The sequence below is a fragment of the Panthera tigris genome, chromosome X, assembly GCF_018350195.1.
Source record: "Panthera tigris isolate Pti1 chromosome X, P.tigris_Pti1_mat1.1, whole genome shotgun sequence".
In the NCBI taxonomy this organism is placed as follows: Eukaryota; Metazoa; Chordata; class Mammalia; order Carnivora; family Felidae; genus Panthera; species Panthera tigris.
The window spans coordinates 94,599,546-94,743,724 of NC_056677.1; the positions used below are offsets into that span (position 1 = coordinate 94,599,546).

Below are 144,179 nucleotides of genomic sequence, written 5' to 3' on the forward strand. Positions count from 1 at the left end.
GGATGTCACTCTTGCTTCACAGCTGGTCATCGAGGGACCGGTGTGGAGAGCCAGCCCGCCTGCCCGTTCACAGGGCCAGGCACCGTGGGATAGCGGGACCGGGCCCGCTTTGGCCACAGGCGCCAGCACTCAGGCACTCGTCTGCCAGGGCCACCGAGGAGGCTGACGCTCTGGATCCCGGGGGGCGGACCTTAGGTGGAGACCTCTGCTGTCCCCACAAGCCCTGACCGGGGCGGGTCGTGCCTTCCCCTCCACACTCGTCCACAGGCATCCACCCGCCTCTCTACCACCACCCCCCCCCCACGCCCTGCTGTCCATCCTCCCGCCGGGTACTGCCCCCTGCGAATGCTGAAGGCAGCCTGTTGCCCCTTGTTCTCACACATGTCGCCTTCCAGAATGCGCTGCCGGGGGGGAGGCCCGGGAGGGGCGGGACGTGGTGTCTGCTCGCCCGCCTACGTACACCGGGAGGGTGTGGCGGCTCACGCGTTCCTGGAACCCCAACCCCAGGGGCACGGTGTGGAGCTCCCGGACCTCCTAGCCCTCCGTGTCCCCCGCCCCTTACCCGAGAGCGCCGGAGGTGTCCGCGTGCCCTCCGGGCCCCGGCGCCACCTGGTGCACCTGCAGAGGTTTGGGTCTCCGGATCCGCGGAGCGCCCTGCTTGCCATCTGGGGTACGCACCCCGAAGACAGGAAGTGGGTCACGCTGGCCCCGAGGCCGACGAGCAGGGTTTCGCTGGCCTGCTGTCGCCAGCCAGCGGGGAATGGGGGCCTGGATGGGGTGACTCCCGAGGACGATGTCCTTGTGGGCCGAGCGGACTCGGCGCAGGTGCACACCCTCTGTCAGAGTTGCCGGAGTGGGCGCCGTGATGGTCGGGGGCGTGCGTGCGGGACGGGGGGGGGGGGGGGGGATGTGGAGGGACGGTGGGGGGTGTGTCTCCGTTTGGGGGAGCTGGCCGCGCGCCCGAGCCCGACCCACCCGAGTCAGGGGGCACCCGGGTGACCCTCCCTTGACGTGGACCCAACCCCGACGTTCAGGGCGGCTCGCCTCTCTAGGAACCGGGTCCTTCCTTCTCCTTGCGGCTCATCTCTCTGTGTCCTTTGGGGTCTTGCGTGGCTCCTGCCTGTGCGTGTCTTTGGTTTGTGGTCAGAACGGAAGCCCTCGGCAGGGTGGGCAGGAGATGGTGGAGAATGGAGACGCTGGGTGTCCAGCCGGTCTGGAGGGCCAACTAAGTGTCTGTGAGCCTGCTCGGAAGTCCGGGCAGCCCAGAGTGTCCGGAATGACCGTTTGGACTTGAGGACGGCGAAGGGTGCCTGCAGGGGCGTCGCCGTGCGCGTGCGTCAGGTGAGACCGAGCTGGCACGGGCCCCTTCGGGAGGGGCGGTGGGCACCATTTCCCTTCCCTTCCCTACCCTTCCCTTCCCTACCCTTGCCTTCCCTACCCTTGCCTTGCCTTCCCTTCCCTTCCCTTCCCTTCCCTTCCCTTCCCTTCCCTTCCCTTCCCTTCCCTTCCCTTCCCTTCCCTTCCCTTCCCTACCCTTCCCTTCCCTTCCCTTCCCTTCCCTTCCCTTCCCTTCCCTTCCCTTCCCTTCCCTTCCCTTCCCTTCCCTTCCCTTCCCTTCCCTACCCTACCCTACCCTTCCCTTCCCTTCCCTTCCCTACCCTTCCTTTCCCTTCCCTTCCCTACCCTTCCCTTCCCTTCCCTTCCCTTCCCTTCCCTTCCCTTCCCTTCCCTTCCCTTCCCTTCCCTTCCCTTCCCTTCCCTTCCCTTCCCTTCCCTTCCCTTCCCAACCTTTCCTGCGACCCCCACGCAGCTGTAGCACCCTTCGCGTAGGCCCCGGAGGCGAGCGAGCATGCGTGTGTGTGCCCCTACCCGGACCCACCGATCGGACCTCGTCCCACCACGCCGGGTGCCCAGCTGGCTCCGCGATCGCTGTCCCTTGGCGGGACGCTTGGCTCCACGTTCCAACAACAGAGCGCCTGCAGCGTGGGCTCTCTGTCCCCTCCCGCCAGCATCAGCCCTCCTCCACGCCTGAGTCTCCCACGTGCACAGGGTTTGTGTCCACCGGGGTGTGATTCGCCAGGGTTCCTCGAACTGACGCGTGGGAAGGGACCGCCAGGGCCCTTCCGAGGGGGAGGATGCGTGGTTGGGCACGGGAGGTTGTGGCGAGGGGGCTGGGGGTGCGGCGCTGCTGTGCACAGCTGGGACCCAATACATCCACCCGCTGGCCTAGGAAGAATGAGGCGCTGGGCCTCTGGGGCCAGACGTTTGGGAGAAGAAGCGGGTCCTGTTTGCAGGGCAGAAAGTGAAAGTGTTCCCCGAGGGTTGAAGTTGGATCCGTCTCGTGCCTTGGGTGCGGGTGGTTGTCAGGAGTCCCTTTCTGCCCTTGGGCACCCAGACTGGGGTCAAAGCACACATCCATCATTGACCTGTAGAGGCACTTGCTGTGGAGTGGGTGGGCCTTCTCTCCCCGAGGAAAAGGATGACCTCCAGCTGTGATCTCCCTTTTTCTCCGCGGGGGGCGGGGGGGGGGGAGCGAAAGGGGGCGGAGGGTTTAGGCCATGCGTGTGAGAGTGTGTGTGCTCGCGTGTGCGCGTGTGGGTTTTGGCGATGGAGTTTCAGGGTGTTTGCCGCCGAGTGTGTGTTTGCCAGCGTGTTCGTGGTGTGTTTGTGTGTGAGTGTGTGAGTGTGTGTGTGTGTGTGTGTGTGTGTGTGTGTGATTATGCGTGCGTGTGCGTGCGCAGGCGCGCACCTGGTTCTTCTGCCGTCTAATGTGAGGCGGGCTGGGGCGGTCAGGGCACCCTCGCTATGCCACAGGTCAGGTGTTCACCATAGGAGAGGACGGGAGCCGGTTGACAGGAAAGAAGACCGTTGGTTGGCCTCGTCCGGCCGTGCCAGGAGAGGCGCGGGTCCCGGAGCGCGTGGGCACAGCTGGGTGTCGCCCACGCGCTGGCCTTGGCTCCCGTGGGAGCTGTCCAGGGACGGAGCCTGGGGCAGGCACGAGGCCGCTTTGGCGACTGTGGTGCGGCTCCAGGCTGCAGTCCACGCCTGAATCGCGGGGGCGCCCCGTGGGTGACGGGCCAGGCCCGCGGGACGCGTCCGTCGTCGATCCGCGGGAGGTGGACGCCAGTGTCGACCCCCAGCCCCCGGCCCGTGCCAGCCGGCCGCCTCACGCCTTCGTGTCGGCCGGCCGCTAGAGGCCTCCGGCTGGGGGCTGACCTGGCGGGGAGTCCTGACGGACGATGCTCCCGGGGAGCACGGGCCCCGTCGGGGTCGGGCTCCGACCGGCCAGGTGGGGTGGGCTCGGCTCGGGCTCTGGGTCCACGACCAGTGTGTCTCCTGAGGTCTGCTGCAGACCTGCAGCGGTCCCGACGACGGAGCCCCGGAGAGGTTCAGGGCCACCGCGGGGAGCCTCGATGCGCCTGGCCCTGGCTTTCCGGTCCCCAGAGCCGAGAGCCGAGAGCCGGCTAAGTGCAGCAGCCAGAGGGGACGAGGCTGCGCTTGCCCCACGGAGCGTCCGACGCGGGGAGGGGCCCGCGCAGAGTGGCGGAGCCGTGGGCGCCGCCATGTTGGAGCCCGGGTGGACTGGGCCCGGTCTTTTTTTCTTCCGCAAAGGGCGGGGGGAGAGGCCCTGGGGGGGAAGGGCGCGTGGGCATACGTGGTGCAACACTGCCATCAAGCGGAACTCGTTCGCTTTCCCGCGAGCCCCGCGCCGTGGCTTCCCTGCGAGCGAAGTGGGGAGTCCCAGGCGGCAGAGAACGGGGTCCTCCCTCCACCCCCCCGACTGCCCCGAGGTGCCGAGCTCCCGCAGGCGGGCGACCCGGGAGGCTCCAGAGACGGGTAGCGGGACAGAGCGCCAGGTCCCGCTGCCCTGTGGGTCGGGCACGGGCAGCCACGGCTCTGGACGCTGGTGGCCGCCATGTCTGGGCGGGACTGGAGGGGAAGAGGCCGCCCCGAAAGGGCCAGGAGCACCAAGCGAACGAACGGGCCAGGAGAAGCCACCGGGCCAGGGGCGCTGGGACTCTGGCCTGGGAGAGCATTGGGCCGCGTGACCCTGGCCCTAGCAGCAGGGTCCCTGTGTGGCCCGGCCTGGGGTGGGGGTGGGGGGGCGGCGGAGAGGAGCCTGGAAACCGTGCCTTAGACCTGCAGGGGCAGTTGGAGGGGTGCTGCCACTCGGTGGGGGACAGAGTCGGGACCCTGCTGTCCCTGTGTTCCATTCTGAGGATCAGGTGTGGGGCCCGGCCACCCATTGTCCAGGGGCTTTGAGTCGTTCTCGGCGTGCCTGGGGTTGGGGGGGGGGGGCGGTTGTCGGGAGATGTGGAGGTGGCTCCCTGGTGCAGCAGAGTCCAGAAGGGACGTGCCCACCCTGGGGTGAGTGAAAGTGAAAGTGAAAGTGAAAGACCGCCGCCGCCGCCGCCACCGCAACAGCCCTGGCAACCGCCGCCACCAACACCAGCGCCTCCTTCTCCTTCTCCTCCAACCCCCTCCCCCCTCCCCCCTCCCCTCTCCCCTGCCCTCAATAGCAGATCTGGGTGCCAGAAGCGGTTGTCTGGCACAGACCTGGCAGCCGCGGTGCCATCCCCCCGGGGCTTCACCCTCTCTGGCGGAGGCCTGGCCCCACCACCGATCACGCACTCAGGTCTCGATCCCGCACCCAATTCTGGATCGCGCACTCGATCCTCGGCAGAGCCGTCCGCCGAGGACTCTGCGGTTGGCGCACATCAGCTTTCCGGGCCACCCTGTCCAACGTCCCACGGGAGCGTTCAGGGCAACGGGGAGGAATGGCCGTTGACGTCTGCGGCCGGATGTCACTCTTGCTTCACAGCTGGTCATCGAGGGACCGGTGTGGAGAGCCAGCCCGCCTGCCCGTTCACAGGGCCAGGCACCGTGGGATAGCGGGACCGGGCCCGCTTTGGCCACAGGCGCCAGCACTCAGGCACTCGTCTGCCAGGGCCACCGAGGAGGCTGACGCTCTGGATCCCGGGGGGCGGACCTTAGGTGGAGACCTCTGCTGTCCCCACAAGCCCTGACCGGGGCGGGTCGTGCCTTCCCCTCCACACTCGTCCACAGGCATCCACCCGCCTCTCTACCACCACCCCCCCCCCCACGCCCTGCTGTCCATCCTCCCGCCGGGTACTGCCCCCTGCGAATGCTGAAGGCAGCCTGTTGCCCCTTGTTCTCACACATGTCGCCTTCCAGAATGCGCTGCCGGGGGGGAGGCCCGGGAGGGGCGGGACGTGGTGTCTGCTCGCCCGCCTACGTACACCGGGAGGGTGTGCCGGCTCACGCGTTCCTGGAACCCCAACCCCAGGGGCACGGTGTGGAGCTCCCGGACCTCCTAGCCCTCCGTGTCCCCCGCCCCTTACCCGAGAGCGCCGGAGGTGTCCGCGTGCCCTCCGGGCCCCGGCGCCACCTGGTGCACCTGCAGAGGTTTGGGTCTCCGGATCCGCGGAGCGCCCTGCTTGCCATCTGGGGTACGCACCCCGAAGACAGGAAGTGGGTCACGCTGGCCCCGAGGCCGACGAGCAGGGTTTCGCTGGCCTGCTGTCGCCAGCCAGCGGGGAATGGGGGCCTGGATGGGGTGACTCCCGAGGACGATGTCCTTGTGGGCCGAGCGGACTCGGCGCAGGTGCACACCCTCTGTCAGAGTTGCCGGAGTGGGCGCCGTGATGGTCGGGGGCGTGCGTGCGGGACGGGGGGGGGGGGGGGGGATGTGGAGGGACGGTGGGGGGTGTGTCTCCGTTTGGGGGAGCTGGCCGCGCGCCCGAGCCCGACCCACCCGAGTCAGGGGGCACCCGGGTGACCCTCCCTTGACGTGGACCCAACCCCGACTTTCAGGGCGGCTCGCCTCTCTAGGAACCGGGTCCTTCCTTCTCCTTGCGGCTCATCTCTCTGTGTCCTTTGGGGTCTTGCGTGGCTCCTGCCTGTGCGTGTCTTTGGTTTGTGGTCAGAACGGAAGCCCTCGGCAGGGTGGGCAGGAGATGGTGGAGAATGGAGACGCTGGGTGTCCAGCCGGTCTGGAGGGCCAACTAAGTGTCTGTGAGCCTGCTCGGAAGTCCGGGCAGCCCAGAGTGTCCGGAATGACCGTTTGGACTTGAGGACGGCGAAGGGTGCCTGCAGGGGCGTCGCCGTGCGCGTGCGTCAGGTGAGACCGAGCTGGCACGGGCCCCTTCGGGAGGGGCGGTGGGCACCATTTCCCTTCCCTTCCCTACCCTTCCCTTCCCTACCCTTGCCTTCCCTACCCTTGCCTTGCCTTGCCTTCCCTTCCCTTCCCTTCCCTTCCCTTCCCTTCCCTTCCCTTCCCTTCCCTTCCCTACCCTTCCCTTCCCTTCCCTACCCTTCCCTTCCCTTCCCTTCCCTTCCCTTCCCTTCCCTACCCTTCCCTTCCCTTCCCTTCCCTTCCCTTCCCTTCCCTACCCTTCCTTTCCCTTCCCTTCCCTTCCCTTCCCTACCCTTCCCTTCCCTTCCCTTCCCTTCCCTTCCCTACCCTACCCTTCCCTTCCCTTCCCTTCCCTTCCCTACCCTTCCTTTCCCTTCCCTTCCCTTCCCTTCCCTTCCCTTCCCTACCCTTCCCTTCCCTTCCCTTCCCTTCCCTTCCCTTCCCTTCCCTTCCCAACCTTTCCTGCGACCCCCACGCAGCTGTAGCACCCTTCGCGTAGGCCCCGGAGGCGAGCGAGCATGCGTGTGTGTGCCCCTACCCGGACCCACCGATCGGACCTCGTCCCACCACGCGGGGTGCGGGTCGGGGGCGGGGGGGATGTGGAGGGACGGTGGGGTTGTGTCTGCTTTGGGACGTGGTGTCTGCTCACCCGCCTACATACACCGGGAGGGTGTGCCCGCTCAGTTCTTTCTCACAGGCCCAACCCCAGTGGCACGGTGTGGACCTCTTGGATCTCTTCTTACCTGCGTCTTGCTGTTGAGTCTTTTTTGTGTCATCATGTCCTTTGTAGTTAGGAGTCACCTGGTGAACCCCTAGACGTTCGGGTTCACTAGTTAGAGGAAACTTGGATTCTGTAAGGGAAATGTTCCTCTCCAACGGGCATTTCCAGGTGTTCCCGAGTGGCTCAGTTGTTTAAGCATGAGAATTCCGCTCACGTGATTGAGCTGTGGTTCATGGTTCGGAGCCAAAGTCCGGCTCTTTGGTGACCGCTCAGTGCCTGGAGCCTGCTTCAGATTCTGTCTTCCTCTCTCTCTCTGTTCCTCCCCTGCTCGTCCTCCTTGTATCTCTCTCTCTCTCTCTCTCACAAATAAAGATGAAAAACATTTTTTTTTCTTTAAGGGAATTTCTATTAACAAATAGAAATCAGTATCTGAACTATGTGTCTGAACTACGAAGAAGGCACTCCTAGTGATTTGTGAAACTCTTGTTCTTCTCCCTTCGTAATTAAAATGTTTTTCCTTGTGCTATTTTTTTTCTGTGAGAGAGAGAAGGTGCAAGTGACCAAGGGGTAAAGAGGGAGAGAGCAAAGCTGGGCTCACCCCAAGTGGGGTTCAAAGTGAAGAACTGTGAGATTCCGTCCTGAGAAGTCTGATGCTCAACCGAGTGCGTCACCCAGGCGTTGTCTGATATTCTTATTCCAATTTACTTTTTACTCCAGCTTCAGAAACTGCAAGGATAGAAGGAAGCTTTTTCGTCCCTTACCATGGGTAAATGGAGTCTCTGTTTCGTTCTTCTATTTGAGTTGCTGAAAAATACCCGTATTAATGAGTAAACAAGAATTACAAGAACAACTATGCCAACCTAAACTGATACATCATACCAGTACGTTCTGGCTTGCAAAGTTTCTGCTGAAAAATCAGATGATAGCCTTGTGAAGGTTCCTCTGTATGTAGGTAGGTGCTTTTGTTTGTTGCTGTTAAGATTCTGAGTTCTCATATTTTCATGATCATCTCTTGGTGTGGTCCACTCTGATTTCATCCTGTTCGGGGCCTTCTGTGCCTCCCAGACCGGTTTCTTTCCCAAGGAAGGGAAGTTGTAAGCAGTATTTCTTTAACTACCTTTTCTGTTCTTTTCTTTTTCGCCCCCTGCAATAAATGTGAATGTCAATATGTTTGATGTCTCAGAGGTCTAACGTGCTCATTAAAATTTTTTTGTTGTTCAACTTTGATGATTTCTAGCTACCCTATCTTCCAGATTACTGAGCGTTTCTACATCTTCTTCTTTGGTTTCATATTTCTCTTTGTTGCAGTTTCTGAGTTCATCCACTCTTCCCTCACTTCTAGCAAGCATCTTTATGAGCATTATTTTGAACATATAGGCAGATTGCTTATGTCCATTTTTAGTTCTCCTTCTAACGTGTATTATTCTTTCATTTAGAACATATTCCTCTGTGTCATTTTGCCTGACTCTCCCATTTCATTTTTTTTAACGTAATCGCCATCCCCAGCGTGGGGCTCGAACTCACAACCCGGAGGTCAACCGTCACATGCTCCACCGACTGAGCCGACCAGGTGCCCCTGTCCTGTTTGTTTTTATGTATTAGGAAGACCGTGTCTCCTGGTCTTCAAGGAGTGGTTTTACGTAGAAAGCATCCTCGGGGGCCCAGAAGCACGATGTTACCTGAACACTAGAATGGGGTGTCCCATGTAGGCAGAATGCACACACTCTGACCGGGCCATGACTGCCAGGGGTGGGCCGGTGGGTGGGATTACACCCCAGTGTGGTGGGCTGTGAGGTCCAGCCACGACTGTTACGGGTACACAGGGAGTGTCGCCCCGCATTGTCCGGGGTAGGAGGGGCTTTAGAGGGCTGCCGGTCCCAGCCAAGGCTGCCCACCAGCCATGTCAGAGTGGCAGCTGCACTGGGGTCTTCCAGCCCCGGCCATGGCTACCGACGTGTGCGCTGGGGAAGGAACTGCTTTGGAGGGGCTGCTTTTGGGGCAAGGTGAGTGGTTCTCACAAGGCAGACGGAGCGTGTCCGAATTGGGGCCCTCCCGTGTTGGCCCAGCTAGGCAGGAGGGCAAGAAACATGGCCCTGAAATTCATCAGTCTCCTTTAGCTGTGGCCCAGGTACTTTTCAAAGTGCTGCCTGTGTGCTGGGTCTGTGAGCAAGTGAGTTTGTACACGAGCCCTTGAAAAGCAGAGTCTCCTTTCCTATTGTCCTCTGGCTCTCCCAGAGTGAAGGCCCAGTCTCGGAGTGAAGCCCTGCTGATCTCAAAGACAGACGTGATGGGGGCGTATCTTTTTGGTGCAAGTACCCAGCTTGGCGGGGATTGGGGGGGGGGGTGGCTGATGTGGACTTTGACACTCTTCCTCCTCAGGGAGGACATGTGCACCGGTGATAGCCGTCTTGGTGGATACTGGGAGCGTGTGTCCTGAACAGACTTCTTGACGTGGCTTCTTTAGATCTTTAAGGCGTGAATAGTTCTGCTAGTGTTCGGGTTCTTCTCAGAGTTGCTGTACACGTAGTTGTAGCCTTGGTGTGTCAATGGGAAGAGGGAAAAGCAGGGGCCTCCTACTCTGCCATCTTCATCAAGATTCCCAACCAAAATTGACAAGGAAATCACGGTTTGAGTATTTATCTGAGAAATACGGGAAAATAAAAAACTAAGAGTTGATTATGGTTATATTTACAGAGCTTTGTTTCTCTCTTTAGTTCAGAGTAGAGACTGGTGATATTTAACATACTGAAGAAATACTCCAGAGCTTAAGTGAACTGAGCGGTATCCATTTTTAATGGGCTTTTGTATGAGAATGTAAGCATATGGTAGGAGATCCTGAAAGACGCCCACTCTACAATTACAATGTCAACTACGGGAACGGCATGAACATGAAGGCTGATGGCCAAAGAGAACTCATTCTTTGCTGACCTAATGTGTGCCAGACGCTCTTCTTCATAATGGAAACACCCACTGAAGAGACAAAAAATGTCCCTTCTCACATGAGGCTCACATTCCAGTGGGGGAGAATGAAAAAGTAAGATTGATGAGATGCGTATATACCGTGATGGATGATGACCCATTCTGTGCAGGACACTTAGGCAGGGGAGGGGAGCAGGACCTGGGGAGGCTGGGGGGATTTGCACCTTCAGGTAGGTTGTTCAGGGAAGGCATCACTGAGGGGACAGAAATCCCGAAGGAAGGTAGGGGGAGAGCCCTGTGGAGATCTGGGGATGAAAGATGGGACGAGAGCGAACACCCAGTACCTCTTCCCGCCGTTAACCTGTTTAAATCTTTCAGCCACTGACCAGCGGTCACCTTCCCTCCCAAGTTGACACCAACAGGTGCCGTGTTGGATTTTGGCAATATGCAAGTGGTCAGGTAGGGCCAGAAGTACCGGGACGGTTTATGTGATTAGGATATGGTTTAAGGCCTTTTCCACTTTGAATAAACTGAGGCTCTAGCTACATACACTGTGTGTATGCTTCCATAAAATGGATCACTTCAGAAGACACGTATAGATTGTTCCTTGCTTAGCGTCTTGGCAATTCTGTGTTTCTTCAGTAAGCTCTAGGCCCAATGTGGGCCTTCAACACACGACCCTGAGATGGAGTCGTATGCTCTGCCCACTGAGCCAGCCAGGCGCCCCCCCCCCCCCGCCCCCTTGCTTAGCATCTTACGTGGCTCGGTCCAGTTTTGTAAGGTGTTTACAGGTAGCTGAGTAACAGAGCTGTACAAAACGCAAGGTGTCCCTTGCCACCTAGTGCTGGGACGGACGCTCATCTCTCATTAGAATCATTAAGTTACAAGTGGGAAAAAATTTCCATATCCATGGATGCAGGGCTGACAGGTTATTTCATTAACCTCAGGGGCAGTAGCTCAGGGACATCAGCCAAAAAGAGGCAGATCGGTATCTTTGGCCACAAGCCTGAATCCCAGCAAGTTACAAACTGAAGTCACTAAATGGTCACAGTTGGTGACATCACAATGGATTTATAGCATATAAGACCCAGACCAACTTCAGGTTAGGCTGATTTCTCCTAAGGGTGTGTGGTGGCTGGAAGAGTTTCTCTTACAGAGGAAGTAAAAGATTGATACATGTTTCTCTTTCATGTAGAATCTTTACTTCGAGGAATTGATTTGTGTCTGTGACCAGGGTAATCAAAAATACTTTCTTTTTGGGTCCTAGGTTTATAAGAAAAGTGAGAGAGTGTGATCTTCAGTGTGTGCTGCACGAGCAGTGGTGTGGACCCAGAGTTCAGGCACAGACGAAGAACGGACACGGATTTCACACTCCTGATAGGTGTGTAAGTGAGCTCTGAGTTGCACTTTGATTCTGTGTTAGCCCTTCTGTACACAGGCTCCGTTCTCCAAGTAGGCCTCTCACTGAACTTCCTCTGGTAACATCTGGTTGGCACCGTGTCCACGCATGCTCAGTCGCTCTAATGATGATGCGATCATGATGCGATAATGATGGTGATTACGAGGGTTCTGCCTGGGGAACTGGAAGTAGTAACGTACCTGGTGAGTTCCAAACTCAAAGCCCAGCAAAGGCCATTATTTGACTAGCGTTGATGTTGTGCATCTGGTAGGGATGGAATAGAAGTTGTGCCTTGTGTTTTATCTCCCTGATGTTTGCAAGCATGACTTTCTGAAATGTTTTAATCCAGCTCATACCGGCGCCACAGAGGTTCTGTAGAAATCCTGTGTACGTTAGGTTTCAATGAGTATTATAGCTATGTGCTTAGTGCCCGAGGTTGAGCAAAGAAAGGCAGTTAACTTCAGTAACTTGAGACCTTTTCAAGCTGTCAGGGTAGCCTGATATATTTATTACCTCTAGCACCAGCAAAGATGTGAGGCGATCCTGTTTGTCTCCCTAGAGCGCGAAGGAAAGGAGGACCCTCCTGTCCTGTACCGGATCTGGAGGATGCCATTGGAACTTCCCTTGTGAGATGTAGTCTGCTCTAGGGCCTTCTAGTCAGCAGTTTTATTTATACATAATCAGAATCTCTGTTGGGGAGGATCGACCATAAACTCACTCGTCATTTCTTTAGAAGAAGAACACTCTACCTGTCGGATGCCAATTCTGTGCTGTTCTTTTGGTCTGTAGCACAGGGCAGGCTCCGAGTAATAGTGAAAGATGACTAGCTTATTATTACGATGTATTCTTTTGTGAGTTTAATAGTAATACACATGTAGGTGGTTTAGAACGTTATACACGATTGATGATGGAGCCCTAAGAGACCGTTTCCTGGTGGTTGTCGTGGCTTGTGACCTCTTCTGGACCATACCCTTGGCGCTCTCTCCCACTGACATGGGTGAGTGGGTCAGGGTTCAGCAGACGTTGGCTTTCTGTGCCCCGTGTCAGCTCCGAAGTTCTGAGAGTCAGCAGTGGGAGTGGGGAGAGAGGAGGGCACGTGGGAAGAGAGGGTAGACAGTACCGAACAACCCCTGTGATCCCATCAGCCTGCCGTCTCTGATTTTGAACAAATCTCTTTACTTCTCCAGGTTTTGATCTTCAGCTAATATGTGGGTCAATTAAATGAAAAGGTCTTAAAAACGTATGGTCGAGGACCTTTCGGAGATGCCGATTAATAGTATGAAAAATAAATTTTAAAAACGGACATGTGCACAAATTAGCAGATACCTAAGTATAAGGAAAAGTCTAGACCTCTCTTTTCAAAGCTTTTTATTGAAGAATAATCAAAACAGTGTTTACTTCAGGTACATAGTATAATTCCTGTCAACAAATGTTAGACTCTTAGTGACTACATTTCCTATGCTGTATTTTCATCTCCATGACTTATAGTTACAAAGTAATTAAGTTTATCCCTCTTCAAAAAAAATAAAATTTTTTTTAATGTTTATTTTTGAGAGAGTGGGGGGTCGGTGCACAGAGAGACACAGAATTTGAAGCAGGCTCTGAGCTGTCAGCACAGAGCCCGACATGGGTCTCAAACCCATGAACTGTGAGATCATGACCTGAGCCGAAGTCGGACGCTCAACAACTGAGCCACCCAAGCGCCCCTAATGTTTATTTTTGAGAGCGCAAGTAGGGGAACGGCAGAGACAGGGGGACACAGGATCTGAAGAGGGCTCTGCACTGACAGCAAGAGAGCCCGACAAGGGGCTCAAAACTGGCGAACCATGAGATCGTGACCTCAGCCAAACTGGGACGTTTAACTGACTGAGCCACGCAGGCGCCCTTAGAAGTTTATCCCTCTTAATCCCCTTTATCTGTTTCTCCCACTCCCTATCAACTCCCTTCTGGCAACCACCAGTTTGTTCTCTGTACTGAAGAGTCTGGTTTTCTTGTTCTTCTTGGTTCATTTATGTTTCTTAAATTCCACATAGGACTAAAATCATATGGTATTTGTCTTTCTCTGTTTGGCTTCTCCCACTTAGCATAACACGCTCTAGGTCCATCAATGTCGCTGCAAATGGGAAGATTCCATTTTTGTTTTGATGTTTATTTCTGAGACAGAGACAGAGCACGAGTGGGGGAGGGGCACAGAGAGAGGGGTACACAGAATCCGATGCAGGGTCCAGGCTCTGAGCTGTCAGCACAGAGCCCCGATGTGGGGCTTGAACTCATGAACTGCGAGATCATGACCTGAGCCAAAGTTGAACGCTTAACCGACTGACTCACCCAGGTGCCCCAACCACATTTAAACAAATCTAACAAACATCCTAGAAGCTTGCAACCGTACAAAAAGGACAGAGTTACCTGTAGTTGAATTACTTGTGCTTGATTAGAGGAAGTAAATATTAGGAGCAGGGAAGAACTATTCCCTCAGAATATTGTGAACTGCCTGTTTATATCCTTTGCTCTTTTTTTTTTCAGTTTGCTGTTTATTTCTTATTTTTCTTAATTTTCTAACGTTTATTTATTATTGAGAGACAGAGGGAGACAGAACATGAGCATGGGAGGGGAAGAGAGTTAGTTGCACATATGTAGCTGCTATCTCGGTGTGTCCAGCGGATGAGGTGAGATCAGGATCCTCCTACTCTGCCACCTTCCTGACCTCCTTTGCATCTCGGATCTCTCTCTTAAGAGCACCTCTACTTTGGGTGCTTGATTTCACTTCCGATTTTACAGACCTGTCATTCTAGTGCTTTCTATCACTCAAATCACACAGGCCCCTACCTGAAACCCTCCAACCATTTCCCACTGAAATTAGAATAACAGGGGCGCCTCAGTGACTCAGTCGGTTGAGCATCTGACTTCGGCTCAGGTCATGATCTCACTGTCCATGAGTTGGAGCCCCATGTCAGGCTCTGTGCTGACAGCTCAGAGCCTGCTTCGGATTCTGCGTCTCCCTCTGTCTCTCAAAAATAAACATTAAAAAATTAGAATAACAGAAATTCCCAAACATGGTTACATGAATAAAACCTAGCTACTCTTTGCCCCTCACACGGAGCTTTTGGCTATGCCAACTGAAGTTTCACTTGTCAGTGAGTAGGTCTGATGAATATTTTCAAGTCTTTGAGCAACCATTATTTTGACATTTTGAATACAACAGCAATGGGAAATGCATAACATAATTTGAAGATAATAAGTAGGGTACAAATGAAAAACAATAATACAATTTGTAGACCTGTTCTACAACGTGATGTCATGTTTGACGTTACAACCCCCAGCCAGGAAAAGAAACCTCAAAGGAGATGGTCATTGGTAATTGACAGAAAAGCCTGCAGGGGATCACATTCCTAGGTACGTCCACAGCTATTATCTTCATAATCAGAAGGATCTTCATCAGATACTCTATTATGGAGAAGTCCCTTGTGATAGGAGATCAGTTGTGATCTGAGAACTGTGGGGGAGGGGGGGGCGGGGAATAAGGTGACCTGAAAAGCCTTGGCCAGTAATTCTCCAGCTGTCCAAACAACTGGAGGTGCAGAGAATACACAGGTCTTATTTTTGTAAAGGAGAAGGGGGATAGCGTCTAGCTAGGGATAGTGGTTTGGTTAAATGAACATATTTCTCATAAAAGAGCACCACTGAGTTGTTGAAAGATTGTATCAGAAGGTTTGGTGCAGAATGGGCTGGTACATTCAAGTAGGAATATCCAAAAGTCTTGGCATAATGGAGATGGGACAGTTGAAAAGATTTCTATTAGAACAGGTGGAAGATACACAATTTGTAAAGAGGAAATCATATAAAGGGAAGGGGTGGGTTTCCATTTTTTGCTAACCCATTGACCCAGGAGGTAGGTGGTCAGCATAAAACATGGAAGGTTTTCTTTTTTCTATTTTTATTATTTTTTGAGAGAGAGAGACAGGGAGTGAGCAGGCGAGGGGCAGAGAGAGGGAAACAGAATCTGAAGCAGGCTCCGAGCTGTCAGCACACAGCCCAATGCAGGGCTTGAACCCATGACCCACAAGATCATAAACTGAGTGGAAGTCGGACGTTTAACTGACTGAACCACCCAGGCGCCCCAACATGGAAGGTTTTCTTAAGGCAAGAACATCCTTACGTTGAAAGTGATGGGAGGGATGTGTTTTGCTGTAACTAATGGAAATATTTGGAGGTATAAACTATATATAGGTTAACATTACGGGGTATTATTATCAATAAAAGACCTAGTAGGAGTGTGGTGACAAATCCAACAGTCAGAAAGGTTTCCAGAAGCAACAAGGGATTGTGACACTTGAATTATAGCATTGTTTTCCCAATCAAAAGTGGAAATGGAAGAGAAAGAAGCCTCATGAGGATTGGTATGATGAATCTTGTGAACATAATACTGGCCTGCTCCCGAGTCTTGTGAGAGGAGTCTCTGAAGATGTCATCTGCTTCACTTTCCAAGAAAGGGTTAGTTTGAGGTCTCCTGTTGGTTTGGTGGTCCAGTCAGATGTTGAAGCCTCTTTAAAATGAAAAACATGAACCCGTGAGCCTGTGCCTTTTAATTTAGCAGCACAATGATTGGTCAATAGTACCTGGTATGATCCCCTCTCGCAAGGCTGGAGGAAATCTTTATGGAGAGCTTTCCGATAAACTTTGTCTCCAGGCTGAAGGTCATGATGTTTGATGTCTTTATCTCCTAGGAGTGCACTGTGAAAAGACTGTTCTACCAATTTCTCACTTCTTTGAAGGGGCTATATCAACCCCTTAGAAGTCATCATCTTACCTTTAAGTAAAAGTTTGGTTCATATGCATCTTGATCTAATCTCATCAGTCTTCCAATATTCTTTCAAAGGGTGAGAGTTAGATCTACTCCCAGTGGGAGACACAAAGATTCAGTAGTACCAAGGGAAAGGCTTTTGGCCATGGCAAGTGGGAAAGATCCCAAAGTTTCGCTAGTTAGGTTTTTATAATGCCATTGGTTCACTATAAAAGGCTGCATGATGGAGGATGGATAGGCACCGTAGAAATGGTGCGTAATTGGCTAAAGGTGGCAAATGGTCTATGCTATCTATCCAGTGAAATGGGTCTCTCAGTTACTATGAAGTTCCAAGGGTATTTTCCCCAATTGGGAATAGTCTTTTCCAACAGGATTTTTCCTATTGCTTCAACTGTAGCTCTGTGTCAAGGAAAGGCTTCTATCCACTGAGCATACAAACCGTTACTAAAACATATTTCTACCTTTGCGATGGCACCAGCTAGATGAAATCCAATTGCCATATCTCAAAAGGGCCCAGAGGGTAAGGGAAAATGTCCCTTTGAACTATGAAGGGGCTTCCAGGGTTACGTTTGGGGCAAATCCGACATTCTTTATAACATTGGGGGGCCATTTCTAGAGATGGTTTCCAAAAATATTGTTTTCCCAAAGGACCATCTTGCCAATATTTCAATGGGTAAGTTCATGAATCCAATTAAGAATGGAATGGGTTCCTGGATGGGGCACCCAGGACTCAGCACTCCTACTGGGTGTTTATCTGAAGGAAATAAAGTCACTATCTCGAAGAGATATTTGCACACCCATCTTCAGTGGAGCATTATTCACAATAGCCAAAGCATGGAAACAACCTAGTGTCCAATGGTAAAGGAATGGATAAAGAAAATGTGATACACAAACAATGGAATATCATTCTGTCCTAGAAAAGAAGAAAATCTGATCATTTACAACAACATGGATGAAATTTGAGGGCACTGTGCCAAGTGAAATAAAATCAAACAGGGAAAGAGCAATACAATATGATCTCACTTATGTGGAATCTAAAAACTAATTCAAAGAACAGTAGACTAGTGATGGGCGGGGCGGGGGAAGTGAGTAAAGGTGGTCCAAGGGTGCAAACTTCCAGTTATAAAATGAGTAAGTTCTGGGGATCTAACGTACTGCATGGTGACTATAATTAACAATACTGTACTGTATACATGAAAGTTGCTGAGAGATATTTATTTTTTAATGTTTATCCATTTTTGAGAGACACAGATAAGCATAAGTGGGGGAGGGGCGGAGAGGGAGACACAGAATCTAAAACAGGCTCCGAGCTGTCAGCACAGAGCGCGACGCAGGGCTCGAACCCACGGACCGTGAGATCATGATCTGAGCTGAAGTCAGACACTCAACCGACGGAGCCACCCAGGCGCCCCTGAAAGTTGCTGAGAGATCTTAAAAGTTCACACCACACACACAAAAGGTTACTGTGTAATGGTGATGGATGTGTTAACTAACCTTATTGTAATTATTTCATGAGCTATACATATACCAAAGATATACACATATCAAATCACGTGGTACACCTTAAATGTACCCCATGTTATATGTCAATTATAGCTCAATAAAGCTGGGGAAAAAATAGATCGTAATAGCCCTCCTCTTTCTGGTGAGGGAGAGAGAGACACTTTTTACCGATGGAAATTTCCTTTACAAAAGAAAGCTTGTGCTGTTTTAGAAGCATTTCCTGTGTTGGCTGGTTCTCAATGGCCTTGAGCTTAAAATAGTCCCTATTCCAAAGAAGCCTACTTTGGGGTGTTTCATGATGATTTGAAAAATTGGGTCCATGGTATTTCCTTTGAAAAAGCAAAGCCCCAATAATTTTAGTAATTGCAGAAGCTCTGTATACCTCTTTAAATCTAAACTACTATCTACTTAAAATCATTATTAGGAAGTCTAAGCTTTAGAACTGATTAAATCCAAGACATTTGATCAGTCACTTAAACTTTTGGAGTTTGGTAACTCTTCTGTAAATAGTGAGATGAAAGTACTCATCCTATCTACATTAAGTTCAAGTGTTTTTAGGTTTATTTATTTACTTTGAGAGAGAGAGGGAGGGAGCATGGGTGGGAGGAGGAGAGAGAGAAAACTGGAGCAGATTCTACGGTGTCGGCGCAGACGCCGATGCAGGGCTCAATCCCACGAACTGTGAGATCATGACCTGAGCCGAAATCAAGAGTCAGACACTTAACTGACTGAGCCACCCGGGTGCCCCTCTACGTTACAGGGTCCTAATGAGGATCAAAAGTAAGGCAAAAATTTTGATAAGCATTGTCCCTGTGCAAATGGATGTTACTTATCATTAGTTATTGGTATTAGAAAATAGCTCAGTCATCAATGTTGTAAGACGGACTCTTGGTGCTCCCTTAGGGATCAACCCATGACCTTGTATTGTCCATATTTGAACCAACTAGTCTAACAGCCCATACCAGATAGACTAATTCTCCTTTGCGTATGTTTATCACGAAATCTAGGTTTTCATTATTTTGGAATACTATTTCACAAGGCCTTTGATGAGGAGGCCAACTCTCCTAGTATGAGAGTATTAGCAGTAGTCACTATGGCGGTGCCTGGGTGGCTCAGTTGGTTAATTGTCTGGACTCTTGATTTCAGCCCAGGTCATGATCTCAGTTGTGTGATCGAGCCCCACGTCAGGCTCTATACTGACACTGCGGAGCCTGCCTGGGATTTTATACCTCTCTGCCCTTCCCCTACTTGCTCGCCTTCTCTCTCTAAAGAAGCAGTCATTATGTAGTCTAAAATGATCACCATGGGGCGCCTGGGGTGGCTCAGTCAGGTAAGCGCCTGACTTTGGCTCAGATCACGATCTCGTGGTTTGTGAGTTCGAGCCTCGTGTCTGGCTCTCTACTGTTGGCAGGGAGCCTGCTTTGGATCCTCTGTCCTCCAAAGGCTCTGCCCCTCCCCCACTCGTGCTTGCTCACTCTCTCCCAAATAAATATTTAAAAACTAAAAAAAAAAATTCAGCGCGCCTGGGTGGTTCAGTTGGTTAAGTGTCCAACTTTCACTCAGGTCGTGATCTCACGGTTTGGGAGTCCGAGCCCTGCGACGGGCTCTGTGCTGACAGCCTGGAAACTGGAGCCTGCTTCGGATTCTGGGTCTCATTCTCTCTCTGCCCCTCCCCCACTTGTGCTCTGTCTCTCAAAAATAAAAAGAAAATGCTCATCAGATATCTATACAAGTCCTTTGCACGTAGTGTTCTATCACTGAATGCTGATAAATTAATAAGCGGTATATAATCTATATGTCTTATAATCTATGTGAGTCTTAAGTGTCTATTACTATGCACTCTGGGCTGCATATTCTATGACAAGTATTGGAAGAGTGGCTTATTTATATCGTAGGAACATGGACTTGGAGGTTGCTCGTGAATCCCAGGACCTCCACCGCATCTACAGGCAAGAGGGGCATCCCCACCACCAGCTCTACCTGCAGGAATTGCTCCTCCAAGTCCTTCGCCTCTACTAAATGGTATCCACCGCCATTGCCTTCGTTGGGGGATCGGTGATCCATAATCACACCACCCGCTCTGAATTATGAAATGGAAGTACAAATAAATGTATAAACCTGCACTCCATGTGTATTTCGTAATCTTTAAGTTTATTTATTTTGAGAGAGAGAGAAAGAGCCTGTGTGAATGGGGGAGGGACAGAGACGGCTGGGGGGGACAGAGGATCCAAAGCGGGCTCCGCACTGTTGCATATTCGTCTTCTGCCACTTTGCCAAATCCATTTAACAACCCGTGTGCGTGCCTGCATATGCGTGCGTGTGTATTCTTTGGGATACTCCACGTATTGGAAATCATGTCATGTGCAGAAAGACTTGCCGATTTGAGTGGCTTTTATTTCACTTTCTGGCCTAATTTTTCTATAGCTAAAACTTCTAGCAAAATCTTGAAGTGGCAATAACAGGCAACCTTCTGTTTCTCATGGGAAAGATTCCGGTCTTTCGCTACTGAGTATGATACTGGCTGTGGGCTTTTCACATGAGGAAGTTCCTATTTTATTGAATGTTATAAATGGGTATTTTGTCAAGTGGTTATTCTGCATCATTTGAGATGACCATGTGGTTTTTCACCTCCATTCTATTTATGTGTACCTTACATTGATTAATTTTCTTACATTCCCGGAGTAAATCCTGGTGTATGATCTTTAAATACGCTTGGATTGTCTGCCAGTATTTTCTTGAGGATTTTTATGTGTACAGTCATACAAGATATTAGTCTGTACTTTACTTGTGTTATTTTTGCCTGGCTTTGGTATCGGGGTAATGCTGGTCCCAAACAATGACCTAGGATGTTATGACAGTTCATCTTATGTGTCAACATGGCTAAGCCATGGCACCTAGATATCTGTTGAATATCTAAGTCTAAATGTTGAAGTGCGGGGCACCTGGGTGGCTCAGTCAGTTGAGCGTCCAACTTTGGCTCAGATCACGATCTCACGATTCGTGAGTTCGAGCCCCGCGTCGGCTGGGCTCTGTGCTGACAGCTCGGGGCCTGGGGCCTGGAGCCTGTTTCGGATTCTGTGTCTCCCTCTCTCTCTGCTCCACCCCTGCTCACACTCTGTCTCTCTCTCAAAAATAAATAAAGAGTAAAAAAAAAATGTAAATGTTGAAGTGCAAGTATTTTTAGATGAGACTGACGTTTCAGTAATTAAAGCAGATTACTATCTACAATACAGGTGGGTTTCATCCAATCAGTTGAAAGCCATACGAGAAAAACGATGGAAGTCCCGCAAGGAAGAGGGAATTCTACCCCCACACTGCTGTGACACTCCATCTGCAACATGAACTTTCTCAGGCATCTCAAGCATGCCAGCCTACCGTGCAGATTTCATACTTCTCAACCTCTACTATCACATAGGCCAATTTCATAAAATAAACCTCTCCTCTTCTATATATGGCTCCATTTCTCCGGAGAACCCTAATACAGATGCATTCCAAATTTATTAGAAGATTTGTGGATTAGTGTTAATTGTCTTTAAGTGGTCAAATTTACTGGTAAGGACATCTTGTCCTGGAATTGTATTTGACAGGAGATTTTGACTGCTTATTCAAACTATTTAATAGCTACAGGTCTGTTAAGATCATCTATATCCTCTTGAGTCAATCTGGTAACGTGTATTTCTAGTAATTTCACCTGTTTAATTGTTGGGTACAGTTGTTCATAATACAGTCCAATCACCCATCTAATTTCTGTAACATAGGCCATAATGTCCGCCCCGTCCTCACATTTTTAACTTCAATTATTTCTATTTTCTCCATTCAGTGTAGCTAAAGATACAGAACTTTTAGTTTTCTTCATTATCTTCTATTCTGCATTTCATTTATCCCTGCCTTAATTATTTTCTTCTTTCTGCTTGCTTTGTAGTAGTTTGCTGATCTTTTTCTGACTTCTAAGTGAAAGGTTAGGTTGTTGATTTAAGGTCTCCTCTTTTTTAAACTACATGTTTAGGGGTGCCTGGGTGACTCAGTCAGTTAAGGATCTGACTTTGGCTCAGACCATGATCTCATGGCTCCTGAGTTCGAGCCCCACATAGGGTTCTCTGCTTTCAGCAGGGAGCCGGAGCCTGCTTAGGATCCTGTCTCCCCTCTCTCTCTGCCCCTCCCCTGCTTGTGTACGTGCTCTCCCTCTCTCAAAAATAAACATTTTTTAAAAATTAAAAAAACTACGTTTATATAATTATAATTCCCTCTGAGTGCTGCTTTCACTGCAATATATACAACTCATTTCTTTAACGTGAAAAATTCAGGAGCACCTGAGTGGCTCAGTCAGTTAAGTGTCTGAATCTTGGTTTCAGCTCAGGTCATGATGTTGCAGTTTTGTGGGTTTGAGCCCCGCGTCTGGCTCCGCACTGACAGGGTGGGACCTGCTTGGGATTCTCTGTCTCCCCCCCACCCCTCTCTTCCCCTCCTCCACTCACTGTCTCTCAATAAATAGACTTAAAAAAAAAAGAGCCTCTCAGAAAAGGCTGCTGAACAAATGACCCTCACCAAGGTCGTAACTGTATAGATGGAGACACCGGGCCACTGTCCCGTGGACTCACCACCCCCCACCTACCCAGAAGCATCATGGGGCACAATGGCAGAGTGACTGCCTGAGACTCCTGGAGGTGAGCTGGGCAATCCGCTTCCCTGTCTCCCAAACTTAACGTGACCCTATCAGTTCTTCTTGCTACCACAGTGGCCTACTCCCTCTAGAGCCTGCTCCCGAGCTCTTACGCTAGATGTAGTACCTGGCTGAGCACAGGAGGGAGGCAATACCTCAAGGAGAATGGGGGACATCCAGGTCATCGTGATACCTACTGCTACAAATCAATGTCCTTGGAAAACTAGGATTCTGCCCCCGAAGACCCATATGGATTTCCATCCACAAGAATGCAGAGAAAACAGGGTCCCTGTTACCAGGAAATGCAGACTTCAAACAGAGATGTGGTGATGGGTCCACAGATGCATGTATTCCTTGGATGTCTATATGTATATTCCCACTGCCAGCAAGAAACCCAAAAGGAAGAACCATGACGTGCCCCAACAGCCCAGTAGAGCCAACCCCACTTGAAGCGCCTGGATGACTTTTAAGCCTCCTTGGGCCTTTCGTGATTCTCAAAAGGCTGAGAGGCTGCCCTTTGCAAACCTGCGTTGACATTTCAGGAGCAACAGTGCCATCAAGTGGAAGCTTTTTAAAAATTTTTTAACATTTATTTATTTTTGAGAGAGAGAGAGAGGGAGACACAGAATCCAAAGCAGGCTCCAGGCAATGAGCTGTCAGCACAGAGCCCGATGCGGGGCTCGAACCCACAAACTGTGGCATCATGACCTGAGCCGAAGTCGGACGCTTCACCGACTGAGCCACCCAGGCACCTCTAGTGAAAGCTTTTTGAGCAAGGCCTGCAGATGCTACCTGTGGATCCCCTGAGGAAGCCCTATGATGGGAGGAAGGGTGGGACTGGAACACCCAAAACATAATGGAGAAGACCCAGCAGCCTGGCAACCTCCATTATCAGTGAGGAAACCGCAGAGGATGGATAGAGTCCAGCTCCAGCTGAAAGAATGCTAGCTTGGCCAGGCTGTGGGGGCAGGTGGCCTCGGCAGCCGCCATGTTAAGAACCAAGGAGCTAAAGCTCCTACTCCAGGTCATCTGGCCTGTGGATCGGCACCTTCAGTCCAAAGCAAGTTCGGCCAGTGGGGCTTCTAGGGTCTCAGGGCAACAAGAAACCCAGGACTGGAGTGTCTAGTCCAAGATGCCACAGAAAGAAGAAAAAAAGGAGAGGACAGCCATCTTGTCAGGGCAGCGTTTTGCAGACAGAATAAAGAATCTCCTGATTACGTAATACTAGACCCAGACAAGGAAGAGCAATGTGGTGTACCGCAAATTAGAGCTAGGATTGTTTACCTTTGGTTCCCACAAAAACAAAATCTGTCTCTCAGGCTTCACAGTATCCTAGACAACCCAAATTTGTCCCATATGACAGAGGGTGTGGATATCCACTAAGGATGGGAGGGAACAGAAACAGACATGACCAGGATCAGTACCTTGAGGTGGACGTCATCCCCCAGAGTGAGAGAATCCAGGTGTACTTTCCTCGCATGCCTCAGGAACTTTGTGGCCCGGGAACGCCCTGTGCCACGGCAACCTCCTAGTGTATGGGTGTATGAAATGGCTCCTCATCTTTGTGGGGACACCTGGGATTTTCCACATGGGGTATATGTTCTGTGGTACAGCCATCGGCCTGGGCAGACAGAGGCCACTTTAAATTAGGGACAAATCAGACCATACACGTCAGGACCTGGACCCGAGGCGATGAGAAAAGGTTGAGCACAAAAGGTTCAACCCACATAAAGTTACATGGCAAAATTCAAGGTGACTCACAAGCATGAAACGCAGAGCAGGGAGCTGGTTTCAGCACCCTTACAGGGAAGATGAAAGCAAGAGGTGTGTGAAGAGGGAGAAGCTCAACCTGGAGACTTGCTCCCTGCTGACACCCAACAGGTAAGAGGCAGGCAAAGGGCACGAACCACCCCAAAGGTTCTTCCAGAAGTGGGCTATAGGGACAGTCAGGGTCTGGAAGAAAAGGCTGTGTGCCTGGGAGTATGTCCTGTCCTTGGCTGATATGCTTGATCTGTGATCAACTTGGGGGAGCCCAACAGCCCTCAGCCCAACAGCCCTGAGTTGCAGGCAGTGTTTTCACACCTCTTGTTGATTCTCCAGCTGCAGGGGGGTGGGGTGGGGGGCTGGGGGGTTGTGGGGTGGAGCATGGGGCTGACACCTGCGAAGCCAGGCTTGAATGGAATCCAGGGCCACTCCTTCTCTTGGCTATAGTGAATCTCAAGCTTTTGGGAAAGCCGGAAGTATGCAAATGAACGGCCAGGGTGTGGGCACTGCTCTGCTCAATTCTGCACGTGGGGAGGCAGGCCCAGCAGAATGCATGGAGCCCCCAGCAGAAGGCAGTAGAGCTAAGTGATTCCATTTTAGGCTCAGAAAGTATCCCTCAACTGGATTCCTTTGTTGTGGTGAGGGCCATTCCTCTTCTAGACTCGGCTTGTGTGTTCTTGTTGGGCCTCAGGCCCCTTGGCACTGGGAGCCGGGCTTTACATCTCATTTCTGAGCTGGTCAGGGAAACGTCATTCACCCTTTTCCATGGCCACTAATGGCAGTGGGTCTCCGGCTGTGGTCTTTGGCTGGGCTTCACCATGCCCAGAGAGGCTTCCAGGGCTCTGGGCCTACCCAGTCCAAATGTGCTCTCTCTCCTAAGGGAAGGGGCACGTGGCCAAATGACCAGAGCCCCCTGGCCTGGGCTCCTTTGGAGCCAATGCTTCTAGTCCCGTCCAGACATGGCAGCCACCAGGGTCCCAGACCTTGGCTCCCTGTGTTAGACCTCCAGGCTCCGAGACCAAGATCCTGTCCCTGTCTCTGATGCTTCCACGGCCTGACTCAGCTTTGCGCCGCGCTCACTCCCGTGCCTAGTAGACCTCTTCACCTCCTGGGGTCACTGTCCTTCTCCCACACTTCACTCCTTTGTCACTCTTTCCCAGGAAGTGACGGTACAGAGTTTGCGAGATTACAAGGCATTTCCTCCTGATGGTGGTATTGTACCAGAAAAGCGAACCTGCCCCTCCAACCCAAGCCTCCTCCCTCCACCCTTTGCTAACAGAAAAAAAAAAAAAGGGGCAACGTGTATAGCCTGGCTAACACAATGTGGCTCGCCATCTTGGCCACTTTGGGGTAAAGGGAATATAAGCCTCAAAGTCTGGCGCCCCATTCTGCATGGCCTCCTCTCTCTAGCATCCTCTTGGCCTACCTTCATGACAAAAAACCAAGGATTCCCCACCTAGGTACCCTAGCAGCAGACCTCAAGGTATCCATGGCTATTTCTTTAGCACTCCACATTTGTCTCAAACATCCAGAAACACAATCGCGGTAAGGAAGAGAGACACAGCCAGCGCCCAGCAGAGCACACACTTCCAGAACCTTCCCCGATCACTGAGAGAGCAGCCTAAATGGGAGACACCTGGCAGCCAAACACTAAGGGCTGCAGCAGAGCCCACTCACTGGCAGTGGAGTCAAGAGAAAGACAAATCGCCCCACCAAGAGAGACAATGGATGAGGCCTCAGGACCTAGCTCTTCTCCAGTGATGGCCCCCAGGTTCTGGAGTGGACGGTGACACACACAGGTCAGATGGGAGGGCAGACTAACACCGTACTACAGATGCCCAAGCGCCAGGTTGAAGACAGAAGAGAAGAAAGAAAGAAAAGAGAACCTAGTTCCACAGAGAAAGGGCAACTGGAATAACCTAGGCCTCTGGACCCAGGAAGAACCCACAGCACCTGACACTGGCTATTGTTACAAAAGAAATATAAAAAAGATCAAGTGTAACAAGACATTTATTTTGTACAGGTGTGTGGAGGCCAGGGGACTTATGGGCTGTGAGGCAGTCAAACGCAAGAGAGTGTTATTACTACAGAGCCTCATGGGGTCAGAGCAGAGAAAATGGAGAATGCCCTCTGTGTCTGTTGGCTTTCACTTTCATTGAACCCCTAAACAATTCATGAAAAAACTACATATGGTCCCCACTGTGGGGAGAAAGATGAAAGTCAGAGAGACAATTTGGGAGTAGCCATCACACAAGGGTAAGGATTTTTGCTTTGATTTGGAGAAATTTCTTTCCCCACTGGCATCTCCAAGGCAGTTACAGGGAAAAGTACAGAAGGGAAATTTTAAATCCAGTTGACCACTGAATAACGTGCGGGTTGGAAGCCGACAAGCCCCCCTGCCCAGTTGAAAATCCACATACAACTTTTCACTCCCCCTAGAAACTTAACTACTAGTAACAACTGCTGACCAGAAGCCTTTCCGATTACGTAAACAATTAACACGTATTTTGTAGTTATCTGTGTCACTTCCACATTCTTATAAGAAAGCTAGAGAAAAATGTTTTAAGAAAAGCATAAGGAAAATACATTTACAGCACTGTATTCCATTTATTTAAAAATATGTGCATATTCTGTTGGTGGGAATGCAAATTGGTGCAGCCGCTCTGGAAAGCAGTGTGGAAGTTCCTCAGAAAATTAAAAATAGACCTACCCTATGACCCAGCAATAGCACTGCTAGGAATTTACCCAAGGGATACAGGAGTGCTGATGCATAGGGGCACTTGTACCCCAATGTTTATAGCAGCACTCTCAACAATAGCCAAATTGTGGAAAGAGCCTAAATGTCCATCAACTGATGAATGGATAAAGAAATTGTGGTTTGTATACACAATGGAATACTACTTGGCAATGAGAAAGAACGAAATATGGCCTTTTGTAGCAACGTGGATGGAACTGGAGAGTGTGATGTTAAGTGAAATAAGCCATACAGAGAAAGACAGATACCATATGGTTTCACTCTTATGTGGATCCTGAGAAACTTAACAGAAACCCATGGGGGGGGGGAAGGAAAAAAAAAAAAAGAGGTTAGAGTGGGAGAGAGCCAAAGCATAAGAGACTGTTAAAAACTGAGAACAAACTGAGGGTTGATGGGGGGTGGGAGGGAGGGGAGGGTGGGGGATGGGTATTGAGGAGGGCACCTTTTGGGATGAGCACTGGGTGTTGTATGGAAACCAATTTGACAATAAATTTCATATATTGGAAAAAAAATATGTGCATATTTAAGTGCCTTATGCAATTCAGATCAATGTGGTTCAAACCCATGTTCTTCAAGGGTCAACTGTACATCTAACACACACACACGCTTCTGTGTGTATGTATTTACAAACGAATGAATGGTGAATGAATATAGATTTTGCAGGTGGAATACAGACACACTCCGACGGATGGCTTCCCAGAAGGGGCTACTGAACAACGGCCTTCACCCAGGTCATCTGACTATGTGTTGGAGCCACTGGGCTCTCCACCTGTCCCGTGGACCCTAACACCGAGCACCCACCCACAATCATCCCGGGACACACAATGGCAGGGTGACTGCCTGAGGCTCCTGGAGGTGAGCCTGGGCAATCCACCTCTCTTTTAATTTTTTTATTTTTGAGAGAAAGAGAGCAAGTGAGCATATGAAAGCGTGCGTGCAGGGTATGGGCAGAGAGGGAGACACAGAATCCAAAGGAGGCTCCAGGCTCTGAGCTGTCAGCACAGAGCCCGTTCTGGGGCTTGAACCAACGAACCATGAGATCAGTGACCTGAGCCGAACTCAGACACTTAACCGACTGAGCCACCCAGGTGCCACCCCCCACTTCCCTTCTTTTAACCAGACCTGGATCCTGTCATTTCTTCCTGCTGCCATCATGGCCTGCTCTGAGCCCTTAAGCTGGAGGAGCACAGAAGACAGGCAGCACCTCAAGTAGAAAAGGGACATCAAGAACTCGTGCCACCTATTGCTATGAATCAGTATCTGTAAACAAGGATTCTGCCCAAATAGACCTATTTGGACGTCCATCCACAAGTATACCGAAAAAAACAGGATCCCCATGCCCAGGAAATGTGCACTTAAAACTCCTAGAGAGATGTGGAATTGGATCTACACATGCACATATTCCTCTGGATGTTATTGTGAGTATATTCCTACTGCCAACAAGAAGCCCAAAAGGAAGAGATACCACCTCCACCAACACCCCAGTATAGCCAACCCCACTTGGGGGATCAGAAGGCTCTTAGGCCTTCATTAGCCTTTTTTCATCCACAAAGGCCCCAAAAGCATGGTTGGCATTTCTGGAGCAAGAAACAGTGCCGTCAAAAGGAACCTCTTTGAGCAAAGCCTGCAGCGCCCGTCTGTGTTCTGAGGAAGGCCTGTGAGGGGAGGAAGGGTGGGTGTGGGGATACCCGCAAGATTACAGGCGGAACAAAGCGATGGCGCGCACCTCCAGAATTGGTGGGGAAGCAACACAGGGTGGATGGAGCAGGGCTCTGCCAACCAGCAGCGCTGGGCTGCCAGGACTCAGGCCTCCCCAGGCTGGGGGGGCGTGGCCTCGGCAGCCTCCATGTTACAAAACAAGAGGCTGAAGCTCCAACTCCAGAGCAGCTGGCCTGTGGATCCTTACCCTCGGTGCAGAGGCAAGTTTGGTCAGTGGGGTCCCTGGGGCCTCAGGGCCACCAGGAACCCAGAACCAGACGCTCCAAGCCCTGCCACCACAGAAACAGGGGAAAAGAGGAGGTGGTGGCCACCCTCTCAGGGGCAGCATTCTGCAGGCAGGATGGAGAACCTCCAGATTATTTGGTATTAGACCCAGACCAGGAAGAGCAATACAGGTGCACTGCAGGTTAGAGCTAGAGTTCTAGGTTTTGTACTTTGGCTCCTGCTTAAAAGAGCCTGTATGCCAGGTCCCAGGTTACCCTAAAAAGCCCTACATGTCCCATAAGACAGAGGGTGTGATGACCCACTCGGGATAGGACAGGAGAAGATGGGACAGGGACCAGTATGTGGAGATGAACATCTTCCAGACTGAAGGGATACAGGTCAGCTTTCCTCACTACTTGTCGGGAACACTCCAGCCCAGAAACATGCTAATTCCTTGGCCACCCTCCCAGTGTAGGGGTGTATGACCTGGGTCCTCTTCCTTGGGAAATCTCTGTGAGTGCAGCCATTGGCCCTGGCCAGAGGGTAGGCCGAGACCATCTTAAACTGGGGACTAATCAGATGACATAAATCAGGACCTTGACCTTGGGCTTGACAAAGACAGGTGACCACAAAGGGTGAGCCCACAGAGGGCAGCCTGACAAACTTTCAGGCAACTCATGAGTACGAAATTAAGGGGAAGGGGGTGGGTTTCAGCGCGCTTCCAAGAGGGGTGTGTGAGGAGGGAGAAGCTGAGCCTGGAGACCTGCTCCCCTACTGACACCCTGCAGGTAAGAGCTAGGCAAAGGGCATGAGCCACTCCAGGGGTACTTCCAGAAGTGGGATAGTCAGGGTCTGGAAGAAAAGGCTGTGTGCCTGGGAGTATGTGCCTTGATACTGTCCTTGGGAGATAACCTTGATCTGTGACCAATTTGGGGAGAGAAGGGTTGGGTTCCCTCAGCTCCCAAGCTCTGAGTTTTAGGCAGTGACTTTAGACCTCTAGATTCCCAGCTGTGGGGTAAGAACGGGGCTGAGATCTGCAGCACCAGGCTTGAACGGAAGCCAGGGCCATTCCTTCTCATTGCAGAAGTCAGCCTCAGGGCCTCTTGGGGAAAGTGGTCAAGAAAGCCGAAATATGCAAATGAACGGCCAGGGTATCTGCATTGTTCTACTCAGCTCTGTTCCTGTCTGCTGCTGGTGAGGTAGGTTCAGAAGCCCTGGAGACAGGCCTGTGCCAGAGTCCTTTGGGACCCCGGGAATGGCCCCGCAGCTGCTAGTTGCATTTTAGGCTCTGGAGAAGGTCTCCTTCAACCCTGACTCCGTAGTCCGAGTGAAGGCAGTTCTCTTCTGGACTCTGCGCTCTCACTGGGCCTCATCACTGCTCCCCTCTCCCACCCGGGCACAGATAGCCAGGTTCCACATCCTATTTCTGAGCTGGTCAGATGAATGTCATTCAACCAGTCTCTATGGCTGTCAATGGCAGCAGGACTCCAGTGGTGGTCTTTGGTTGTGCTTCATCATGCCCAAGAAGGCTTCCAGGACCCCGGGCCCAAGCAGAACAAACCTGATCTCTCTAGGAGAGGTTGGGACACGTGGCCAAATGCCCACAGCCTCCTGGCCTAGGCTCCTTTATAGTAAATTCCTCTATTCCTGCTCAGACATGGTGGCCATCAGAGTCCCAAACTTTGGCTTCCTGTGCTAGACCCACTAGACTCTCAGACCATAATCCTTGAATTGGTGCGCCTATCTCTGGAGCTTCCATGGCCCCATTCAGCCCTGTGCCATGCTCACCCCATGACCAGCGAATCTCTTGATCTCTCAGGGACACTCTCCCTTCTTGTACAATTCACTTCCTTGTCACTCTTCTGCAGGAAGTGATGGTGCAAGGTTCGTGGAATCTGCAAAGTGATCCCTCTTTTTTTTTTCTTTTCCTTTAAGTAGGCTCCACACCCAGCATGGAGCCCAATGCAGAGCTTGAACTCAGGATCCTGAGATCAAGACCTGAACTGAGATCAGGAGTCACTTAACTAACTGAACCATCCAGGTGCCCCAAAGTATTTCCTCTTGATGGCAGTATTGCACCAGGAATGTCAACCTGCCCCCCACCCCTCCACCCTTTCCTGAAGAAAAAACACCAATCTCTGTCTAGCCCGGCTTACAGTAGTTAAACATCTTGACCACATGGGATTGGAACCACACCTCAAAGTCTAGTGCTCCAACCTGCAGAGCCTGGTCTCTCTAGCAACCTCTTAGCCTATCTTTATGCCCCAAAAGCAATGACTGTGCCTCTACTAGGCACCCTAGCAGAGGACCTGAAAGTACCCCTGGCTGTTACTTTAGCACTCCATGATTGCCTTAGACTTTGGGAAACACACTGAGCATGGGCGCAGAGGCAGAGCCATTCCCTACCTGTGTCCAGCAGGGCCTGCACTTCCTGGACATCCTTCCTAGTCACTGAGAGGTAACTCTGAATGCAGGACCTCAGCAGGCAGACACAAAGGTCTGTGGCTATCTACTGGTACTGGCGGTGGAGTCGAGAGAGGTGAACCACCTACACTGAGACAGATGATATACAGAGCCTGAGGGCCCAGTTCTTCTCCAGTGATAGACTCCAGTTCAGGTGTAGACAGAGGTCCACATGGAAGACTGGAGGGCAGCGGGGCCTTCTACCACAGATGTCAAAATCCCAAGTTGAATAGAAAAGAGGAGAGGAAGGGGTGCCCGGGTGGCTCAGTCAGTTAAGCGTGCAATTTTGTGGCTTCGAGCCCTGCATTGTGCTCTGTGCTGACAGTTCAGAGCCTGGAGCTTGCTTTGGATTCTGTGTCTCCCTTTCTGCCCTTTCCCCACTTGCATTCTGTCTCTTACTCTCAAAAATGAATAAACATCCAGGGTGCCTGGATGGCTCAATTGGTTAAGTGTCTTACCTCTGCTCAGGTCATGATCTCACTGCTCGAGAGTTTGAGCCCCGCATCGGGCTCTGTGCTGACATCTCAGAGCCTGGAGCCTGCTTTGAATTCTGTGTCTCCCTCTCTCTGTACCTTCCTTCCCCTTAAAAATAAATAAACATAAAAAATTGTTTAAAAAATGAATAAACATTTAAAAGTTAAAAAAAAAAAAAAAGAGAGAGAAGAAGAAAGAGAGCCTAGTGTCCAAAGAGAAGGGATAAGCGAAATAACCTAGGCCTGTACCCCCAGGAAGAAACCAGGGAACCCTACACTGGGTATTTGCCAGAAACAAATAGAGAAGATGAAACAGAACACATTTACTCTGCAGAGATGTGTCAAAGCCAGGGAATTTATGGGCTCTGAGAACAGCCAAATGCAAAAGATTGGAGTGCCTAGGTGGCTCAGTCAAGTTAAGTATCTGACAATTGATCTCAGCTCAGGTTTTTATCTCAGTGTTGTGAGTTTGAACCTAGCATTGGGCTCTATGCTGAGCTTGAAGCCTACTTGGAAAAAAAAAAAAAAAGTATTATTACTACAGGAGCTTTACGGGAGAGCAGGGGAAATGTAAAATGCCACATGGGTCTGCTGGATTTCATTTGCATTCAACTCCAAAACCACACATGACCAATATTACATGTGGTTCCCACTGTGGGGAGGAATCTGGAAGGCAGAGAGACAAATCGGAGTGGTCATCATTCAACGGTAAGAACTTCTGGTTCGATGGGGAGACATTTCCTTCTGCAGTGGCAAAGCGATTAGAGGGTGAAGTACAGAAGGAGGAGATTTTTATATACAGTTCACCTTTGAATAACTCCAGGGTTAGGGGTGCAGACCCAGCCACCCACTACTGGAGTTGAAAACCCAAAAAGGACTTTTCACTTCCTCAAAAACCTAACTATTAATAACCAATGTTGACCAGAAATCTCTCCTATTACATAAACAATGAATTACCACGTATTTTATACATGTGTTACTTATAACAGAAAAAAAATTTTTTAGAAGAAATGTTTTAAGACAATCATAAGAGATTGACACAAATGCAACGATATCCCATGCTCATGGGAGAACAAATATTGTCAAAATGTTGATACTACCCAAAGCAATCTACATATTTAATGCAACCCCTATCAAAACACCAACAATATTTTTCACAAAACTAGAAACAATCCTAAAATTTGTATGGAACCACAAAAGACCCCAAATAGCCAAAACAATCTTGAAAAAAAGAAAAAAAAATGAACAAAACTGGAAGTATCAAAATCCCAGATTTCAAGATATACTAAAAGCTGTAGTAATCAAACAAGTATGGTACTGACATAAAAACAGACACATAGATCACTAGAACAGAATAGAGCCCAGAAATAAACCACTGTATGGTCACTTGATTTTCGACAAAAAGAGGCAAGAACATGCAATGAGAAAAAGACATTCCCTTCAACAAATGGTGTTAGGAAAACTGGACAGCCAGGTACAAATGAATGAAACTGGACCACTGTCTTATACCGTACACAAAAATAAAGTAAAAATGGATTAACAACCTAAATGTGAGATGTGAAACCAGAAATGTCTCTGACATCCACAGTAGCAACATATTTTTAGCTATGTCTCTGGAGGCAAAGGAAACAAAAGCAAAATTAAACTATTGGGACTATATAAAAATAAAAAGCTTCTGCACAGCACAGTAAACAATCGACAACACTAAAAGACAACCTACTGAATGGAAGAAGAGATTTGCAAATGACACATCCAATGAAGGGTTAGTATTTAAATATGTAAAAAACTTACACAACACAAAAACCTCAAATAACCCAATTTAAAAATGGCCAGAAGACCTCAAGAAAGTCGGGATAGAAGGAACATACCTTAACATCATAAAAGCCATACGTGAAAGGGCCACAGCTAACATCCTCCTCGATGGGGAAAAACTGAGAGCTTTTCCCTGAGATCACAAAGACAACACGGATGTCCACTCTCACCACTGTTATTTAACATAGTGTTGGAAGTCCTAGCCTCAGCAATCAGACAACAAAATGAAATAAAAGGCATCCAAATGGGCAAAGAAGCAGCCAAACTTTTACTTTTCGCAGATGACATGATACTCTACATGGAAAACCCAAAACTCCACCAAAAAACTGCTAGAACTGATATACATGAATTCAGCAAAGTCACAGTACATAAAATCAATGTACAGAAATCAGCTGCATTTCTATACACCAATCATGAAGCAACAGAAAGAGAATTCAAGGAATCGATCCCATTTACAACTGCAAAATAACTACGAATAAACCTAACCAAAGAGGTAAAAGATCTGTACAATGAAACCATAGAAAACTTATGAAAGAAATTGAAGAAGACACAAAGAAATGGAAAAACATTCCATGCTGTGGATCCTATGAATATTGTTAAAATGTCAACACTACCCAAAGCAATTTACACATTCAACGCAATTCCAATCAAAATACTATCAGAATTCTTCTCAGAGCTACAACAAAGAATTCTAAAATTTGTATAGAACCACAAAAGACCCCAAGTAGCCAAAGTAATGTTGAAAAAGAAAACCAAAGGTGGAGGCATCACAATCTCGGACTTTAGCCTGTACTACAAAGCTATCCATCAAGACAGTATTGGCATAAAAACAGATACACAGACTAAAGGAATATAATAGAGAACCCAGAATTGGACTCACAAATGTATGGCCAACTAATCTTTTTTTTTTTAATGTTTATTTTTGAGGCGGGGGGGGGGGGGAGGAGACAGAACACTAGTGGGGGAGGAGTAGAGAGAGGGAGACACAGAATCTGAAGCAGGCTCCAGACTCTGAGCTGTCAGCACAGGGCCTGACACGGGGCTCAAACTCATGAGCCATGGGATCATGACCTGAGCAGAAGTCGGATGCTTAACCCGACTGAGCCACCCAGGTGCCCTGGCCAACTAATCTTTGACAAAGCAGGAAAGAGTATCCAATGGAAAAAAGTCTCTTTAGCAAATGGTGCTGGGAACACTGGACAGCAACATGCAAAAGAATGAAACTGGACCACTTTCTTACACCAAACACAATAATAAACTCAAAATGGATGAAAGACCTAAATGTGAGACAGGAACCCATCAAAATCCTAGAGGAGAAAACAGGCAACAACCTCTTTGACCTAAGCTGCAGTAACTTCTTACTTGACACATCTCCGAAGGCAAGGGAAATAAAAGCAAAAATGAACTACTGGGACCTCATCAAGATAAAAAGCTTCTGCCCAGAAAAGGAAACAATCAACAAGACTAAAAGGCAACCAATGGAATGGGAGAAGATATTTGCAAATGACATATCGGAAAAAGGGTTAGTATCCAAAACCTATAAAGAACTTACCAAACTCAATACCTAAAAAACAAATAATCCATTGAAGAAATAGGCAGAAGACATGAACAGACACTTTCCCAAAGAAGCCATCCAGATGGCCAACAGATACATGAAAAGATGTTCAACAATGCTCCTTATCAGGGAAATACAAATCAAAACCACACTGAGATACCACCTCACACCAGTCAGAGTGGCTAAAATGAACAACTCAGGAAACAACAGATGTTGGCAAGGATGTGGAGAAAAGGAACCCTCCTGTACTGTTGGTAGAATGCAAACTGGTGCAGTCACTGTGGAAAACTGTGTGGAGGTTCCTCAAAAAATTAAAAGTAGAATTACCCTGCGACCCAGCAATAGCACTACTACGAATTTATCCAAAGGATACAGGAGTGCTGATTCATAGGGGCACATGCACTCTAATGTTTATAACAGTGCTTTCAACAATAGCCAAATTATGGAAAGAGCCCAAATGTCCATCAACTGATGAATGGATAAAGAAGATGTGGTATATACATAGATACAATGGAATACTACTCGGCAACGAAAAAGAATGAAATCTTGCCATTTGCAAAAACATGGATGGAACTGGAGGGTATTATGCTACGTGAAATAAGTCAGTCAGAGAAAGACAGGTATCCTATGTTTTCACTTGTATGTGGAATTTGAGAAACTGAAGACCTTGGGGGAAGGGAAGGAAAAAAACAGTTACAGAGAGAGAGGCAAACCATAAGAGACTCTTAAATACAGAGAAAAAACTGAGGGTTGATGGGAGTGGGAGATTGGGGGATCAAGGAAAATGGGTGATGGGCACTGAGGAGGACACCTGTTGGGGTGAGCACTGGACGTTTTATGTAAGTGATGAATCACAGGGGAATCTACTCCCGAAGCCAAGAGTACACTGTATACTCTTATATTGTATGCTAGCTAACGTGACAATAAATTATATAAAACATAAAAAATAGGGGCACTTGGGTGGCTCAGTTGGTTGACTGTCCAACTTTGGCTTGGGTCATGATCTCACGGTTCATGAGTTCAGGCCCCACACTGGGCTTGCTGCTGTCAAGCCTGTCAGCACAGAGCCCGCTTGGGATCCTCTGTCCCCTTCCCACTTGCACTCTCCCCAAAATAACTAAATATTTTTTTAAAAACATAAAAAATAAAGACGGCCAGAAGACCTGAACAGAGGTTTCTCCAAAGAAGACATATAGATGTCCAACAGATATATGAAAAGATGCTCAATGTGACTCATCAACAGGAAAATACAAATCAAACCCACAACGAGATATCACCTCTCATCTGTCAGAATAGCTAAAATCAAAAACACAGGCAATAATACGTGTTGATGAGGTTGTGGAGGAAAAGGAACCCTCATGCACTGTTCGTGGAAATGGAACCAGGTGTAGCCACTGTGGAAAACAGTATGGAAGTTCCCCCAAATTTTAAAAATAGAATTAGCATATAATCTAGTAATTCCACTGTTGGGTATTTAATCAAAAATATATGTGCACCCCTATGTTTACTGCAGCATTATTTATAACAGCCAAATTATGGAAGCAGCTTAAGCGTCCATTGGGATAATGAAAAGGTGGGACACACACACACACACACACACACACACACACACACACAGTGGAATAGTATTCAGTCATAAAAAAACGAAATCTTGCCATTTCCAACAACACGGATGGATCTAGAAGTATAATGCTAACTGAAACAGGTAAGAGAAAGACAATACGATTTCACTTATATGTGAAATTTAAAAAACAAAAGAAAACAAAGAAAAAAACAGAAACAAAAAAACTGACTCTTAACTATGGTTACCAGATGGGAAGTGGGCGGGGGGATGGGTAAAATAGGTGGTGGGGGATTAAGAGTACACTCATCTTGATGAGCACTAAATAATATACAGAATTATTCAATCACTATATTACACACCTACAACTAATATAATGCTATAAGCTAATTATATTAGAATTAACAATTTAAAAATAACAATAAATTTAAAAAAGAAAATCGTAAGGAAAACACATTTACAATACTGTACCATACTCATTTAAAACAATCTGCATATTTAAGTAGAGTCCTGCAATTCAGGATCAATGCAGTTCAAACCCACGTTCTTCAAGGGTCAGATGTATAGGTATATACACACACAAACACACATTTATGTATTTATATGTATTTATGAATGAATGGTGAATGAACATGGATATTGAGGGTAGAATACCCACTACCAAGGATAGCTTCCCAGAAGGATTCCCTGAAAAATGGCCCTCACCCAGGTCATCTGACTATGTGGATGGAGTCACTGGGCTCTACGCCTGTCCCATGGACCCCAACACCCTGCACCCACCCACAATCATCCTGGGACACGATGGAAGAATGACTGCCTGAGACTCCTCGAGTGAGCCTAGGTAATCCACTTCTCTGTCTTCTAACCTGAACTTGACCTTGTCAGTTCCTCTTGCTGCCACAATGGCCTATTCCCTCTAGGGCCTGCTCCCAAGCACTTAAGCTAGATGTAGTACCTGGCTGAGCACAGGAGAGAGGCAATACCTCAAGGAGAATGGGGGGCATCCAGGTCATCGTGACACCTACTGCTACAAATCAGTGTCCTTGGAAAGTGAGAATTCCACCTATATTTGCTTATTTGGACATCAATGCACAAGTATACAGAGAAAAATCGGTCCTTGCTCCCAAGAAATGTGCACATAAAACTCCTAGAGAGATGTGGAACTGGATCTACACATGCACATATTCCTGTGGATGTCATTAGAGGTGTATTCCTACCACCACCAAGAAACCCCCAAAAAAGAGACAGTAGTACCTCCCAACACCCCAGTACAGCCAACCCGACTTGGGGTTAGATAACTCTTGAGCCTCCTTGAGCCCTTTTTGACACACTAAGTGGGGGAGGGAAGGCCCCAGAGCAACCAGGGAAGGCATTTCTGGAACAAGAGTGCCATCAAGTGGAATCTTTTTCAGCAGAGTCTGCAGCGCCTGTCTGTGCTTCTCAGGAAGGCCTGTGAGGGGAGGAAGGGTGGGTTTGAGACACCCACAAGATTCTGGGCTGGACAAAGCGAATGGGTGCACTTCCAGAATCACTGGAGAAGTGACACAGGGTGGATGGAACTGGGCTCACCCAACAAGGAGCCCCAGTGTACCAGGCTGCCTACCTCAGGCCTCTCATCTCCCCAGGCTGAGGGGGCGTGGCCTCGAGACCCACCATGTTAACAAAACAAATTACTAAGCCTCCCACTCCAGGATGTCTGGCCAGTCAATCCTTGCCTTTAATGCAGAAGCAAGCAAGGCCCGTGTGTTCCCTGGGGTCTCAGGGACATGGGGAACCCTGGACCGGAAGCTCTAGGCTCAAAAACCACATAAACAGGGGAAAGGGTAGGGAGTGGCCACCCTCTCAGGGGCAGCATTTTGTAGGCAGGATGGAGAATTTCTTGATTATCTGGTACTAGACCCAGATAAGGAAGAGCAACTCAAGTTGCAGGTTGGAGCAGGAGTTACGTCTTTTGTATTTTGTCTCCCATGTAAAAGAGGCTGGGTGCCATGCCCCACAGTATCCAAGAAGGCCTAACTTCTCACATATGACACAGGGTGTGGATACCCACTCAGGATATAATGGGATGGAACAGGAGAAGATAGGACAAAGTTCAGTACATCATTCTTCTGACTGGGTGGATGCAGGTCTGTTTCCTGCAGTACTTGTCAGAAATGTTGCAGCACAGAAACACCCTGGGCTCGCTCTCTCAGTGTAGGGGTGCGTGACCTGGGCCCTCTTCTATGAGGAGACGCCTGAGATTTCCCACACAGGGTCCATGTTCTGTTGGTGCAGACATTGGCCCTGGCCAGAGGAGCACACTAAGACCATTTTATTTTTCTGTTTTGTTGGTTTGTTTAAGTACACCCAATGTGAGGCTCGAACTTACAACCCCCAGATCAAAAGTTGCATGCTCTACCGACTGAGCCAATCAGGTGCCTCAAATGTTATATTTTATTGGTTTTGTTTTTAAAATAATCTCCATGTCCAATGTGGGGCTCGAACTGATGACCTCGAGATCAAGAGTCACATGTTCTACTGAGCCAGCCAGTCACCCCAAAACCACTTTAAATTGGGGACCAATCAGATCATAAGTCGGGACCTGGACCCAAGGCGTGGCAAAGAAAGTTGACCCCAGAAGGGTCAGCCCACATAGGGCAGCTAGCCACTTTCAGGTGGCTCACAGGTATGAAATGAAAGTCAAGGAGGTTTCCAAAAAGGGTGAATTTTTCCAAAAAGGGTGAAAACAGAGGGTGTGTGTGCAGAGAAAAGTAGAGCCTGGAGACTTGCTCCCCTACTGACAGCCAACAGGTAAGAGCTAGGCAAAGGGCAAGAGCCACCCCAGATGTTCTTCCAGAAGTGTGCTATATGTAAGGACAGTCAGGGTCTAGAGGAAAAGGCTGTGCCTGGGAGTATGTGTCTTGATCCTGTCTTTGGCAGACATGCTTGATCTGTGGCACATCTAGGGAAGAGGAGGGTTGGGTTCCCTCAACCCAACAGCTCTGAGTTTTTAGGCAATGTCTTCAGACCTTTTGATTCCTCAGCTGCATAGGAGAGCATGGGGTTGAGACCTGGACAGCCAGGTTTGAATGGACGCCAGGGCCATTCCTTCTCATTCCGGATGGGAGTCACAGTGCTTCTTGGGGAAGGTGGCTAAGAAAGCTAAGGAATGCAAATGAATGGCCAAGGGTGTCCTCATTACTCTGTTCTTCTCCTGTCCTCTGCTCTTGGGGAGGTGGCTCCAGGAGCTCTGGAGACAGTCCTGTGCCAGAATCCTTGGAGACCCCAGGTGATGGCACCTCAGCTGCTGATTCCATTTTAGGGTCAGAAGATCTCCATCAAGCCTGACTCCTTTGCCCTGGTGAAGGTAGTTCTCTCCTGGGCTCATGGGACTTTTACTCTGTGTCAGGCCTCTTTGGTACTGTGAAGTCAGGCTCCACCTCTACTCCTGAGTTCAACAGAGGTTCATCACTTGGCCTATCTCTAGCTGCGATGGAAGCCTGACACTAGAGCTCTCACTAGTCTTTGGCTTCACCCTCAGGTGCCACTAGAGGCTTCCAAAGCACTGGGCCCACACAGGCCAAAGTTGCTTATGCACTAAGGGAAAGGTAAATGTGGCCAAATGCCCCCAAAATCCTGGCCAGGACTCCTTCAGAGAGAATTGCTCTAGACTCGCACAGACATGGCTGCTTCAAGGTTTTGAAGCTTGGCTTCTCATAAAAGGCCAACCAAGAAGCCATGCTCTGTGATTTTGCTTCTGCCTGTCTCTGGAGCTTCCAAGGAAGGCCTCACCTGATCTTGGGCTTCACTTTCCCCAGGGCCTAGTGGGGCATTTGACATCCTGGGGACTTCCGTGGCCTACACTTCACTCTTGTCACTCCTCCTCAGGAGCAACGTGACTGTGAGCTCTAACTCTCTATTTATTATCGGTAGCAGTATGGCACCAGAAATGCCAGACTATTCTTCCATGCAAACTGCTCTCACTCTACCCTTAGCTAACAAGGAAAACAAACAAACAAAAACAACAACAACAACAACAAATGCCACCTGGGTCCATTCTGGCTAACACAAGAAGTCACCATCATGGTGACTTTGGGCTGGTGAATGTTTGCCAGAATGTTTCTCTGGTGCTCCACCACATAGGACCTGACCTCTGTAGTATTCACGTAGACTACCTTCATGAAACAAAAAAAAAATACGCAATGACGCTCCACTGAGACACCACAGTGACCGTCAAGAATACATTTGTGGATAGTTCATTGCCTGTCTAGGGTTTTCTAAGGCATCAAGAAACATGTTGAGTGTAAGCACAGTACTCTGGCCACCACCAAAAAATGGGGAGCAGGGCACTGTCACAACAGAAATTATAAGAAGTCACTGGAAGGCCAGTCTGACCAAGAGGATTCAAGCAGGCAGACACAAAGGTCTGTGATGAACAATGGAAACCAATAAGAAAATCGAAAGGTCTGACAACCCTACAAGAAGACTGTAGGACCCAAAACATATACTTCTATTCTCATGGAGCCCTCAAGGTTCAAAAATAGACAGGGGCCCAAAGAGTTAATCTGGAGGTCAGAAAGGAGCCGAAACATAGGTAACCAGCCAACTACATGACTATGTCAAACTAAACCTCTAGACGCATAGAAGAGGAAGTTCAAGAATGGGAAACATCCACATGTGCAAATGCATCTAAGTATCTAATGGTTTTACAGGTCCTGCTTCCATGCTGCCCAAAAGGGAGCCGTGCTGCGAGTGCCCATGACAACCTTTAAAATGGCTGTAGCATATCCAAGAGTGAGGATTCCAGAGAGGTCTATACGCCCAGGCCTTTCATGCTCTTACTCCCATGGAAAGGGGAATGTGACAAAAACACGGAGAGAAAAGGGGAATGCCCCCGGCCAAAAGTCCTTCCTCCATTCCCATTACTTCAGCCACTCTAGTACTGCCTTCTAGAAGTAGAAGAAACAAGGGTCTCAATCCTTGAATTTCTGGGCTTGACTCACAGGGCAATAAAGCTTCTCCTCAGTCTGATACTAAAGTCTAAAACCTCAGGGGGAGCCCAGGGAAAACTACCTACCTTCAGGCACATGAGGGGAGGCAAGAAGTCCAAATTTATGTCCAATCTGAGAACGCAATTTGAAATCCAATTGCTCCTGCAGAAACAGCCAACAAGGAATAATGAAAACACCAGTGGGATCAGGCTGATGGCAGTACTGCACTACATATGTCCAAGAGCCCCGCCCCAGATCCCCTCAGTTACCTCAATGATAAAAAAAAACAAACGAACAAAAAAACAAAAGGGCAGGCCTTGTCAACCCTACTTCCAACATGGCCATGCCCACATATCAGTAACTGTACAAGAGCACCACCCTTTCTGAGGATCCAACAAGCACAGCCTCGTCGACTCTGACAACACTTGGCCAACTTTTCAACGTAGCTACCTTTCCCCAGCTACAGAGGCTAGCGGTCCGAAAAGGCCACGAACGTCCACGGCCCCTCCCGAGGCGGCCTGTGCCCACACATTCTCTCCTGGCGCCCGCACACGAACCCTTGGCCGGCATCAAGTCCAAAAGGGTCATTCCGGGCACTCTGGGCTGCCGGGACATCCAAGCAGGCTCCCGGACAGTTAGTTGCCCCTCCAGTCCGGCTGGAAACCCAGCATCTCCATTCTCCACCGGCTGCCACCCTCCCGAGGGATTTCGTTCTGACCACAAACAAAGGTCCCGAGGACCCTCAAAGCGCAAGCAGGAGCCACGCAAGGCCACGCAAGAGACAGAGACACGCAGAGAGAGACGGGGAGGGAGGAACGACCCGCACGGGGAAGGAAGGGTCCGGTCTCAAGAGACGCGAGCCGCCCCGATCGATCGTCGGGGACGGGGCCGCACCAAGGGAGGCTCACCCAGGTGCCCCCGAACCCGGGTGTTTGCTGTCAGGTCACCAAACAGAGGCCCCGGCACGGGCCCCCACGGCGCCCATCTCGGGAACCCTGACCGAGGGGGAGGGGGTGCGTGTGCGCCCGGGACCGCTCCGCCCACAAGGACCTCATCCACCACAGTCGCCCCATCGAGGCCCACCTTTCCCCACTGGGTATCAACGGTAGCCCAGCGAAGCCCAGCGCAGCCCTGCTCCTCGGCCTCGGGGCCAGCGTGACCCGGTTCGCGTCCTCTGGGTAGGCACCCGAGAGCGCACGCAGGGCGCTCTGAGGTTCCGTGGACCCAACGTCTGCGGGTGCACCTGCTGGACCCGGGGCCCAAAGGACACCCGCCGGGACTCGGGCAAGGGGCGGGGGAACAAGGAGATCTCCAGGATGTCAACACCGTGTCCCTGGGGTTTGGCCAAAGAGGAGGTGAGGGGGCACAGCTTCTCGATCCCCACCCCCAAACTCCACCCCCACCCCCACCCCCACCCCGCGCCCAAAGAGCCGTGCTGAAGTTGACTTGTGTGAGGAGAAGGGGACACAGGCTGCCTTCGGCCCTCGGTGCCTGTTGGCCGGAGTTGGGGGGTGCGGGGCGGGGGGCGAGGAGGTGGTGGGGAGGAGGGGGGAACGTGGACGTGGGACCCGGACGCGTGTGGATGCTTGGGGACTCCCGGGGCTGGATGCGGCTGCGTGTGGAGGGGAAGGCACGACCCACCCCGCACCTTCTTCCACACGTGGGCTATTGGCACGGCCGGGGTCTCCACGTAAGGGCGGGCACTGTGATCCACAGCGTGAGCCTCCTCCGCGGCCTAGGCAGACGGTTGCCTGAGTGGGCATCTGGGCCTAGGGGCCCGGGCCTTGCTGCCCAGGGGACCAGGCTCGGCTGCAGGGAGCCACCACACAAGCGGAGGTGTTGCCACAAAGTGGCCCAGACGAGGGCGCCGCCACGTTGCAGCCAGAGTGGACAGGGCCCGGCCTTTTTTCTTCTGCAAAGGGCGGAGGGAGAGGACCTGGGGGAAGGGCGCGTGGGCATTCGTGGTGCAACACTGCCATCAAGCGAAACTCGTTGGCCATCCCGTGAGCCCCGCGCTGTGGCTTCCCTGTGAGTGAAGTCCCAAGCGGGAGACGAGAGGGGTCCTAACTCCAACCCCCCCACCCCCACCCCAGCCTTCTCCCAGGCGCAGAGTTCCGGCGCGAGACCCGGGAGGCTCCAGAGACGGGTGGCGCGACAGAGCGCCAGAACCGGCTCCCCTGCGGGTCGGGCACGGGAAGCCAGGGCCAGGGACCCTGGTGGCCGCCATGTCTGGGCGGGACTGGAGGAGTCCCGGAAGCCGCCCCGAAGCGGCCAGGAGCACCCCGGGCCGGCCGGGGCAAGGGGCGCTGGGCCCTTGGCCCGTGAGCCCTTGGCCACGTGTCCCTTCCGTTGGGAGCAAGAGCAGGATCGGCCCCGGCGGGGCCGGGGTGGGGAGGGCAGGTGGGGGCTAGAAGCCCTGCACGAGACAGGCACGGCAGGGCACGGCACGGGCACTGGGAGGGCTGCTGCCACTTGGCCTTGGGGGAGGAGGCGGGCCCCTGATGTCCCTGTGTCCCACCGAGAGGCTCAGGTGTGGGGCCCCGCCTACCCGGTGTCCAGGGACCTCGAGAAGGTCTTGGGGGGGGGTGGGTGGGGGGTGAGGAACGTGCAGGTGGCTCCCGCGGGGTGTGGGGAGGAACGGAGTCCAGAAGCCAGGGCGAGCCAAAGGAGAAGTGGCGGCAGCCCCCTCTTCCTTCGCTCCGCCGCTGCACCCCTCTCCCCCCCAACGACCCGCCACGGCCTCCCAAACCCAGGTCTGGGCCCAGGAAGCGGCCGCCCGACACACACACACACACACACACACACACACACACACACACACACACACACACACACGGGGCAGCTGCAGTGCGAACGCCCGGGGATAACACGGTCTCTGGCGGGGGCCGCGCACCACCGATCTCGATCTCGCACTCAAGTGTCTGTCCAAGTGTCTGTCTCGGGAGTGGTCTACTCCCCACCCCACCCCCCCGACCCCGCCAGGCATCTGCAATCTGCATTGACACGGGTCACTCTCTGGGCCACCTGGTTCCAACGTCCCATGAGACTGTTGAGGGCAATGGCAACGAGTGGCCTTTGTGTCTGCGTCCGGATGCCACGCTTGCTTCGCAGCCGGTCACCAAAGGACCAGGGTGGAGAGCCTGCCAAAAGGACCGGGCACCCGTGGACTGCGGCCCCTTCTGTCCCGCCCGGGACTCCCCACTTCACTCCCACGCCTCTCCTCCAGAGGAAGCCTGGATGGCCAACGAGTTCCGCTTGATGGCAGTATTGCACCACGAATGTCCAGGCGCCCTTCCCCCAGGTCCTCTCCCTCCGCCCTTTGCCGAGGAAAAAAGGCCGGGCCCTGTCCACCCCCGGCTCCAACATGGCGGCTCTCAGGTCTCTGCCACCTGGGGGAGCACTCCGGCTCCTGAGGCTCCGGGGAGCGGAGCCTTGTCCCCTCTGGCTCCATGTAGCCCGCTTTCGGACCCAAAAGCAAACGCGAGGCCGGCGCATCGAGGCTCCCCGAGGTTCCCGGCGCTGGCCCTGGCCCTGGCCCTGGCCCTGACCCTTTCCGGGGCGCCACCGCGACCACTGGAGGCCTGCAGGAGGAGACCTCACGAGACCCACTGGTCGTGGACCCAGCGCCCGGGCCACTCCTATCCAGCCAGTCGGTGCCCGACGGGGGCACACGCTCACCCGGGCATCCTCGGTCAGGACTCCCCGACAGGCCAGCCTGACGTGACCCCGAAGCCTCTAGCAGCCAGACGCCAAGGTCTGCGCCGGCCCCCGGGCAGGAGCCGTGCGGTCAACGCTGGCGTCCGCTTCCCGCGGCCAGAGGACGGACGGGTCCGAGGACCTGGCCCTTCACCCCCGGGGCACCCCCGCGATTCAGGCGCGGACGGTGGCACCCACGGGTCACTGGGGAGGGCGGCCTGGAGCCGCACCACAGACGCCAAAGCGGCCTCACGCTTGACCCAGGCTCCATCCCTGGACAGCTCCCACGGGAGCCAAGGCCAGGCATGGGCAGCACCCAGGTGTGCCCACGCTCTCCAGGACCCGTGCCTTTTCTGGCACGGCGGTAACAAGGCCAACGCACAGGGCCGGTGGTCTTCTCTCCCGTTCATCGGTCCATAACCTACGACCTACACCTGACCGCAGACCTCTCAAGGGCACCCTGACAACCCGCCTCTCGTGCCTGGGGCACATTCCAACCAGGAAGAACCAGACACACTCCCACCTTCCCTCGCTTGCTCACACACACACACACACACCCTCAACTCACACACACACACACCCTCAACTCACACCACAAGCAGGCTTGGAAACACTCTCAGGCAGGCAGGCAGGCAGAGACACACACACACACACACACACACACACACACACACACACGCAGACTGACACGTCCACACCGTCCCGCAGTAAAAGTGGAGTTCGGCACAGCTGGACGTCATGCTTTTCGCCCTCAGGAGGTGGCCCACACACCCCGCAGCAAGAGCTTATAAAGGTGTACGGCGGATGTCTGTTTCTACCCCGGTCCGTGTGCCCAAGGGCATAAAGGGACTCCTGACAACCACACGGACCCAGGTCACTTGCTCTCCTCCGGCGAGACACTTGTCCATCCTCAACCCTCGGGGAACGTTTTCGCTTTCTGCCCTGCAGACCGGAGCTGCCTGTTCTCCCAAGCCTGTGGCCCAGCACCTCGTTCTTCCTAGGCCAGCCAGTGGATGTAAGATTCCATCCCACCTGTGGAAAGCAGCCAGCCTCCTCCCCCCTCCCCCCACCCCGCCATATTCGTCTCCACGTCCCCAGAGTCCTTCCGGTCCCTTCCCGCGTGTCAGTTCTACCAACCCTGGCCGAACGACACCCGGGTGGACACAGACCCTGCTCGCTGGGGAGACTCATACCCCCGAGGGCGAGGGCGAGGGCGAGGGCGAGGGCGAGGGCTGAGGGCTGGGGCCTGGGGCCTGGGGCTGGTGGGAGGGGAGAAAGAACACGCACCAGAGGGGCTCTGTTCTTTGACCTTGGAGCCAAGCGTTCCCTCAAAGGGACGCGTCGTCCCCAAGACAGCCCGGCACTGGCACTGGCGAGTCCGTGGTGCGATCGCACCGTCCAGGCACGCGGGCACGGACACGGGCCCACGCGAAGGGACCGGCGGCGGCGGCGGCGGGCGGTCCGGGAAGGCCACGAACGTCCACGGCCCCTCCCGAGGCGGCCTGTGCCCGCACATTCTCTCCTGGCGCCCGCACACGAACCCTTGGCCGGCATCAAGTCCTAAAGGGTCATTCCGGGCACTCTGGGCTGCCGGGACATCCAAGCAGGCTCCCGGACAGTTAGTTGCCCCTCCAGTCCGGCTGGAAACCCAGCATCTCCATTCTCCACCGGCTGCCACCCTCCCGAGGGATTTCGTTCTGACCACAAACAAAGGTCCCGAGGACCCTCAAAGCGCAAGCAGGAGCCACGCAAGGCCACGCAAGAGACAGAGACACGCAGAGAGAGACGGGGAGGGAGGAACGACCCGCACGGGGAAGGAAGGGTCCGGTCTCAAGAGACGCGAGCCGCCCCGATCGATCGTCGGGGACGGGGCCGCACCAAGGGAGGCTCACCCAGGTGCCCCCGAACCCGGGTGTTTGCTGTCAGGTCACCAAACAGAGGCCCCGGCACGGGCCCCCACGGCGCCCATCTCGGGAACCCTGACCGAGGGGGAGGGGGTGCGTGTGCGCCCGGGACCGCTCCGCCCACAAGGACCTCATCCACCACAGTCGCCCCATCGAGGCCCACCTTTCCCCACTGGGTATCAACGGTAGCCCAGCGAAGCCCAGCGCAGCCCTGCTCCTCGGCCTCGGGGCCAGCGTGACCCGGTTCGCGTCCTCTGGGTAGGCACCCGAGAGCGCACGCAGGGCGCTCTGAGGTTCCGTGGACCCAACGTCTGCGGGTGCACCTGCTGGACCCGGGGCCCAAAGGACACCCGCCGGGACTCGGGCAAGGGGCGGGGGAACAAGGAGATCTCCAGGATGTCAACACCGTGTCCCTGGGGTTTGGCCAAAGAGGAGGTGAGGGGGCACAGCTTCTCGATCCCCACCCCCAAACTCCACCCCCACCCCCACCCCCACCCCCACCCCGCGCCCAAAGAGCCGTGCTGAAGTTGACTTGTGTGAGGAGAAGGGGACACAGGCTGCCTTCGGCCCTCGGTGCCTGTTGGCCGGAGTTGGGGGGTGCGGGGCGGGGGGCGAGGAGGTGGTGGGGAGGAGGGGGGAACGTGGACGTGGGACCCGGACGCGTGTGGATGCTTGGGGACTCCCGGGGCTGGATGCGGCTGCGTGTGGAGGGGAAGGCACGACCCACCCCGCACCTTCTTCCACACGTGGGCTATTGGCACGGCCGGGGTCTCCACGTAAGGGCGGGCACTGTGATCCACAGCGTGAGCCTCCTCCGCGGCCTAGGCAGACGGTTGCCTGAGTGGGCATCTGGGCCTAGGGGCCCGGGCCTTGCTGCCCAGGGGACCAGGCTCGGCTGCGGGGAGCCACCACACAAGCGGAGGTGTTGCCACAAAGTGGCCCAGACGAGGGCGCCGCCACGTTGCAGCCAGAGTGGACAGGGCCCGGCCTTTTTTCTTCTGCAAAGGGCGGAGGGAGAGGACCTGGGGGAAGGGCGCGTGGGCATTCGTGGTGCAACACTGCCATCAAGCGAAACTCGTTGGCCATCCCGTGAGCCCCGCGCTGTGGCTTCCCTGTGAGTGAAGTCCCAAGCGGGAGACGAGAGGGGTCCTAACTCCAACCCCCCCACCCCCACCCCAGCCTTCTCCCAGGCGCAGAGTTCCGGCGCGAGACCCGGGAGGCTCCAGAGACGGGTGGCGCGACAGAGCGCCAGAACCGGCTCCCCTGCGGGTCGGGCACGGGAAGCCAGGGCCAGGGACCCTGGTGGCCGCCATGTCTGGGCGGGACTGGAGGAGTCCCGGAAGCCGCCCCGAAGCGGCCAGGAGCACCCCGGGCCGGCCGGGGCAAGGGGCGCTGGGCCCTTGGCCCGTGAGCCCTTGGCCACGTGTCCCTTCCGTTGGGAGCAAGAGCAGGATCGGCCCCGGCGGGGCCGGGGTGGGGAGGGCAGGTGGGGGCTAGAAGCCCTGCACGAGACAGGCACGGCAGGGCACGGCACGGGCACTGGGAGGGCTGCTGCCACTTGGCCTTGGGGGAGGAGGCGGGCCCCTGATGTCCCTGTGTCCCACCGAGAGGCTCAGGTGTGGGGCCCCGCCTACCCGGTGTCCAGGGACCTCGAGAAGGTCTTGGGGGGGGGGGGGGGTGAGGAACGTGCAGGTGGCTCCCGCGGGGTGTGGGGAGGAACGGAGTCCAGAAGCCAGGGCGAGCCAAAGGAGAAGTGGCGGCAGCCCCCTCTTCCTTCGCTCCGCCGCTGCACCCCTCTCCCCCCCAACGACCCGCCACGGCCTCCCAAACCCAGGTCTGGGCCCAGGAAGCGGCCGCCCGACACACACACACACACACACACACACACACACACACACACACACACACGGGGCAGCTGCAGTGCGAACGCCCGGGGATAACACGGTCTCTGGCGGGGGCCGCGCACCACCGATCTCGATCTCGCACTCAAGTGTCTGTCCAAGTGTCTGTCTCGGGAGTGGTCTACTCCCCACCCCACCCCCCCGACCCCGCCAGGCATCTGCAATCTGCATTGACACGGGTCACTCTCTGGGCCACCTGGTTCCAACGTCCCATGAGACTGTTGAGGGCAATGGCAACGAGTGGCCTTTGTGTCTGCGTCCGGATGCCACGCTTGCTTCGCAGCCGGTCACCAAAGGACCAGGGTGGAGAGCCTGCCAAAAGGACCGGGCACCCGTGGACTGCGGCCCCTTCTGTCCCGCCCGGGACTCCCCACTTCACTCCCACGCCTCTCCTCCAGAGGAAGCCTGGATGGCCAACGAGTTCCGCTTGATGGCAGTATTGCACCACGAATGTCCAGGCGCCCTTCCCCCAGGTCCTCTCCCTCCGCCCTTTGCCGAGGAAAAAAGGCCGGGCCCTGTCCACCCCCGGCTCCAACATGGCGGCTCTCAGGTCTCTGCCACCTGGGGGAGCACTCCGGCTCCTGAGGCTCCGGGGAGCGGAGCCTTGTCCCCTCTGGCTCCATGTAGCCCGCTTTCGGACCCAAAAGCAAACGCGAGGCCGGCGCATCGAGGCTCCCCGAGGTTCCCGGCGCTGGCCCTGGCCCTGGCCCTGGCCCTGACCCTTTCCGGGGCGCCACCGCGACCACTGGAGGCCTGCAGGAGGAGACCTCACGAGACCCACTGGTCGTGGACCCAGCGCCCGGGCCACTCCTATCCAGCCAGTCGGTGCCCGACGGGGGCACACGCTCACCCGGGCATCCTCGGTCAGGACTCCCCGACAGGCCAGCCTGACGTGACCCCGAAGCCTCTAGCAGCCAGACGCCAAGGTCTGCGCCGGCCCCCGGGCAGGAGCCGTGCGGTCAACGCTGGCGTCCGCTTCCCGCGGCCAGAGGACGGACGGGTCCGAGGACCTGGCCCTTCACCCCCGGGGCACCCCCGCGATTCAGGCGCGGACGGTGGCACCCACGGGTCACTGGGGAGGGCGGCCTGGAGCCGCACCACAGACGCCAAAGCGGCCTCACGCTTGACCCAGGCTCCATCCCTGGACAGCTCCCACGGGAGCCAAGGCCAGGCATGGGCAGCACCCAGGTGTGCCCACGCTCTCCAGGACCCGTGCCTTTTCTGGCACGGCGGTAACAAGGCCAACGCACAGGGCCGGTGGTCTTCTCTCCCGTTCATCGGTCCATAACCTACGACCTACACCTGACCGCAGACCTCTCAAGGGCACCCTGACAACCCGCCTCTCGTGCCTGGGGCACATTCCAACCAGGAAGAACCAGACACACTCCCACCTTCCCTCGCTTGCTCACACACACACACACACACCCTCAACTCACACACACACACACCCTCAACTCACACCACAAGCAGGCTTGGAAACACTCTCAGGCAGGCAGGCAGGCAGAGACACACACACACACACACACACACACACACACACACACACACGCAGACTGACACGTCCACACCGTCCCGCAGTAAAAGTGGAGTTCGGCACAGCTGGACGTCATGCTTTTCGCCCTCAGGAGGTGGCCCACACACCCCGCAGCAAGAGCTTATAAAGGTGTACGGCGGATGTCTGTTTCTACCCCGGTCCGTGTGCCCAAGGGCATAAAGGGACTCCTGACAACCACACGGACCCAGGTCACTTGCTCTCCTCCGGCGAGACACTTGTCCATCCTCAACCCTCGGGGAACGTTTTCGCTTTCTGCCCTGCAGACCGGAGCTGCCTGTTCTCCCAAGCCTGTGGCCCAGCACCTCGTTCTTCCTAGGCCAGCCAGTGGATGTAAGATTCCATCCCACCTGTGGAAAGCAGCCAGCCTCCTCCCCCCTCCCCCCACCCCGCCATATTCGTCTCCACGTCCCCAGAGTCCTTCCGGTCCCTTCCCGCGTGTCAGTTCTACCAACCCTGGCCGAACGACACCCGGGTGGACACAGACCCTGCTCGCTGGGGAGACTCATACCCCCGAGGGCGAGGGCGAGGGCGAGGGCGAGGGCTGAGGGCTGGGGCCTGGGGCCTGGGGCTGGTGGGAGGGGAGAAAGAACACGCACCAGAGGGGCTCTGTTCTTTGACCTTGGAGCCAAGCGTTCCCTCAAAGGGACGCGTCGTCCCCAAGACAGCCCGGCACTGGCACTGGCGAGTCCGTGGTGCGATCGCACCGTCCAGGCACGCGGGCACGGACACGGGCCCACGCGAAGGGACCGGCGGCGGCGGCGGCGGGCGGTCCGGGAAGGCCACGAACGTCCACGGCCCCTCCCGAGGCGGCCTGTGCCCGCACATTCTCTCCTGGCGCCCGCACACGAACCCTTGGCCGGCATCAAGTCCTAAAGGGTCATTCCGGGCACTCTGGGCTGCCGGGACATCCAAGCAGGCTCCCGGACAGTTAGTTGCCCCTCCAGTCCGGCTGGAAACCCAGCATCTCCATTCTCCACCGGCTGCCACCCTCCCGAGGGATTTCGTTCTGACCACAAACAAAGGTCCCGAGGACCCTCAAAGCGCAAGCAGGAGCCACGCAAGGCCACGCAAGAGACAGAGACACGCAGAGAGAGACGGGGAGGGAGGAACGACCCGCACGGGGAAGGAAGGGTCCGGTCTCAAGAGACGCGAGCCGCCCCGATCGATCGTCGGGGACGGGGCCGCACCAAGGGAGGCTCACCCAGGTGCCCCCGAACCCGGGTGTTTGCTGTCAGGTCACCAAACAGAGGCCCCGGCACGGGCCCCCACGGCGCCCATCTCGGGAACCCTGACCGAGGGGGAGGGGGTGCGTGTGCGCCCGGGACCGCTCCGCCCACAAGGACCTCATCCACCACAGTCGCCCCATCGAGGCCCACCTTTCCCCACTGGGTATCAACGGTAGCCCAGCGAAGCCCAGCGCAGCCCTGCTCCTCGGCCTCGGGGCCAGCGTGACCCGGTTCGCGTCCTCTGGGTAGGCACCCGAGAGCGCACGCAGGGCGCTCTGAGGTTCCGTGGACCCAACGTCTGCGGGTGCACCTGCTGGACCCGGGGCCCAAAGGACACCCGCCGGGACTCGGGCAAGGGGCGGGGGAACAAGGAGATCTCCAGGATGTCAACACCGTGTCCCTGGGGTTTGGCCAAAGAGGAGGTGAGGGGGCACAGCTTCTCGATCCCCACCCCCAAACTCCACCCCCACCCCCACCCCCACCCCCACCCCGCGCCCAAAGAGCCGTGCTGAAGTTGACTTGTGTGAGGAGAAGGGGACACAGGCTGCCTTCGGCCCTCGGTGCCTGTTGGCCGGAGTTGGGGGGTGCGGGGCGGGGGGCGAGGAGGTGGTGGGGAGGAGGGGGGAACGTGGACGTGGGACCCGGACGCGTGTGGATGCTTGGGGACTCCCGGGGCTGGATGCGGCTGCGTGTGGAGGGGAAGGCACGACCCACCCCGCACCTTCTTCCACACGTGGGCTATTGGCACGGCCGGGGTCTCCACGTAAGGGCGGGCACTGTGATCCACAGCGTGAGCCTCCTCCGCGGCCTAGGCAGACGGTTGCCTGAGTGGGCATCTGGGCCTAGGGGCCCGGGCCTTGCTGCCCAGGGGACCAGGCTCGGCTGCGGGGAGCCACCACACAAGCGGAGGTGTTGCCACAAAGTGGCCCAGACGAGGGCGCCGCCACGTTGCAGCCAGAGTGGACAGGGCCCGGCCTTTTTTCTTCTGCAAAGGGCGGAGGGAGAGGACCTGGGGGAAGGGCGCGTGGGCATTCGTGGTGCAACACTGCCATCAAGCGAAACTCGTTGGCCATCCCGTGAGCCCCGCGCTGTGGCTTCCCTGTGAGTGAAGTCCCAAGCGGGAGACGAGAGGGGTCCTAACTCCAACCCCCCCACCCCCACCCCAGCCTTCTCCCAGGCGCAGAGTTCCGGCGCGAGACCCGGGAGGCTCCAGAGACGGGTGGCGCGACAGAGCGCCAGAACCGGCTCCCCTGCGGGTCGGGCACGGGAAGCCAGGGCCAGGGACCCTGGTGGCCGCCATGTCTGGGCGGGACTGGAGGAGTCCCGGAAGCCGCCCCGAAGCGGCCAGGAGCACCCCGGGCCGGCCGGGGCAAGGGGCGCTGGGCCCTTGGCCCGTGAGCCCTTGGCCACGTGTCCCTTCCGTTGGGAGCAAGAGCAGGATCGGCCCCGGCGGGGCCGGGGTGGGGAGGGCAGGTGGGGGCTAGAAGCCCTGCACGAGACAGGCACGGCAGGGCACGGCACGGGCACTGGGAGGGCTGCTGCCACTTGGCCTTGGGGGAGGAGGCGGGCCCCTGATGTCCCTGTGTCCCACCGAGAGGCTCAGGTGTGGGGCCCCGCCTACCCGGTGTCCAGGGACCTCGAGAAGGTCTTGGGGGGGGGGGGGGGTGAGGAACGTGCAGGTGGCTCCCGCGGGGTGTGGGGAGGAACGGAGTCCAGAAGCCAGGGCGAGCCAAAGGAGAAGTGGCGGCAGCCCCCTCTTCCTTCGCTCCGCCGCTGCACCCCTCTCCCCCCCAACGACCCGCCACGGCCTCCCAAACCCAGGTCTGGGCCCAGGAAGCGGCCGCCCGACACACACACACACACACACACACACACACACACACACACACACACGGGGCAGCTGCAGTGCGAACGCCCGGGGATAACACGGTCTCTGGCGGGGGCCGCGCACCACCGATCTCGATCTCGCACTCAAGTGTCTGTCCAAGTGTCTGTCTCGGGAGTGGTCTACTCCCCACCCCACCCCCCCGACCCCGCCAGGCATCTGCAATCTGCATTGACACGGGTCACTCTCTGGGCCACCTGGTTCCAACGTCCCATGAGACTGTTGAGGGCAATGGCAACGAGTGGCCTTTGTGTCTGCGTCCGGATGCCACGCTTGCTTCGCAGCCGGTCACCAAAGGACCAGGGTGGAGAGCCTGCCAAAAGGACCGGGCACCCGTGGACTGCGGCCCCTTCTGTCCCGCCCGGGACTCCCCACTTCACTCCCACGCCTCTCCTCCAGAGGAAGCCTGGATGGCCAACGAGTTCCGCTTGATGGCAGTATTGCACCACGAATGTCCAGGCGCCCTTCCCCCAGGTCCTCTCCCTCCGCCCTTTGCCGAGGAAAAAAGGCCGGGCCCTGTCCACCCCCGGCTCCAACATGGCGGCTCTCAGGTCTCTGCCACCTGGGGGAGCACTCCGGCTCCTGAGGCTCCGGGGAGCGGAGCCTTGTCCCCTCTGGCTCCATGTAGCCCGCTTTCGGACCCAAAAGCAAACGCGAGGCCGGCGCATCGAGGCTCCCCGAGGTTCCCGGCGCTGGCCCTGGCCCTGGCCCTGGCCCTGACCCTTTCCGGGGCGCCACCGCGACCACTGGAGGCCTGCAGGAGGAGACCTCACGAGACCCACTGGTCGTGGACCCAGCGCCCGGGCCACTCCTATCCAGCCAGTCGGTGCCCGACGGGGGCACACGCTCACCCGGGCATCCTCGGTCAGGACTCCCCGACAGGCCAGCCTGACGTGACCCCGAAGCCTCTAGCAGCCAGACGCCAAGGTCTGCGCCGGCCCCCGGGCAGGAGCCGTGCGGTCAACGCTGGCGTCCGCTTCCCGCGGCCAGAGGACGGACGGGTCCGAGGACCTGGCCCTTCACCCCCGGGGCACCCCCGCGATTCAGGCGCGGACGGTGGCACCCACGGGTCACTGGGGAGGGCGGCCTGGAGCCGCACCACAGACGCCAAAGCGGCCTCACGCTTGACCCAGGCTCCATCCCTGGACAGCTCCCACGGGAGCCAAGGCCAGGCATGGGCAGCACCCAGGTGTGCCCACGCTCTCCAGGACCCGTGCCTTTTCTGGCACGGCGGTAACAAGGCCAACGCACAGGGCCGGTGGTCTTCTCTCCCGTTCATCGGTCCATAACCTACGACCTACACCTGACCGCAGACCTCTCAAGGGCACCCTGACAACCCGCCTCTCGTGCCTGGGGCACATTCCAACCAGGAAGAACCAGACACACTCCCACCTTCCCTCGCTTGCTCACACACACACACACACACCCTCAACTCACACACACACACACCCTCAACTCACACCACAAGCAGGCTTGGAAACACTCTCAGGCAGGCAGGCAGGCAGAGACACACACACACACACACACACACACACACACACACACACGCAGACTGACACGTCCACACCGTCCCGCAGTAAAAGTGGAGTTCGGCACAGCTGGACGTCATGCTTTTCGCCCTCAGGAGGTGGCCCACACACCCCGCAGCAAGAGCTTATAAAGGTGTACGGCGGATGTCTGTTTCTACCCCGGTCCGTGTGCCCAAGGGCATAAAGGGACTCCTGACAACCACACGGACCCAGGTCACTTGCTCTCCTCCGGCGAGACACTTGTCCATCCTCAACCCTCGGGGAACGTTTTCGCTTTCTGCCCTGCAGACCGGAGCTGCCTGTTCTCCCAAGCCTGTGGCCCAGCACCTCGTTCTTCCTAGGCCAGCCAGTGGATGTAAGATTCCATCCCACCTGTGGAAAGCAGCCAGCCTCCTCCCCCCTCCCCCCACCCCGCCATATTCGTCTCCACGTCCCCAGAGTCCTTCCGGTCCCTTCCCGCGTGTCAGTTCTACCAACCCTGGCCGAACGACACCCGGGTGGACACAGACCCTGCTCGCTGGGGAGACTCATACCCCCGAGGGCGAGGGCGAGGGCGAGGGCGAGGGCTGAGGGCTGGGGCCTGGGGCCTGGGGCTGGTGGGAGGGGAGAAAGAACACGCACCAGAGGGGCTCTGTTCTTTGACCTTGGAGCCAAGCGTTCCCTCAAAGGGACGCGTCGTCCCCAAGACAGCCCGGCACTGGCACTGGCGAGTCCGTGGTGCGATCGCACCGTCCAGGCACGCGGGCACGGACACGGGCCCACGCGAAGGGACCGGCGGCGGCGGCGGCGGGCGGTCCGGGAAGGCCACGAACGTCCACGGCCCCTCCCGAGGCGGCCTGTGCCCGCACATTCTCTCCTGGCGCCCGCACACGAACCCTTGGCCGGCATCAAGTCCTAAAGGGTCATTCCGGGCACTCTGGGCTGCCGGGACATCCAAGCAGGCTCCCGGACAGTTAGTTGCCCCTCCAGTCCGGCTGGAAACCCAGCATCTCCATTCTCCACCGGCTGCCACCCTCCCGAGGGATTTCGTTCTGACCACAAACAAAGGTCCCGAGGACCCTCAAAGCGCAAGCAGGAGCCACGCAAGGCCACGCAAGAGACAGAGACACGCAGAGAGAGACGGGGAGGGAGGAACGACCCGCACGGGGAAGGAAGGGTCCGGTCTCAAGAGACGCGAGCCGCCCCGATCGATCGTCGGGGACGGGGCCGCACCAAGGGAGGCTCACCCAGGTGCCCCCGAACCCGGGTGTTTGCTGTCAGGTCACCAAACAGAGGCCCCGGCACGGGCCCCCACGGCGCCCATCTCGGGAACCCTGACCGAGGGGGAGGGGGTGCGTGTGCGCCCGGGACCGCTCCGCCCACAAGGACCTCATCCACCACAGTCGCCCCATCGAGGCCCACCTTTCCCCACTGGGTATCAACGGTAGCCCAGCGAAGCCCAGCGCAGCCCTGCTCCTCGGCCTCGGGGCCAGCGTGACCCGGTTCGCGTCCTCTGGGTAGGCACCCGAGAGCGCACGCAGGGCGCTCTGAGGTTCCGTGGACCCAACGTCTGCGGGTGCACCTGCTGGACCCGGGGCCCAAAGGACACCCGCCGGGACTCGGGCAAGGGGCGGGGGAACAAGGAGATCTCCAGGATGTCAACACCGTGTCCCTGGGGTTTGGCCAAAGAGGAGGTGAGGGGGCACAGCTTCTCGATCCCCACCCCCAAACTCCACCCCCACCCCCACCCCCACCCCCACCCCGCGCCCAAAGAGCCGTGCTGAAGTTGACTTGTGTGAGGAGAAGGGGACACAGGCTGCCTTCGGCCCTCGGTGCCTGTTGGCCGGAGTTGGGGGGTGCGGGGCGGGGGGCGAGGAGGTGGTGGGGAGGAGGGGGGAACGTGGACGTGGGACCCGGACGCGTGTGGATGCTTGGGGACTCCCGGGGCTGGATGCGGCTGCGTGTGGAGGGGAAGGCACGACCCACCCCGCACCTTCTTCCACACGTGGGCTATTGGCACGGCCGGGGTCTCCACGTAAGGGCGGGCACTGTGATCCACAGCGTGAGCCTCCTCCGCGGCCTAGGCAGACGGTTGCCTGAGTGGGCATCTGGGCCTAGGGGCCCGGGCCTTGCTGCCCAGGGGACCAGGCTCGGCTGCGGGGAGCCACCACACAAGCGGAGGTGTTGCCACAAAGTGGCCCAGACGAGGGCGCCGCCACGTTGCAGCCAGAGTGGACAGGGCCCGGCCTTTTTTCTTCTGCAAAGGGCGGAGGGAGAGGACCTGGGGGAAGGGCGCGTGGGCATTCGTGGTGCAACACTGCCATCAAGCGAAACTCGTTGGCCATCCCGTGAGCCCCGCGCTGTGGCTTCCCTGTGAGTGAAGTCCCAAGCGGGAGACGAGAGGGGTCCTAACTCCAACCCCCCCACCCCCACCCCAGCCTTCTCCCAGGCGCAGAGTTCCGGCGCGAGACCCGGGAGGCTCCAGAGACGGGTGGCGCGACAGAGCGCCAGAACCGGCTCCCCTGCGGGTCGGGCACGGGAAGCCAGGGCCAGGGACCCTGGTGGCCGCCATGTCTGGGCGGGACTGGAGGAGTCCCGGAAGCCGCCCCGAAGCGGCCAGGAGCACCCCGGGCCGGCCGGGGCAAGGGGCGCTGGGCCCTTGGCCCGTGAGCCCTTGGCCACGTGTCCCTTCCGTTGGGAGCAAGAGCAGGATCGGCCCCGGCGGGGCCGGGGTGGGGAGGGCAGGTGGGGGCTAGAAGCCCTGCACGAGACAGGCACGGCAGGGCACGGCACGGGCACTGGGAGGGCTGCTGCCACTTGGCCTTGGGGGAGGAGGCGGGCCCCTGATGTCCCTGTGTCCCACCGAGAGGCTCAGGTGTGGGGCCCCGCCTACCCGGTGTCCAGGGACCTCGAGAAGGTCTTGGGGGGGGGGGGGGGGTGAGGAACGTGCAGGTGGCTCCCGCGGGGTGTGGGGAGGAACGGAGTCCAGAAGCCAGGGCGAGCCAAAGGAGAAGTGGCGGCAGCCCCCTCTTCCTTCGCTCCGCCGCTGCACCCCTCTCCCCCCCAACGACCCGCCACGGCCTCCCAAACCCAGGTCTGGGCCCAGGAAGCGGCCGCCCGACACACACACACACACACACACACACACACACACACACACACACACACGGGGCAGCTGCAGTGCGAACGCCCGGGGATAACACGGTCTCTGGCGGGGGCCGCGCACCACCGATCTCGATCTCGCACTCAAGTGTCTGTCCAAGTGTCTGTCTCGGGAGTGGTCTACTCCCCACCCCACCCCCCCGACCCCGCCAGGCATCTGCAATCTGCATTGACACGGGTCACTCTCTGGGCCACCTGGTTCCAACGTCCCATGAGACTGTTGAGGGCAATGGCAACGAGTGGCCTTTGTGTCTGCGTCCGGATGCCACGCTTGCTTCGCAGCCGGTCACCAAAGGACCAGGGTGGAGAGCCTGCCAAAAGGACCGGGCACCCGTGGACTGCGGCCCCTTCTGTCCCGCCCGGGACTCCCCACTTCACTCCCACGCCTCTCCTCCAGAGGAAGCCTGGATGGCCAACGAGTTCCGCTTGATGGCAGTATTGCACCACGAATGTCCAGGCGCCCTTCCCCCAGGTCCTCTCCCTCCGCCCTTTGCCGAGGAAAAAAGGCCGGGCCCTGTCCACCCCCGGCTCCAACATGGCGGCTCTCAGGTCTCTGCCACCTGGGGGAGCACTCCGGCTCCTGAGGCTCCGGGGAGCGGAGCCTTGTCCCCTCTGGCTCCATGTAGCCCGCTTTCGGACCCAAAAGCAAACGCGAGGCCGGCGCATCGAGGCTCCCCGAGGTTCCCGGCGCTGGCCCTGGCCCTGGCCCTGGCCCTGACCCTTTCCGGGGCGCCACCGCGACCACTGGAGGCCTGCAGGAGGAGACCTCACGAGACCCACTGGTCGTGGACCCAGCGCCCGGGCCACTCCTATCCAGCCAGTCGGTGCCCGACGGGGGCACACGCTCACCCGGGCATCCTCGGTCAGGACTCCCCGACAGGCCAGCCTGACGTGACCCCGAAGCCTCTAGCAGCCAGACGCCAAGGTCTGCGCCGGCCCCCGGGCAGGAGCCGTGCGGTCAACGCTGGCGTCCGCTTCCCGCGGCCAGAGGACGGACGGGTCCGAGGACCTGGCCCTTCACCCCCGGGGCACCCCCGCGATTCAGGCGCGGACGGTGGCACCCACGGGTCACTGGGGAGGGCGGCCTGGAGCCGCACCACAGACGCCAAAGCGGCCTCACGCTTGACCCAGGCTCCATCCCTGGACAGCTCCCACGGGAGCCAAGGCCAGGCATGGGCAGCACCCAGGTGTGCCCACGCTCTCCAGGACCCGTGCCTTTTCTGGCACGGCGGTAACAAGGCCAACGCACAGGGCCGGTGGTCTTCTCTCCCGTTCATCGGTCCATAACCTACGACCTACACCTGACCGCAGACCTCTCAAGGGCACCCTGACAACCCGCCTCTCGTGCCTGGGGCACATTCCAACCAGGAAGAACCAGACACACTCCCACCTTCCCTCGCTTGCTCACACACACACACACACCCTCAACTCACACACACACACACCCTCAACTCACACCACAAGCAGGCTTGGAAACACTCTCAGGCAGGCAGGCAGGCAGGCAGAGACACACACACACACACACACACACACACACACACACACACACACGCAGACTGACACGTCCACACCGTCCCGCAGTAAAAGTGGAGTTCGGCACAGCTGGACGTCATGCTTTTCGCCCTCAGGAGGTGGCCCACACACCCCGCAGCAAGAGCTTATAAAGGTGTACGGCGGATGTCTGTTTCTACCCCGGTCCGTGTGCCCAAGGGCATAAAGGGACTCCTGACAACCACACGGACCCAGGTCACTTGCTCTCCTCCGGCGAGACACTTGTCCATCCTCAACCCTCGGGGAACGTTTTCGCTTTCTGCCCTGCAGACCGGAGCTGCCTGTTCTCCCAAGCCTGTGGCCCAGCACCTCGTTCTTCCTAGGCCAGCCAGTGGATGTAAGATTCCATCCCACCTGTGGAAAGCAGCCAGCCTCCTCCCCCCTCCCCCCACCCCGCCATATTCGTCTCCACGTCCCCAGAGTCCTTCCGGTCCCTTCCCGCGTGTCAGTTCTACCAACCCTGGCCGAACGACACCCGGGTGGACACAGACCCTGCTCGCTGGGGAGACTCATACCCCCGAGGGCGAGGGCGAGGGCGAGGGCGAGGGCGAGGGCTGAGGGCTGGGGCCTGGGGCCTGGGGCTGGTGGGAGGGGAGAAAGAACACGCACCAGAGGGGCTCTGTTCTTTGACCTTGGAGCCAAGCGTTCCCTCAAAGGGACGCGTCGTCCCCAAGACAGCCCGGCACTGGCACTGGCGAGTCCGTGGTGCGATCGCACCGTCCAGGCACGCGGGCACGGACACGGGCCCACGCGAAGGGACCGGCGGCGGCGGCGGCGGGCGGTCCGGGAAGGCCACGAACGTCCACGGCCCCTCCCGAGGCGGCCTGTGCCCGCACATTCTCTCCTGGCGCCCGCACACGAACCCTTGGCCGGCATCAAGTCCTAAAGGGTCATTCCGGGCACTCTGGGCTGCCGGGACATCCAAGCAGGCTCCCGGACAGTTAGTTGCCCCTCCAGTCCGGCTGGAAACCCAGCATCTCCATTCTCCACCGGCTGCCACCCTCCCGAGGGATTTCGTTCTGACCACAAACAAAGGTCCCGAGGACCCTCAAAGCGCAAGCAGGAGCCACGCAAGGCCACGCAAGAGACAGAGACACGCAGAGAGAGACGGGGAGGGAGGAACGACCCGCACGGGGAAGGAAGGGTCCGGTCTCAAGAGACGCGAGCCGCCCCGATCGATCGTCGGGGACGGGGCCGCACCAAGGGAGGCTCACCCAGGTGCCCCCGAACCCGGGTGTTTGCTGTCAGGTCACCAAACAGAGGCCCCGGCACGGGCCCCCACGGCGCCCATCTCGGGAACCCTGACCGAGGGGGAGGGGGTGCGTGTGCGCCCGGGACCGCTCCGCCCACAAGGACCTCATCCACCACAGTCGCCCCATCGAGGCCCACCTTTCCCCACTGGGTATCAACGGTAGCCCAGCGAAGCCCAGCGCAGCCCTGCTCCTCGGCCTCGGGGCCAGCGTGACCCGGTTCGCGTCCTCTGGGTAGGCACCCGAGAGCGCACGCAGGGCGCTCTGAGGTTCCGTGGACCCAACGTCTGCGGGTGCACCTGCTGGACCCGGGGCCCAAAGGACACCCGCCGGGACTCGGGCAAGGGGCGGGGGAACAAGGAGATCTCCAGGATGTCAACACCGTGTCCCTGGGGTTTGGCCAAAGAGGAGGTGAGGGGGCACAGCTTCTCGATCCCCACCCCCAAACTCCACCCCCACCCCCACCCCCACCCCCACCCCGCGCCCAAAGAGCCGTGCTGAAGTTGACTTGTGTGAGGAGAAGGGGACACAGGCTGCCTTCGGCCCTCGGTGCCTGTTGGCCGGAGTTGGGGGGTGCGGGGCGGGGGGCGAGGAGGTGGTGGGGAGGAGGGGGGAACGTGGACGTGGGACCCGGACGCGTGTGGATGCTTGGGGACTCCCGGGGCTGGATGCGGCTGCGTGTGGAGGGGAAGGCACGACCCACCCCGCACCTTCTTCCACACGTGGGCTATTGGCACGGCCGGGGTCTCCACGTAAGGGCGGGCACTGTGATCCACAGCGTGAGCCTCCTCCGCGGCCTAGGCAGACGGTTGCCTGAGTGGGCATCTGGGCCTAGGGGCCCGGGCCTTGCTGCCCAGGGGACCAGGCTCGGCTGCGGGGAGCCACCACACAAGCGGAGGTGTTGCCACAAAGTGGCCCAGACGAGGGCGCCGCCACGTTGCAGCCAGAGTGGACAGGGCCCGGCCTTTTTTCTTCTGCAAAGGGCGGAGGGAGAGGACCTGGGGGAAGGGCGCGTGGGCATTCGTGGTGCAACACTGCCATCAAGCGAAACTCGTTGGCCATCCCGCGAAACTCGTTGGCCATCCCGTGAGCCCCGCGCTGTGGCTTCCCTGTGAGTGAAGTCCCAAGCGGGAGACGAGAGGGGTCCTAACTCCAACCCCCCCACCCCCACCCCAGCCTTCTCCCAGGCGCAGAGTTCCGGCGCGAGACCCGGGAGGCTCCAGAGACGGGTGGCGCGACAGAGCGCCAGAACCGGCTCCCCTGCGGGTCGGGCACGGGAAGCCAGGGCCAGGGACCCTGGTGGCCGCCATGTCTGGGCGGGACTGGAGGAGTCCCGGAAGCCGCCCCGAAGCGGCCAGGAGCACCCCGGGCCGGCCGGGGCAAGGGGCGCTGGGCCCTTGGCCCGTGAGCCCTTGGCCGCGTGTCCCTTCCGTTGGGAGCAAGAGCAGGATCGGCCCCGGCGGGGCCGGGGTGGGGAGGGCAGGTGGGGGCTAGAAGCCCTGCACGAGACAGGCACGGCAGGGCACGGCACGGGCACTGGGAGGGCTGCTGCCACTTGGCCTTGGGGGAGGAGGCGGGCCCCTGATGTCCCTGTGTCCCACCGAGAGGCTCAGGTGTGGGGCCCCGCCTACCCGGTGTCCAGGGACCTCGAGAAGGTCTTGGGGGGGGGGGTGGGGGGTGAGGAACGTGCAGGTGGCTCCCGCGGGGTGTGGGGAGGAACGGAGTCCAGAAGCCAGGGCGAGCCAAAGGAGAAGTGGCGGCAGCCCCCTCTTCCTTCGCTCCGCCGCTGCACCCCTCTCCCCCCCAACGACCCGCCACGGCCTCCCAAACCCAGGTCTGGGCCCAGGAAGCGGGCCCGCCCACACACACACACACACACACACACACACACGGGGCAGCTGCAGTGCGAACGCCCGGGGATAACACGGTCTCTGGCGGGGGCCGCGCACCACCGATCTCGATCTCGCACTCAAGTGTCTGTCCAAGTGTCTGTCTCGGGAGTGGTCTACTCCCCACCCCACCCCCCCGACCCCGCCAGGCATCTGCAATCTGCATTGACACGGGTCACTCTCTGGGCCACCTGGTTCCAACGTCCCATGAGACTGTTGAGGGCAATGGCAACGAGTGGCCTTTGTGTCTGCGTCCGGATGCCACGCTTGCTTCGCAGCCGGTCACCAAAGGACCAGGGTGGAGAGCCTGCCAAAAGGACCGGGCACCCGTGGACTGCGGCCCCTTCTGTCCCGCCCGGGACTCCCCACTTCACTCCCACGCCTCTCCTCCAGAGGAAGCCTGGATGGCCAACGAGTTCCGCTTGATGGCAGTATTGCACCACGAATGTCCAGGCGCCCTTCCCCCAGGTCCTCTCCCTCCGCCCTTTGCCGAGGAAAAAAGGCCGGGCCCTGTCCACCCCCGGCTCCAACATGGCGGCTCTCAGGTCTCTGCCACCTGGGGGAGCACTCCGGCTCCTGAGGCTCCGGGGAGCGGAGCCTTGTCCCCTCTGGCTCCATGTAGCCCGCTTTCGGACCCAAAAGCAAACGCGAGGCCGGCGCATCGAGGCTCCCCGAGGTTCCCGGCGCTGGCCCTGGCCCTGGCCCTGGCCCTGACCCTTTCCGGGGCGCCACCGCGACCACTGGAGGCCTGCAGGAGGAGACCTCACGAGACCCACTGGTCGTGGACCCAGCGCCCGGGCCACTCCTATCCAGCCAGTCGGTGCCCGACGGGGGCACACGCTCACCCGGGCATCCTCGGTCAGGACTCCCCGACAGGCCAGCCTGACGTGACCCCGAAGCCTCTAGCAGCCAGACGCCAAGGTCTGCGCCGGCCCCCGGGCAGGAGCCGTGCGGTCAACGCTGGCGTCCGCTTCCCGCGGCCAGAGGACGGACGGGTCCGAGGACCTGGCCCTTCACCCCCGGGGCACCCCCGCGATTCAGGCGCGGACGGTGGCACCCACGGGTCACTGGGGAGGGCGGCCTGGAGCCGCACCACAGACGCCAAAGCGGCCTCACGCTTGACCCAGGCTCCATCCCTGGACAGCTCCCACGGGAGCCAAGGCCAGGCATGGGCAGCACCCAGGTGTGCCCACGCTCTCCAGGACCCGTGCCTTTTCTGGCACGGCGGTAACAAGGCCAACGCACAGGGCCGGTGGTCTTCTCTCCCGTTCATCGGTCCATAACCTACGACCTACACCTGACCGCAGACCTCTCAAGGGCACCCTGACAACCCGCCTCTCGTGCCTGGGGCACATTCCAACCAGGAAGAACCAGACACACTCCCACCTTCCCTCGCTTGCTCACACACACACACACACCCTCAACTCACACACACACACACCCTCAACTCACACCACAAGCAGGCTTGGAAACACTCTCAGGCAGGCAGGCAGGCAGGCAGAGACACACACACACACACACACACACACACACACACACACACACACGCAGACTGACACGTCCACACCGTCCCGCAGTAAAAGTGGAGTTCGGCACAGCTGGACGTCATGCTTTTCGCCCTCAGGAGGTGGCCCACACACCCCGCAGCAAGAGCTTATAAAGGTGTACGGCGGATGTCTGTTTCTACCCCGGTCCGTGTGCCCAAGGGCATAAAGGGACTCCTGACAACCACACGGACCCAGGTCACTTGCTCTCCTCCGGCGAGACACTTGTCCATCCTCAACCCTCGGGGAACGTTTTCGCTTTCTGCCCTGCAGACCGGAGCTGCCTGTTCTCCCAAGCCTGTGGCCCAGCACCTCGTTCTTCCTAGGCCAGCCAGTGGATGTAAGATTCCATCCCACCTGTGGAAAGCAGCCAGCCTCCTCCCCCCTCCCCCCACCCCGCCATATTCGTCTCCACGTCCCCAGAGTCCTTCCGGTCCCTTCCCGCGTGTCAGTTCTACCAACCCTGGCCGAACGACACCCGGGTGGACACAGACCCTGCTCGCTGGGGAGACTCATACCCCCGAGGGCGAGGGCGAGGGCGAGGGCTGAGGGCTGGGGGCCTGGGGCCTGGGGCCTGGGGCCTGGGGCCTGGGGCCTGGGGCCTGGGGCTGGTGGGAGGGGAGAAAGAACACGCACCAGAGGGGCTCTGTTCTTTGACCTTGGAGCCAAGCGTTCCCTCAAAGGGACGCGTCGTCCCCAAGACAGCCCGGCACTGGCACTGGCGAGTCCGTGGTGCGATCGCACCGTCCAGGCACGCGGGCACGGACACGGGCCCACGCGAAGGGACCGGCGGCGGCGGCGGCGGGCGGTCCGGGAAGGCCACGAACGTCCACGGCCCCTCCCGAGGCGGCCTGTGCCCGCACATTCTCTCCTGGCGCCCGCACACGAACCCTTGGCCGGCATCAAGTCCTAAAGGGTCATTCCGGGCACTCTGGGCTGCCGGGACATCCAAGCAGGCTCCCGGACAGTTAGTTGCCCCTCCAGTCCGGCTGGAAACCCAGCATCTCCATTCTCCACCGGCTGCCACCCTCCCGAGGGATTTCGTTCTGACCACAAACAAAGGTCCCGAGGACCCTCAAAGCGCAAGCAGGAGCCACGCAAGGCCACGCAAGAGACAGAGACACGCAGAGAGAGACGGGGAGGGAGGAACGACCCGCACGGGGAAGGAAGGGTCCGGTCTCAAGAGACGCGAGCCGCCCCGATCGATCGTCGGGGACGGGGCCGCACCAAGGGAGGCTCACCCAGGTGCCCCCGAACCCGGGTGTTTGCTGTCAGGTCACCAAACAGAGGCCCCGGCACGGGCCCCCACGGCGCCCATCTCGGGAACCCTGACCGAGGGGGAGGGGGTGCGTGTGCGCCCGGGACCGCTCCGCCCACAAGGACCTCATCCACCACAGTCGCCCCATCGAGGCCCACCTTTCCCCACTGGGTATCAACGGTAGCCCAGCGAAGCCCAGCGCAGCCCTGCTCCTCGGCCTCGGGGCCAGCGTGACCCGGTTCGCGTCCTCTGGGTAGGCACCCGAGAGCGCACGCAGGGCGCTCTGAGGTTCCGTGGACCCAACGTCTGCGGGTGCACCTGCTGGACCCGGGGCCCAAAGGACACCCGCCGGGACTCGGGCAAGGGGCGGGGGAACAAGGAGATCTCCAGGATGTCAACACCGTGTCCCTGGGGTTTGGCCAAAGAGGAGGTGAGGGGGCACAGCTTCTCGATCCCCACCCCCAAACTCCACCCCCACCCCCACCCCCACCCCGCGCCCAAAGAGCCGTGCTGAAGTTGACTTGTGTGAGGAGAAGGGGACACAGGCTGCCTTCGGCCCTCGGTGCCTGTTGGCCGGAGTTGGGGGGTGCGGGGCGGGGGGCGAGGAGGTGGTGGGGAGGAGGGGGGAACGTGGACGTGGGACCCGGACGCGTGTGGATGCTTGGGGACTCCCGGGGCTGGATGCGGCTGCGTGTGGAGGGGAAGGCACGACCCACCCCGCACCTTCTTCCACACGTGGGCTATTGGCACGGCCGGGGTCTCCACGTAAGGGCGGGCACTGTGATCCACAGCGTGAGCCTCCTCCGCGGCCTAGGCAGACGGTTGCCTGAGTGGGCATCTGGGCCTAGGGGCCCGGGCCTTGCTGCCCAGGGGACCAGGCTCGGCTGCGGGGAGCCACCACACAAGCGGAGGTGTTGCCACAAAGTGGCCCAGACGAGGGCGCCGCCACGTTGCAGCCAGAGTGGACAGGGCCCGGCCTTTTTTCTTCTGCAAAGGGCGGAGGGAGAGGACCTGGGGGAAGGGCGCGTGGGCATTCGTGGTGCAACACTGCCATCAAGCGAAACTCGTTGGCCATCCCGTGAGCCCCGCGCTGTGGCTTCCCTGTGAGTGAAGTCCCAAGCGGGAGACGAGAGGGGTCCTAACTCCAACCCCCCCACCCCCACCCCAGCCTTCTCCCAGGCGCAGAGTTCCGGCGCGAGACCCGGGAGGCTCCAGAGACGGGTGGCGCGACAGAGCGCCAGAACCGGCTCCCCTGCGGGTCGGGCACGGGAAGCCAGGGCCAGGGACCCTGGTGGCCGCCATGTCTGGGCGGGACTGGAGGAGTCCCGGAAGCCGCCCCGAAGCGGCCAGGAGCACCCCGGGCCGGCCGGGGCAAGGGGCGCTGGGCCCTTGGCCCGTGAGCCCTTGGCCGCGTGTCCCTTCCGTTGGGAGCAAGAGCAGGATCGGCCCCGGCGGGGCCGGGGTGGGGAGGGCAGGTGGGGGCTAGAAGCCCTGCACGAGACAGGCACGGCAGGGCACGGCACGGGCACTGGGAGGGCTGCTGCCACTTGGCCTTGGGGGAGGAGGCGGGCCCCTGATGTCCCTGTGTCCCACCGAGAGGCTCAGGTGTGGGGCCCCGCCTACCCGGTGTCCAGGGACCTCGAGAAGGTCTTGGGGGGGGGGGTGGGGGGTGAGGAACGTGCAGGTGGCTCCCGCGGGGTGTGGGGAGGAACGGAGTCCAGAAGCCAGGGCGAGCCAAAGGAGAAGTGGCGGCAGCCCCCTCTTCCTTCGCTCCGCCGCTGCACCCCTCTCCCCCCCAACGACCCGCCACGGCCTCCCAAACCCAGGTCTGGGCCCAGGAAGCGGCCGCCCGACACACACACACACACACACACACACACACGGGGCAGCTGCAGTGCGAACGCCCGGGGATAACACGGTCTCTGGCGGGGGCCGCGCACCACCGATCTCGATCTCGCACTCAAGTGTCTGTCCAAGTGTCTGTCTCGGGAGTGGTCTACTCCCCACCCCACCCCCCCGACCCCGCCAGGCATCTGCAATCTGCATTGACACGGGTCACTCTCTGGGCCACCTGGTTCCAACGTCCCATGAGACTGTTGAGGGCAATGGCAACGAGTGGCCTTTGTGTCTGCGTCCGGATGCCACGCTTGCTTCGCAGCCGGTCACCAAAGGACCAGGGTGGAGAGCCTGCCAAAAGGACCGGGCACCCGTGGACTGCGGCCCCTTCTGTCCCGCCCGGGACTCCCCACTTCACTCCCACGCCTCTCCTCCAGAGGAAGCCTGGATGGCCAACGAGTTCCGCTTGATGGCAGTATTGCACCACGAATGTCCAGGCGCCCTTCCCCCAGGTCCTCTCCCTCCGCCCTTTGCCGAGGAAAAAAGGCCGGGCCCTGTCCACCCCCGGCTCCAACATGGCGGCTCTCAGGTCTCTGCCACCTGGGGGAGCACTCCGGCTCCTGAGGCTCCGGGGAGCGGAGCCTTGTCCCCTCTGGCTCCATGTAGCCCGCTTTCGGACCCAAAAGCAAACGCGAGGCCGGCGCATCGAGGCTCCCCGAGGTTCCCGGCGCTGGCCCTGGCCCTGGCCCTGGCCCTGACCCTTTCCGGGGCGCCACCGCGACCACTGGAGGCCTGCAGGAGGAGACCTCACGAGACCCACTGGTCGTGGACCCAGCGCCCGGGCCACTCCTATCCAGCCAGTCGGTGCCCGACGGGGGCACACGCTCACCCGGGCATCCTCGGTCAGGACTCCCCGACAGGCCAGCCTGACGTGACCCCGAAGCCTCTAGCAGCCAGACGCCAAGGTCTGCGCCGGCCCCCGGGCAGGAGCCGTGCGGTCAACGCTGGCGTCCGCTTCCCGCGGCCAGAGGACGGACGGGTCCGAGGACCTGGCCCTTCACCCCCGGGGCACCCCCGCGATTCAGGCGCGGACGGTGGCACCCACGGGTCACTGGGGAGGGCGGCCTGGAGCCGCACCACAGACGCCAAAGCGGCCTCACGCTTGACCCAGGCTCCATCCCTGGACAGCTCCCACGGGAGCCAAGGCCAGGCATGGGCAGCACCCAGGTGTGCCCACGCTCTCCAGGACCCGTGCCTTTTCTGGCACGGCGGTAACAAGGCCAACGCACAGGGCCGGTGGTCTTCTCTCCCGTTCATCGGTCCATAACCTACGACCTACACCTGACCGCAGACCTCTCAAGGGCACCCTGACAACCCGCCTCTCGTGCCTGGGGCACATTCCAACCAGGAAGAACCAGACACACTCCCACCTTCCCTCGCTTGCTCACACACACACACACACACCCTCAACTCACACACACACACACCCTCAACTCACACCACAAGCAGGCTTGGAAACACTCTCAGGCAGGCAGGCAGGCAGGCAGAGACACACACACACACACACACACACACACACACACACACACACACACACACGCAGACTGACACGTCCACACCGTCCCGCAGTAAAAGTGGAGTTCGGCACAGCTGGACGTCATGCTTTTCGCCCTCAGGAGGTGGCCCACACACCCCGCAGCAAGAGCTTATAAAGGTGTACGGCGGATGTCTGTTTCTACCCCGGTCCGTGTGCCCAAGGGCATAAAGGGACTCCTGACAACCACACGGACCCAGGTCACTTGCTCTCCTCCGGCGAGACACTTGTCCATCCTCAACCCTCGGGGAACGTTTTCGCTTTCTGCCCTGCAGACCGGAGCTGCCTGTTCTCCCAAGCCTGTGGCCCAGCACCTCGTTCTTCCTAGGCCAGCCAGTGGATGTAAGATTCCATCCCACCTGTGGAAAGCAGCCAGCCTCCTCCCCCCTCCCCCCACCCCGCCATATTCGTCTCCACGTCCCCAGAGTCCTTCCGGTCCCTTCCCGCGTGTCAGTTCTACCAACCCTGGCCGAACGACACCCGGGTGGACACAGACCCTGCTCGCTGGGGAGACTCATACCCCCGAGGGCGAGGGCGAGGGCGAGGGCTGAGGGCTGAGGGCTGGGGCCTGGGGCCTGGGGCCTGGGGCCTGGGGCCTGGGGCCTGGGGCCTGGGGCTGGTGGGAGGGGAGAAAGAACACGCACCAGAGGGGCTCTGTTCTTTGACCTTGGAGCCAAGCGTTCCCTCAAAGGGACGCGTCGTCCCCAAGACAGCCCGGCACTGGCACTGGCGAGTCCGTGGTGCGATCGCACCGTCCAGGCACGCGGGCACGGACACGGGCCCACGCGAAGGGACCGGCGGCGGCGGCGGCGGCGGCGGGCGGTCCGGGAAGGCCACGAACGTCCACGGCCCCTCCCGAGGCGGCCTGTGCCCGCACATTCTCTCCTGGCGCCCGCACACGAACCCTTGGCCGGCATCAAGTCCTAAAGGGTCATTCCGGGCACTCTGGGCTGCCGGGACATCCAAGCAGGCTCCCGGACAGTTAGTTGCCCCTCCAGTCCGGCTGGAAACCCAGCATCTCCATTCTCCACCGGCTGCCACCCTCCCGAGGGATTTCGTTCTGACCACAAACAAAGGTCCCGAGGACCCTCAAAGCGCAAGCAGGAGCCACGCAAGGCCACGCAAGAGACAGAGACACGCAGAGAGAGACGGGGAGGGAGGAACGACCCGCACGGGGAAGGAAGGGTCCGGTCTCAAGAGACGCGAGCCGCCCCGATCGATCGTCGGGGACGGGGCCGCACCAAGGGAGGCTCACCCAGGTGCCCCCGAACCCGGGTGTTTGCTGTCAGGTCACCAAACAGAGGCCCCGGCACGGGCCCCCACGGCGCCCATCTCGGGAACCCTGACCGAGGGGGAGGGGGTGCGTGTGCGCCCGGGACCGCTCCGCCCACAAGGACCTCATCCACCACAGTCGCCCCATCGAGGCCCACCTTTCCCCACTGGGTATCAACGGTAGCCCAGCGAAGCCCAGCGCAGCCCTGCTCCTCGGCCTCGGGGCCAGCGTGACCCGGTTCGCGTCCTCTGGGTAGGCACCCGAGAGCGCACGCAGGGCGCTCTGAGGTTCCGTGGACCCAACGTCTGCGGGTGCACCTGCTGGACCCGGGGCCCAAAGGACACCCGCCGGGACTCGGGCAAGGGGCGGGGGAACAAGGAGATCTCCAGGATGTCAACACCGTGTCCCTGGGGTTTGGCCAAAGAGGAGGTGAGGGGGCACAGCTTCTCGATCCCCACCCCCAAACTCCACCCCCACCCCCACCCCCACCCCGCGCCCAAAGAGCCGTGCTGAAGTTGACTTGTGTGAGGAGAAGGGGACACAGGCTGCCTTCGGCCCTCGGTGCCTGTTGGCCGGAGTTGGGGGGTGCGGGGCGGGGGGCGAGGAGGTGGTGGGGAGGAGGGGGGAACGTGGACGTGGGACCCGGACGCGTGTGGATGCTTGGGGACTCCCGGGGCTGGATGCGGCTGCGTGTGGAGGGGAAGGCACGACCCACCCCGCACCTTCTTCCACACGTGGGCTATTGGCACGGCCGGGGTCTCCACGTAAGGGCGGGCACTGTGATCCACAGCGTGAGCCTCCTCCGCGGCCTAGGCAGACGGTTGCCTGAGTGGGCATCTGGGCCTAGGGGCCCGGGCCTTGCTGCCCAGGGGACCAGGCTCGGCTGCGGGGAGCCACCACACAAGCGGAGGTGTTGCCACAAAGTGGCCCAGACGAGGGCGCCGCCACGTTGCAGCCAGAGTGGACAGGGCCCGGCCTTTTTTCTTCTGCAAAGGGCGGAGGGAGAGGACCTGGGGGAAGGGCGCGTGGGCATTCGTGGTGCAACACTGCCATCAAGCGAAACTCGTTGGCCATCCCGTGAGCCCCGCGCTGTGGCTTCCCTGTGAGTGAAGTCCCAAGCGGGAGACGAGAGGGGTCCTAACTCCAACCCCCCCACCCCCACCCCAGCCTTCTCCCAGGCGCAGAGTTCCGGCGCGAGACCCGGGAGGCTCCAGAGACGGGTGGCGCGACAGAGCGCCAGAACCGGCTCCCCTGCGGGTCGGGCACGGGAAGCCAGGGCCAGGGACCCTGGTGGCCGCCATGTCTGGGCGGGACTGGAGGAGTCCCGGAAGCCGCCCCGAAGCGGCCAGGAGCACCCCGGGCCGGCCGGGGCAAGGGGCGCTGGGCCCTTGGCCCGTGAGCCCTTGGCCGCGTGTCCCTTCCGTTGGGAGCAAGAGCAGGATCGGCCCCGGCGGGGCCGGGGTGGGGAGGGCAGGTGGGGGCTAGAAGCCCTGCACGAGACAGGCACGGCAGGGCACGGCACGGGCACTGGGAGGGCTGCTGCCACTTGGCCTTGGGGGAGGAGGCGGGCCCCTGATGTCCCTGTGTCCCACCGAGAGGCTCAGGTGTGGGGCCCCGCCTACCCGGTGTCCAGGGACCTCGAGAAGGTCTTGGGGGGGGGGGGGTGGGGGGTGAGGAACGTGCAGGTGGCTCCCGCGGGGTGTGGGGAGGAACGGAGTCCAGAAGCCAGGGCGAGCCAAAGGAGAAGTGGCGGCAGCCCCCTCTTCCTTCGCTCCGCCGCTGCACCCCTCTCCCCCCCAACGACCCGCCACGGCCTCCCAAACCCAGGTCTGGGCCCAGGAAGCGGCCGCCCGACACACACACACACACACACACACACACACACACACACACACACGGGGCAGCTGCAGTGCGAACGCCCGGGGATAACACGGTCTCTGGCGGGGGCCGCGCACCACCGATCTCGATCTCGCACTCAAGTGTCTGTCCAAGTGTCTGTCTCGGGAGTGGTCTACTCCCCACCCCACCCCCCCGACCCCGCCAGGCATCTGCAATCTGCATTGACACGGGTCACTCTCTGGGCCACCTGGTTCCAACGTCCCATGAGACTGTTGAGGGCAATGGCAACGAGTGGCCTTTGTGTCTGCGTCCGGATGCCACGCTTGCTTCGCAGCCGGTCACCAAAGGACCAGGGTGGAGAGCCTGCCAAAAGGACCGGGCACCCGTGGACTGCGGCCCCTTCTGTCCCGCCCGGGACTCCCCACTTCACTCCCACGCCTCTCCTCCAGAGGAAGCCTGGATGGCCAACGAGTTCCGCTTGATGGCAGTATTGCACCACGAATGTCCAGGCGCCCTTCCCCCAGGTCCTCTCCCTCCGCCCTTTGCCGAGGAAAAAAGGCCGGGCCCTGTCCACCCCCGGCTCCAACATGGCGGCTCTCAGGTCTCTGCCACCTGGGGGAGCACTCCGGCTCCTGAGGCTCCGGGGAGCGGAGCCTTGTCCCCTCTGGCTCCATGTAGCCCGCTTTCGGACCCAAAAGCAAACGCGAGGCCGGCGCATCGAGGCTCCCCGAGGTTCCCGGCGCTGGCCCTGGCCCTGGCCCTGGCCCTGACCCTTTCCGGGGCGCCACCGCGACCACTGGAGGCCTGCAGGAGGAGACCTCACGAGACCCACTGGTCGTGGACCCAGCGCCCGGGCCACTCCTATCCAGCCAGTCGGTGCCCGACGGGGGCACACGCTCACCCGGGCATCCTCGGTCAGGACTCCCCGACAGGCCAGCCTGACGTGACCCCGAAGCCTCTAGCAGCCAGACGCCAAGGTCTGCGCCGGCCCCCGGGCAGGAGCCGTGCGGTCAACGCTGGCGTCCGCTTCCCGCGGCCAGAGGACGGACGGGTCCGAGGACCTGGCCCTTCACCCCCGGGGCACCCCCGCGATTCAGGCGCGGACGGTGGCACCCACGGGTCACTGGGGAGGGCGGCCTGGAGCCGCACCACAGACGCCAAAGCGGCCTCACGCTTGACCCAGGCTCCATCCCTGGACAGCTCCCACGGGAGCCAAGGCCAGGCATGGGCAGCACCCAGGTGTGCCCACGCTCTCCAGGACCCGTGCCTTTTCTGGCACGGCGGTAACAAGGCCAACGCACAGGGCCGGTGGTCTTCTCTCCCGTTCATCGGTCCATAACCTACGACCTACACCTGACCGCAGACCTCTCAAGGGCACCCTGACAACCCGCCTCTCGTGCCTGGGGCACATTCCAACCAGGAAGAACCAGACACACTCCCACCTTCCCTCGCTTGCTCACACACACACACACACACCCTCAACTCACACACACACACACCCTCAACTCACACCACAAGCAGGCTTGGAAACACTCTCAGGCAGGCAGGCAGGCAGGCAGAGACACACACACACACACACACACACACACACACACACACGCAGACTGACACGTCCACACCGTCCCGCAGTAAAAGTGGAGTTCGGCACAGCTGGACGTCATGCTTTTCGCCCTCAGGAGGTGGCCCACACACCCCGCAGCAAGAGCTTATAAAGGTGTACGGCGGATGTCTGTTTCTACCCCGGTCCGTGTGCCCAAGGGCATAAAGGGACTCCTGACAACCACACGGACCCAGGTCACTTGCTCTCCTCCGGCGAGACACTTGTCCATCCTCAACCCTCGGGGAACGTTTTCGCTTTCTGCCCTGCAGACCGGAGCTGCCTGTTCTCCCAAGCCTGTGGCCCAGCACCTCGTTCTTCCTAGGCCAGCCAGTGGATGTAAGATTCCATCCCACCTGTGGAAAGCAGCCAGCCTCCTCCCCCCTCCCCCCACCCCGCCATATTCGTCTCCACGTCCCCAGAGTCCTTCCGGTCCCTTCCCGCGTGTCAGTTCTACCAACCCTGGCCGAACGACACCCGGGTGGACACAGACCCTGCTCGCTGGGGAGACTCATACCCCCGAGGGCGAGGGCGAGGGCGAGGGCGAGGGCTGAGGGCTGAGGGCTGGGGCCTGGGGCCTGGGGCCTGGGGCCTGGGGCCTGGGGCCTGGGGCTGGTGGGAGGGGAGAAAGAACACGCACCAGAGGGGCTCTGTTCTTTGACCTTGGAGCCAAGCGTTCCCTCAAAGGGACGCGTCGTCCCCAAGACAGCCCGGCACTGGCACTGGCGAGTCCGTGGTGCGATCGCACCGTCCAGGCACGCGGGCACGGACACGGGCCCACGCGAAGGGACCGGCGGCGGCGGCGGCGGCGGCGGGCGGTCCGGGAAGGCCACGAACGTCCACGGCCCCTCCCGAGGCGGCCTGTGCCCGCACATTCTCTCCTGGCGCCCGCACACGAACCCTTGGCCGGCATCAAGTCCTAAAGGGTCATTCCGGGCACTCTGGGCTGCCGGGACATCCAAGCAGGCTCCCGGACAGTTAGTTGCCCCTCCAGTCCGGCTGGAAACCCAGCATCTCCATTCTCCACCGGCTGCCACCCTCCCGAGGGATTTCGTTCTGACCACAAACAAAGGTCCCGAGGACCCTCAAAGCGCAAGCAGGAGCCACGCAAGGCCACGCAAGAGACAGAGACACGCAGAGAGAGACGGGGAGGGAGGAACGACCCGCACGGGGAAGGAAGGGTCCGGTCTCAAGAGACGCGAGCCGCCCCGATCGATCGTCGGGGACGGGGCCGCACCAAGGGAGGCTCACCCAGGTGCCCCCGAACCCGGGTGTTTGCTGTCAGGTCACCAAACAGAGGCCCCGGCACGGGCCCCCACGGCGCCCATCTCGGGAACCCTGACCGAGGGGGAGGGGGTGCGTGTGCGCCCGGGACCGCTCCGCCCACAAGGACCTCATCCACCACAGTCGCCCCATCGAGGCCCACCTTTCCCCACTGGGTATCAACGGTAGCCCAGCGAAGCCCAGCGCAGCCCTGCTCCTCGGCCTCGGGGCCAGCGTGACCCGGTTCGCGTCCTCTGGGTAGGCACCCGAGAGCGCACGCAGGGCGCTCTGAGGTTCCGTGGACCCAACGTCTGCGGGTGCACCTGCTGGACCCGGGGCCCAAAGGACACCCGCCGGGACTCGGGCAAGGGGCGGGGGAACAAGGAGATCTCCAGGATGTCAACACCGTGTCCCTGGGGTTTGGCCAAAGAGGAGGTGAGGGGGCACAGCTTCTCGATCCCCACCCCCAAACTCCACCCCCACCCCCACCCCCACCCCCACCCCGCGCCCAAAGAGCCGTGCTGAAGTTGACTTGTGTGAGGAGAAGGGGACACAGGCTGCCTTCGGCCCTCGGTGCCTGTTGGCCGGAGTTGGGGGGTGCGGGGCGGGGGGCGAGGAGGTGGTGGGGAGGAGGGGGGAACGTGGACGTGGGACCCGGACGCGTGTGGATGCTTGGGGACTCCCGGGGCTGGATGCGGCTGCGTGTGGAGGGGAAGGCACGACCCACCCCGCACCTTCTTCCACACGTGGGCTATTGGCACGGCCGGGGTCTCCACGTAAGGGCGGGCACTGTGATCCACAGCGTGAGCCTCCTCCGCGGCCTAGGCAGACGGTTGCCTGAGTGGGCATCTGGGCCTAGGGGCCCGGGCCTTGCTGCCCAGGGGACCAGGCTCGGCTGCGGGGAGCCACCACACAAGCGGAGGTGTTGCCACAAAGTGGCCCAGACGAGGGCGCCGCCACGTTGCAGCCAGAGTGGACAGGGCCCGGCCTTTTTTCTTCTGCAAAGGGCGGAGGGAGAGGACCTGGGGGAAGGGCGCGTGGGCATTCGTGGTGCAACACTGCCATCAAGCGAAACTCGTTGGCCATCCCGTGAGCCCCGCGCTGTGGCTTCCCTGTGAGTGAAGTCCCAAGCGGGAGACGAGAGGGGTCCTAACTCCAACCCCCCCACCCCCACCCCAGCCTTCTCCCAGGCGCAGAGTTCCGGCGCGAGACCCGGGAGGCTCCAGAGACGGGTGGCGCGACAGAGCGCCAGAACCGGCTCCCCTGCGGGTCGGGCACGGGAAGCCAGGGCCAGGGACCCTGGTGGCCGCCATGTCTGGGCGGGACTGGAGGAGTCCCGGAAGCCGCCCCGAAGCGGCCAGGAGCACCCCGGGCCGGCCGGGGCAAGGGGCGCTGGGCCCTTGGCCCGTGAGCCCTTGGCCGCGTGTCCCTTCCGTTGGGAGCAAGAGCAGGATCGGCCCCGGCGGGGCCGGGGTGGGGAGGGCAGGTGGGGGCTAGAAGCCCTGCACGAGACAGGCACGGCAGGGCACGGCACGGGCACTGGGAGGGCTGCTGCCACTTGGCCTTGGGGGAGGAGGCGGGCCCCTGATGTCCCTGTGTCCCACCGAGAGGCTCAGGTGTGGGGCCCCGCCTACCCGGTGTCCAGGGACCTCGAGAAGGTCTTGGGGGGGGGGTGGGGGGTGAGGAACGTGCAGGTGGCTCCCGCGGGGTGTGGGGAGGAACGGAGTCCAGAAGCCAGGGCGAGCCAAAGGAGAAGTGGCGGCAGCCCCCTCTTCCTTCGCTCCGCCGCTGCACCCCTCTCCCCCCCAACGACCCGCCACGGCCTCCCAAACCCAGGTCTGGGCCCAGGAAGCGGCCGCCCGACACACACACACACACACACACACACACACACGGGGCAGCTGCAGTGCGAACGCCCGGGGATAACACGGTCTCTGGCGGGGGCCGCGCACCACCGATCTCGATCTCGCACTCAAGTGTCTGTCCAAGTGTCTGTCTCGGGAGTGGTCTACTCCCCACCCCACCCCCCCGACCCCGCCAGGCATCTGCAATCTGCATTGACACGGGTCACTCTCTGGGCCACCTGGTTCCAACGTCCCATGAGACTGTTGAGGGCAATGGCAACGAGTGGCCTTTGTGTCTGCGTCCGGATGCCACGCTTGCTTCGCAGCCGGTCACCAAAGGACCAGGGTGGAGAGCCTGCCAAAAGGACCGGGCACCCGTGGACTGCGGCCCCTTCTGTCCCGCCCGGGACTCCCCACTTCACTCCCACGCCTCTCCTCCAGAGGAAGCCTGGATGGCCAACGAGTTCCGCTTGATGGCAGTATTGCACCACGAATGTCCAGGCGCCCTTCCCCCAGGTCCTCTCCCTCCGCCCTTTGCCGAGGAAAAAAGGCCGGGCCCTGTCCACCCCCGGCTCCAACATGGCGGCTCTCAGGTCTCTGCCACCTGGGGGAGCACTCCGGCTCCTGAGGCTCCGGGGAGCGGAGCCTTGTCCCCTCTGGCTCCATGTAGCCCGCTTTCGGACCCAAAAGCAAACGCGAGGCCGGCGCATCGAGGCTCCCCGAGGTTCCCGGCGCTGGCCCTGGCCCTGGCCCTGGCCCTGACCCTTTCCGGGGCGCCACCGCGACCACTGGAGGCCTGCAGGAGGAGACCTCACGAGACCCACTGGTCGTGGACCCAGCGCCCGGGCCACTCCTATCCAGCCAGTCGGTGCCCGACGGGGGCACACGCTCACCCGGGCATCCTCGGTCAGGACTCCCCGACAGGCCAGCCTGACGTGACCCCGAAGCCTCTAGCAGCCAGACGCCAAGGTCTGCGCCGGCCCCCGGGCAGGAGCCGTGCGGTCAACGCTGGCGTCCGCTTCCCGCGGCCAGAGGACGGACGGGTCCGAGGACCTGGCCCTTCACCCCCGGGGCACCCCCGCGATTCAGGCGCGGACGGTGGCACCCACGGGTCACTGGGGAGGGCGGCCTGGAGCCGCACCACAGACGCCAAAGCGGCCTCACGCTTGACCCAGGCTCCATCCCTGGACAGCTCCCACGGGAGCCAAGGCCAGGCATGGGCAGCACCCAGGTGTGCCCACGCTCTCCAGGACCCGTGCCTTTTCTGGCACGGCGGTAACAAGGCCAACGCACAGGGCCGGTGGTCTTCTCTCCCGTTCATCGGTCCATAACCTACGACCTACACCTGACCGCAGACCTCTCAAGGGCACCCTGACAACCCGCCTCTCGTGCCTGGGGCACATTCCAACCAGGAAGAACCAGACACACTCCCACCTTCCCTCGCTTGCTCACACACACACACACACACCCTCAACTCACACACACACACACCCTCAACTCACACCACAAGCAGGCTTGGAAACACTCTCAGGCAGGCAGGCAGGCAGGCAGAGACACACACACACACACACACACACACACACACACACACACACACACACACACGCAGACTGACACGTCCACACCGTCCCGCAGTAAAAGTGGAGTTCGGCACAGCTGGACGTCATGCTTTTCGCCCTCAGGAGGTGGCCCACACACCCCGCAGCAAGAGCTTATAAAGGTGTACGGCGGATGTCTGTTTCTACCCCGGTCCGTGTGCCCAAGGGCATAAAGGGACTCCTGACAACCACACGGACCCAGGTCACTTGCTCTCCTCCGGCGAGACACTTGTCCATCCTCAACCCTCGGGGAACGTTTTCGCTTTCTGCCCTGCAGACCGGAGCTGCCTGTTCTCCCAAGCCTGTGGCCCAGCACCTCGTTCTTCCTAGGCCAGCCAGTGGATGTAAGATTCCATCCCACCTGTGGAAAGCAGCCAGCCTCCTCCCCCCTCCCCCCACCCCGCCATATTCGTCTCCACGTCCCCAGAGTCCTTCCGGTCCCTTCCCGCGTGTCAGTTCTACCAACCCTGGCCGAACGACACCCGGGTGGACACAGACCCTGCTCGCTGGGGAGACTCATACCCCCGAGGGCGAGGGCGAGGGCGAGGGCGAGGGCTGAGGGCTGGGGCCTGGGGCCTGGGGCCTGGGGCCTGGGGCCTGGGGCCTGGGGCTGGTGGGAGGGGAGAAAGAACACGCACCAGAGGGGCTCTGTTCTTTGACCTTGGAGCCAAGCGTTCCCTCAAAGGGACGCGTCGTCCCCAAGACAGCCCGGCACTGGCACTGGCGAGTCCGTGGTGCGATCGCACCGTCCAGGCACGCGGGCACGGACACGGGCCCACGCGAAGGGACCGGCGGCGGCGGCGGCGGCGGCGGGCGGTCCGGGAAGGCCACGAACGTCCACGGCCCCTCCCGAGGCGGCCTGTGCCCGCACATTCTCTCCTGGCGCCCGCACACGAACCCTTGGCCGGCATCAAGTCCTAAAGGGTCATTCCGGGCACTCTGGGCTGCCGGGACATCCAAGCAGGCTCCCGGACAGTTAGTTGCCCCTCCAGTCCGGCTGGAAACCCAGCATCTCCATTCTCCACCGGCTGCCACCCTCCCGAGGGATTTCGTTCTGACCACAAACAAAGGTCCCGAGGACCCTCAAAGCGCAAGCAGGAGCCACGCAAGGCCACGCAAGAGACAGAGACACGCAGAGAGAGACGGGGAGGGAGGAACGACCCGCACGGGGAAGGAAGGGTCCGGTCTCAAGAGACGCGAGCCGCCCCGATCGATCGTCGGGGACGGGGCCGCACCAAGGGAGGCTCACCCAGGTGCCCCCGAACCCGGGTGTTTGCTGTCAGGTCACCAAACAGAGGCCCCGGCACGGGCCCCCACGGCGCCCATCTCGGGAACCCTGACCGAGGGGGAGGGGGTGCGTGTGCGCCCGGGACCGCTCCGCCCACAAGGACCTCATCCACCACAGTCGCCCCATCGAGGCCCACCTTTCCCCACTGGGTATCAACGGTAGCCCAGCGAAGCCCAGCGCAGCCCTGCTCCTCGGCCTCGGGGCCAGCGTGACCCGGTTCGCGTCCTCTGGGTAGGCACCCGAGAGCGCACGCAGGGCGCTCTGAGGTTCCGTGGACCCAACGTCTGCGGGTGCACCTGCTGGACCCGGGGCCCAAAGGACACCCGCCGGGACTCGGGCAAGGGGCGGGGGAACAAGGAGATCTCCAGGATGTCAACACCGTGTCCCTGGGGTTTGGCCAAAGAGGAGGTGGGGGGGCACAGCTTCTCGATCCCCACCCCCAAACTCCACCCCCACCCCCACCCCCACCCCGCGCCCAAAGAGCCGTGCTGAAGTTGACTTGTGTGAGGAGAAGGGGACACAGGCTGCCTTCGGCCCTCGGTGCCTGTTGGCCGGAGTTGGGGGGTGCGGGGCGGGGGGCGAGGAGGTGGTGGGGAGGAGGGGGGAACGTGGACGTGGGACCCGGACGCGTGTGGATGCTTGGGGACTCCCGGGGCTGGATGCGGCTGCGTGTGGAGGGGAAGGCACGACCCACCCCGCACCTTCTTCCACACGTGGGCTATTGGCACGGCCGGGGTCTCCACGTAAGGGCGGGCACTGTGATCCACAGCGTGAGCCTCCTCCGCGGCCTAGGCAGACGGTTGCCTGAGTGGGCATCTGGGCCTAGGGGCCCGGGCCTTGCTGCCCAGGGGACCAGGCTCGGCTGCGGGGAGCCACCACACAAGCGGAGGTGTTGCCACAAAGTGGCCCAGACGAGGGCGCCGCCACGTTGCAGCCAGAGTGGACAGGGCCCGGCCTTTTTTCTTCTGCAAAGGGCGGAGGGAGAGGACCTGGGGGAAGGGCGCGTGGGCATTCGTGGTGCAACACTGCCATCAAGCGAAACTCGTTGGCCATCCCGTGAGCCCCGCGCTGTGGCTTCCCTGTGAGTGAAGTCCCAAGCGGGAGACGAGAGGGGTCCTAACTCCAACCCCCCCACCCCCACCCCAGCCTTCTCCCAGGCGCAGAGTTCCGGCGCGAGACCCGGGAGGCTCCAGAGACGGGTGGCGCGACAGAGCGCCAGAACCGGCTCCCCTGCGGGTCGGGCACGGGAAGCCAGGGCCAGGGACCCTGGTGGCCGCCATGTCTGGGCGGGACTGGAGGAGTCCCGGAAGCCGCCCCGAAGCGGCCAGGAGCACCCCGGGCCGGCCGGGGCAAGGGGCGCTGGGCCCTTGGCCCGTGAGCCCTTGGCCGCGTGTCCCTTCCGTTGGGAGCAAGAGCAGGATCGGCCCCGGCGGGGCCGGGGTGGGGAGGGCAGGTGGGGGCTAGAAGCCCTGCACGAGACAGGCACGGCAGGGCACGGCACGGGCACTGGGAGGGCTGCTGCCACTTGGCCTTGGGGGAGGAGGCGGGCCCCTGATGTCCCTGTGTCCCACCGAGAGGCTCAGGTGTGGGGCCCCGCCTACCCGGTGTCCAGGGACCTCGAGAAGGTCTTGGGGGGGGGGGGGTGGGGGGTGAGGAACGTGCAGGTGGCTCCCGCGGGGTGTGGGGAGGAACGGAGTCCAGAAGCCAGGGCGAGCCAAAGGAGAAGTGGCGGCAGCCCCCTCTTCCTTCGCTCCGCCGCTGCACCCCTCTCCCCCCCAACGACCCGCCACGGCCTCCCAAACCCAGGTCTGGGCCCAGGAAGCGGCCGCCCGACACACACACACACACACACACACACACACACACACACACACACACACACACACACACACGGGGCAGCTGCAGTGCGAACGCCCGGGGATAACACGGTCTCTGGCGGGGGCCGCGCACCACCGATCTCGATCTCGCACTCAAGTGTCTGTCCAAGTGTCTGTCTCGGGAGTGGTCTACTCCCCACCCCACCCCCCCGACCCCGCCAGGCATCTGCAATCTGCATTGACACGGGTCACTCTCTGGGCCACCTGGTTCCAACGTCCCATGAGACTGTTGAGGGCAATGGCAACGAGTGGCCTTTGTGTCTGCGTCCGGATGCCACGCTTGCTTCGCAGCCGGTCACCAAAGGACCAGGGTGGAGAGCCTGCCAAAAGGACCGGGCACCCGTGGACTGCGGCCCCTTCTGTCCCGCCCGGGACTCCCCACTTCACTCCCACGCCTCTCCTCCAGAGGAAGCCTGGATGGCCAACGAGTTCCGCTTGATGGCAGTATTGCACCACGAATGTCCAGGCGCCCTTCCCCCAGGTCCTCTCCCTCCGCCCTTTGCCGAGGAAAAAAGGCCGGGCCCTGTCCACCCCCGGCTCCAACATGGCGGCTCTCAGGTCTCTGCCACCTGGGGGAGCACTCCGGCTCCTGAGGCTCCGGGGAGCGGAGCCTTGTCCCCTCTGGCTCCATGTAGCCCGCTTTCGGACCCAAAAGCAAACGCGAGGCCGGCGCATCGAGGCTCCCCGAGGTTCCCGGCGCTGGCCCTGGCCCTGGCCCTGACCCTGACCCTGACCCTTTCCGGGGCGCCACCGCGACCACTGGAGGCCTGCAGGAGGAGACCTCACGAGACCCACTGGTCGTGGACCCAGCGCCCGGGCCACTCCTATCCAGCCAGTCGGTGCCCGACGGGGGCACACGCTCACCCGGGCATCCTCGGTCAGGACTCCCCGACAGGCCAGCCTGACGTGACTCCGAAGCCTTTAGCAGCCAGACGCCAAGGTCTGCGCCGGCCCCAGGGCAGGAGCCGTGCGGTCAACGCTGGCGTCCGCCTTCCATGGCTAGAGGACAGATTTGTCCCGAGGACCTGGTCCTTCACCTACAGGGTGCTCCTGGGATTTACGTGTGAATAATAGCACCTATGACTAATTGTGGATGGCAGGTGTGTATCTCATGTGATGCCTAATCATGTCATGCCTTCTGAAATTGATTTCTGACGGCTCTCATATTCATATCAGCATGTCAGTAGGCTAGGGAGGAGCTATCTGATATATATCTTATACTTGTTTTAGCTTTGGAAATGTACTTTGTTTTTATGGTCATCAATCAGGTGTTTGGTGTGGACACATGCCAATGAAGTTTAGTGGCCCCTTAGTGCTTGGTTGCTCTTAGAGAAGGCATCTGGGTGAGTTGATGCTTCAGAATTCCACATTGGTGAAGGAGTTCACTCTCAATGACTAGAGACATTGGGAAGACACAGAGCACTTTGATGAGACCTCCATCTCTGCATTTATGAGCACTGCCATTTATCATATGCTGCATCTTGAAAAGAAATGGCATGACCTAGTTTTCTTTCTACTCTACCTTTATTTTCTCTGAGCTTGCAATGAACTGTCTCTAACTGTAATTTTCATACTCTGTGTGCTGGCACCACTTTCGGTTATACTGAGATGTATATAGCAATACTTACTGAGCTGCCAGGTCTGAGCAGGGGTCCTATAGCCCCATGCTCTAGGAGAAATGCTTGTCCACGTCTGGGCATTCTACCTGTTTCTGTGGCAGTCTGAGTGTACAGAGGTACAGAGGTGTTTGCATGTCCACATGGCTTCATGTTGTATCGACTCCTCAAATCTCCATTCTTGAGACAACCCCTACTTTTTTTTAATTCCAACAAGACAGGAGTTGTGCACTCAATCACATCTAAGGTTCCCATTAGCTCCGTTTCCCCCAATGCAGGTAACAGGGAGCATATTCCTTCCCTGTCCCTGGGTTTTGTACAGAAAGTCATACTGGAGAAGGAGGAAATGTCATGGTCCAACACTTCTTTTAAGGGCAACAGGTGGCATCTTTCCTCCTCTCTGCAACGTAGAGCAAGAACTTGACTCAAACATTGAGCTGTGTCCAGGATTTACTATGAAAGGCTCATAGGGTTGTCAAACAGGTCCTCTTGAAAGTGGGGTTCCCACAAAATTGTCCCCTTGCCTTTGCTGCTTGGACCCTGTCCTTGTCTCTGTTTGCTAAGGCAGAAACCTTGACCAGACTAGCATACAACCCAGCATAAGCATGATTCTACAAGGTCCCTTGGCCACCTGCAGAAGCCTTCAGTTATTTTGAACCACAGTAGGAAGTGTCATCTTCATGACACTTTTTTTTGTTTAAAGGAACATGAGTAAGAAGAAAGAAAACATGTCTGGCTTCTGGCCATACCCTCATGCAACATTTCCACCCAGAAGAATGAAGTACACTTCCTCAAGATGCTATGCTTTTAAGTTTCTTGGTTTGTCAAAAGATAGAGTTAGGGCTCGTGGAGAGATCTACAGTTGACTGCCATGATATACACCCCCCAGCACATGTAACCTCTTAATATTCCAGTAAGAGTTTGTTCCCAAGGCTTCCCTGAACTGGCAGAGGGCCACGGTGCAGTAAGCTAGACGCAAGAGAAATCAGGAGACAATGGGAAGAACATGTATGGAGAGATCCAATCAAATCAAAGATAGCAATAGGCATGAGGCACTTGGCTATCTTCAAAAGGTCTCCAGTGACCTCTCCGCCAATGGGGCTGGGACTGCTGCTCCCCGTAGGTGAAGTGGGGAGCCAAATACCAGACCATGTTTTGGTCTCTGGTAGTTGACTTCACAGGGACTGGAGCCCAAATCAGGTTCCGGCCCAATCCCTTTCCACTCTCTCAGTCCTGCAGGACACTGACCTTGAGTTCCTCATACAGGTTCCCTTAAGTCAAGTATTGAGATGATCTAGACGCTCATGCACGTATCACCTTTTTCCTGTCCCACGATCAGGATGTGACTTGAGAGCCTTGCCTACCATGGCTGAAACTCTGGTAAAGTACACAAATGGCTTGGTGTCAGGAACCTGCTTCGGGGATCTCTCCTTGAGCCTTGCGGAAATACCACAACCACTGTGTTTTACCTAGATAAAATAAACTCTCTTGGAAAAGGAAAAGAAAGAGAACGAAGAGCACTCACTTACCCAGAACACCAGCACCGGCCTCTTCGTTTTTCCTTTCTCTCTCTTTCCTTACACTGTGTCTTCCTGCAACGATAGAGCTCTCTCAGTATGGGACCACCACAGTGGTGCTCCAGTTAACAGGGTGTTGTGTACATCCCACTCAAGCAATCTTGAGTATTTCTGGTTACTATTCATACCACCTCTGGGGTCAACCAAAACTGCTGAATACTGCAGGGTGTGTAAACCAACCTCACTCATCTTTCAAAAACTGCGCAGATTGTCATTCCAGGATGTCAGAAAGCAGCTCACAGAGAATGCATCAGGTGAATCGTGAAGTTATCTTCTAAAATCTCTTTTCTGAGGGAACCACAGCCATCACCTTGACGTTTATACTCATAGCTCTCCCCCCTTTGTTCTGGACCTGTGTGACTATGGGGGGATATTGATGGGCATACATTCATTTTCTAGGGATGTGGACATTTTCCCTAAGGATGTGGCAGGTTACGATTTACCATCCTCTTTCCTCTGGGTGGACGCTGACGTAAGAAAATGTATCCTGGGGGCACTTGGGTGGCTCAGTTAGTTAAGTGTCTGACTTCAGCTCAGGTCATGATCTCACAGTTTGTGGGTTTGAGCCCCGCGTCAGGCTCTGTGCTGACAGCTTGGGGCCTGGAGCCTGCAGCCTGCTTTGGATTCTGTATCTCCTCTTCTCTCTGCCCCTCCCCCACTTGTGCTCTGTCTCTGTCTCTCAAAAATAAATAAATGTTTAAAAAACTTAAAAAAAAAAAAAAAGAAAATGTATCATGGTCACACACACGCATACATGCCCACACAGTTCAGTAACTATGACTCTGTATGCTGGTTGAAGAGGGAAGGAGAGAAGGGGAGAAACCCAGTGTCCAAAGAGATGGGACAAGTAAAATAACCTGTGCTCCAGCCCCTGGCAGAGGTGAGGACACCCTACACTGAGCAGCTATCAGAAAAGAAATGGAGAGGATCAAGCAGGCTAGGTCATTTACTCTGCACAGATGTGCCAAGGTCAAGATACCTATATGCTGGGAGAGCAGCCAAATGTTAAAGAGTGTGTATTACTACGTGGGACGTGTAGGGTCAGAGAGCAGAATACACGATGCCCTGTGTGTCCATTAGTTTTCATTTACATGCAATCACTGCAGCATACATGAGGAAACATTACATGTGGCTCCCACAGCAGATAGGGAGTTGGAAGGCAGAGAGAGAACCTAGGAGCGGTCATCATGCATCGCTAAGGGCTTTTCTTTGGGCAAAATTTCTATCCAATGTGGCATCTCCAAGGCAGTTTTAGGGAAAAATACAGACAGGAAATTTTATATATATGTATATACAGAAACACAAACATACTTGTGTGTCTATTATCAACGAAAAAGTGAATGCTGAATCAACGAGTAGGTGTTTTGAGGGTAGAATATAGAGGCATTCCCAAGGACGACTTCCCAGGAGGGGCTGCTGACAATGGCCCTCACCTAGGTCATCTGACTATGTGGATGAAGTCACTGGGCTCTCCATCTGTCCTAGGGACCCCACCGCTCCCACCCTCAACCTGCACAACCCACCTGGGGCACTCAGTGGCAGAGTGACTGTGGCTCTTGGAGGTGAGCATGGGCAATTCACCTCCCTGTCCCCTCACCTAACACGGCCCCTGTCAGTTCCTCCTATTGTCATGATGGCCTACTCCTGGGCCTTTAAGCTGGATGAAGAAGCTGGATGAATACAGAAAGAGGCAATAACTCACGAAGTTAGGAAATCCAGGTTATGGTGACAGCTACTGCTATAGAATCAATGTCCTTGGAAAGGGAGGATTCTGCCCAGAAGAACTATCCATATGAAAGTGTGCAGAGAAAACAGGGTCCCAGTCCCCAGGGCATGCATACTTAAAACTCTTAAAGAGACATAAGGGTGAATCCATAAACGTATGTATTCCTTTAGGTGTTATTATAGGTACATTCCTACTGCCAACAAGAAGTCCAAATAGAAGAGACACCACCTCCCCCAACACCCCACTACAGTCAACCCTATTTGGGGGCTTAGTTCACTTTAGAGTCTTCAGGAACCTTTCCTGATCCTCAAAGGACAGAGAGAAACCTCACAGGCAAGCATGGATGGCATTTCTGGAGCAACAGTGCCATCAAGTGGATACTTTTTGAGCAAAGACTGTAATACTTTCCCGTCTTCTGCTGAGGAAGGCCTATGAGGGGAGGAAGGGTGGGATTGGAGCACCCACAAGATCCCGGGTCAGACAGAGCACACCCCCGGAGTCGGTGGGGGAAACGATGCAGGGTGGATAGAGACAGACTCAACCATCAAGTAACACTGGGCTGCCAGGACGCAGGCCTCCCGAGGCTGTGGGGGCGTGGCCTCGGCAGCCACCATGTTAGGGAACAAGGAGCTGAAGCTCCAACTCCAGGGCAACTGGCCTGTGGATCCTTACCCTCGGTGCAGGAACTAGCTCAGTGAGATTCCTGTGGTCTCAGGGCCACGGGGGAACCCAGAACTGGAGGCCCCAGGCTCAGCTGCCACAGAAACAGGAAAGGGAAGGCAGCAGCCACCCTGGGGTGGAGGCAGCATCTTGCAGACAGGATGGAAAATCTCCAGATTTGGTACTAGACCTAGACAAGGAAGAGTAATGCAGATGCCCTGCTGGTTAGAGCTAGAGCTGTGTTTTGTTTGCTTTGGCTCCCTCTACAAAGAGAATCTGGGTTCCAGGCCCCAAAGTATCCCAGGAAGCCCTACTTGTCCCATATGACAGAGCATGTAGATACAGGATGGAACAGGACAGAGACAAGATAAGTATATTGAGATGGACATCATCCACCAGAGTAAGGGGATCCAGATCTGTTTTTTTCACTACTTGTTGGGAAGGTTGCAGCTCAGAAACACCCTATTCCTCAGCCTGTCTCCCGGTGTATGGGTGTATGACCTGGGTCCTCTTGTTTGGGGACTCTTTTGGGATTTCCTATATGAGATCCATGTTCTGTAGGTGGCCAGAGGGGCACACTGAGACCACCTTGGTCTGGGGACCAATCAGACCATGTACGTCAGGATCTGGCCTTGGGGGCTCAGCAAAAAGTTCAACGCCATAAGCATAAAATGAAGGGACAGTGAGTGGGTTTCCACACCCTTCCACGAGGGGTGGAATCAACAAGTGTGGGTGGCAGGAGGGGTTGAGCCTGGAAATTTGCTTCTAGAACACCTCCCTCAGCAGGTAAAAGTTAGGCAAAGGGCATGAGCTACCCCAGAGGTTCTTCCAGAAGTAGGCTATCAGGACAGCTGAAGTCTAGAATGAACTGCTGTGTGCCCAGGAGTATGCACCTTGTTCCTGTCCCTGAGAAACATACTGATCTGTGATGAATAGGGGGGAGGGGTTTCTCTCAACTTAACAGCTGTGAGCTTTAAGTACCACCTTCAGACCTCTTCTTGATTCCCCAGCTTCAGGGGCAAGCATGGGGTTGAGACCTTAGAACGCCAAGAGTGAAAGGAAGCCAGGGCCATCCCTTCTCATCACTGAAGGAGTCTCACGGATTCTTGCGGAAGACGGGCAAGAGTGCCGAAGACTGCAAATTATGGGCCAGGGTGTCTGCCCTGCTCTAAGCCAAAAGGTGTGTTTGGAAGTCCGGGATCCTACAGACCCCAGTAGATGGCACCACAGTTGCCGATCAGATTCTTTAACTCAGGCAAAGGGCTCCTTCAACCTGGCTCCTTTTTCCTCATGTGGGCTGTTCCCTTCCAGACTCTGCTTGCTTGCTGCACTAGGCCTCAGACCCTTTGGCATGGAGTAGCCAGGCTCCACATGTCGTCTCTGAGCCGGACAGAGGAACGTTGCCGTCCTGCCTCTAGGACTGCCAACGGCAGCAGTCCTCCAGTGCCCGCAGTGGTGTTGGACTGGGCTTTATTCTGGCCAAGAGAGGCTTTCAGGGCCCTGGTCCATCCAGGCCAAATGTGCTCTTGCTCCAAGGGGAAAGGGCACACGGCCGAACGCCTAAGCCTCCTGGGTGGGGCTCCTTCAGAGAGGGCCTCCTCCATTCCTGCCCGGACATGGCGGCCATTTGGGTGCCTGGCAGTCTCCCGGACCACGATCCTTATCACAGTGCCAGTCTCTGGAGCTTCCCTGACCCAATTCGGTCTTGGGTCACACTTACTCCCATGCCTAGTAGGGACACTATCCTTGTCCCATACTTCACCCCCATCACTCCTCCCCAGGAAGTGAAGGTGTCTGGTCGGTGAGATTTGCAAAGTATCTCCTCTTGGTGGCAGTACTGCACCAGAAATGCCAAAGTGCCCTTCCACCCCAAGTCCTCTCCCTCCGCCCTTTCCTAAGGAAAAAAAGCCAGCCTCTGTTCAGCTTGGCTAACACAAGGTGGTTCACCATCTTGGCCACTTGAGAGCAAAGGGGCAAATGCCTCAAAATCTGGCGCTCCATCCTGCAAGGCCTGGTCTCTGTAGAATCTTCTTAGCCTGCCTTCATGACACAAAAGCAATGACTCCCCACCTAGACACCCTAGCAGGGGACCTGAAAGTATCTCTATTTCTTTAACACTTTGCGTTTGCCACCCCCGCGGAAAACATTCGGACCATGAGGCTTCTTATGGCTTGATACAAAGACAGTTGGTCCACAGGTACCAGCAAGAGGTCAAGTGAGGTAAACTCGCAATACAATAATCCTGTTAAGCTGGCTGATGTTACGTGACTGTTCACAGTTTTCAGATATGGATTATTATACTCATACATTGGTCACAAATGGAACTACATGGTATTCTAAAGACACCTGTCCTTGTATCTGGCCTATATTCATTGTCTCAAGGCTTCCCACGGGAAAGTTTTCAATGAAAAACAAGTATGATTTCTGTACACTTGCGAGAGTTCATGCATTTCACTCTGGAGCATTTCCTATGAAGGCACAAGCCTTTGGTCAGGTTTCTGAGCAATCGGCACGTGCTACACGATGAAGACTTTACCTACGTCAGGCACACCTCTAGAATTCACTCTCCATGACTATGGCAGACGCAGGGTGGAATAATCTCTGAAGGAACACATTGGCCAAGTAAAGGTATCTGAAGACAGCATAATCAGAAGGAAATGCATTCTGCTGGTGACTCCATGCCCCATTTTCCCAGCTGCTTCCACATTGTTCTGGCTGGGAATATCCAACCAATTCATGTTTTCTTTTGGTTTTTTGGTTTTTTTTTTTTAAATTTTTCTCTTGGTCTACACATTAACGTATTGCTCCAGAGGCCCGATGTGACTGAAAGCTGTTAGAAAAGCCTTTAAATCAACTGAGAAAATCAAGCAAAATTCTAAAGAGCCTCCACCACATGCCATAAGACCCCCAAAGAAAGGCAAGTCACAATCTTATGTTATCCTGTCCATCTTTGAAAGATTGTCCCATGCACACAGCAAACAACTGTTTGGGTGGAAGGTTAAAATGTCTGTTTCTTCCTCAGTCTGCGTTTGCAATGACATAGAGGTATACACATATCCACTTGGATATTTCTTTCTGGTTTCATATTGTAGGCGATTCATCAAACTTCAATCCTTCAAGGAACCTTTCTGCTTTTTCCCTCAAAAGAGGACACCCTTCTGCCAAGGATTCAGGCCCACGAGGACCACCATCTCATTCTTTCTATGGCAGGCAGTGTATATTCCCTCCCACGGCTGAGTAACAAGACATCCCACCATTCACCTCTGGAGAGTCCTTCTGGTCCCTTTCTACTTCTCACTTCTACAAATCCTGGGTGAAAGACACCCTCTTGGATACGCTCCTCTGCTCATTTGTGAATATAATCCTGCATTTTCAGAGAAGCAACAGAATGAATCAAAAATTCTCATGTACTTTCATTCAATTCTTGGATCAATACTGTCAAATGGTTTTCCAAGAGGCGGGTACCTAAACGCATCAGCCTAAATGTTCGTGGATGCTTGAATTTCAATCAGGCTTAGAAAAGCCCCCTTTCATGCCAAGCTTCTCCAATTTTCAAGCATTTCAACAATATATCTTACTTTAGTGCTTGTCAGCAGAATAAGGGCCTGTGTACAATCAAAGCACAAATAGGAACAGAAGACCCTAAAGAAGAAAAAGACTAGCATTCTGTATTCCATAGTTTAAAGGGAGTCGCTGTATATCATGTTTAACAAAGCCTTGAAAAGAAAAGGCAATACAGAATTTAGAGTTTTGTTTTATTTTGATCCTCTTAAATTCTGGTTTACAGGCTCTATAATACTCTAAACTTAGCCCATCTTGTTCGGTACACGAGAGTGTCTATGCCCTTCCCAAATTCATCAAATTGAGATCTATTATCATCTTCTGGAGTCACTGGATTATCTGTTGCCCACAAAAACTAACATTAACTTTCAAAATCTTTGGAATTTCAGCAAATGTGTTAACGGAGAAATGCAAGGGTTTCAGGACCCTCCAATGAGATGGGAACAGTGGGAACATTTGAATTCTGTTTGCAACACTGAACGTAAGAGAGAAAACAAAATATTTCAGAGAAATGGATTTGTAATTTTTTACCCAACTTTTACCCACCCAGTGCCAGAAGATCCAACACTCAGAGGCATATGCTTCAAAACTTTTTCACCTTTCCTAGGGTTGATAAGAACCAATAAGGAAAATATTTATACCCTTCACTGCCACCTAGAGGGTTAACAAAATTCTTAACAATCAAGGGCTCTACCAATATTTTTTTCAGCCCAATTCCATGGACAAATATCCCATTACTAAACAGAATAAAGGGATTTATATTACCAATAATGAAAGATTATATGGCTAGGAATAATTGAACAAAAACAGGAAACACTTCACAGGAGGTAAACTTTAAAGGGTCAAGAAAGACAGGAAAACACACTTAAACAAGAGTAAACATGTATTATATTCTTGAATAATAAGACTCAACCTCGAGGTGCCTGGGTGGCTCAGTTGGTTAAGAGTCCGACTCTTGACTTCTGCTCAGGTCCTGATCTCACGGTTTGTGACATGGAGCCCCATGTCAGGCTCTGCGCTGACAGTGCTGAGCCTGCTTGGGATTCTCTCTCTCTCTCTCTCTCTCTCTCTCTCTCTCAAAATAAATAAACATAAAAAATACTCAACCTCTTGAATATGTTAATTCATCATCAGTAAATTAATCAACCTATTCTAATCCCAAGAACAATCCAAAAGGCTTCTGAAGGCTTTGTTGTTGTTTTCCGTTATTCATAAGGGACAATAAAATAAATAGGCAGGAATATCAGGACAGTTTTGATAATGAATGGCCACGTGGTGGGATGACTAGATGTGCCATATACAGAGAACACAAAGACCAAGACTAGACCCCAAAATGGGCCACTTTCTTACATCCTACACAAAAATAAACCCGAAATGGTTCAAGACCTAAATGTAAGAACTGAAACCATAAAACTCCTAACCCACCCCCTCCGCCCCAAACATAGGCAGTAAACTCTTAAGACATCAGCCTGGGCAGTATTTTTCTGGATCTGTCTCCCAAGGCAAGGGAAACAAAAGCAAAAATAAACAATTGGGGCTATGGCAAACTAAAAAGCTTTTGCACAGCAAAGGAGATCATCATCAAAATGAAAAAGCAACTTACTGAATGGGAGAAGATACATGCTAATCATATATCCAATAATGGGTTAATAACCCAAAATATATAAAGAACTCATACAACTCAGTAACAACAACAAAAAAATCCTATTAAAAAAATGGCCAGAGGACCCAAAGGTATTTTTCCAAAGACATACAGATGGCCAAGAGACATATGACAAAGATGCTTGATATTTCCTAACATCAAGGAAATGCAAATCAAAACTACAATATCACCTCACACCAGTCAAAATGTCTAGTATCAAAAAGGTAAGAAATAACAAGCGTTGGCAAGGATGCAGAAAAAGGGGAACCCTCATGCACTACTGATGGGAATGCAAACTGGTACAGCCACTCTGGAAAACAACATGGAGGTTTCTCAAAAAAATTAAAAATATAAATACCATAAGATCCAATAGTTCTACTACTGGGTATTTACCTGAAGAAAACAAAAACACTAATTCAGAAAGATATATGCACCCCTATGTTTACTGCAGTATTTACAATATCCAAGATATGGAAGCAACCCAAGTGTGTACTGATAGATCAATGGATAAAAATGTGGTGTGTACACACACACATACACACACACAATGGAATATTACTCAGCCATAAAAAAGAATGAAATCTTGCCATTCACGACAACATGGATGGGCTTAGAGGGTATTAGCTAAGTCAGGTAAGTCAGAGAAAGACAAATACCACGTGATTTCACTAACATGTGGAATCTAAAAAACAAAACAAAAAACAGCAGCATTTTCACAAATACAGATAACAAATGGGTGGTTGCCAGAACGGAAGGAGGAGTGGGGCAGTGGGTGAAATAGGTGAAGGGCATTAACAAGTACAAGCTTACGGTTATAAGATAAATAAGTCATGGGGATGAAAAGTAAAGTATAGGGTATGTAGTCAGTAATATCGTAGTAACTTTGTATGGTGACAGAAGGTAACTATGCTTATTGTGGTGAGCATCTCATAATGTATATAATTGAATCACTATGCTGCACACTTGCAACTAATTTAAGTTAGTTTATTTTCAGTAATCTCTACACCCAACGTGGAGGTCAAACTCACAACCCTGAGGTCAAGAGTCACATGCATGGGGTGCCTGGGTGGCTCAGTTGGTTAAGCGTCAGACTCTTGATTTCGGCTCAAGTCATGATCTCATGGTTCATGAGTTTGAGCCCCACATCTGGCTCTACGCTCAGAGCATGGAGCCTGCTTGGGATTCTCTCTCTCCACTCTACCCCTCCCCCGTTGCACGAGCACTCTCACTTTCTCTCTTGCTCTCAAGATAAATAAATCAACTTAAAAAAAATTGTAAAAAGGATTCACATGCTGTTCCAACTGAGCCAACCAGGTGCCCCCCCACCTGAAACTAACTTAATACTGTATGTCAATAACACTTCAATTAAAAAAAGGAGAACAGACCCAAGGACATACAAGAGTTTAGTATATAAAAGGTAGGCTCCCAAATCTGTGGACGTAAAGACAGATTTGGAGGTCGCCTGGGTGGCTCAGTTGGTTAAGCATCCAACTTAGGTTCAGGTCACGATCTCATGGTCTGTGAGTTTGAGCCCCCGCATCGAGCACAGAGCCAGCTGACAGCACAGAGCCAGCTTAGGATTGTCTGTCCCCCCCCACCCTCCTCCCCCATGCACACTCACCTTCTCTCAAAAATAAACAAACATTAACAAAAAAAGGACAGATTTGGGACAAAGGGGTACCCAGGTTCTTGGTTCCACATTTCACACAAGAAGCCAGGATAAACTCTATACAGATCCAAGAATTAAATATTCAGTGAACAGAATCATAAAACCCCTAAAAGCACGAGCTGATTCCTTAATAACCCTGCAGCAGGGAACGCCTTTCTACCTTTGATTCAAAATCCATCAAAGAAAACATGGATATATATGAACATGTAAAATTCACCATATTTTAAAAAAAAAAAACTCTTGCAAGCAAAGTCAGAAAAGCAATGATAAATAGGGAAAAATATTTTCAACTCACACTAGTCTTACTCAAATACAGGAGAAGCTTTAGGAATTATTTAAGGGGTGCCTGGATGGCTCAGTCGGTTAAGCGCCCGATTCTTCATTTCAGCTCAGGTTGTGATCTCACAGTCCATGGGTGCGAGCCCCACATCTGGCTCTGCAGTGATGGCGCGGGGCCTGCTTGGGATTCTCTCTCTCTCTCCATCTCTCTGCCCCTCCCTTGCTCATGCTCTCCCTCTCTCTCAAAAATAAACATTAACAAAGAAAATCATTTGAGTAACACCCAACAGTAAAAGATATCAACAGTCCACAGAGAAACACAAAAGTACCCTAAATATACAAAAAGGTTTCCCACCAACTAATAAGGAAAATCTAAACAAAAATTGCACTGTTATACAATTCCTTACACATCAAGGGTTTCTAATCGTGACCTGCCCCTCTGAGGGACCCGTATTACCAGTTTATCGTACTAACTCTTTATGTATGGACCATTTCTTGCCCTGTGTTGAACCTGGCTCATCTGAAGTGGTTTCATTGCTATTTTCTTGCAAGGATTTGTCCCGCCCATGCAGACAGTCAAGTGCCATTTCACAGGTAGATGTTTTTACACAAAGAACGGAGCCAATCTCTTTGAAGACTTCAGATGGGAATAATCATACTGTAAACAGGGTACTAGTGAAAACCCCTAACGCTCACATTTCAATTGCCATCAGATCATCGCAGAACTTCTGTGAGCTGTTAAATTTTGGAAATAAGACCAAATGTCTGCCTCGGTATCAGTAACAAGAAACACAAGCACACCAGTAACGCGGTCATCTGGAAATATCTAGTGCTTTCTTTCCTTCTGGACTTTTTTTCCGTCTATATCAAGTTGGTTCGCTTCATACATATTTTTGTATTGGGGTATCCCCTGCTTCCCAAAAGTTTGAGTTCCACTACTTCACTTTTATAAAAGACCAACACTAGCATGGTAACGGTTTTTGTGAAAGCAAAAATCCTCGGATGTCCTTCAGTTAGCAAAAACAGGTACTACTACCGGTCTTTTTTTTTTTTTTAACGTTTATTTATTATTGAGAGATAGACACAGAGTGTGAGCAGGGGAGGGGTAGAGAGAGGGGGAAACACAGAATCCGAAGTAAGCTCCAGGCTCTGAGCTCTCAGCCCAGAGCCCAACGCGGGGCTCGAACTCACAAACTGCGAGATCATGACCCGAGCCAAAGTCGGTGGCTTAACCAACTGAGCCACTCAGGGCGCCCCACTACCAGTCTTTCTTAAAAGCGAAGTGGCCTAACACGAATGTTCAGTAAGTGCACTATACTCTTAGCTTTATGCCATTTCAGCTTAGGTTTCAGAGGAATGTTCTCTAATTTCTGACAACAGGGGAAACCTGTATTGCCACTAGCCTTCATTATCTTTGATCACCTGAAACTACTTCTTTAAAAAGCTTGTTTCTTTCATTAGTAATCACCCTCCTTTCAGATCCTCGTATTCACAGAAAACTGTAAAAAGATGAAAACATAAAGCACCAGTAATCCCATCACTTGGGGAAAGCCCCCCAAAATTCGGGGGTTTGGTTAAAAGTATATGTGGAAATAGAATTATTTTAGGTCAAAAATCCATTACTAACATCTGTGCTGTTTGATAACCCATCAACTTTTTCAAAAAACTGTTCACTGAAAATCCTAACTTAAATTCCAGTTTGGTCTTTAAAAAGTTTTAAGAACTGAGATATGGTTAAAATTGGTCTGAAAGAGCCTCTTCAAAAATCCCACTCCTTCACAGTAAACACAATAGCCTGGCCCTTCCACCTGCATTTTTTTCATTCATGAATGGCCAGCAGGACGTGTGTATCTGGAAAGGTCCGCGACAAACAAACATGCACGTTTGCATGCAGGTAAAGCAAACTTTTGTCCTTTGTTCGTTTCTATGACTACAATTATAGAACCTACATTTTCTTTTCAGATGTCGCCAGGGACTGAACAAGGTGTACATTTGTCATAAATAATCAAACATGGACAGAACGGATTTGTGGAGAGTAGGCACCCTTCTTTAAATGAGTGAAACACAGTAAGGCCAGTGCACAAATACCAAGCTCTTAAAAGTTTTTAATTTTTTTAATGTTTATTTATTTTTAAGAGAGAGACAGAACACGGCCCGGGGAAGGGCAGAGAGAGAGGGGGACACACAGAATCCGAAGCAGGCTCCAGGCTCAGAGCTGTCAGCACGGAGCCGGACAAGGCGCTCGAACTCACAAACCGTGAGATCATCGCCTGAGCTGAAGTCCGAGGCTTAACCGACTGAGCCATCCAGGTGCCCCTACAAAGCTCTTAAAAGTTTTAAACACACAGGAAGACAAGAGGCTGGATTCCTTCACTCAGGTCATTTCATCTCTTCAAATTTAGTCCCCGCCTAAGTTTCAAATCGCGAGGAGCACCAACGACTTGTGAAAATTAACCCTGGTCTCCCAAATCCCCTTAGTCCATTTAAAATAATGTGGATGACATATTATCTGCAACCTATTCTGTGAATCCGCTAGTTTCACTTAAATAAGCAATTTATAGGTCAGAACAGTTTCCTTAAGCCAGTCATTGGCACTGGGTTTCTTACAAGATTTTCAAGAAACTTTGTCCGAAATGAGTAGAGAATTGAGCCCAACACGGGCCAAGGACACCTATTCTTCCCTCAGTTACACGAAATGTCACTTTTCTGGCGATACATTCCGGGGAGCCCTCCATCCAAACCAACCGGGCAGAACCTCCTGCGGCCACGTAAGTGGGGAAGAAGGCGAGGGGCCAGAGTGGGGATTGGGGACAAGGATCCGCGCCCTCCCCACCCCCACCCCGCAGCCACAGGGAAACGCTCCCAGGCCCACCGACCAGGGAGGCCCGAGAAGGCGCTCCCGGGAGGCTCCCCCTACACGCGCCTGAGCACAGAACTTAGACGGCGGTACAATCCCGGAGCCCGCGCTCGCCCCGCCTCGGCCAGTCCCCTCCTGTCCCTCCAAGCCGGCCGGGCAGCAGCCACCGCTGGCCTACGTCGCACGCCGGGGACAGGCTGTCCACATTCTACAGGACAGGGAAGGTCCTCGGGCCCGGAAGGGCCGCTCAAGCCCGGCCCCCCGCCCCCCGGTCCCCTCGCGCCCGAGAAGGGAAAGAAACGGCAAAGGGACGAAAGCCGAGGGACCCACCTGGCGGAGGCCGCGCGCCGGCGGGAAAAACAAAGTCGGCTCCGGTCCTCGCGCGGGGCCGCACGATAACGACTGCGCCCCCCGGCCCATCCCTGCCGTAAAGCTGCGCCCTCGAGGCCGTGGGTAGGCCACCCCTCGCAACGTCGGCGTCTCCTCCTATTCCCCGGAGCGTGCGCAGGCTGGAGGTACGGGGTCGCGGCGGGGGCGGGGGCGGGGGCGGGGGCGGGGGCGGGGGCGGGGAATCCGGGTTCCTCGGTGTCGGCCCCGCCCAAGGGAGGGGTGGGACATTCCCAGGTGCTAGAAGGGGCGGGAAGAGGTGGGCGTGGGAAGATGAGAGCGTAAAGCGGTCGGTTTGCTCGGGAAAATCAATTTGTCCGCCGCCGGCAAGAGGGCACGTGGTGAAGGTGCTCAAACAATAAAACCGAAAATGTTCCGTTCCGCAGTAGCAGAACTATTTAGGGGGAAAGAAGTTTCAATACGTACACTTTCAGACGAGGTTACACGTTTGCATCATTCATACGCCTGAGGTAATGGAAACTTTAATTGCTCCCTCCCCGGGTGAGAGTCGGGATCGGAAGAGCAGGCGCTCTTTGCGCCCCATCACCTCCCGCTCTTTGCCCAGGACCTGCTAGGGAGCCAGCGTCCCTGTGTGGCCTTTCCGGGGCTGCTGCAGGTGGTGTCCACACCGCCTAGTGATGTGCCGGGTCCGAAAGAATCACAGCGACTGGAACGCTTCTCCTGTCTGATCAGTGTCTTGATTTATTTCCTACTATTGAAAGAGGAAAACCTTCCTCTTGCAAAATAATGTTCGCATAATGGAGACACATATAGAAGAAAAGGAACCTATAGGTGATGCAGCCAGAGATGAGGGGTGTTAATTTGGTGCGTGTATCCTCCCAGCAGGTTGTAATCTATATCTGTGAAGATATGTTTGTGTACTTTTTCTCTCCATTGACAAACGCAATCCTTTCTTATTTTTAAAGAAGAAAATCTTCACAAATACGGAATACAGACCTGTTTCAAGAGAGAATTGAAGTCACCCCCGCCCACACCTGCCCACCACCCTCAAGACCACCTGCTGTCCCGCTGCTCCCAGCCTGGTTCAAGCTGGGACTCACAGCCCCTTTTTCTCACCCATTCCCTAGGTTGTTTGGGCAGAAGTGGGTGGGAATTTCTAGGGCGGAAGGAAGGAGGACAAAGAAGGCCCCGAGAGGCTTTGTCCTGGCCAGGTGGTGGCCTTTTTGCATTTCAGGTCAACACCAGAAATCTCACAAAACCCAGCTGCCTTCCACTCCCAGGGGTGAAGGGAGGGGTTCATTCCCTGCCTCCCTCTCCCCACCTGGCAGAGTGGTAAATGAAAGCGTTTCCACCTCCTCCCCTGGTGGGATTACCTGACCAGCGCCTGGGCTCTGGGTCTCGGCTGCGCCTCTGGATTCCTCCCTTCACGTTAGGGAGTGGGGGTCATTTCCTCATGCAGAGATCCAAGCCAAAGCCTTTTTCTATTCCCATTCTCTGGGCAGAGACCAGTTCACTAACTACTCATTGTGCCAGGAAACTGAGGTACGAACAGACTCAGTGGCTTTGCCACTGTGAACCAAGGTTGCACAGGAAGTATTCACACACATGCAGCAAATCCATTGGTCCCTCCCATGCTAATGGCCAATGATCACAAGAAAAGATATTCGACATCATCCATCATTAGGGAAGTAAAAATTAAAACCACATGGAGATACCACTTCCTACTTGCCAAGATGACTAAATTAAAAATAAAATGGAAAATAGCAATTGTGGCGAGGTTGTCAAGAATTTAATTTCATATACATTACTAGTGGGAATGTAAGATCATGTGGACACCTGGGAAAGCCATTTGGCAATTCCACCAAAAGTTAAACAGAGTGACCACGTGGTCAGCAATTCCATTCCTGGGTATATATAACAGAGAACTGAAAACATTCAAACAAAAACTCGTACATGAATGTTCACAGCAGCATTATTCATAGAGCTAAAGGGGGGAAACAACCCCAATGTCCATCAACTGATGAACATTTAAACAAAATGTGTTATATCCATATCATGGAATTTTATTTAGTCATAACATGGATACACATTACGACATGAATTAACCTTTAAAATATAGTATTTTTTAATTAACGTTTATTTATTTTTGAGAGACAGAGACAGAGTGCAAGTGGGGGAGGGGCAGAGAGAGAGGGAGACACAGAATCCGAAGCAGGCTCCAGGCTCTGAGCTGTCAGCACAGGGCCTGACGCGGGGCTCGAACTCACGAGCCATGAGATCATGACCCGAGCCAAAGTTGGACACTTAACTGACTGAGCCACCCAGGCACCCCGAAAATATAGTACTTTTAAGAAGCCAGCACAAAAGAATACGTATTTCATGATCCTATTCACAAGAAATGTCCGGAATAGGCAAATCCATAGGGAAAGAAAGTGGATTAGAAGTTGTCAGGGGGAATGGGGAATGACTGCTAATGGGTATGGACTTGCTTTTTGGGATGATGAAAATATTCTAAAATTGATTGTGATGGGTGCACAAATTGGGGAACATAAAAAAAGTGACTTGTACATTTTAAAATTATAAATTATATACAGCATGAATTTCATATCAATAATAAAAAGCAAGCCCACACATAAATTTAATAAAATTTAAGTAAAAGAACAATGTGTGGGTGAATCAAAGTAAAAATACTATGACCCACTGATTCATATTCGTATCATCAGTGTGTGAATCACAACGTGTGTTCTGATGTGATGTAATAGGAGTACAAAGCATTAATTATAAAACATTCTTGCTAAAGTAATTTAACCTGAATCTAACCAAGTCACATGACAAGATATTTTGTTTGTAATGGAATATGTTCAGGACAAAGATGTCTACAGAGAAATCAGAATGTGAGTAATTCTACGAGACAAATAATCCAGTATTTTCATCAAAGAAAGGGCAAAGAAAAAGGGTTAAAGGGATGTTATAGACGAAAAGAGGATTAAGTCATAATTTGGCCAATTCTATGGATGATCCTTGTTTGGATCCTAATAAGAACAAATCAAATTTGAGAGACATATTTAGGTCAAGCAGGCATATTGGACATGGATATTTTCACGTGGCATTAGGGAATACAGTTGACCCCTTGAACAATGAGGGGAGTTGGGGTACTGACCTCCTTGTGCAGTCAAAAATCCAAGTATAACTTTTGAGTCCCCCCCAAACTTAACTACTAATAGCCTACTGTTGACCAAAAGCCTTACCAGTAACATAAATATGTGTTTTGTATGTTATATATGTTATATGGTATATTCTTACAATAAAGTAAGTTAAAGAAAATCATAAGGAAAGGAAAATACATTTATAGTACTGTACTATGTAAAAAAAATAAATCTGTGTATAAGTGGACCCGTGCAGTTCAAACCTGTTTTGTGCAAGGACAGCTATAATTATAATTTCTTAGAGGCAATGATAATATTTGGGTTTTTTAAAGCCCTTATCTGTTAGAGCGTTTGTTATAGTAGAGTATATGGATTGTATAGCTTAAGATTTATGTGCAAAACCATATATCTGCAATATGTTTTGAAATGCTCAACCAAAAAAAAATTAGCAAAAAAAAACAAACAAAACCCACAACTGGCAAAGTGTTGAATATTGCTCATGTTGATTGTTGTTGAAGCTGTTTGGCAGATGCATAGGATTTCTGACATATTGTTGCATCTGCTTTATTTGAAATCACCCATGATAAAGAGTAAACAGAAACAAAATCATAGTTTGAGCACGGTATTGAGAAATACGGGTGAAAATACCAAACTTAAAGAGTTAATCTTGGTTATGTTTACAAAGCTGTAATTGTATCTCCAGGTAGAAGTGGAAACAAGTGATTTTTGTTTATTATAGAAATATTCAAAGCTTAATTGAAGTGAATGGTATCTATTTTTTAATAGTCTCTTATATGAGAATGTAAATATGTGGAAGAAAATCCTGAAAACTGCTCACCGTACATTTAATAGGATCACCTTTGGAACAGCATGAACGTTAGGCCAAAAGTGACTTTGGTTTTTTGCTGAGCACCTACTATGTGCCAGACGCTGTTCTTAATGCTTGGAATACAACCATGAAAGTGACAAAGAAAAAGGTCCCAGTTCACACGGGGCTCACATTTCTAGTGGGGAAGATCAAGGAGACACATATATATATGGGGGATAATGATCTGTTCTTTGCAACACACTGGGGTAGGGAAGGGGAGTAGGCCATGGGAAGGATGTGGGGATTTGCACCTTCGATAGGTTGTGCAGCAAAGGCCTTACTGAGAAGGTGACAAAAATCCTGAAGGAAGAGATCCTATGGAGATCTGGGGAGGAAAGTTGCAAAGAGAGGGAATATCCTGTACCTCTTGTGCTGTTACTCTGTAAAATCGTCCAGCCACTGACCGAGTGTCATTTTCCCTCCCATTTCGATGCAAAGGTTGCTGTTGTATTTTGTTGTATTTCGGCAGTATGCAAATTGGTCAGGTTTAGGGCCAGGCTTACCGTGATGGTTTACGTAATTAAAGACACGGTTCAAGACCTTTGCCACTTTGAATCAATTGAGGCTCTAGCCATTGCCTACTAAGCATGTATGCTTCTATAAGTTAGATCTTTTTTGAACACGTGTATACGTTCTTCCTTGCTTAGCACCTTGAGTGGCTCAGTACAGTTGTACAAGCTGTTCACAGCTACTTGAGTGATACCGCTGTACAAAATCCAAACTGTCCCTTGCTGCCTCGTGTCAGGATATTCATCCCTCGCCAGTGGGGAACATTTCTAAACCTGTGCATGTAGGGCTAACAGGATATTTATTTTATTAACCTTAAGGACAGTAGCTTAACTAAGCAGAAAGGCTGATCCATATCTTTGGCCACTGAATCCCAGCAAATTATAGTGTGAAGCTATAGATTTTTTCATGTGGAATCTTAGAAAAGTTGATTTGTATCTGTGGCGAGGGTACTCAAAAATACTTTCTTTCCTTTTCAGGTCACAGGTTTTGTTTTTGTTTTCGTTTTTGTTTTTAAGTGTATTTGGGAGTGGGGGGAGGGGCGGAGAGAGAGAGTGAGGGAGAGAGAATCCCGAGCAGGCTCTGCGCTGTCAGCACAGAGCTGGATGTGGGGCTCAAACCCACAAACCATGAGATCGTGACCTGAGCCGAAATCAAGAGTGGGATGCTCAACCGACTGAGCCACCCAGGTGCCCTCCCCACCCCGGTCCCAGTTTTATAAGAAAATTGAAGAGTGTGATCTACAGTGTGTGCTACACGTGCGATGGTGTGGACCCAGAGTTCAAGCATAGACGAAGAACGGACTCTGATTTCACACTTCTGATAGGTATATGAGTTAACTCCGCGTTGTATTTTGTACTTTGATTCTGTGTTACCCCCTTCCGTACCTAAGCTCCTTTTTCTTTTCTTTTTTTTTAATGTTTATTTATTTTTGAGAGCGAAAGTGCAAGTGGGGGAGGGGCAGGGAGAGAGAGAGAGAGAGAGGAACAGAGAATCCAAAGTGGGCTCTGCGCTGTCACAAACTGGGAGATCATGACCTGAGCCAAACTTGGACACTCAACCTCAAATCAAACTCAACCGACTGAGCCAACCAGGTGCCCCTAGGCTCCTTTTTCAAAGTAGGCGCCTCACTGAACTTCCTGTGTTAATATCTGGTGAGCACCGTGTCCACGCATGCTCAGTCGCTCTAATGATTTATTATGATGATCATAGAGTTCTGCCTGGGGGATTAGAAATATTAACCTATCTGGTACTTTCTAACATCCCTGCACTCAGTTGTAGATGATAAGCTGTAAGATCTGATCTCAGCTTTGCTGCCAATTGGCTGTGGCTCTGAGTAAGTTGCACTCTTGGGTCTTGGCTTCTTCACTGTTACAAGTGGATGATAAGGGGCACCTGCGTGCCTCAGTTGGTTAATCGTCCAACCTTGGCTCAGGTCATGATCTCACGGTTCATGAGTTCGAGCCCTGCATTGGGCTCTCTGCTGTCACTGCGGAGCCTGCTTTGGACCCTCTGTCTCCCTCTCACTCTGCCCCTAACTCTCTCTCACAAAAATAAATGAACATTTAAAAAAAGAAAAAGAAAAAAGTGGAAGCTAAGATTAGTGGCCTTCTAAGAAGGCATCTTTCCACTCACATACTTTAGACTTGTGTGATTTTGAATTGTATGTGCGGTTAATTTAATTAAATTTATTTATTTAATTAAAAAATTTTTTGACATCTTTATTTATTTTTGAGAGACAGAAAGAGACAGAACACAAGCAGGGGAGGGGCAGAAAGAGAGGGAGACAGAATCAGAAGCAGGCTCTCGGCTCTGAGCTGTCAGCACAGAGCCTGACACGGGGCTCAAATCTATGAACCATGAGATCATGACCTGAGCCGAAGCCGGATGCTTAACCGACCGAGCTACCAGGTGCCCCTAAAAAAAATTTTTTTTTATGTTTATTTACTTATTTTTGAGAGAGAGAGAGAAAGTGTGAGCAGTGGAGGGGCAGAGAGAGTGGGAGACAAAGAATCTGAAGCAGGCTCCGGGCTATCAGAACAGAGCCAGACATGGAGCTTGAACTCATGAACTATGAGATCATGACCTGAGCCAAAATCAGATGCTTAACCAATTGAGCCACCCAGGCACCCCTGTGTGTTTAATTTTAAATTACAAGCAGAGAGGGGTTCGCTGGGTGGCTCAGCCGGTTAAGCATCTGACCTTGGTTCAGGTCATGATCTCACAGTTCATAAGTTCAAGCCCCACGTCAGGCTCTGTGCTGACAGCTCAGAGCTTAGAGCTGCTTCATATTCTCTCTCTCTCTCTCTCTCTCTCCCTCTCTCTCTCTCTCTGCTCCCCCCACCCACACTGGTGCTCTGTCTCTCTTGCTCTCAAAAATAAACAATAAAAAAATTTTAAAAATTACAAGCAGAGAGATTACATGACTCTGAAATGTAGCAATGAGCTATTTACAGAAGGAAATTGTAGACATTATCTTGTGTAGGCACATGCTCATAAACACAGAAGGAGAAGCTGATTTAGGAGAGGGAAGGGAGTGTGGATTCAGAGAAATCTTTTTCTTTTCTTCTTTTTTTTTTTTTTAAGTAGTTTCCATGCCCAACACAGGGCTCAAACTCACAACCCTGAGATCGAGACCTGAGATCAAGAGGCCAATGCTCTACCAACTGAGCCACCAGGTGCCCCAGATTCATAGAAATCTTAAAGTTTATTTTTTTTTTTCAGTAATCTCAACACCCAACGTGGGGCTTAAACTCCCGACCCCGAGATCAAGAGTCACATGCTCTTCCCACTGAGCCATCCAGGCGCCCCTGGATTCAGAGAAATCTTAACATGGATCATAGTAAAGTCAAACAAACAAGCTCACATCTTTCAGTGAACCAGAATATCAGATCAAGGCTGCCTGGCTGGGTCAGTTGGTGGAGCATACAACTCTTGGTCTCAGGATCGTAAGTTCAAGCCCCACATTGGGTGTAGAGATTACTTTAAAAAAATACAGTATCAGATCATTGATTGATCAAAGTCTTTGAGGAGGAATTGAAATTTAAAGATACTAGAGAAGATTTGGATTAGCCAGTGTGAGACATTTTCTAGGACTCAGATATGAATAGATACAACAATTATTAAGTAGTATTTTAGGTTTAACCCTAACCATTATTATTCTCCATGTTGCTTGCACACTCTTTCTTCAGACTTGGATCTGAATGCCTTTTATAATTTCTAAAGGTCATATATACTCTGAGAATGAATGATTAACCGTGAAAGTACTTATTCTTCCACTAAGCTAAAGACAATTCCAGACAATGGGGTGCCTGGGTAGCTCAGTCGGTTAAGCGTCCGACTTTGGCTCAGGTCTTGATCTCATAGTTCATGAGTTCGAGCCCTGCGTCGGGCTCTGTGTTGACAGCTCAGAGCCTGGAGCCTGCTTCCGATTCTGTGTCTCCCTCTCCCTCCCCTGCTTGCGCTCTCTCCCTGTCTCTCTCTCTCAATAATAAATAATAAACATTTAAAAAAAGACAATTCCGGACAAGAAGATACATCACTTTTAGAAGCAGGAGTAGCGTTATAGAATGTAGTAGCCTTCTAGAATGACTTCAGATGACATTGCAACAGAGGTGAAATAAGATGGGAATATGGTCTTTCTTTAGCCGGACCAAGCAGTGTTCACAATAAATATTCAGGTTTGTTTGGTCTTGTGTAGAGGCTCGATGAAGATCTGTAGCAGGACACAGCAGAAGAATGTCCATCATTTAATGTTTTATTTATTCTGGAGAGAGAGAGAGAGACAGAGCATGAGCGAGGGAGGGGCAGAGAGAGAGAGAGCGGGACACAGAATCCCAAGCAGGCTCTAGGCTCTGAGCTGTCAGCACAGAGCCTGATGCGGGGCTCGAACCCACAAGCAGTGAGATAGATCATGACCTGAGCCGAAGTCGGGTGGTCAACCGACTGAGCCACCCAGACGGCCCAAGAATGTCCATCATTTAGATGATCTCTCTGGCTTAGCACTGTATTTTAACCTCTCACGTTCCCTCCTAACCTTTTATACAAGTGTTTTGACTTACCATCTCATGGAGAATGCCTTTATGACGTGATCATTCTTTTATTTTTTATTTTTTTTAAGTTTATTTTTGAGGGCACAAGTTGGGGAGGAGGGGCACAGAGAGGGGAGACAGAGGATCTGAAGCGGGCTCTATGCTGACAGAGGAGAGCCTGATGTGGGGCTCAAACTCACGAACCATGAGATCATGACCTGAGCCGAAGTTGGACGTGTAACTGACTGAGCCACCCAGGCACCCCTATGGTGTATATCATTCTCCTGTCTGGTTTTGTACAGCACATCTTTTAGAATGCTAAGCAATTAAGGATGCAGTAGAAAGATTCTAATTTGTATTCATGTGAATCAACTTGAATGTTCTAGTAGTGTGATCTCTCTTCAAGATTAAATATATTTAAGAAGTTGAACCATCTGACAACTTATTTTTATACTTAATTGTCTAATTTATTAAGCTTAAATATATAGTATGTAACATTAAAAAACAGTATAAATTATTTTTGCTTTTCTTTCCCTTGCCTCAGGAGATCCATCTAGAAAGACATTGCTATGGCCCAATGTCAAAGAAGTTATTGCCTGTGTTCTCCTATGATTTTTGTAGTTTCAGGTCTCACATTTAGGTCTTTCATCCATTTTGAATTTGTATTTGTGTATGGTGTAAGAAAGTGGTCCAGTTTCATTCTTTTGCATGTTGCTGTCCAGTTTTCCCAACACCATTTGTTGAAGAGACTGTCTTTTTTCCCGTTGCATATTCTTGCCTCCTGTGTTGATTAATTGACCATATAATTGTGAGTTCATTTCTGGGTATTCTGTTCTGTTCCACTGATCTGTGTGTCTATTTCTGTGCCAGTACCATACTGTTTTGATCACTGCAGCTTTGTAATATAACTTGAAGTCCAGAATTGTGATGCCTCCAGCTTTGCTTTTCTTTTTCAAGGTTGCTTTGGCTATTCAGGGTCTTTTGTGGTTCCGTACAAACTTTAGGATTGTTTGTTCTAGTTCTGTGAAAAACGCTGTTGGTATTTTGATAGGGACTGCATTAAATGTGTAAATTGCTTTGGGTAGTATAGAGATTTTAACAATATTTGTTCTTCCAACCCACGGGCATGGAATGTCTTTCCATTTCTTTGTGTCTTCTTCAATTTCTTTCTTTAGCATTTTATAGTTTTCAGAGTACAGATCTTTTGCCTCGTTGGTTAGGTTTATTCCTAGGTATCTTATTATTTTTTGGTGCAATTGTAAATGGGATTGTTTTCTTAATTTCGCTTTCTGCTGCTTCATTATTAGTATATAGAAATGCAATAGATTTTTGTATGTTGATTTTGTATCCTGCGACTTTACTGACTTCATTTATCTGTTCTAGCAGTTTTTTGGTGGAGTCTTTCGGGTTTTCTTTAAAAAAATTTTTTTTAATGTTTGTTTTTGTTTTTGAGAGAGAGAAAGAGTGCATGAGTGGAGGAGGGGCAGGGAGAGAGGGAGGCACAGAATCCGAAGCAGGCTGTAGGCTCTGAGCTGTCAGCACAGAGCCAGACACGGGGCTCAAACTCATGAACTGTGAGATCAAGACCTGAGCTGAAGTCAGATGCTTAACCGACTGAGCCACCGAGGTGCCCCTCGGGTTTTCTCTATATAGTATCATGTCACCTGCAAATAGTGGAACTTTTACTTCTTCTTTGCTGATTCGGATGCCTTTTATTTCTTTTTGTTGTCTGATTGCTGTGGCTAGAACTTCCAGTGCTATGTTGAATAACAGTGGTGAGAGTGGACATCTCTATCTTGTTCTGGACTGTCGAGCAAAAGCTCTCAGTCTTTCCCCATTTGGGATGAAATTACTAAGATCTACTTTTGAGTAGTAAAACAAAAAATACCCATGATATGTGAAGAAAAATGTGGCCCACACATTTAAAATTTTTTTATAGTATTTTTTTTTCAGGAGTACAAATGGTTTTGTTTGCATTGAGTTGAGAGCATAGTTCTTCATTACTACCACTATGATTACCAGCACTAGTCCCACCCCCACACAGGGGCAGTTAATTGTCATGAAAACAGTCATGAGTGAAGGCGTGGGAATTAAAGAAGCAACGGGTGTTCCATTTATTTAATCATAATATTGTTTAAAGCTTTCTGGAAGCTTTATTATTCAGTATGCATTTACGGTGTCAAACATTGCAGGTAAATGAAGAACTCAGAGCTTGAACCCAAGTTGGAAACAAGATGCCAAAAAAGGAAGAAAAGATCAAAGAGCTTGGAACAGAATTCCAGCAAAATCAAAAACAGGTAATGAAGCTATATATATATATTTTATCATGTCAAGATGAGTTCTATGGGGGCGCCTGGGTGGCTCAGTCGGTTGAGCGGCCGACTTCGGCTCAGGTCATGATCTCGCGGTCCGTGAGTCTGAGCCCCGCATCGGGCTCTGTGCTGACAGCTCAGAGCCTGGAGCCCGTTTCAGATTCTGTGTCTCCCTCTCTCTGACCCTCCCCTGTTCATGCTCTGTCTCTCTCTGTCTCAAAAATAAATAAACATTAAAAAAATTAAAAAAAAAAAAAGATGAGTTCTATGGTAGGAAATTATCTAGTTCAATAGAGGAAAAATAGGACCAGAAAGAGACTTCCTCATAAATTAAAATTTTAGTTTAAATAACTCTACAAATTTGATTTCCCAAGACAAATCATTTCCATGTGTGGAAAAAGACTCGAGCATTAGTTTCTTATGCTTCCCTACATATTTTGTGATAGAAAATATTATGCAAGCAAAATTGTCTTTGAGAGAAAATTTTCACTATAATTTGAATATTTGGGTCCACCTTTATATGACTCCGGGTTCTAGAGAAACAGAACCAATAGGATAGAGATTTTATATATTCTGTGTATATATATATATATATATACACACACAGATATATATGTATTTTATATATACAATTTACAGAATATATTTATATGTACATATGTGTATGTTTTATGTATAACATATACATATTTATATGTAAATATGTATACATATTTTTATTAAAATATATAAAGTTTACATATAACATATGTAATATTGGACATAATATATTCGATATAAAATAAGGAAGCGGCTCACATGATTATGGTAGCAGCAAGTCCCAAGGTCTGCAGCATGAGTTGGCAAGCAGCAGACACAGGAGAGCCATTGGTCTGGATCTAGTCTTAGTAGAAAAGCCTTAGAATCACGAAAACCAATGGTGTAGGTCTGGTTGGAAGTCCAGCATGACTGAAACTCAGGAAGAGCCAATGTTTGTGTTTGAATCCTAATACAGGAAAAATGCCAGTGTCCCAGTTCAAAGGTAGCTAGGCAGTAAGAATTCTTCATTACTAGTTGGAAGATAAGCATTTTTGTTATATTCATGCCTTCAGTTGATTGGATTAGGTCTGCTCACATTAGGGAAGGGAATCTGTGGTACTCAGTTTACCAGTTCAAATGTTAATCTCATCCAGTAACACCCAGAATAATGTTTAACCAGATACCTGGGCACCCTCTTGCCCAGTCATGTTGACACATAAAATTAACCATCAGAATCACTTTTCCTTTCATGAAGAAAATCTTCAGTTATTTTAATAATCCTCACAGCTTTTGTAGACCTCTATAATCTCGACTACCGTTATTGCAAAACCTGTCAACTTTATATTCCCACCCTCAAGACAGCTCAGATTTGGAGGGAATATTCAGAAAGTGAAGATTGCATCTTAACATGGCAGATCCTCAATAGGTGTTTGTTGCTTGAATTGTTCTGTTTCTACCAGTCTACTGAAAACTTACATAAAAAATCAACAGTGAACTCCATGTGACCCAATCTGGTGGCCTTCTCGTAGCCTCATTTTGCTTTACTATATCTGTAATATTTGACATTTTTTTTCTATCCTACTTCACTTTTTTTTTCCTCTAGGAAGTTGGTGACTCTCCCTTTTTTCACTCCCCAAATTTGGGCATTCACCTAGGTCTGTCCTCAGCTCATGACAAATGGCACGCATTCATGAGGAGGTAGTCTGCTATAATAAAAAGGGAGCCGAATTAGGTATATGAAGAGCTGTATTCAGGTCCTAATTATGTTCCACACTAAATTTGTGACCTTTGACCAATCACGTAAGTTTTTGGATTCTCAGTGTCTCATCTGTAAACAAGGAGATAAAACTACTTGCCCTACCCATATTATAGGGTTATAATAAGGTTCAAAAGGGATAATGTAAAAACTTTGATAAGCATATATTACTATATAAATGGATATTACTTATGTTATTATAAGATAGCTAGATCATTGGCACTCTGAGACAGACTCTTTATGTGAAGCTAATTAGCTCCCAAGGGGATCAAACCATAACCTTGTACTACCCATATTTGAACAGACTAGTCTAACAGGCCCGGGCCAGGTAGAATACTTCTTCTTTGCACATGTTCGTCGTAACATCTAATTTTTCATTACTTTGGAGTGCGATTTCACAAACCTTTTGATGCGGATGCCAACTCTTCTGGCGTTACGGTGTTAGTGGAAGTACTTTTGTACAGAATGTTAAATGCTTATTAAATATCTTTACAAGACTCTTGCATATACTAGGTCCTTGAAGCTGGATAAACTAGTAAGTAGTGTATAATCTCTAAAAAAAAAAACAAACCCCTGAATGTGTACTGCATATTTTACTGCAAGCATTTGAAGTTTATTTATATTATAGGAGCACTGGCCGTCAAGTTACTCATAAATTTCAGGTCCTCTTCCGTGGCATCTACGGGCAGATAGAGGGTCGTGCCAACCATCGTCTCTACCTGTGCTACCTCTACCTAAAGGAGTTGCTCCTCTTCCTCCAATTCCTTTACCTGGAATAAATGGTAAACCATTATCACCACCACTGTCATCTTCCTTCAAGGACCTCCTCCTCTATCATTACCTTTGTTGGGGTACCTTTTGTTCCAGGATCATCACTTGCTCTAACTTAAGGAATTAAGCAGAAATAAGCATATGAAACTGAACTTCATCGATCAATTCTTAACCCCAGGACTTGATTCTCCTTGGAGAGAATCACATGGTCAAAGGCAAAACTTTGACTAAAGTTTATGGCATCTCCTAGCCATTGGTGATCACTAATGTGCAAATACCTGCACAGCTGTAGCCAAGTATGGTTCAGTGTTAGAGAACAGACTGCAGACTCTTTTGTTTTCCTTTGTGAGCTCACCACCTTACGCTTCTCCTTCAGACAGCATCTCCATAATCGGAAACTCCATAAAGCATATGAAATTCATGCAGAAGGCAAAGGGAAAGCAAGAAAGTTCTGTAAGGAGGATTGTATTAGTTTCCTAGGGCTGCCGTAACAAATTATCGTAAACCGGGTGTCTTAAAACAACAAAAATTTATCTCTCGGAGTTCTGGAGTACAGAAGTCCAAAATCAAAGTGCTGGCAAGGCCACACTCCCTCTGGAGGCTCCCGGAGACAAGCTCCTCCTTGATTCTTCCAGCTTCTAATGGCTATTGGCATTCCTTGGCAACCTCTCTCTCTGTTCCATTTTTACGTTGCTTTCCCCTCTTCGTGTCTGTAAACTCCCTCTACCTCTCCTTCACGAGGTGACTGCATTCAGAGCTCACCCAGATAGTCCAGAATAAGTACCTCCTCTTAAGATCCTTAACTTAATCACATCTTTTGCGATATAAGGTAATCACAGATTCTGGGGATTAGGGTCTTTTTGTCTCACCACAGTAATGTAGGAAACACATTCTTAAAAGCAATTTTGATTATTTTTACCATCTTGAAGTACTAAAACTCTCTTAAATATAAACATAAATGTTTAAAAATTGTTTTGACCCTTGTTATCCTAGCTATTTTCGTTAAGGTAATGATGTTTTCTGTTGACATTTAAATTTTTACAGTGTGTAATAGGTGACAACATTCAGTGGTGACAGTAATCTAATTTTTTTTGGTACATAGCATAGGAAAGTGCCTTCTTTCCTGAATATTATTTTTTTTAATCATCATCAAACAATGTATCTTTTAAAAAGCTTCTCTCTCTCTCTCTCTCTCTCTCTCACACACACACACACACACACACACACACACATACACACACACACACAAGCTGATCACAAAAATTTCACAATACTCATGAATTAGGAACTCATTTTCCAATGAAAATGCACTTATCCAGGCCACCATATGGGGAAATAACTCATCTATGTGTATAAAGTGTATTTATTTTGAGAGAGAGACAGAGCGAGCTTAAGAGCAGAGGAGGGGCAGAGAGAAAGGGAGAGAGAATCCCAAGCAGGCTCTGTCCTGTCAGCGCAGAGCCCAATGTGAGGCTCAAAACCACAAACCACAAGATGACCTAAGCCAAAGCCAAGAGTTGGATGCTTATCCGACTGAGCCACCCGGGCACCCCTGGACTGTAGACTTTTACCTTACTTCTGACCACGGATAAATCTAGCTAGACTCCTCCTTGCTCCAAACCACGAGATGACCTGAGCCGAAATCATTTCATTATTTTTAAAAATTTACTGTATTTTTGGGGGTGCCTGGGTGGCTCAGTCAGTTAAGCGTCTGACTCTTGGTTTTAGCTCAGGTTATCTCGTGATTTATGGGTTCGAGCCCCACATCGGGCTCTGCACTGACTGTGTGGAGCTTGCTTGGAATTCTCTCTGCCTTTCTCTCTGCCCTTCCCTTGCTTAGGTGCTCTCTCTTGTGTGTGTGCTCTCTCTGTCTCAAAAATAAATAAATAAACTTAAAAAAAAAAAGAAATAAAAAATAAAAATTTGTTTATTGAATATTTGCTCAGCAAAAAAGAGATCTTGTGAATTAGTATCACATGTGCTATGGCTCAGTTTATTTGACTTTGTTGCATAATCTGACATAGGAACTCATTTCTTTTCCTTGTCATGGCACTTTATTGATTCTGGTTCTCCAGACAGCCTTTCTGCTCTCTGTTCTAATAAAGCATGGATCTCAGGATACTCTCCTTGCTTTTGAACCGCTTAAAGACATTTCTGCCCTCCTGCTCTGATTCCACTCAATAAATCTATTTTAGCTGAATTTCTTGGTGTTTTTGCTGAGATGCTGAATGAACATCTGTGTCTTTTTTCCTGCTAGAGAAGCACAGAGAGTGAAAGTTTTTGAACATTAAATGCCTTGGTGTTTAAAAATTATGAGTACACCTTGCCCCGGTTGGTGGCTGGGAGGCAGCATTCTCCTTCCATTAATGAGGTGATATCTAGGAGACCGAGCTGGGCAAGCTTGATGAGGTGATGTTTCTTACCCTCCAAACTAGAGAACCCAAGGAAGGAATTGGAGAAAGGAATTTTTAAATATATATAACATCCTGGGCAACCCCCCCGAGTAACCTGTACAAGAAATTAAAATCCTGCCTAAGTTTTCAGGTTGGCCTCTGAATAGCACAGAAATAAAGCATAGCAGAGTTTTTCAAGGCCTGTGAGAACCAAAGTGTCATTCGAAACATAGCCCGCAAAAGCATGCCATGACCTGAGGGTAAATCTAAACTGCTTCCTAAAGTATAAGCTGTAAGTAGGATCCAGATACTCAGAACATAATACCCACATGTCCAGGATACAATCATAAATCACTTGTCATACAAAGAACCAGGAAAATCTCAAGTTAAAAAATACAATTAACACGGCACAAGTGAATTGCTCTCTCTACTCAAGTGTCTGTTCAAATATCTCAAAGAAGCCTTCCCTATTGCAGTAGGGAAAAGAGATCAGACTCATCCCCAAATATAACAAGGACAAGTGGAGCCTCATAGCCATGTGAGGGGATCAGTAGATGGAAAGTTACTAACAGAGTAGGAGAATTTTTTTGTAGATTTTATTTTTAAGTAATGTCTACACCCAATGTGGTGCTTGATCTTACAAGAGTCACATACGCAGGGTACCTGGGTGGCTCAGTCGGTTGAGTGTCCAACTTCGGCTTAGGTCATGATCTCATTCAAGCCCTGTGTGGGGCTTTGTGCTGACAGCACGGAGCCTGGAGTCTGCTTTGGATTCTGTCTCTCTCTCTGCCCCTCCCCCATTTGTGCTCGCGCTCTCTCTCTCTCAAAAATAAATAAACAAACTTTAAAAAATAGATTCTCTCTCTCCCCAAATTAAAAAAAAAAAAAAAAAAAGAGTCACATACTCTACTGACCGAGCCAGCCAGGTGCCCTAAGGGTAGGAGAATTCTTTAATTAATTAATTAAATTTAATTTTTAAAAATTCGTGCTCGCTTCGGCAGCACATATACTAAAATAATTTTTAAAAATTTATTTATTTTCAGAGAGAGAGCGCACAGAAGAGTGAGTGGGGGAGAGGCAGAGAGAGAGAGAAAGAGAGGGGGGGAGAGAATCCCAAGCAGGCTCTGCATTGTCTGCACAGAACCCGACACAGGGCTCAGTCCCACAAACCATGAGATCATGGCCTGAACCAAAATCTAGTCAGAAGCTCAATGGACTGAGCCACCCAGGTGTCCCAGGGTAGGAGAATTCTTGCTGGAGATAGGCCAAGGATTTATACATCAAAGGTAGGGGATGAGGAACTTGCTCAGATATCAAGGGTGGGGGATTTTTCTCTGAACTGTTTTAGCAGGATTCTGGTTTTGTTATCAGGGTAGTGTTGGCTTTGTAAAATGAGTTGGAGAAAGTGTTCCCTCCTCTTGCATTACTTTGGAAGCGTTCGAGAAGAATTGGTATTAATTCTTTAAACATTCGGTAGAAATCGCCAGGAAAGCCATCTGGTTCTGGGCTTTTGTTTCTTGACAGGTTTTTAATTACTGATTCAATCTCCTTAGTATTAATCAGTATGTTCAGATTTTTTGTTTCTCCATGAGTTAGTCTTGGTAGATTGCATGTTTCCACGAATTTATCCATTTCTAGGTTATCCAATTTGTTGGTATAGAATTACCCATTGTAATCTCCTCTGGTTTTTTGTATTTCTGTGGCACCAGATGCAGCGTCTCTTTCATTTATGATTTTATTTATTTGAGTCCTCTCTCTTTTTTTTCTTGGTGGGTATAGCTAAATGTTTGTCAATTTTGTTTATCTTCTAAAAAACTAGCTCTTTGGGGTGCCTGGGTGGCTCAGTCGGTTGAGTGTCTGACTTCGGTTCAGGTCATGATCTCACAGTCTGTGAGTTCGAGCCCCGCATCGGGCTCTGTGCTGATGGCTCAGAGCCTGGAGCCTGCTTCAGATTCTGTGTCTCCCTCTCTCTCTGCCCCTCCTCTGCTCATGCTCTGTCTCTCTCTGTCTCAAAAATAAATAAAAACATTAAGAAAAAAAATTGTTTTAAATAAAATGAAAAAATAAAAAACTAGCTCTTTGTTTCATTGATTTTTTTTCTATCATATGTTTGGTCTCTATATCATTTGTTTCCATCCTGATCTTTGTTATTTCCTTCCTTCTACTAACTTTGGCTCCATTCACTCTTCTTTTTCTTGAGGTATAAAGTTAGGTTGTTGATTTGAGCTCTTTCTTGCTTTTTGATGTAGGCATTTATTCCTCTGAACTTTTCTCTTAGAACTGCTTTTGCTGTATCCAATAAGTTTTGGTATGTTGTGTTTCCATTTTCATTTGTCTTAATATATTTTTGATTTCTCTTGATTTCTTCTTTGAATCAAAGAAGATTGGTTGTTCGATAGCATGTTGTTTAATCTCCAAGTGTTTGTGAATTTTCCAGTTTTCTTCTTGTAATTGATTTCTAGTTTCACCCTGATAGGGTCAGAAAGATGGTTGATATAATTTCAATCTTCTTAAATTTATTAAGACTTGTTTTGTGGCCTAACATATGATCTATCCTGGAGAATGTTCCATGTCTGCTTGGAAAGAATGTGTACTCTGTTGTTTTTGGATGGATTGTCTGTATATGTCTGTTAAGTCCATCTGGCCTAATATGTCGTTCAAAGCCACTGTTTCCTTAGTGATTTTCTGTCTGGATGATCTATCCATTGATGAAAGTTGGGTTTTAAAATCCCCTACTATTATTATATTCCTCTCTATTTCTCCCTTGAGGTCTGTTAATATTTACTTTATATACTTAGGTGCTGTTATGTTGGGTATATCAGCCATTATTTCTTTAAACAAGTTTTCTGCCCCTTTCTCCCTCTCTTCTCCTTCTGGACTCCAGTGGTGTGTATAGTATTTCTCTTTGTGGTATTTATAACCCCCATAGACTTTCTTCTTCAATTTTCATTCTTTCTTATTTTTGCTCCTCTGATTGGATAAGTTCAATTGATCTGTCTTCTAGCTCAATGATTCTTGTGCTTGTTCGTGTCTGTTGTTGAGGCTCTCTTTCAAATTCTTTAGTCCAGTCATGGTATCCTTCAGTTCCTAAATTTGTTTCCTTTTTATGTTCTCTCTTCGTTGAACGTCTCATTTTATTCCTGCACTCTTTTCCTGATATCATCGAATTGTTCATTTGTGTTCTCTTGTACCTCTTTGAGCATCTTTAGAACAATTACTTTGAATCATTTGCAGAGAAATTGCTGGGCCTTCGTTTGTTGTATGCGGCGGGTGTTAGTCACTGGAGGTTTACTCTGGTCCTTTGGTGGAGACATGTTTCCCTGATCCTTTGCCATCCCTGTAGCTTTGTATAGGTGTCTCTGCATTTGAGCGAGCAGTTACGTCTTTCAGACTTTATGGACTGATTCTTATAAGTGAAGTCTTTTGCCTTTGGGCAGGGTATGCGGGACTACGCTGTGGGATCCCTGGTCTGGTGGTGTGGGGCACCTAGTGCAGGGGCATGTGCGGCACTAGGTCTAATCGGGGATGATGTCTCCTTGGCTTAGGATGCTGTGGCACATAGCATCAACAACTGTATGGTCCTTTGCGAGCACCATGGGGCCGCAGGGGCCAGCTGCAAATGCCTATGTAGCAGCAGGGTCCAGTTACAGACACCCACATAGTAGTGATAGGGGGTCAGGGCAGGCAGCAAGGACCATGGCCAACTACAGGCTCACTGGCAGCTGTGGAGGCCCTGGATTTTGGCATGTTCTCCTATTGTTGCATTCTTTCCCCTGGCCATGCAGAGAGCATTGGAGGCTGGTGATGGGGTTGGGCTGGATGTATGCAGGTGCATAGCTGTAGGGTTTGGGGGAGGGACTCAGGTGACTGGCATCTGGAATGCAAAAAATAGTTGGCAAAATACCTTCGGGGTATCTGTGGTGTCTGTGCTGGTTGTTGGCTTCATCAGCGATGAAATCTGCTGAGTCTGTCTGCGTTGCAGTTCTCTGTACCGCAGTGGCTATTTGAAGATAAATGTGTGCCTCATGGCTTGACCCGAAGTCCACCTCATGTCTTGTCCCAGATGACGCTTTTAAGAGTTCCTTATCATCCGCACAGTTAGAAAAGCAGATATGATAATGGGACATGATCTGAGAATACCCGAGAACTTGGATAAATATGGATAGTAGTTTCACTGGTTACTTGGAAACAGGAAAACAAAGAAGGTGTTAAGCTGATGAATGTCAATTATAGGAAAGCAGACAAAAGTATTATATAGTTTACATTTTCCTCATCGGTGGGGGGGGGGGGGTGGAAACCCAGGCCTTCCTAGTTGGATCGCCAGCAAAGGTGATGACATTGAAAAGCGACCCCAGACACCCAGGTAATTCACATTCCTTTCTTGCCAGCTGATAATACTCATGTCATCTCTCCCCTGGGACCCAGAAGCAGAGTGTTTTCATTTTACAACCCCATGTGTGATGTTGTGCACTGGCTACTTCCCAGAATTCTGCAACTGGCAGCTGCATGGAATCCTGCTACCAGAAGGCTGTCCATTGAATCTAGCAAACACTTCAGAGTCTGGAAGATCACATACAGTGTTATGGTGACCAAGGAAAGATGTTTACTGTCACCCCACAAGGATGAAAGAACTAAGGACTTTGGAGACCTGTCAGGAAGGGTTGATAATGATTGCATGTGAAGCTTTCCATTAAAGGTAAGCTGGCAGAAGTTGCAGTGGTGTCCCAAGAAGATGGGTGAATCTCTTGTTGATTTCACCAGTGATTAGTAGATGTTTTCTCTATGGTCCTCTGTGTTTGTTGGCCTGGATCTAAGGGCAGATCAAATTCACCCTCTGGTCCTAACCACCTTTGTCTTGGCTCTTTGCTGATTCTTTATTTTGTTTTTTTTTTTAAGACTTATTTTACTTTTAGAGAGAAAGAGAGTGTGAGTGACAGAGAGAAGCAGAGGAAGAGAGAGAGATCTTAAGCAGGCTCTGTGCTCAGTGTGGATCCCAGCGCAGGACTCTATCCCATGACTCCAGGACCTGAGCAGAAATCAAGAGTTGGATGCTCAACCAACTGAGCCATCAGGAGTCCTGGCTCTTTGCTGATTCTTAAAATTCATATTAAGGAAAGTGCTATAGTAGGGCAAGGGCAGACTATTACTCAAATATTAGCTGCAACTACTCAGTTTTGGTAAACTCCAGAGAAGATAAAGAAAACATGAAGAAATTTTAAAAATTATTGTGTCAGTTGCTCAGTTAGAACTCTTTTCTAAAGGGAATACCCCCTACTCTAGAAAACCTATGAAAGGGACAAAAGAAGAAGGGAAACTGTCAATATTGCCAGAAATCAAGATATTAAAGGGGGGATTATAGAAAGACACTCTAAAAGATGCAGGAATTACATAAATAAGAAAGCTCAGAAAGCTAGGAAATCATTGACAAATAGCTTAAAAATTTGACTGATTTATGGAATCCTAAGTTGGGAATTGGTGTTACTGGTGCTTCTTATTTTGCAATTTTGTCAGGAATTCCTCACATTCCATTTGGTGATAGATCAATGTAGGGTGTTGGTATCTTGGATCAGCCTCTTTGCTTTTACCTTCTCTCACTTGTTCCATTTCATCCACGTTCCCATATTGACAGATCCTCTGACTGAAGAACATGTTTCCGTGCTTTCTCTTGGTTCTTCTGTACACCTGTTGTGTGTCCAGCCGTGCACCTTAAAGACTACCATGTTCTGTACTCCAAATGGAGTTTCTGTGGAGCTCCTCCAAAGGTAGTATCAGAATTGGTTACGACGTGTCCACCAAAAGAAAGGAAATAGGGTAGAATGGCGGTCTCACAACATCATAGGAAAGCACCCTAAGTTGAAGCAAATCAATGCATTATTTTGGGCCCTGGGAAATAATGATACTTGTTATATGCAAAATATAGAGCCCATAAAAATATTTTACCAAAGGGATAAACCACGGCCATGTGTAAAACAATCTCCATTGTCAAGAGCTCAATTAGAAGGAATGAAACTAACTATAAAAGAATTAGAATAAAAGAAGAGATAATTTTCAAAAGGCGTTTACCATGTAATACCCTCATACTTCCAATAAAGAAGTGAAATTTGATAAAGATGGTTGCCCACTATATAGATTCGTACAAGATCTTAAAGAACTAAGAAAAATTTGGTGTTCCGTCAATCCATGCAACTACTCTGACTTTGGTAACTTTGTATGCCACGTTTTTCTCTGTGGTTGATTTATCTTCTGCATATCTGGTAATCATAGAGATTATAGTGAGGATTACAATGGTGATTATGATGGGAAAGACAGTGAAGATATTGATGCTGCTACCGGGTGATAATAGTAGTGACTATGATGAATATTAATTTTTTTTTAAATTTTTTTAACGTTTATTTATTTTTGAGACAGAGAGAGACAGAGCATGAACGGGGGAGGGTCAGAGAGAGAGGGAGACACAGAATCCGAAACAGGCTCCAGGCTCTGAGCCGTCAGCACAGAGCCCAACGCGGGGCTCGAACTCACAAACCGCAAGATCATGACCTGAGCCGAAGTCGGACGCTTAACCGACTGAGCCACCCAGGTGCCCCATATGATGAATATTAATGAACAATCTGACAAGGCTGGTGAGGATGACGGGAGTGATAATGGTGCTGATGAAGGTGATGATAATAATGAATATGATAACGATGGGGATAATCACAATGATAGCGTTGACAATGATAATGCTAATTGTGATAAAGGTGGTGATGATGGTGGCAATATGAAGCTGCTGCTGATGACAGTGATGACATACATGAGGATGATGGATAGGATAGTGATGGTAATGGTAGAGAGAAGGGTAAAAAAAGGATGATGGTGGTGATGAAGATGAGGATGATGGTAATGACGATGGTAATTTTAATTGTAACGATAATGAAAAGAATGGTCATGGTGAGGATAATGATAGCATTGATGATGATGCTAGTAATAATTAAGACGATGGTGATAATCATGGTGATGATGATGATGAAGATGGCGGTAGTGATGATGATGATGTAGGGAATACTAGAATGACGATAAAGAAGGAGATGATGATGGCAATGGTGGTAAGAATGAATATAGTGGGATAGCGATGATGATGGTGACGATGAGTGCAAAGCTGCTGAAGACAATGGTAGTGATGAAAATGAGGAGAATCAACGATGAGAATGAGGATGATGCTGGGAAGAAGATGATGGTGACGATGGAAGCGTTGGAGATACTGTGGACAATAATTGTAACAATGACTATGATCATGATGGCCGTGAGGTGGTGATGAAGGTGATGACTGTGATGATAATGTAGATAACGATAGTGATGAAGATGATACTGGAGATAAGGTTACCAATGAAGAGTGTAAACGATGATGGTGATATATTCATGATAAAGATGATGATGATAGTGGTTTCGGTGGTGAAGATAATCTAATGAAGATGAAGGCTATGATGGAGAAGATAAAGATGGTGATGATGATGAAACGAGTTGATGTCCATGATGGCGATGATGATCATGATAATGGTAAAGCTGACGGTAATGAGGACTTTGGAAATGATGGTGGTAATGATAAAAATGGCGATTATAATGATGATCGTGAGGTTGATGATGATGATGATGATAATCATGACAATTGTGATGATAGCAGCAATGATTGGGATGATCATGGTCATGAGGATAGTGCAAATCATAATTAAGATGATGGTGGTGATGAGGAAGATATAAAAGAAGCTGATGATGACGGTGGTGAGATAAAGATAATGATTTTGATTCTACTGATGACGGGGATGAGTGCAAAGATGATGAAAATGATGGCAATGCTGAATAGGAAGATAATGGCGATGCTAATGGGGGGAATGTGAAAATGATTAGGGTGATATGATGGTAATGATGACGATGTTCATCATGCTGGTGATGAGGACGATAATGGTGATGATGAAGATTTCGTGGATGATGATGATGGTGATGATAATCGTGATGAGTATGGTGATGATGATGATGACAGTGATGGCGGCAATGTTAATGGTGAGGACGATGGTGATGGTCATGCTGATGATTAAGGTGATGGTGATGGTGATGAGGAAGATGATAATGGCAATAAATGCTGAAGATGATGATGGCGATGGACCTGGTGATAATCACAGTGACGGAGGGGATGCTGTTGTTGATGATGGTGATTTTGTTGGTGATGATGTTAAGGATGGTGAAGATAAGTGTGAAGAGAATGAAGATGATGAGGATGATGGTAAAGATGATGAAATGATGGCGATGTACACGTTGGGGGTGATGATAGCCATGATGGTGAGAAATATGGGGAAAATAATGTTGGTGATGATTATAAAGATCATGGTATTGATGACGATGATGACAAGAATCTGATGATGTTGAATCTTATGATCAGTGCGAAGATGGTGACGTGATGATGATGATGATAACGATGATGATGATTTTGATACTATTGGTGGTAATGGTGATAATTATGGAGATGAAGATAACGCTGATTGTGATAACGATGACTATGCTGGCAATGGTGAGCATGAGGATGGTGGTGGTGATAAATATGAAGATGATGGCAATTGGTAATAATGATGTGGAAAATGGTAATAACACAGATGATGATGATGGTGAAAGTGGTATTAACACAGACGATGAACATGGTCATGATGCCAGTGACGATGACGCTGGTGATAATGAGGATGATACAAAGGGTGATTGACGATGGTGGTGATTATGATTATGGTGAAGGTAAAAATAGTGATGGTGCTGATGAAAGTGACAACTGTGGTGGTTTAGATGACAAAGATGGTTGTGACGGTGTATTAGTTTGTTTGGGCTGCCATAACAAAATACCACAGACTGGGTGGCTTAAACAACAGAAATTTATTTTCTAACAGTTCTGGACACTGGCCGTCTAAAATCCAAGTTCCGGCAGGGTTGGTTTCTGGTGAGATCTCTCTCCTCACCTTGCAGATGGACACCTTCTCACTATGTCCTCACATGACTTTTTCTTTGTGCATGAACAGAGGACAGTGAGCCCATTTGTCTCTTTCTCTTCTTATAAGGACACAAGACCAATAGGAATAGAGAGCCCTACCTTTATGACCTCATTTAAGGCCCTGTCTCCAACTACAGTCACCTTTGGGCTTAGGGCTTCAACCTATGAATTTCGGGGGCATAAATTAGTCCGTAACAGAAGCTGACAATGATAATGAAGATGATGGTGAGGGGTGATGACGATGAGGATGACCATGGTTATAATGAAGATGGCAATGAAGTTGACGATCATGACAGTGATGGTGAGCATTACGATGTAAATAATGACGGTGATCTGCTGCTGGTGATAGAGATGAGGGTTTTGATTATTATGAAGTTTCTTTTGATTATGAAGATGATAGTCATAATTGTGTAGGTGATAGTAATAATGATAAAGATGATGTTAAGGGTGATGATGATGGTGAGGAAGATGATGTTGATCGTCATGGCGATAGTGATGATGATGGCAATGGGGAGAGAGAAGGAGGGATGAGTAGGTGGAGCATAGGGGACTTTTAGCGCAGTGAAACTATTCCGTATGGTCCTGTAATGGTGGATAATATATTTAAATCTATAGAATGTTTAAGACAAGAGTGAACCCTAATGTAAACTATGAACTTGAGTTAATAATGATGTATCCATATTGCCTCATCATTTATTACAAATTTACTGTATATTGTAAGATATTAATAGTAGGGGAAACTCTGTGTGTGTGTGTGTGTGTGTGTGTGTGTGTGTGTGTGTGTGTGAGTGGAGGTGTTGGGATATATGAGAACTCTGTACATCCTGCTCAAGTTTTAGACAAACTCACAACTGTTCTGAAAAGTAAAGTGCATTGATTTTTCTTTTAAAAAGTCAACCAGCCTAAAAATGAGCCAGAAAGAAAGAACAGATCAACAATAGAAGAGTCAAGGTTAGATGGATATCCAACTTTTCAATAGTATTCTGGACTCAAGAAAGCAATGGAGCTATTAATTTTTAAATATTGAGAAGGGGTGCCTGGGTGGCTCAGTCGGTTAAGCGTCCAACACTTGATTTCAGCTCAGGTCCTGATCTCACAGTTCTCTAGTATGAGCCCCATGTCGGGCTCTGTGCTGACAGTGTGAAGCCTGTTTGGGATTCTCTCTCTCCCTCTCTCTCTGCCTCTACCCTGCTCTCTTTCTCTCTGTCAAAATAAATCAGTAAACATTAAAGATAAATAAATAAATATTAAGGCAAATAACTTTGAGCCTAGAATTCTTATCTAGCTAAATTGTTGTTATTCATATATGAGGGAATAATAAAAATATTCTTTGGGATACTAGGCCTTAGGGGGTTTGTTACACAAGAACCCACACTGAAAACTGGAACAGAAGAAGTACTCAAATGAAAATAGGTAATCCAAATGATAGTTCTAGAAACGTAGCAAGTTAGGATGATCAAATTTCTTAACTAACTTTTTGATGCTTTAAAAATAAAATAAAAATGGGGCGCCTGGGTGGCTCAGTTGGTTAAGCGTCCGACTTCGGCTCAGGTCATGGTCTTTCCGTTTGTGAGTTCAAGCCCCGCGTCGGGCTCTGTGCTGACAGCTCAGAGCCTGGAGCCAGGTCATGATCTTGTGGTTTGTGAGTTCAAGCCCCGTGTCAGGCTCTGTGCTGACAGCTCAGAGCCTGGAGCCTGCTTCGGATTCTGTGTCTTCCTCTCTCTTTGCCCCTCCCCTGTTCACGCTCTGTCTCTCAATAATAAATAAACGTAAAACAATTTTTTTTAAATAAAATAAAAATAATTTCGGGACTAAGTAGAAGAAAAAGTGAACACATATTCATAAAAATCCAGACTCATCCCCATTATGTTACTATGATCTATGATTTTAGTTATGGATTTTTATGATATTAATATCTTGAAGAAATTAAGAAAAGCAAAATATACATGAGTACGATTCTTAAGGGCAAACACCAGAGAACACTAAAAACATCGTAACTTTTAAAACAATAGAGAGAAGATTAAAAAAATTAGAAAAAATAATATAGAGAAGAAAACACTGTCCAATAGAAAGCACTTAGTCGATACAGGAGAAATGAGAAGGACATCTGTAGTTTCATCTAATTCTGGGCATTTAATAAAAGCTTATTCATCAGTGTAAATTCATTTAGTCCAACATTAAGAAAGTCAGATTTCCTCTTCTTTCAGATACCAGTTACCAAACATGAAGTTTTCAAGTCCCTAAGATTTTAATATTTTATGAGGCTGCTTCTGCTTAGCTGTAAAAAATTAGTGCAAATGTAGCTGGTATCCAAATTATGGTATCCATAATTTGTGTTCTGATCCTTGCTCCAAGCACAGTCTTATGCTCTGGTCATAAAGAAATAAAGATATATGCATATGCTCTGTGTGTGTGTGTGTGTGTGTGTGTGTGGTTTAGTTGCTAAGGATAAATACAAATATTTTTTACTTAAAAACAGCCTGTTAAAAAGAAAAACAAAGGAACCCAAGATGGTCTGTTGGCTACTCTCCTTTTGGTCACTAGAGGGAGATCATGATTCATTTTTACTCGATTGAAAATGCATAATTGCAACTCTTAAGAGAAGTGAACCTGTTTTTTCCATTCTTCCTACTCTGAGCCAATATTTTCTTTCCAGGGAATCACTGTCCTTCTACTTGGTCCAGAGGCTCTGGAAGTCTAGATATGTTTAAGAGGATTAATCTGTGCCCCAGGACATAATGGAAGCTAACAAAGTTTACATATGTTGTTCAGGCACCAGAGATGCTAAATTACTTTGCCGTAGCTAGAGTCACGCTAAGCTTGTGGCAGTGAAAATGCTAGCTGGCTGGCTAGCTGAGCCGTAGGCCCCTTCTGCCCCCTCAAACCCCACTGTTATTTCTGTAGCCTGGATTTAGTGAGGCAGCCAGCGGTGAAGGAAAATTTGGTTTTTCCAGTTACTGCCCAAAAAATGCTATTTCAGTTCAACATCTGTCAGAGTTTAGTAGCCTCCTAAAGGCGACGGAGAAGCAATGACTGAATTTTTGTTTTAAATAAGGATTTTATAATTGTGATATTAGAGGGTATTATTTGATTATCTGAATGTAGGCATGCCTAGAAAGTAAAGAGCCTAGGAAGGTCCACAAGGAATATTCACGACCTTCCAATTAAGAATATAAGTTACAATTCAGTAGGGGGATAGCATTTTTTACCCATAGAACAGGTCTGAGACTCAGAAGTGCAGGGAGCCTTTTTATCTTTTTGCCACTAAGACACCTTGGGACACACACAAAAAAGTTTAGCTACACTTAGGGGAGGCTAGAACCTGAGATACCTGGAATTGGGCAGATGCTGGAGGGAAGACCCAGCTTCAAGTGATAAAAATAAGGCTGCCTTATTTCTAACCTGAGAGGGAGGAAGCCAAAAGGTGGGCTTGTATGAGAGCGGGTGTGGTATTGGCTGGTAGGAGAGTAAGCAGGTTTGTTGGGTTTTTTTAAGACAACATTTGTTGTTGACTGCTTTCTCTGTACCTCGAGTATTAAAAAAACAATCATGTCAATATAGCACCTTAAAAATATTGTTGAGCAAGCATCACTTTTTGGAGAATGCTTTTCTCTTGTTCTTTCCTTAACTAAGCTTCTAGGAGTATGGTATAGGCAGGCTCAGGGGCGCCTGGCTGGCTGCTTCAGCATCTGACTCATGATTTCCATTCCGGTCATGATCCCAGGGTCGTAGGATCAAACCTTGTGTCAGGCTCCGCGCTGAGCCTGGAGCCTGCTTGAGATTCTCTCTCTCTCTCTCTCTCTCTCTCTCTCTCCCTCTCTCTCTCTCTCTCTCCCTCTGCCCCTTTCCCTGACTAGCACAAGTGCTCGCTCTCTCTTTCTCTCAAAAAGAATAGACAGTGACAGGTTTATAGTCAAAGCAGGCTGTTGACATAGAAAGTGTGGGTTCAGCAAAAGAGGTCCCAAAGGGTGGACCCAGAAAACCCCAACAGGGAATCTAAGAGCAGCTGTTAATAACTGGGGCACAGAGTCAGAGTTAGTATGACTCAATATTTATTTATTGACGAAATCACCTAGCGCTCTTTTTAGCCTTCTTCACAGAATTAGTTCCAAAACCTGTGGGAGAAGCTGCTGGTTAGGGACCGTGGTGATGACCGAGGATGATGAGAGACAGGACCTTATCAACCCCAAATATTCAGACTGGTGTTACTGCCTGTTCGGCCTACTGTGAACCCTCACAGCAGAATGTGGTTGTTCTCAACCCTGGATATACGTTAGAATCGCCTCTGGTATTTTTAAAAATATCACCATTCTGGAAAACTTCTTTTTTTTAATTTGAGAGAGAGAGAGAGAGAGAGACAGCACACAAGCAGGGGAGAGAGAGAGAAAGAGAGAGAGAATCTCGAGCAGGCTCTGCATTGTCAGCACAGGGCCCGACACGGGGCTTGATCCTACGACCCTGGGATCGTGACCTGAGCCAAAATTGATCCCATGACCCTGGGATCATGTCCCGAGTCAACAGCAAGAGTCAGCTGCTCAACCGACCGAGACGCCCAGGTGCCCCTCTGGAAAAACTCTTTAGCAATCTATATAAAGTTGAATATACACATACACTGCAATCTCACCCCTAGATATAAAGCAGAGTTTCCCATCCTTTTTCCATGATCACCCCCCAGGAGCCTTTTCAGACGTTTTGTTCCTTATCAGGCCCTCCCTGCCATGAAACTTGAATACTTTCAGAATACTATGTTATTCTTCCCTGCCCCCACTCCTTCTCATTCTCCATCTCATTGCCATCCTGTTTTCTAACGTCCACCCCATGATGAAAGCAGGAAAGGACTAATACCAAGTACGAATATCAAGCTTGTAAGATATAGGTCAGAAGTACTTATCCATAGTAGCTTATCTTCTCCTGCTCCTTCAAGTTAGACCAAGCAACCTCTGCCCTCTAGACTCTCTCCGTGGACTCTGAGTACGTAGTCTTGTTTCTTGGAACATTTGGCATTGTTTTAGTTTGCATTTAAACTGTTTTGTTAAACAGCACTCCCATGATCTGATAAGTTGGAACTTATCTTAGTATTATTTCTCCTTCTGGGAATGGGATTTCTGTCTTTTCCCAGAGCTAGAGACAATATAATCTCAGACTTGAAATTGTCCTCAAGATCACCTACTCTAACTTCCCCATGTGGTGTTTGAAATCCCACTGCAATATTCCTGCTAAGGAGTTATTGAGTTTCTGCTGGAATGCCTTCAGTGATAGGCAGTTTGCTATCTCCCAGAGGTGGTCCACGCCATTTTTTGTCTGGCTCTGACCGTTGGAAATGATTTGATGGTCTCTGAGGGCCTTCCTGCTCGAGGATTCTGCGGTTATGATAGTTTTATTATTCTCTGAGGCAGTGCTACTTAAAGCGTGGTCTGTGGACCCCCTCCACGTGGAAGGTGGGGCAGATGAAGATTCCTAAGCTTCCCCCTCAAGGTCGAGAGGCTACCGGTCATTAGTGCCCTTCTCCATATTTCTATAGGGTATGGATGGTGATACCGCCTTTCCTTTGAATTGGTCTTGGTGTTGAACTGTCCAGTCTCACCTGGATGTACGTGAAAGCAGGAATGCAGGGGACACGGTGTGATTTGCTCTAAGCTCAGAGCCTCTAAGGTGGCCATGCCCCTTCCTTTGTTCTAGGAGTGATATACTGCCCTACATTATTTTGTGACTGTGTTCAATGCCAAGCCCCAATTTTCTTTGCTCTGGCCCTACTCATCTCAGAGCGCTTCTAGCCTTTTTCCCTGAGATATTAGGAAGGCAGCATAAGCTCTCAGTGCCTGTGTGGAAATTCTTGATTTAATAACTGACTAGGGAGAAATGGCTCTTTTAACTAGGGATTTATATGATTATTCAAGCTCTGCGTGTTTTGTAGCACAAAAATGAACCAAGGGTTAAATTATATACCATTCGCTTTGGCTCCATTCAAATATATGCTGTCCCAGGTAATCTATGCTGTGAGATACCAGTGACTCTTGGGAGCCAACATTTATTTATTTTTTTTTAATTTTTTTTTTAACGTTTATTTATTTTTGAGACAGAGAGACAGAGCATGAACGGGGGAGGGTCAGAGAGAGGGAGACACAGAATCCGAAACAGGCTCCGGGCTCCGAGCGGTCAGCACAGAGCCCGACGCGGGGCTCGAACTCGCGGACCGCGAGATCGTGACCTGAGCCGAAGTCGGCCGCTCAACCGACTGAGCCACCCAGGCGCCCCGGGAGCCAACATTTATAAAGAGTTACTAACTTACTCATAGATAGTTTTCAAATAGTTTAAGTTTCCTTACCCAACAGAGCATCTTATTATCAAAATAAAACGCTGGTGAGGACTGGGTATTTTCCCAGGGACTTCTTAAAGGAATATAGAAATGATAAAATATTTGTTCCTCAACTGAAGTTGGTCATCTGCATGTAGGAGATAGCTTGTCACGTCGCAGCCCCAATGCCACACATGCCCGGTGACGGCATTAAGAAATAATCTGTCAGCAGCAGCGGGTGGAATAGACGCCACGGCTGTGTGGCCGTCCTCCTATTCATGTTAATTTGCCGGTTGGAAAGGCAGGAAGGTGCTGATAAAGTCCCGAGCCAGACCTAGTGGTTGACAAGGAACAGCTCAGGACAATCCCTTTCCTATGCCTTTCCTCCACTGACACAGCCCGGCCAGTATACAGACATAGTTACAGGAACTGGGTCTTTGAGAAGCACTTCTCTCTGCTTAGGTAAACTTGGGGGTGAGATGATTTGGGCAGCCACTTTAGTTACTTCAGCCTAAAGGGAGACATGTGATTTTTATTACATGGAAAAACATAAAATGGAAGATTTTCAGAACGGATTTTTCTGTTCAGATTTAAATTTCTCACATCAATCAAATTGTTAAAAAGGGAACACATTCTGAGAATTTAGTTAGTATTAAGATTTGAGCTCTCTAGCTTGAGCAAATCACAGAAAATCTAATTAGCAAGCTGGGTGATTTGGTCGTGGCCTAAATTTAATGTGAAAAGCATCGAGCTTTAATAGACAGCATGTTTCAGTTTGAATTATCTAGATCTATGTATTTTCAGGAACATCTGAGAGAATATTTACAGATACTTGTAAAAAAAAGAGTTTATTTCCCTATGGCTTCGATGTAATTGATTGACTTTGTGAAGAGATGGGCGATATTTGAGAGTTTTAAAGACTTGTGTCATATCTGAGTAGAGATTAATTCAAAAGTTTTGGGAAAGAGATTTGCAAGTGCGAAAAGAGATTTCATGATTACTAGAGTAATTAATCTGATCTGTTTAAAAAGATCATTTAGGGGCACTTGGGTGGTTCAGTCAGTTGAGCATCTGGCTATTGATTTCTGCTCAGGGTATGATCCCAGGGTCATGGGATCGAGCCCCTGCTTAAGATTCTCTCTCTCTCTCTCTGCCCCTCTCTCCTGCTGGAACTCTCATTCTCTCTCTCTAAAAAAAAAATAAATAAGTAAAATCATTTAAGCTATTAATGCAAAGATATGTCAGCCAAGATTTTTTGCTCAGATGCAACCCTTAAAATCTTGAGGGCATTAAGTAATCCGGAGTAAAAGAACATCAACATCGTGTGGTCTAACCAAAGGTTGTAAAGTGGAGTTAAGTGGAAGAACGTACTGGCTTTAAAAAGTACTGGCAAAAGTGTTAATGAGATTTATGGAAATAGTAGATGTGACTATTTGCGCAACAGGATTCCTAGCTTCTTGTGTTTGTTGCTGCTGCTGTTGTTGTTGGTGGTGGTGGTGGTGGTGTTTATTTTATTTTATTTTTTTACCAGAGAGCAACACCTTCTAAAACTACTTGTGTTGCAGTTAAAAACATATACGTAAGTGGAGGAAGGGACCACATCCAAGGTAATGCAGAAATGATAGGCCAAAATACTTTGAAGGGTTGGGTCACTAGACTGGTGATGCGTACCTTGCATCCACCGTGGGCTGACGAGGCTCACTTGTGTTCCAAGAGATAGCTCAGAGGAATAGTCCAGGGCCCTTCTATAACAGTCCCGTACTGGCTGCCTAATAGTGCTAAGATCCCTCCCTAGACGGACACCACAGTCTCGTCCTCTGGAGGGCCTGTAGCGTAATTGGACGGGACACTCCAGCCTTGGAACAGGCAGGAAGGGAGCAGAGTGTACCGTCTGATCCATTCATTGAGAAAGAACGAGAGGGCTGAATTAGGCTATTCATTGGCAAGAAGGTGTTGATGTTGGAGTTGGTGTCGGGGGTGGGGGGGGGCGTGCTTATAGTAAAGAGAGCAAAAACACAACTCTTTAAATTTGTTCTGGGCGCAAAAGGAGGCTTTGAGTGAGGTTAGAAGCAATTCTGATCCACAAAGCCTGTGATTTAACAATTATTTTGCTCCGCTGGGAAAATGTTCTCCCCTTGCGCATGGGGAGCCTGGTTGGCTCATTCTATTCAAGCAGCGGGTTGTGAACAGCAGTGAAAATGAGCGAGATGAGGCCAGGCAGGCAGAGCTGTGGCCAAAGAGTCCCAGAGGCCCAGTGGCTGGGGTACAGTTTGCACAGATGTTCTTTGTAAGACAGTAGAGGTTTGGGAAGTAAACAGAGAACTCCTCCTCGGTGACATAATGTAGCCCTACTCACCCTACAGGACGTACCAGCATCTAGCCAGGCAGCATCTCAATTATGCAAAGTACAGTCTAACTTACTCGTGTTGAAAAAGTAACACACAGGTGGCCAGAGGTATGAGTTCTTTTTTTTCTTTTTCTCTTTTTTATTAACGTTTATTTATTTTTGAGACAGACAGAGACAGAGCATGAACGGGGGGGGGGGGGGGTCAGAGAGAGAGGGAGACACAGAATCCGAAACAGGCTCCAGGCTCTGAGCTGTCAGCACAGAACCCGGCACGGGGCTCGAACTCACGGACCGCGAGATCGTGATCCGAGCCGAAGTTGGACGCTTAACCGACTGAGCCACCCAGGCCCCTAGAGGTATGAATTCTTACAAATCCTTGATTACTTCCCACAAATACATAACTGAAATAAAAGCCTCTAATTAAAATATAAATTGGGGGATGCCTGGGTTTAAGCATCCAGCTCATGATTTCAGCTCAGGTCACGATCTCATGGTTTGTGGGTTTGAGGCCCGCATCGGGCTCTGTGCTGACAGTGTGGAGCCTGCTTGGGATTCTTTCTCTCCCACTCTCTCTGCCCCCCTCCCCATGCTCTCTCTCTCTCTCAAAAACAAAAACAAAAACAAAAAAAAACTAGGGGTGCTTGCGTGGCTCGGCCGTTGAGTATCCAACTTCAGCCCAGGTCAGGATCTAGTGGTTTGTGGGTTTGAGCCCTGCGTCGAGCTCTGTGCTGACAGCTCAGAGCCTGGAGCCTGCTTTGGATTCTGTGTCTCCCTCTCTCTCTGCCCCTCCCCTGCTTGGCGCTCTATCAAAAAATAAACATTAAAAAAACCCACTTAAAAACAGACAAATTGTAAGTTAGTGTAAAAAGGAAATCATAGCAACATGGATTTTTTTAATCTCTCTCTTCTATTCCCTAATTAACTTTCTATTCGTTTGCTCCTTCATTTTTTTAATTTATCAAATATTAATTTAGCATGTACTATGTACTAAATAATATGCCAGGCAATAGAGATACAGAAATAATAAATAAATAAATAAATAAATAAATAAATAAATAAATAAATAGATAAATAAATAGAAATAATCAATCAATCCCTGCTTTGGAGACTTTACTGCCTTATAGAAAAACCATATGAGTAAATAGATATGCATAAGCCAATGGGATGAGGTGCTATGATAAAGATACACATTGAATACTGGGGGTGCGGAAAAGGAGTATGCAGGGGAGGAAAAGTAATTTTCCTTTTCCCTTTCTAGGTTCTTGGCTGAGACCCTTCTGTAATAAAAAGATTAACAGGAAAAAACCAAACAAGTTCAATGACATGTATACCTCTTGTGTACATGGGACATACCCAGGAAAACTGAGTTACTCCCCCAAATGGCCCAAGCCCTCACCTTATGCACCATTTCCAGCTAAAGACAATTGAAAGTGATTGGGGGCGGGGAGCCAGTTATGAGAGGTTTCCAGGAAAAGCACAGTAAACACGGGTATACTTGTTATGCAGATTTAGATTGTCGTCTTCTCCATTGATGAGTTTCTAGGGATGTAGAGTCATCCTTTTCTTTCTGCTGCAGTCAGGAAGACACCCTTACAAATGGAAATCTCCCTTGCAAATGTTAATTTCTCTTACAAAATGGTAACTTCTACTCAGTTTTCAGAGCTTTTGCTGTGTCTGCTGTGGCTTAGAAGTAATCAGCCTCAAATAATGCTCATGCCAAAGAGACATTTTGGGGTGTCAAATTCTCCTGTTCAAGAGTCAGGAAAAGCTTCCCTGGGAAATTTATGTGTGAGTTAAGTCTTGTAGGCAGAGGAAACAGCAGGGATAAAAGTACAGATATGAAACAGTGTAATATGGTCAGGAAAGTGCAAGCAGTTCAGTGAGGCCGATGCCTAGAGGGTACAATGGAGGAGAGGCCGGAAATGAGACTAGCAAGGTTGATAAGGATTGGTTCAAGCAGGGCCTGTGCTCTAAGTTAGTGCTTTCCCTTTATTCTGAAATCTAAGGGGAGTCATTGAAGGGAAGTGAGTTGATCAGGTTTATATTTCAGCAATTTGGAATAGGAGCTCGGTGGGAGAACGGATTCCCCAGGGCCAAACTATGATCCAGTGTCACAGGGCGATCTTGTTTTTCTTATTGCCAAGGTAGTGTCTTCAGTGTTTCTCTTTTGCACTGCTTACATTCAAAATCTGTAATTTTAGGGGGCGCCCGGGTGGCTTAGTCGGTTAAGCGTCTGGCTCTTGGTTCCGGCTCAGGACACGATCTTATGGTTCATGGGTTCGAGCCCCACGTCGGGCTCTGCACTGGGAGTGCAGAGCCTGCTTGGGATTTTCTCTCTCTCCCTCTCTCTCTGGCCCTCCCCTGCTTGTGCTCTCTCCCTCTCTCTCTCTGCCCCTCCCCCGCTCGCATGCTCTGTCTCTCTCTCTCTCTCCCAAAATAAATAAACTTAAAAAATATTAAAATCTGTAATTATAGGATTTGGGTGAGGAAGAGAGGGATGGGCCTTCCGAAAGACTCCTAAATCTCTGGCTTGAGAGACTGGGTAGATACTGATGACACGAATGGAGAGGGAAAGCAGGAGCGAGAGGGTTTCGAGCTTGAGAGAAATGGCTGGACTGGATGCCACAGGTGACAGGTACTACTTGAGTTGAAGTTTTATGTAAGTGCCTGGGATCACAAGGGAGAGTCTATACTATGGGGAGAGCATAGAGCTGAGGTCCGAGTCCTGGGTAAAGACAACATTTAGTTGATAAGCAAAAGCAGTGCTTTCAAAAGCGTTATAGGACACAGCCGTACAGGTAGGAGCAAAACCATGGATGCCAAGGGGAGAGAGTTTGGAGACAGAGGGAATAGTCTATGCTGAGCAAATGCTGCAGACATCAAACAAAATAAGGGCAAAAAAAAAAAAATACTGGATTTGGGGGCACTTGGGTGGCTCAGTCAGTTAAGCATCTGACTCTTGATTTCGGCTCAGGTCACCGCCTCACGGTTCGTGGTTCGTGCCCCACATCGGGCTCTTGGTGTGGAGCCTCCTTGGGATTCTCTCTCTCTCTCCATCTGCTCCCCTCAAAAGATAGAAATAAATGTAAAAAAATTCTTCCTGGATTTGGAAGTATGGAGGTTATTGGTGACCTTGAAAAAGTTTCAATGAAGAGGTAATGCTATAAGCCCAAATATCAGTAGATGGAGGAATAAAGAGAAGGCAAGGAAGTAGAGACTGCTCTTTAAGAAATTTGGTGGGAAAAGCGTGGCAGTAAATAGGATTGCAGCCAGAAGAGTGGTTGAGGCCAAGGGAAGATTGTTTTTAGATGGAAAACACTTGAGCACATTCTTATTTTGAGAGAAAAGAATAAGTAGGCACAGAGCATTATGAAAGATAAAAGAGAAGGGCACATGGGTGTCTCAGTCAGTTGAGTGTCCGACTTCAGCTCAGGTCATGATCTCCTGGTTCTGAGTTTGAGCCCCATATTGGGCTCGCTGCTGTCAGTGCAGCGCCTGCTTCGGATCCTCTGCCCCCTGGCCCCCCTCCTGGCCTCTCTCCCACTCATGCTCTCTGTCTTAAAAATAAAACATTTAAAAACAGACCAGAGAGAGAAGGGGTACAGCGACAGAATAAAGTCAGGCCTCAGCAATAGGGGAACGGGCTAATGTCAAGGAGCCGGGCATTCAGGTGGGAAAAACCAGTCTCAAGTGGAAGAGGAACATTTGTCCCACTGAGGCATGAGGTCAGAGTGCACAGAAATTCAAGCGATTTTGTAGGTGACGGAGGAGCGAGCTGAGGAACCTCTCATCTGACGGCCTTGATTTTCTCAGAGTGGAAAGCAAAAGTTGCTTCTGAAAGTGAGGCAAGAGGAAATAGACTTTATGGTTTGAGGATGGATTTGGGGATGTGGCCTGATGAGCAAGGTTGAGGGAATGACAAAGGAACAAAATAACTATGAAAATAAGTTCAAGAGAGGCAGTGGCACCGATGGGCCATGAGAACAAAATAGACCAGAAAGGGACCGATAGATTTGGGATATATGGGAAAAGGAAAGGGACGAAACATCTGGTTGGGAAGTAATGGTAGATTTCTAAATGTTTTTTTTTAATGTTTATTTATTTTTGAGAGAGACAGAGACAGAATGCGAGTGGGTTAGGGGCAGAGAGAGAGGGAGACACAGAACCCGAAGCAGGCTCCAGGCTCCGGGCTGTCAGCCCAGAGCCTGACGCGGGGCTCGAACTCACGAGCTGTGAGATCATGACCTGAGCCGAAGTCGGACGCTCAACCGACTGAGCCACCCAGGCGCCCCAGTAATGGTAGATTTCTTATGGGAAGTAATGATAGATTTCCTGGAAGCAAAGGTAGAAACATCTGTACTAATATGAGGTTATGGTAAAACAAAACCAAACACAAAAACAAAAAACTAGACTATTGGCATTGAAATCTTACTGTATTTTTTAAAATGTAATCTCTACCCCCAATGCGGGGCTCAAACTCACAACCCCTGGGTCAAGAGTCGCAGTGCTCTCCCTGAGCATGCGGCTGAGCCAGTGAGGCGCCCCCCCCCCCAATTTCTGAAGGTAGAATATTTCTGTTGCTGAAGAGTGGGTGGCCGAAGTAGAGGTGAGGCGTCTTGCCGCTGAGCAAGTCCAGCAGCTGTGAGGCCAAGGAGTTAAAGTCATTCTGGTTTGATGACAGGATTGAAGTCGAAAAGGAAACCCTGAACCTTAAAGTCCTCATTAACAGAGGAACAGGTAAGGGGTCACAAACACTTATCCTTCAGAGGCCAGATCGGCAATGCCCACGAGTGAAAGAAAGCAAATTTAAGAGAGGGCATCCCATCTATAAGGAACAGCCCCTACTCGGATCCGGTGACAGTTGCCATTTGGAAAGATAGGCCTAAAATTGCTAGAAAGGTCCATTTTGCAAAGACACCTCAAATGCTTTTATGAGAAACGTGAAATCTCTCATTTTCCGATATTGGCAAACTAGTTTTTAAAAAATACCGTGAGGGGCCAAAGCATATCTTCAGCGTGAACCCAGCCTAAGAAGAGCTGGCAGCACGTACCTCTAGGGTAGAAAATAGTCTGCCCAGAGGACCGCAGACTCAAAGCAGAGCAGACTTGGAAACAATGGTGAATATCTCCTCCCCGCTCCCTAGGCCGGGGTGGGGGGTGGGGGGTGGGGTGGGGCGGCTATTACTAATTAGACCGGGTATACGACAGGGTTTCAGGAAGCAGCTCCGAATCTGTTGTATTTGGCCTGCAAGATAAAACCTAATTAGCCATCACATTTGTATCATTTTCAAGAAAGTTTCTGGGTCTTTGAACTTGCTTTGGTCTTTGTGAACAGAACGGGCATGCTGGAATGTTCCCATCCCGTCCTGCCCTCCCAGGATTTTCAGGTGGACTTTCTTGTTGAATGTACGCTTTGTATGTTTTCAGAAACCTCTTCACACCAGTAACTGTGTTTTCAAAATTTCCAGTAATGCGCTCAGAGGTCCTGAGTGGGAACCAGTGTCATGTTGAAGGTGAACAAACGAAACCTTTCATCTGATCCCAGGTATGTCTGGCTTCTGGGAGCTTTGCCATTAATAGTCGAGAGCCTGTTTGCGGCCTGGAACACTGAAGGGTTGTTAAACAGCCCTCTGCCCTTTAAAAAGAGTAGGGAGATGAGGCATGAATCGAAAATGCCACGCGTGTTTAGCTGTACGGTTTATTAACTCATTTACTGAAGTGTGTGCTTGTGTCCGCGAAATCTTGGTGAGCTTAGCCACTCTTGCCATTGCGTGAGTTTCTTTTGGGCATTTAAATACCCCAATACCTCATTTCATATTCAAATGCCTCCGGTAGCACGTTTCTGATTTCCTTTATAAGCAAAACAGACCGCTCTCTTCGCAGGAACTGTTTGCGGCCCCTCACCCCGCACTCTTCACTCAGCCAGCAGTTTCCATTGCCTGCGCTGCAAACCCCCAGGCCAGATTCACGTGGCAGGAGGGGAAGGAGAAAGCTGGAGCTGGCACAGCGTGCTGCCTTGGCTGCCAAAGTCCACTCGATTCTGACGCAATGCGACTGCATTCTCCATTTGTAATTTGTTCCTGTTCTGCTTTTGGTTTTCAGCAGTCACCCCGGTCCCCTCCGCCCCTCCCCCAGGCTCCCCCTCCCCCAGCGCCCCTCCTGTCTCAGGTTCCTGAAGCAGACTACTTGCTTGACCCCGCAGGGCTCCCTATTTGCCTATTTTGCCGTGACTCACTGTCCTGATCGTGCTCACACTTGCTCCTAAGAGGCCGCCTGATCTGCTCGTGACCTGCCCCCCACCCATTCCTGTCTCTGCCTCTGGATCCTGTTGTCTGTCTCTGGCTGCCGGCCTGACACAAACTGCCTTACTGCCTGGCGTGTCGTGAATTTGCCGATTTTCTGTGGCACCCGAGACAATATAAGCAGAAACATCCTCCCCACTTTTCCCTGTTAGATGTTACGTGTCAAAAATCTCTAACTAAACTCGCCGTGTAAGCAGCAAACGGTACTTTTGTTCAATGCCAGAGTCAGGGTTAAGATTGGTGAATGAATACCGCAACACTTGCCTAGACCTGGTGGGCATTCTTGTTTACGACGATTCGTGGGTGACGAGGGGTCATCTTCTGAGGGGGATGTATGCATGTGTGTGACTTGTTGTAGACGACATTTTGCATCCTAGTCCTCTCGTTGATCAGGCTTTCCTAGTCCTTGGGGATGAGGACGTTCCTTCAAGGAATGAAGGCTCCTTAACCAATCAATGGGCTTTGGTTACACATGCTTAATTCTCATCTGCCACTTTTTTTGTTTGTTTGTTTTCAGAAGCAGCACATACTGTCTATGTACTTAAGAATTAAAATAGATTTCCATCCTCATTAGATCATCCTGATTAGTTTGCTTTTTTGTCTTCCTTGAGGTTGAATTAATTTTCATTTGGTCTGAATTTTAGGGTACGTCAATGTCATGCCAAATCTGATAGGTATCTTGAAATGTCAACATAATTTGCCGTTGCCATTTTCTCGTACAGTTGGCCAATTAGAATATTAATGATCATGACAATAATAACAATATAATAATTGCTAACATGTCTGCGTTCTTGCATTATGGGCTTTATTTGTGTTATCTAATCTTCTCAACTGCCATTTAATGTGGGTTCCAGTGTCACCCACATTTTTACAGTCAAGGAAACAGAAACGCAGAGAGATGTGCTAACTTGCTCAAGGTTGCAAAGCTAAATTAGGACCAGAGCTGGAATTGGAACCCAAGCTTGTAAGGATCCCAAAGCCTGAACCCCTGAACATCATCGAATACCATTTCTCATAGGAATAACTTTAGGTTTAAACTTTTTTCTTTGCCTCTCCGTTTCTCCTCAAATGTAAGTACCTCTTTCACCCTATCACGTGGTCATATTTAGATATCCTACCTCCTCTTGCTAAAATAATACATTCTTGCAAATAGATTATGCACTAGAAGGGGTTGAACTAGAGAGTAAGAAATGAAGATGTGTAGTCAAAACGCCTGGGATCATAAGCTGGTTCTGCCACTTACCGTCTGTGTGACTTTGAGAAAATGACTCTATCTTTCTGAGCCTCGGTTGCCTTAGCTATGCGACGAGCACCAGCATTGAGTTCATTTGGTAGTTGTAAGGAGTAAATGAGATAATACATATAGATTACTTATAGGAGCTCCTGCAGATCGTATGTGCTCAAAAATAACCTGAGATGCAATTTAGAGATAACGGAAACATTTCAGGCTATAGCTGTAGCCTAATTATTTTTCCTTCTTTCCATTCATCTATCCGTCCCTCCATACATGTGTTCGTTCACCCCTTGTAGTCACTGATTCATTTTGCAAACCTATGTTGAGTTCTCTGAGCAAGGTTTTCTCATCTTTGGAGAGTAAAACTCTGTAGAATCTTCAGGGGTTCGCTTCTGTTGTACAACGAGTGTTTTGATCAATTCCTGGAAGAAGATTGGGACCTTTGCACACGCCATCTCATTTTACGGAGGCTCCCAAAAGTGCCGTACAGGAGGTAAGAGATCATCTGGAGTGCCAGCATTCTCAAATGATAACTTCATTATAATCTAGATGATACTGGACGAAAATGACCTTCCTATGGCATGGCAACGGTTCTTATGAACAGTTGGTATCTCTGCACTAGTGAAGGACCTTGACCACGAACCTAGTTCTATGGAATAGCCCCATTTGGCAAATGTGTGGGCTCTACTCTCAGAACGATATTGTGGTCATGCATGCGACTTAGGGAAACTCTCCGACCTTCACATGTGAGAACACATCACCAAGATCCCAGGAGCCCTGGCCTAAAGGTGGCAAGAATGTCGGTGTCTGCTATGAGATCTTGTTTGTACTGGAAACAGATTTCCGATATGAATGGAAGGTGTGGGTTTCTCGGGAAGTGATTGTGAGTCTCTGGCCAGAAGAGGCTGGGACTAGGAAGAAGGAGAGGCAATTTGTGATGGATAGCTTCAGCTTCCTTGAAGTCCTACTGAGTCCCGCTCTATTGAAATATTCTCAGGGGACTGGACACCACTGGCATTGTTAGTAAGTGTCTAAGACGTTATTTTCTAAGTAATCTCTACATTCAACGTGGGGCTCACACTCATGACCCTGAGATCAAGAGTCCCATGCTCCACCTACTGAGCCAGCCAGGCCCTCCGAGTGTTTAATACTTCTAGCTGGATTGATTCAGGTGTGCTAGATTAGGGCCTGCTTCGCAAAGCTGCCAGATATCACTATGGCTATTATCATCTCGATTTCAAGAAACTCTATTAGGACACATAACATAATTGCCTGTCGCCAAACATTACTTTGCCCTAGTAGACGGCTACGCTGGTGAAGAGTCACCCCGAACTTGTTGCTGCACGTTCTGTTTCCCCGGCCTGTAGTGCTCTTCCCCCACCCTTTTCTTGGCCAACTCCCACCCATCTTTCTTTTTTTTTTTTCCAAATGTATTTAAAATTTATTTATTTATTTATTAAAAAAATTTAAATGCTTATTTTGAGAGAGAGAGAGAGGGAGAGGGAGAGAGAGAGAAAGTGCGCACGGGCGTGCACAAGCAGGGGAGGGGCAGAGAGAGAGGGAGAGAGAGAGAATCCCAAGCAGGCTCTGGGCGCACAGCCGATGCGGGGCTCAAACTCCACGAACTGTGAGATCATGACCTGAGCCGACATCAAGAGTCGGGGGCTTAACCAACTGAGCCGCCCAGGCGCCCCACTCCCACTCATCTTTCAGATCTCAGCTCAAAGAGTTCTTCGGAGAAGTCATCCCTGACACTCATTTAACGCTGACTTAGGAACTAGGAACTATGCTAAACTATTCATACGCATTGCCTAATTATTTTACCTACATTAAACAGGAGAAATTTGAATAACTTGAATAACACCTACATTAAGTAGGAATTAAATAACTTGCCAAAAATCACATAGAAAATAAACAGTAGAGTTTGGTCTCTTTCACAGGTTTGTCCTCTGGTACAGCCTACTTTTTTTTTTTTTTTTTTTAACCACAATGCTATAATGCGCCTGAGTTAATTATGCTTCTGAGGTACTACAGCCTGTGGATGGAATTATTTGGGTCAGTAGCAGAGTGATAGGAATGAGCAAAAGATCCTATGAACCGGGTGATCAGACAATTGTGGCTACAGGTCTCGCCTTCTTCCAGAGAAGCATAGACCGAGGGGGTTGATTTAGGCTAGCATGCAGCTAGTTTTGAGTTTCTAGGCTGGGTGGTGGTGAGACAGGACTTACCCACGTGCAGTTACAAACGAAAGCACCTTATGCCTTCCGAGAGTGACAGCTCAGAGCCTGCTTCGGATCCTCTGTCCCCCTCTTTCTCTGCCCCCGCTCCCCGCTCGTGCACACGCGCGCTCCTCTCTCTCACACTCTGTCTCAAAAATAAATAAAAAACATTAAAAAAACTTGAAGTTTGAAAACTGTAGAGGAAGTCAAGGGATGAAGGAATAGAGAGCAAATCTCTGAGCTACAACACCATGACTGCGTCCTGAGAAGGAAAACTGGTAAGGGTTCTGAACCGGTTTCAATAATAGTAATAATCATAATGACCATTTATTAAGATCTACTGTATCAAAGTCCCCGTCCTAGGCACCTCACATACATTATCTACCTGTGCGCTAGTGTGATCCCCATTTTACAGATAAATTGACCGTGACTCAGACTGGTTTTGAATAAAGGTCCCAGATCAAAGAATTGCAAGTGGCAGATCTGGAATTCAAACATGGATTTTTTATTCCCAAATCAAATTTTTTCAGGGCTGATGCGCTGCCTCCCCAAACATGTAAAGAAATACATTCCAGTGCAGATGAAAAGATGGTGAACATTGTTAGTCATCAAGGGCAATTAAAACCACAATGAGATAACCCTTCATACTAACTAGAATAGCAACAATGAAAAATCTGACCATACCAAGTATTGTCTCAGGTACGAAGCCCTCATCCTCCGCTGGTGGAAACGTACAACGAAACACACACTTTGTAAAACAGTTTGGCAGTTCTTATAAAATTAAACACATATTGGGGCGGCTGGGTGGCTCAGTCGGTTGAGCGTCCGACTTCGGCTCAGGTCATGATCTGCACCGTTGCTGGGTTCGAGCCCCACGTCGGGCCCTGTGCTGACAGCTCAGAGCCTGGAGCCTGCTTCTAATTCTGGGTCTCCCTCTCTCTCTGCCCCTCCCCCACGTATGCTCTGTTTCTCTCTGTCTCAAAAATAAACATAAAAAAATTAAATTAAATTAAATTAAACATATATCTACCATATGATACAGGAATTCTATTCATAGTTATTTATTCTAGAGAGACGAAAACATGTATCTATACAAAGATTTGTGTGCAAATGTTGATAGTACTTTTTTATGATAGCCCCAAATGGGGAACCGTCCAAATTTCCATCAATAAGTAAATGGATAAATAAAACATGGTATATCCCTGAGGGAATATGAAGGAATGAACCATCAATTATGCAACAGTATGGATATCTTAAAAACATCTTGCTTAACAAAAGAAGCCAACCTCAACTAAAGCACAAACTATGTGATTTCACTTACACTAAGTTCTAGAGCAGTAAAAACTAATTATGTTTATAGAAATAAGGTTAGTGTCTGCCCATGTGGGCGGGATTGACTGCAAAGGGACATGAGCATGAGAGAATTTTCTTTGCTGATGGAGATGCTTTATGTCTGGATCAAAGTGTCAATTACACAGACATATACGCTTGTTGAAACTCATCAAACTCTATATTTATTTATTTATTTATTTATTTATTTATTTATTTATTTATTTTTTATTTTTAAAAAAATTTTTTTAACGTTTATTTATTTTTGAGACAGAGAGAGACAGAGCATGAATGGGGGAGGGTCAGAAAGAGGGAGACACAGAATCTGAAACAGGCTCCAGGCTCTGAGCCATCAGCACAGAGCCCGACGCGGGGCTCAAACTCACGGACCGCGAGATCATGACCTGAGTTGAAGTCGGCCGCTTAACCAACTGAGCCACCCAGGCGCCCCTCAAACTCTATATTTAAAAAGTGTATTTTATTTTCTGTAAATAATACCTCAGTGGGGTTGGTTAAAAAATGCTGATGCCGTGGGGCCCCCAGGTGGCTCAGATGGTTAAGCGTCCAATTTCAGTTTAGCTCTCAATCTCTTGGTTGGTGAGTTCAAGCCCTTTCTGGGTTCTCTACTGTCAGCGCAGAGCCCTCTTCGGATCCTCGGTCTCCCTCGCTCTCAGCTCCTCCCCCACTCACACTCTCTCTCTCAAAAAAATAAACATTAAAAAATGTGAATACAGTATGACACACACAATAGGAGCACATGGGGATACAAGATAGAGGTACCCAACTCAAGGCTAGGAGGGGAGGAAGAGGGAGTGAGAGAGAGAGAGAGAGAGAGAGAGAGAGAGAGGGAGAGAGATTTCCAAGGAGGCCTTGACCGACTTTTAATAAAACAAGTATAGATTAGGCAGTTGAAGATCTTTTAATAAAACCAGTATAGATTAGTCAGTTGAAGATCTGGGGAAAGAACATTTGTGGTTGAGAAAATAGTTTGTTTAAAGTTGGAGGCATGAGAGATAATATATTTGTGGAGCTTTAAGTAGCTTCCTTTGGTAGGGACATAAGATGTAGTACAGGATGAGGAAGGTCAGGACTAGATAGCTATATGAATATGAACATTTTATGTCATGCAAAAAAAAATATTAAAGTCATTAGAGAGTGACCACTTTGGAAAGGATAGATACAGGAAATGTAAAGGACTGAGGGCTAATTTGTATCCTTAATGATATAATCTGTATGTAATCGTTTGCAGGGTTGACGCTAAACGTTGTTAACTAAAGATTAAAGAGTTATCCTTTTTTTTCATATAAAAAAAGTCTATCGGTCCAAATCTTAGCATTCGATGAGAAATAGTAAAATTAACAGCAGAAGTAGAAAGGCCGTGATAAAAGGAATAAAGTCATCTCTGATGGGACTTTCAATCATTGTAACCCAGAATTTAAGAATGCAGATGAAAGTTATAATTATTATAAGCACATTGATTTTAAGAAACATCTGCATTTATACAAAAGCAACATCTGCTTTACCCCTAAAATGTGTTTATAATTCTTTTGGATGGAAATATGGAGCCCTCTGACAGAGAAGCATCCAGTTGGCTTAAGAGGAAATAAATGACCGTGGGAGAAACATACTCAGGATGACCCTCTCTTCTTTAGAAAGGGGACCCAGGACTCTGCAAAAGTCAACTTTCTGGCTTGCCAAAGTAAAATTCCAGGCAAAGGTTTGCTTACAAGATGGGACAATTCAACCTTGTCAGAGCCTGACTTTTATTTGTTTGACCTTTAGTGAAAAAATGAGACTAAGCATATTTAAAAATACAAATGATTTCAAACCTCTAAAATAGGTTGACAATTGTATTTACTCTTTTGGATAGGCCTTGGGTTCAAAACGATTGGAAAATCATAAAAACGACACAAAACACATCTTTCTGATTTTAAT

The 144,179-nt window shown here is 51.8% G+C and overlaps 2 long non-coding RNA genes across 6 annotated transcripts; one reads left to right on the plus strand and one right to left on the minus strand.

Moving 5' to 3' along the window:
• The first annotated feature begins 7,618 nt into the window (after positions 1-7,618).
• On the plus strand, positions 7,619-19,623 carry LOC107180121. Of its 4 annotated transcripts, none has more exons than XR_001510857.1 (3): positions 7,619-7,644; positions 11,065-11,178; positions 19,396-19,623. It is a non-coding gene; the product is annotated as an uncharacterized LOC107180121 (long non-coding RNA). The 4 variants fall into 4 exon arrangements; XR_001510856.2 differs by lacking the exon at positions 7,619-7,644 and adding an exon at positions 7,741-7,830; XR_006213370.1 differs by lacking the exon at positions 7,619-7,644 and adding an exon at positions 10,874-10,899.
• Positions 15,260-97,874, minus strand: LOC122235268. 2 transcript variants are annotated; one of them, XR_006213372.1, is made up of 4 exons: positions 97,692-97,874; positions 84,920-84,982; positions 41,523-41,598; positions 15,260-15,739 (listed from the first exon to the last, which is right to left on the minus strand). It is a non-coding gene; the product is annotated as an uncharacterized LOC122235268 (long non-coding RNA). The 2 variants fall into 2 exon arrangements; XR_006213371.1 differs by lacking the exon at positions 15,260-15,739 and adding an exon at positions 31,607-31,647.
• Positions 97,875-144,179: the final 46,305 nt, after the last annotated feature.